We start from the raw sequence: 121896 nt of genomic DNA on the forward strand, positions 1-121896 counted from the left end.
ACCTCACGGAACTCATCAACCTTTGGAGGCTTTAAACATTTTTGTGATGAAGATTTTGACTTCCCCTGTCCTGAGCCATTTAAGAAACAACCTGTTCAAGATCCTTCTATTGAGACCAACCTACAAGTTTCCCTTGAAGAACTTGACACTGGATGCACAAAACAACTTAAGCTTACCAGACAAGCCTTATCTCCCAGTGGACAGGCTTCTCCTGAAGAAAAAATTCTGACAATTGAAGTCAAACCTGGCTGGAAGGCAGGAACAAAAGTAACCTTTGAACAACATGGAGATCAGAAACCAGGAGTAATTCCAGCAGACATTATTTTTGTTATAGGGGACAAGCCCCACCAATACTTTAAAAGAGATGCTGAAAACAACCTCCTCTATACAGCAAAAGTGGATCTGCGCGATGCTCTTTGTGGATGTGTACTTCAGATTCCAACTATTAAGGGAAGATTCTTAGCAGTGCAGCTAAATGAGGTTATACAACCAGGAACACAGAAAAGAATTCCAAATGAAGGTCTCCCTCTGCCGAAATTTCCAGGAAAAAGGGGGGATATGATAGTGACATTTGACGTAGAGATCCCTACAAATTTGACAATGGAACAGAGACAGCATATTGCTGGCTGTTTTTAGAGCATTTTGTGAGCATAGAGTTTATCACAATAGTGAAGAAGACTGCCAATAATAGAAAGATTATTTCCAGTTGGTAGTATGATGAATGTATTTTTTGTATAGGTTGTTTAAATCATATATTTTTCAAATGATATTTTTCCTGCTTAATTGATACACAAATTATGGCACAACTCTGTTCATAACTGATCTCCATGTGACTTTACTTATTTTGGTGTTGAAATATTATTACAGTTGTTCTCTTTCAGTGTATATCCATTTTCCCCTTGTAAACTTACAACTGTAGCTTTTTCTTAAGCAAAAATCTCTCTCAATTTTTTTTAAATTCATACCTATCTTTAAAGCTATTTTTTTTCATGAGTTGGTAGCAAGAAGAGAGAACACCATGGAAGTTTTTAGCAAATGAGTGAACATTATAAATTATAACAGTTATTATTATTGTTGTTTAGACAAAAAAATGTCTTTGTTTGTCAAAATGCAGCTTCATATAATGTGTGTGAGGTTTTATGAGAAGTTGACAAGGCAAGTTTAGCTGGCTGCACTTTGAGTTATTGCGTAACAAAGCGTTGGCTTAAACTGTATAGAGTTAATATATGCGTAATATTTATCTTATGGACTTATGATTGTAGAAAACTCAAATATTTAGGGGAGAGGATGTATTGTTGTATAAATATGTTATTCTTTTTGGTTCATGGATTACTGGATGTCAAAATTAGCTTAGGTATTATTTGACATAAAGTGTTTAAATTGGCAATTTTAAAATTGGTATCACAGTCACTACTGCCATAGTAAATACTTGGTAATTTCAGCAAGCAAAATATTTGTTGATAAATCAACAAGTCTAATATTTTATGGTTGGTAGATTTTCATGACAATGTCGCAATATATTGTAAAATAAGATTGTTTTGTAGGTTTCTCTGAAGTTTTTTTATTAGATTGAGTGTGATTGTGTTGTTGTCATCAGTGGCTTTTTGTTATTGGGCTCAGCCAGGTGCTTTCTTTGGCAAATTTATGTTTTTAACTCAGTTTAAAGGTATAATTAAAAAATGTCAGAATGCATTCATAATTGCATTTACATTAATAAATTATACTTGATTTGTTTTGCAAACTGGTGGTAAATTTTTTTTAAAATAGAGGGGGTCAACTATCTATAAACCCTCTACTCCCTGAAATGATCAATTAATCAATCCCCTTGCATTTTTTGATAGACAATTAAGAGATTGAGCCAAACAGAATTAAGAAAATTCATAATAATCATTGGGAATTTAAGATAAAGCAATAAGTTTTTGGAAACATTTTGAAACAATGACCAAATTTTCCTCACAAAGAAAAGTAAGCTTTCAGATTATTTGTCCTAATTCCCAATTACCTAGGGTTATCCTGATCCAAAATAATGACCAAAAGGCATATTAGCAATCCCCATTCCTGAATGGGATGTAGTCCATCAGCTGTTACCCTTGCAAATATTTTTAGGTTTCATTTACCATTTCAAGTAGCATTTAAGAGTTGTCTTATTTTAAAATACAAGGCAAAGATCTTGAGTAGTGATTAATTCAGATATAGTTAAAATAGTCAGGTTTGCAACCCACCAACCTATTCTATGACAAACTCTTCAAATAAATATCTTCCCACAATTAATGTCAGACTTTTTTGGTTCTATCTTGTTGCAAAACAAGGCACCAATGATCTTTTCCCTCAATCACAATGGTCATGTGAATGAGAAAACTTGTCTCTTTTGCTGTGCCTAAAGCCTCTATTTCCCTATGCCATATTTGCTTCAAGACAAGTTTGAAAACAAAAGATTACAAAATTGTCAACTATTCACCCTGTCAAACACTGTAGCTCTTTCTGGACAGTGTGAATCTTTGTCATCCAGCAAAGTCGTACCATTCCAACTTTACTCATCATGAAGGGAAATCCTCTGGATTTATTGTCTATTACAGTCCATACAGTTGTTTAAATCATAACTAATAAAGCATTAAGCTAATCAAGGAAATGGAAGGAAATATAATTTCACATAAATTCCTTTGATGCTTTTAGACATTTTTGACTAATATTTATTCCAAATAAGTAAACCAAATGAAAGAATTCAAAATGGCAATTCTCAGAGAACCAGTATGTCCTGTGAACCTTGATCCAGGAAAACAAACACTTTATATTTGAATTAATATCTTTTATCATTTTCTAGAAGTTGAGAGAGTTTCACTAGATTGGATAATAGTCATGTAGATTACATAAAACTTTCAGTCATCTTTACAAATATCATATCCTATTTTGGGAAATGCCTAATATTTTCACCCACTTTTTTAGATCAGCACTCACTGGGCACAATCCAAGTGAGTATTGCGTGGGAGTACAAAGCTCAGATTATGTAATCCACCATTTTCTTACGCCTCACATGACGACAATACATCTTTTTAAGAGGGTTAGTCATTAGGGGCAATATAGCCAGCCTCGTGTATTGCCAGAGGGTCACTATCATACATAAACTGATCTCAATGGAAATTATCAGGTTAAATGTGGAGAAAAACATCTACATTTTCTTTTACAATTGGGCATAAATGTGGATATTTTGGGGTCATGTTGAAATGTAATGTAAAAAAAGATTGAATAACAAGACCAGTAGGATTGTATGATGGGGGTCAATACCACATAGGAACGAATCTTGAAGGAAGGCACTGAGTTGAAGAGAAAACATTTAAATGTTCTATTACAGTTAATGTGATAAGCTGAATTATACATGCATTTTAATGGATTCTTTACTCATAAACTATTGGAGGACAAACAGAAAAAAACATTACCACTAACGTCATTTTGCCTCTTTGTCATAGAAAGGAATTAGCTTTTATGTTGCTGCAGGTCTGTCCTGAAATAGATCATCGAAGATGTCAGAATTTGGTGAGAGCGTCAGAGACACACTTGGCTGCACCTCACGTGCCTTTTTTTGTTCTCACTACATTTTGACATCATCTGTGATCCATTACCAAACAGATGCACAACAACACAGAATTTCTCTTTTAAATAGCATATAATGTTAATAGTGTGATGTTAAGATTAATATAAATAAATAAGAAATAAACAACAAGATCAGCACTACATCACATGACCAGGTTTATTAAAAAAATCCTTAGAGCTTTGACACACTAGGACAGAGAAACTTTAAAATATATGAAATAGTTGAACAAAAAGAGAGAAATTGGATCTGTTTAACTTTTTATTCTGGAAATCTTTTTCAATATCTAGAATATATTTTTTTCCAATATCAACATGGAGAGTTGAAAGGTCCAAAACACAACCATATCCACTATAATTTCTATTAAAAGTTAGATCTAAAATAATATTCTTATCATATCTTTATATACGTAGCCTTGTAAATTTGAATCAAGAGTTACAAAATGAGAAAAAAGGGGTTATTACCACAGAAATATTCTCTTTCAGAGATATGCAATAAATCCACTATTATATATCAAATCATTGAACAAACAATAAGTATTTACAGCATCACACGGTTTCGATGTTTTTTTGTTTTTACATCATCTAGGTAGTGTATTCAATAAAACGTCTCTCTGAACTGAGGATAGCTGATCGGGAAATTGAATGTTATATTTGACGATCAAGTCACCTCTCTTTGAGGGATTTTTAGGCAGAGGAAGACCTTCGCCCTGAATTCGTTGTGAAGAATCAGGATTTACGATGCCACTTAACCTCATTTTTATCTTTCGGCCATCAATTGTAGGAACTTCGGCTAGTCCTCCGGTCAGGGCATCTCTAAGAGAGATGTCTGCGGCGTAGATTATGTTATTGTTGCTGTCCCTCGTAAACTTAGCATGCGGTTTGTCTTTGACTGTGAAAACCACATCAGCAGGGACGATACCAGGTTTACGATCACCCTCTTTAGGAAAAGTGATTTTTGTTCCAGCCTTCCACCCGGGCTTGACATTCACCGTCAATATTTTCTCTTCCGTGCTGAAAAAACCACGATCGTCCAGAACCTTCCTTGACACTTTCATCTTTTTCGTGCAGCCATTCACAAGTTCCTCCAGACTCACCAATAGATCTTTCTCGATCGTGGGATCTTGAATCTTTTGTTTCTTTGTTTGAGGCGCAATACAATCGGCGTCGAACGTGAAATTTCCCATATTATTAAATGTCGTGCCTGGCTTTCTACTCCTGCTATCATTAAAGAAGCTGAATCCCCCTAAACCGCCAATAAGGTCCGCGAATTCGTCGTCATTCTCAAACGCTCGAGCAAAAGTTTCGCGTGCATTTCCATTCGTGAAGACGAATGTTCTTGCGAAACCTGGTCCGCCTTGAAAACGCATGTTACTGTCGGTTCCACCGTTAGGAACACCATGAAGTCCTTCTTCTCCGTATTTGTCGAAGGTTTCTCTTTTTCCTTTGTCACTGAGGACATCGTATGCTTCGGAAATTTCTTTGAATTTGTCCTCGGCTCCTGGGCTCTTGTTCTTGTCCGGGTGCCATTTTAGAGCAAGTTTTCGGTAGGCCTTCTTGATCTCATCGTCCGTAGCTATTTCTGAGACGCCTAGGATCTTGTAGTAGTCTTTTCCCATTATTTCAACAAGGACTCGGTCCTTTCAACTCAAACACTTTACTGATTTGAGTCACCTACGTCAACGTGGTGCTCTTTATACTATGTGGCAAATTCACCTCGAATGTTCTGGAATAGTCTTCATAGAATTCCTGATAGGGGAGGGGTAGGTGTACATAGACACTTGACAAGTTTTTCACCTTCTCGTCCTTTTATCGCATACACACAAACTGTGAACTCTACTAGCTCTTCCTTCATCCTTATTTAGGGTAAAGAGGAGGAAAACGTTGCAGTTTAAAATAAAAAAGTTTACTCATGACTCATCAAAAAAAACAACTCTACCCTACCCTGGAGACGAATTTAAAAATCTCCCAGGGTTTTCCCGTAGGTTCTACTCGTTATTGGAGAATGACTCGAATATGATTAAAAATAGGTAGTTACAAATCGTTCCAGTACGCTCTATCATTCTCTAGAAATATATAAAACTCTCTATAAAAGCAGGACTTCTTTTGCTTGGCCATTCAGAGATTTGAGAGCAGAAGAAGAATCAACGTTTGCAATAAGTTTACTATATTGACGATGTACGGTGACATAATTTACGGAGATCCATGGACAACTGGCTATCCACCTCGACGTGGTCATAACGAAGGAAACCTCTTCATGAGCTCGGGGGATTTTCACGGAGAAAGACCGTTTCCCTTTTGGGAAAACCCAGCAGTTTACTTTCCACCTGCCAACCCCCAAAAAGTTTCCACAAGGAAGATAACGAGACGGGCTCCAAAGGATAAACAAACGTTGGATGATACGAGAGTCCCATTGCAGCACAATGCAAGGGAAAACCCCTTTTCGAGGCACGAGGGTACGAAACCGAAAGGGGACACAATGCAAACGAGTTCATCACGGCCAAAGAAAACCCAAGATGAATGGAATATACCTATTGAGTATCAACCCCAGGAAGAAACTGTGACGACCAACGACTCTAGCGAGGAGGCTTGGAGGGAAGATCATTGTGATGCCACAAATGCACTGATTACAGATAATGAAGAACAAACCGCGGGCGAGACTGCAAAGACCTCAGGCGAACACAGGTGTATTCCAGTGACCACAGAGGACGAAAGTGCAAAGGAAAGTCGACCGGTAGTGAATAATCAAGATGACTCACCACCCGAAATACAAACTGCAAACGAACAGAAACTTGCGGCAATCAAGAATGAATTGGTGCGAGCCACAGAACTGATTTCCAGGGTGGTGGCCTTTAAAGGAACAAGGAAAGACAAAGAATTCCTTTATTTAGAAGAATATCTAACTCGTTGCTTACTTGGTCTAGACTTAATCGAAACAGACGGACAAGAGAATGTAAAATGCGCTCGAAGGGCAGCCGTGAAATATATTTATTCGATTCTCAATGATCTAGAAGATAGAGTCAGTGAAAGCTAGGGGTACTTGATAGACATGATCAGTATGATTATGTTGCTTTCTAAAATGCAAACTCGATCCAAACTCGAGGTGCTTCAATTTGGAACACTGCTTCTGTTCAGTGGTATATTATTTTGTGTCAATAGTAATAAAGAAGATCAATGTTGACAATCAGATCTTAGTCTAATTTTAGTAAGAATTGTAATGCAACCTCTGTCAAAACTCAAACAAAGAACGTGAACAAATTTAGGGGGTTTTTTATTTTTATTTTTTTATTTTGCATGGAGTCATTCCTGGATTTAACTGTAAATAAAATTTTAATGCAAGTGTGTTATGTTAATGTTTTTCATGAACCTAGTTAAAAAAAAACTCAACCCCAGAAGCAATTGTTTGTGTTTAGAAAGGAGGGTATCTTTCGCGTAAAAAATTGTTTCTTGCAAAGGCTGCGGTCAACCTTTAGAATTTCAGGAATAAAATGTCTTACTCTTGAATCAAATTGAGTTGAATAAAACTACTGACGCCTCACAAAGCGAAAATTCTTTTCACCTGTTAAATATCTGCAACCACAAAGCCTCCAGTCGAGAACGGAATATTCAAATCACGCAACACGAAATATTCAGATCACTGTTTATTACGTCACGCGTCCGTAATTTTGTCGGTGTGTCACAAACGGAACACAGCTGTTGCATCAACGAATCGCCATTCACGCTGAAAGGAAATTATTTAAAAACTTCTCCAAGCGCTGATGTTCAATTTCTCGGTAAAGGAAAGAGTATTAAATTTTGATAAGATTTAAATCTATCATGACAGGTTCGACAACTGGTACGGAATTGGAACCAGCTTTGCCTGTCACATGCTGAAAAATGAGTTAAATTGTCTATTCTAGGAATCGTTGAATTCAAATACTCTTATTTTTAGGAAAAGCTCATTATTTTATCAAAAGAATAGGATTAGTAGATAAGTTTCACCTTACTCTGAGATCACGTACGTGTAAGTCCCTCTCCCCTCCCCTCTCATGCATGAGCATACAAAGTCAGGAAGTTGAAACTTGAAATGAGTCGATGCACTTAAGTAATGCTAGAAAATATCGAATATAAAGGTGTTTAACAGATTTCTTCGGAAAGTGACTTTCCACCACAGCTGAATAGAAATATTCTGACTTTGCTTTTCATTCGGTTAAAGTTATATGCAATAGTCTTAGAAATAGGTTCTCGATTATAGTGGGCGATTGAGATGGTTTTAAGGCATGTAAAGAAACAAAAATTAACTTCCTTAAGCTATGAAATGTTCAAAATCGAAAAAGTAATTCAAAGCTGTTATGATGATTCAAATATATAGGGATCCTCCAAGCGTCACTGGCAGTTCTAATCAATGAACTGCTTTTGACCTTTTATTGTTGTCCTAAGTAGTTCAACCATATAAGGTTGGGTTTTTAAAGGAAATTTCTTTAAACAGGAAACTCTAACGCAACGACTTCCTGCCCCCAAGTCGACGATGACATGGCAACCTCAGCTGTTTGACCTAATAAACTTTTCTAGATTTACTTCAAGATAATTTTGAACATCCGTATTTTCAGTTATGTTCTTTTTTTCGTTAACCCTTGTACCTCTTTTGTTATGATCGTAAAAACCAAAATTTATCGTTTTCTATACCACAGGAACTCGTATGCGACTCTTATCAGTCGCTCTTCTGTTCAAGTTCCTCCTTCAGAATCTTCAAATCTCGTTTACATACACTGCTAGGACTCTAATTCGCAAAAACAAAAATATCTTTTATAAAGTCAACTCTGGCATTGGACTTTCTTTGCGAGCAATGAGTTCGTTACATTAAAACAAGCCATTCGTAAATGGCACGATTTTTTTTTTTTAATATGTATGTACAAAACTATAACACTGAAGCCGATTGCACCCTAATACACAGCCAGCTGGTTTCAAACATGATTTACAAATAATTACTTTTTCTGCAACATGTTTCGTTTTAAGCTGATTTTTTGAATTTCATTTCATACAAAGTAGATATTTCTCCGTGATTTTACATCTCACGTAAAAGTGCACTTGAGATGATTATTAATGCAAATGTACATTTACAGAAGTCCTGCTTCCGCGCAGGGCTCGTTTTCGATATAAATCCATTGTTATCACTGTGGAGAATTTTACCATCAGCGAAGCTGTTCAATTTCTGCCAAAAAATACATAGCAGTAATGTGTCTTCGATTATCCTGGTTATTTATTATTCTCCTGCTCTCTTCTTTCCTCTGCGGTAAGCCTTCCCACAAAGGAAGGCATGTCCGCAATGAGGAAGTCCTAAGCTACAGATTGTTGACAGAATGCAGTAGTTTAATATTAATGAAAAATATTTCTCACACGTATCAGCGCAAAATCAGCTCCCATAGAAGAAATCCGTTGTGTCAGGGGTATCTCGAGTGAGAACACCTCTGCGATGAAGCTCCCTTTTTCGCCTGGAGTTTTGCTGCTGCATTCCAGAGTCTACAATAGGATAAACAACTTGCAGATGCGGCGCGGGTACGGGTAACGCAACTCGAGCTTGATCGCTTAAATTTCCAGGAAAGTTCGGCAATGTTGATTGTGAATAAGAAGGTAGATTAAGCATTGTCGTTTCGCCTCTTTCCTGCATCATTGCCACTTCTTTGTCCCTTTTCTCTCGTTCAAACGCGTTCTTGTACATGTCTACCTCTCGGGTGAGTGTCGATATTAGGTCTTGACAGTCCGTGATTTGTTCTGAAAGCTCGGAGACTTTACTCTGTGCCTCTTCTTTGTCACTTCTCTCTTTCTGAAAGTCATTTTCGTATATACTTAGCTGCTCTACGTAGAGCTCCAGCTCAGAACATGAATTGTCCTTTCCTAGTGCTTCTGCTAATCTCAAGATTTCTGACTCCAACACTGTTTTGTGATCCTCCAATGACATAATTTGCGCGCGTGATTCGCGCAAACTATTCTCAAGAGCTTCGATTTTCGATGCGAGATCTTCCGCTTCGCCTCGATCGCTTACGCTAACGAGGGAATTAGTATTAGAGCAAGCGGTAGAATCACTCCCTGCTGTCTCCCTTTCTCTGAGTCTCTTTCTCAAATCATAACATTCTTCCTTCAACTTCCTTGACAACTTACGTTCGTTCTCCAAATCCTCGTTCAATCGTCGTTTGTCTCTGAGAAGAGAGAGAACGTACGCGTTTGTTCTCTCTAATTCACGTTCGACTCTCGTTTCTTTCGCATCCGTATTATCATCCATCGATGTTTCGGATTTAAGAAATTTTATTCTTACGATCTGTACATGTCTAACCGCTCGTTCTCTTACCTGACTGTATCGCGTAATGAAGACTATATACCACCGTGTGCGGAAGTTATAACGTTGGTAACGTCACGTGACGTAGACTTCTCAGAAGCCCATAGTTCGAGGTGATTTCACCGACGTGAATACATATATTCTATTCCCACATCTATTGGTCTTTGCTCTAAGTCAAGCTAAAATATATATTTTTCGCTTCGAGTTGTGTCGAAAAGCAGCTGTAAGTTACGGAAATTGCATTGACATCATTAGTGATTGTTTTTCTCGAACATCCACTGCAAAAGTACGGGAAGAGAGTCGTAAGAATCAGACTTCCTGTTGAACGATATCACAATTTTGCGTTTTGTTTACATTCTAAACAGCAATATGGTAAAACATCACCACAGAAACACACTTGGTCGGAAGATATGTGTAAAACGTGATTCAGTGGTGTTTTTACAACCGACAAAATAATTTATTTTTTGGATCTCTTCGAATTCGTTTTGAATTCTGTCAGGACACGCACCTAGTGCAGATTTAATTAATCTTCCATTTTGAGCATCTTTGAATGAAAAATACGATAATAACCTATTTAAGAGAAAGAAACTGTAAGATTTTTAAGTCACTGGTCAAAAAGCGACACCCCGATTCAGCTGCTGAATTTCTAAAAATAAAAAGCTATTTCTTCGGGATTTTCCTTTGTCGGTGTAAGTCCCTTCTATATTAATAAACAAAGAAAATCAAGAAAAATGAAATAAAGAAAACAGTTTTTAACATCATTTTCGCTCGGTCATACTTTATCCTTTCGATTTTAAAACCTTAATTTATACATTAGCATCGGAGCGGAATGAGGAACATGCATTTGAGGAACATTTGAAGATGTGAAACCCCGTTCGATCAAACGGGAAATGAATACAGAGTGGGCAATTAGATCATCGATTGAAGTAGTTTTAATTTTACTTTCAGCGACTAACATCCACCTTTTAGCCACATTGAAGCCAAAAGAAACTTATATACGTGAATAACGTTAAAAAAGTAAGATAATCTGTAGTTTCAATCCCCGAAGCCTAACAAAGAATCTTCAAATTACAGGTTTTTCTTAGTATGCAAATATTGGAAACGTCCTAGCGTGACGTCTCTAGGATGTTGGTGTTCGTTACATGTAAACAACTCAGATGTCACGTTCTAGGAGCTTTTTTTTTCTGTCAGGCCGGATTTCCCCATGCTTCGAAAAACTACCTTTTCAGTAAAGGTTTTCCTTTACCGAATTACACCCACTGACAAAATTTTTAAACTGCTTTATTTGAAATTTACAGATTTTAACATAAATGGATGTCGTTACAAGATGCCACCGAGATGGCCATGTTGAGCATCTTGGTTTGGTTTTGTTCTTTTGTTCCTTCTTAAAACATCCCTTTCTCGTTGTTTACAAAATTCAAACTTTACCTTCAATTACTATGAAAAAATTTCAGTTTCAGCGTATTTGGAAGCATATTCTAATTTAGACCCATTCATAGTTCGACAGGAACATCTAAAGTTATGTAAGAAGTTGTTATTACAATTTTAATCAGAAATAATTTGTCTCCCTAGCTGACAACCTGTATTCCATGCCACAATTAAAGGGATATAAAAAGAAAATAATACCATTATCGGTGGTAGGGCAGAATGTAAAGGTTGAATCCCCAATTACACAAACTTGTTAACAATACCACGCGCACAACTGAGTGGGAACTATTTTTGGCCTATAGATAAAAAGGACTTCAGAATCTTCCTGTTAACAAAAATCAACTTTTTTCCTATTTCTTTATAAACTAGTGGGCAAGATGCTCTTTTTGAGAACAATTTTTCTAAAATTAAGCAAGAGCACAGAGACTATTCTTTCTCTCACTTCTGTGCTGGCCAATTTCTACGTAAATGGAGAACTACTGTTAACTTGTGACCGTCACAAACTTGCAGACCAAGTGGGACAAGACGTAAGACATGTGAGAAAGATTTTAAAGATTAAGCAGGCAGTCGTGTCTCCTGACGCTGTCAAATTTACGGTCACAATTTGTATAAGTTCATGTTTCTCACTGCTTCAGTATAAACGTGCATCCTAATGCTGTGATTAACCTTGTCGATAATTATGGGAAACTGAAGCCGATCAAAATCCTTTAAACACGAAGAAAGCACGCCAAAAACCCTCGTACTGTGACGCAGCCTGGGCCACGAATTTAGTATTTCCTTTACAGCTCTAAGAGACTAGTTCATATTTTTCGCCTGAGGTAGTGAGATTGGGAGGATTTTGGCGGGGATCACATGGTTTTTTTAAATGGAAACAGTGGGAAATCATTTATCTCTAGCAAGAGGACTATAGGATATGGAAAACCAATAAATGAGGGGGGGGGGGAGGGGGGAAAGGACCAGAAAAAGGATACAGAGGCTTAGGGCGGGAGTTTGGTAAATTTTATTATGACATTATCAAAATCTTTCGATTCCCCCCCACCCCCTTGGCAGTGAAAAAAATGACCTGTTCCTAGGCCCGAATAACTATTTCTATAGGAGCCCCTAATCACATTGTAACACCTGTTTGTGTCTCATTGTGTCTCTGTCTGTGTCTGTCAATGTGTTCACAGAAGTCTTATGACCTTGGTTTTTTGTATTCTTGCTGAAATTGCTAATGAACTTGAACACACCTGCAATAAACAATCTGTCAAAATGTAAACCGGATTTCCCATTAAAAAAATATTTCATTATCGCCAAGGTCAGTGAATCGAACAGGGTCATTGTACATGGCAGATTTACTTTTTATTTTGTGTGGGCGTAGTACAGATCACTGGCCAAAAATAGTAAGCTGAGAAGAAACATAAAGGTTATTAATATCTGGCTTTTTTGACACCCTTCAACAACGCTTTATCTTTAGAACAGCTCCACAAATTTTTCCTCTCTCCGTCGTAAGTCGCATGTTATCTGTTATATCGATACATACAGGATGCAATTATGTACGTGAGAAGTTATCGTCACAGATGTGAACATAAACTGTCTGACTGGCCTTTAAAACGTCACAAGATGAGCCTGCCTCGTTATTTCCATTAGTTCTTCATGCTCCTTATTGTTTTATCATCGCCTGTATTGTGTTTTTCTGTTTTTCTGTTATTACCGAGCTAATACTTTGTAGTCTCCACTAACCTGAAGGGAATTTTGACTCAAAATATCTAGTTGTAGATAACCATTAAATAAACAGACACGGTAGCTTTATTTTCTTTCCATATAAAAGAAAATTATTTTTTTCCTATCTCTCATCACTTATCCAATTCCAAGTTCCGATTCACATAAGATCAGTATATTTTACGGACGTTGTGCAATGACGTTTACGAAGAACGTGCACCTTGTTACTCTTCACAGAAACGTGACTTGTTGCACAGACCTCTCTTTTGCGAAAGGAAGAAGAATCTTACAATTTTAGGATTATGCACCACTTTATCACTCAGAATTTCCTACTGAAAATTACCGGTTTTTTATTCAGTCAACGATTTCTTAGCTGAACTCTATTACGCAAACCAATCTGTGTGCAAAATATTCCTTGATGGACACGCTTGCCCACACAAATCGACAGGAACTAAGAGGAAATATGAATTAATTTGATTGATTTGTCACCCCAAGCACACACCGGCTATAAAAAACGTGCTATATTGTAAGCAAACATTTCAAAAGTGTTTACTTAAAAGCTTACTGCAAAAAAACGGGTGAAATTTGTAAAAGTTTCCTTGTACTCTGAAAAATGCTTTCCTTGCTTTTTCATTTACATTTCCCGCAGGTAAATTCAGCACGTGTCTCGTCATGCCATTTTAGCCTAGGTTTTTTCCTGCGAGAAAAATCTTCTTCCTGTTCATAATCATGAATTTGTTTCTTTAAGTCTTCTTGTCACATAAACAGGAAGCTTGAGATAGTGGAATTTAGCCTTTGACCACTAGAAGTCTTAGAGATCACAAACCACCGTGACTAGAAGATAAATTTATCTACTTTCAATGATAGTTCTGTCACTATCTATTACGTGACAGAGTAAATGGTGTAGGCAATCAGACTGCAATATTCGTTAAAGAACGCAATTAAATTTTATACCAAATCGGGTAAAAGCGAGAGTGCCTGCCTCTCATGGCTGTGGCCGTGGTTGGATTCTTGTACACATGAGCACGAGCTGCCAAATTTCGAGAGGAAGAATCGTAGTGCTTCAGTGCGCAATGTGACATCAACGGAACAGCTATTAAAATTCGAAAAACATCCCGCCAATTTTATACATTTCACAAGAAGTCCTGGAGGTTGCGGTACGCAGACCAAATGAATTAAGGATAACGTTTCAACCAGCCTACACTAACTTTAAATTTATTGTACGAATATTTGTTAAAATGAAAAGAGATATTTTCTGACACTTAATACAAGCTTTTTTGACTGATTATTAATAGCTCTGACTTCCGCTTAATCAATTCTGTCAAGGAATGACATATTGTGAAATCCCTTTATCACTGCGGTTTAGTTACGACTCAAGGGTTTAAGTGTCGCAGGAAGAAACGGATTTGAAGCATTTTTTTTTTTTAATTATTCCAAAAAAATAATGCCTGCACTAAAATTGTTTTACGGTCTCCTATCTAAACAAACTGTTTCCTTTTAAGCTAAGCGCTAAAGGCACCATCCAGATCCTGTTTGTAATATTTGTCACGACCACATAAATATTGATCCTGCTTCAATCTTCAATTTGTCACACGTCAAGATACGCGTTATATAACTGAAGAACAATATTATTAATTGACGCTTTTGAATACACGAACAAAACGATTTCAGTTGTCTAAACAACCCCATTTCATCTTGGACCTGAACCCGTCCCTCTTGGAAATACCGTTGTGAGTTGCCTTCAACTATGACGATCTCTGCAGACTACATGTATCTCTCCCAAACTGTTTTTCGTTTCCGTTGAGAGATCACAGAAGTCTCATCTTTGACCTCGCTTCAGCAAATTCAACAAGGCCTTCTAACCACAAAGCGCATTCCAGAACGGTAGCCTGTCAGCAGCACTTGATTTCAACTTCCTGTATAAAGACCTCTCCGTTGAGCAAGATCGAAGAGATTATGCCTCTGATGAAAGTGGAAGTGTTCCAGAGCGTTTTGACGCCGTCCAAGACATAAGCAAATTTTGGCCTTATAGTTCTCAAGAAAAAGTTTCTTAGAAAAATGAACATAAAGTCTTCTCCCTCTGTGATTAACCAAAGGATCTCAAGCAAGGCTCGACTTTCGCTTCAGCAAAGTCAACACGGCCCTCTCACCGCAAAACGCATTCCTGAACGGTCGCCTGTCAGAAACACTTGATAATATGCACCTCTCCACTCCGGAAAGACGAAGTGTACAAGAGGATTTCGATGCCTTCGAAGGCATAGGCAGACGCTCTCTCAGGGTGGTATGGGGGGGGGGGGGTTAAGTGTGTTTTAAATACACGAGTTTTCGCAATAAAAGTACAAACAGTTTTAAGAGCCTCTAAAATTTCCAACTTCCTTACATAGAATTCTAGGCTTCGCCGTATACAAAGATGCACAATCATTTCCTGTATTAAGATTACAATTGAACAGTGTTGAATTGTGTCTTTTCACCTTGTGGCTTTTTGTCGTTTAAGCGAAACAGGAAACCAACATATCGATGATACAAAATACAAAAGGGATGTCAGTTATGACGGAAGTCAACACCAGATAATATCGGAGTAAACGCGGTTTTCGCTGTGACATCAAGAACCCTCAATCCCTTACATAACCACACTCGAACAGAAAGCATGCCACGTCCTTGTTACAGAAGCAAAATAGTTTATCAGTCAGGTATTTCAAGATATCGGAAAAGAAAAGTAATTTATCAACCTCCATCACTTTTATCAAATAGATAAATAAATAACGTGCTATATATCACACGATTTGCTAAACAATCGAAGTCTTAAATAAATTTCTTCGGTTCGATAATTCTTAAAAAAATTCAAAATTCGAATAACAATTGTTCCCATTTTCCATTTTATTGCCCAATATCCTTCTTTCACTATCCACAGACATTCCTTTGGCGATCTGCTAAACCGGCTTAACTTTCACTTTACCCGAACGTCTCTGTGAAGCAAGTGACAGCGCTTTACTTTCGAAAGGTGATTTATACTTCCCATACGCACACAGTCCTAAGCATTTGGGGTTCGTGAGGCCTTCATCAGCAGAAGAGACAACGATCGTGATAGTTTCTTAACCTAAATTTTGATATCTATTTATTTACGATAATTTTGGACATTTTATTAGCCCACTTAAAAGTTATATGCTTCACACAAGCTGCGTTTCAGTCCTCATTAACACAGGTGACGTGACAGTTATCACATTAATATGTAACTAAAAACATTTCGTATAAAGAGTGAATAAATATGACAATAACAGTAGATTATGTCGATTCAACTGTTACTCCATATTCAACAAGGGGTTGAAGATTCTACATAAATACATTGAAAAAGTTCTACGGCTGTGTGACTCGTCGTGAGGAGAAGCACGAAACTGATGCTGTTAAAATATACTTCAGTCTGTTGAATCTCAGAGTTAGAACCTATTTGTTACTCTATATTATCGTAAATATTTTTATATTCTGATTTGAAAACTACGTTAAAGATTACCCACCTTTCTCCCAACAGGATCAAGTTGAGGGAGGGGTGGGTTGGAGAGAAATGGAGGTAGGTTGGGGGAGGGAAGGGGGCGTGGCTGTGATGGGCTTGAAAGGGAAATTAATATCATGTAACGTAACGTTATCAAATTCATCACTCTCACTGATTTTTTCCTCTAATCAAAGACGGAGGTTATGTAAGATTTTATAAATAAACATTATAATTTTCTACTCTAGCGTAATTAGAAGTAACAAAAACTGTTCTAGAAATGAGAAACAAACAAACAAACAAACAAAAACAAAACAATACAGAACGGAAAAAAAACGTGTTAAATGGAAATGAGCACATCTGGTATCTAATTTAAGGAACTGTTTAAAGATCTGATCCAGAGGGGAAAACCCCAGTTATTTCTGGATAGTAACTTTCTTTTTCTAAAATTAGCACTTTCTGAATAAAAAACTTCTGAGAAGAGCGTTGTTTTTACGTCCACTTTGCAAGAAGGGAAGTGTAATGCTCTAAGTTTCTTCTTCGCTGCTGCTGAAGGTAGCTTTTTCCCGCTGAGAGCTGAAAAGAAAAAAACATGACTCTTTTGAATAGAAACTAAACATTTTGAGTAAATGATGCATCATATTAAACAACATTCGCGTCAGATTTAAATCTGGCGAAAGCCATATTTGAACGATACAACATAAGCTGCTGAAGGAGAGCTAGGGCCGAGTCAGAGCAAAGTTTCCCATCGAAACCAAAGGCAGGACAACAACACCCTTCCACTTCATACAGAAATCACCTAATAGGTTAATAAGTGAAAAATTTAAAGACATATTTCAAACTGCTAAAAACCTTCAATACACCCTCCAAACACTTACATCTGTGTACATTTGGTGAGTTAAAAAAAATAGCAAATTAGCGAATACATGTTCTTATCCTGCCGCCTCTAAGAGTTATAGAAAACGTTATCGGGTGATGATTTTTCGCTTAACTTTTTTTACCAAAAGGAAAACCGTAATAAATTTATGTCCAGTCTAGTGCTCATTCTAACCCGTTACCCCTAATTACTTTCGATACTCAATGAGAAATTGCTCAACTGCCGGCATTACTGACGTTCGCGCGCACAACTTATGGTATAACCCCCCACCCACCCCCACCCCTTCCACTGAGCTGAGAGAATCTCTTCTTTAATTTAAAGAAACAGCGGCGTGGAAGGAGAGGGGGGTATTGCTCCTCACATACATGGTTAGACGAGAATAAGTTTCATGAGAAAAAGGATAATGATAGCTCATGACGAAATTCAACTCCTTACTTGTATATCAAGGCGTCCTCATCTTCAGACTCGTTCAACATCGAAAATGTGGACTGATCACGGAAATAGGACTCTACAACAACCAATAAGAACAAAGGTAAATATCACAATGAGCCCATGAGACCTCAAAACAAAAGCACAGAAGCGAGGTAGAACGAGAGCGACCAAGTCGTGATTGGTTTAACTTTTGCATCTGATTGGTTGATAGAATGGCGCGAATTTTTTTTAGACCAAACATGGTTTGAACGACATTTTGAGTTTATTTTCGGTCCATAGAAAAATACATTTCAAAAAAAGAACACCGTAAAATTAACCAGCAAAAACGAAGAATATGAAATGGAAATGTCTCTATATTAAAGGGGTTAACACGGTGTAATGGCATTTCACGTTAATTTTCGTTCGCCGACACAACCAAACGAGAACGAGGAAATTACATCACGACACGGGAGTAAAGGACAGGGAGGATCTTGACATTCTTGTGATGGGGGGATGTTCGAACTCTGATTAAGAAACATCCCCAAATCATCAAAAATTAGCCGGTTGGGTCGCAATATACAATTCTGCCGTTGCAAGGTCTGCAGGTCTAAAGGGGAAAGAGGTTCTGCAACTCTCCAAATGTGAAGAGAAAGGAGAAAACTAAACAATAACCAGCCAGACAAATTTGATAAGGACACACGTTGTCTTACCATAAAGAGCATTCTTGGATGGTGAATACACGAATGCCATGGTGTACAAGTAGAAGTTGAGCAATCCAAAAAACGTCAGGAATTCAGCAGGTATTCAGTGTTAAAGAATACACTTTGAATCCTTACAAAGCAACAAATTTGACAGACATGTCTAACAAAGGTGGCGAAAAAATTACTGGGAAACTGTGGTTTGGGCAAGTTTTGATCTCAGCTACTGTATTCAAAGTCATTTGATTACCAATACGCATTGACCCATAACAGCGGTTTTAAACCATTCTCACCGCCTATATGCCCGACAACTACCTGATTTGCTACAGAAAAATAATCTACTGATCAATCCTTGGACTGAAAGGGTTAAAGCTAACTCTTGATAAAAATTTGTTAAGCAGAAAAAGAAATCATTTTTGTTATTAGTGATTGCTTGTTAGAACAAAAGGATATAATTATCATAGTGTGTTTCCAGTTCTGCAACAAAGTTGTCCTGCAACACTCCAGTCCCAAACCGAAGGCCGGTGATTACCAGACTGAAATACAATTGAAGAGTTAATTAAAAAAAAAACAAAAAAACCAGGTGATGAGGTACACATAAATGATAAGGCATATGGCTGTGGAGCTATCAATCAATGCCAAACCCTGAAGGGTTGAAATTGTGAACAGAAAGTTGCCATAAAAATTATTTGATGAAAACTGTATTTCTTCAAATAAGCACTCATGCCCAAATAAGTGCCCCACTACTCCTTAAAATTTCTTCAATAGTAGGGATACAAGGAAAACCTGTTTCTATTGCCATTTCATTTACAATTTTTTGAACTTAAACAGCAAGGGAATCAATACAGGAGAAGAATAAGCACCCCCTCAATTAAGTGTCACCTTCCCTCCTTGTATCTGAAATTTTGAAAAAGCGCATAAGTGCTTATTGGAGGAAATAAGTTAATGATAATCCCACCAACTCATAAACTGTTCAAAGACATCAAATTGCACCTTATTTCATTGGTTTTAGGTCTTTGAAAAGTTTACTGGTCCCTATATACATGTATTGCAAACAGCACCCAGAATCAATTGATTACCATTACATGTAAAGTATGGTTAGTCACTGTTAAACTTATAACAAAGATTATACTGCATACCTTATTGTCAAGACAATCAGCATAAGACCTGTGAGGAACTTAAGGCGAACATCTGTGAACGCAAAGTGGGAGAACTTTGACAGATAAGTTAATTTAGGCTAATTGCTTGTAAGTTGACAGGTGGAGGGCTGACTTTTACTGCCACATACAGCTGTACTGATATCCAACTCTAGTTGAATGTTTTTTTGATAAATGACTGCCATATTGAAAAAACAAATCTTGATCAGCATTTGGAGTTAAGAATTACCTTTGATTATAACAACATTACTTTCAATTCCAATTACCTCAACAAGGGAAAAAAACAAGAATTAAAAAAATCAGGCAAATAAAAATTGCCATTTTTCATCTTAGACACTGCATGACTTAACTCACATTTGACAGCATGTGTTGTAAAACCGTTAAGATTCTGAAAAGGAAATTCAATAGATGACTACTTCTCTTTTTCGTCTCACATCAATATTCAACTTACCAAAGTAAGGCATGGCTCTGAGCTCACTGTATGCCCTGAATAACAGGTAGATCAAATACACCAGGTAAATGGCACCAATAGTGAAGAACATCACCTTCAGACCCTGTGAAAAATGGTCACAACATTCAGAGATGAGCATGCATCTAAATAATCATTACAAACCACAGATGCAAGACAAGAAATCTGTGAACAGAGTCTTTAATTTCACTATGGATATACCCAGAATTTTTTTGAGGGAATTTATTCTTGCAGATTGAGGAAATTCCGCAAAATCCACCAAAATTAAAACCAGCAAAATTTCCATCTTCTCCCAATAACATCCACACATTATCCAGCCAACATGCAATGAGAATACTCAAACTTATTGAGTAGAAGTTAGTAGTCTTGATCTAATACCACATTCTTGTTTTTGTGACTAAAAGGAAATGTGCAGTAGCCAGAGGGGAGAACTAACAATCAGATCTTGGGAGTTAAAGGGTTAACATAGATAGCTAATGACAAATTTTCACTTATCATGACAAAACTCCTGTATTATATTTTCAACATCCTGTGCTTTCTTACCATAAAATGGCCAATATCTATCTTGTATTGGTACGTGGGATCTTGTAACTCATTATACCTGTCAAGAAAGAAGTATCTTTCATCAGATCACCTTAATATTTCCACCCTCCTCCTCCTTAGAGAGATCAACCATGACTGTAGTTCAAACTGATCATGGAAATAAATGAATGCAGTACCCTTTGTTGCACTGTGTACTTTACACTTTTTTCAAAGGCTTAAGCAGCATATAAGATTATTCAGGTGCAGCATTATTACAACCTCATTTGCCAATAAGATACTCTTTCAGATGGTTGCTAACATAATTACTGAACAACCAAATCAACAAAGCTTCAAGAAGAAAATGGAATGTTTTTTTTCATTAAGAAACCAAAGATTTGTGCAGAATAAAGCTTTAAATGGCTTTTAGTCCAACATCAACTTCCCCCCATTTTTCAGAAAGGAAAAAAACACTTGAAAGAACTTTTTGGTTATCTATCACAAGTCAGTGTAAGCTTCTTCCTATGTACCCTTCAAATGAAAACTTACTGTTGCCAAGATGACAGGGTGAATGATGCAATCCATAGAAGGCCAACTATGAGAACTTTTGGGAGATAGAAACTTAATTTTCTTTCACTCTGTTTTAAGTAAAAAAAAAAAAAAGATTTCAATGAGTTGTTTCACGTAATTCACTACCTTAAGAGTACTACTCAACCACAAATGCAACTACCCCAATTCCATGACTAGACTGGATGTTGCTCTTCATTAAGAGAGCAAGAAATTTTTCATACACACCAACCAATTGGGAAAAGCCTCAAACATGCTGTCTTTTCAATCCATTCAAGTCCAGAAAGGCAAATAATGTCTTAAAAAACTGGGTCTTAACAATGTACTGAAATCAGCTGTCTATTACATCTAACACTCAGGCATTCTTTTTGAGAGAAAGGGAACCATGAAAGAGGAGGACTTTTCTCAAAAAGGAATATCTGATTATAACTCATTGAAAGTAACACCACTGCTACATCTGATCTTTCAGAACTCATTTCAAAATTTTCTGCAAAAGAAAAATCACCTCTTCCATACTGAGAATAAGAAGAAAATTTTAAAAACCTGTCTGATGCCATGGAAGGCACAAAGCCAGAAGAGCAACAGGCCACAGAGAAATGATGCCTGGAACACTGAATCAAACATTCCAGGAACCCAACTGTTCACCAGGAAGTTGAGAGGAAATAATGGGTCTATTGAAAAAAAACCATAATGAAAACAATAAGACTAGTATAATTTAAGAGCTGAAAAGAGTTTTCAGTGGATTGTCTAAGTAGTTGCATCACTCCTTCTTTAAGGTTAGGAATAGTGTATAAGGCGGTGAACATAACTCCTCCTGTTTACAACAAAACAAAATGAGTGCCTGCGGTTGGTTTGGAAACATTTCTGACAGAAACTGAAATGTTAAAAAGGGAAAAGAGAAATAAATGTTTGCTGTAAAACTTAAATAAAGCACTACCAGTCTCTTACTTTGCACTCAAATTTCATTTCCATAGATCACCTTAATTTATTCCTAACAGCTCCTCAAAAGTTGTGCAACCTCTTTGCAGAACTCTGTTATCAGCCAAAATATAGATCATCCCCATGGAGGAAAAGTTTTCTGCACCAGCTGAGCTGAGATGAAACACTCCCTCAGAATTTTCAACCCAAAATCTATCAATTCTCCTTACTGTCTGTCATACATTTCTCATGTGTTTGTATCTTAAAATAAGTAGTTGTTGAATTAATCAGCAGCTCAAGTTGATATTTTACTTTCTCTTTGTGATCTTTTTATTTGACAGAGTCTTGATGCTTTCTAGCACAATTACTTATTGATCACTCCTGCCAGTGAAAAGGTTGAAGGAAATCACTTACCATTGTACAACAGCAGCAGTGGAAGAAGAAGTGACATCCATCTGAACAAAGAGAAATTTATTAGATTTAGAGACACTTAATTGTATGTAAGACTGTCACAGATTTTTTTGCACAAACAATATTTTTTTTCAAGTATGATTCTAGACCCGATTATCAGCAAAAAAGCTTTCAAAAAAAGTTTACAATAGTCTCATTATCAACTCAACAACATGTGGATATCTATTCATCCTAAAGCTACATTTGTATGCTCCAACAGATGACAAAGACAGTTCAAGCATGGAGAAACGCATGCTTGAAACTTGTTGCCTAAAGATGAACATCAGGAGTTGCAGCCAATAGGAAACATTTCCACCATATTCAAAACTACACAGGTGCTCTTTAAACAGTGTTTTTATAAATAATTGTAGGAAACAAAAGCTTGTAAGTTACCAATAAACTGAAATAAACTTGGCTTATTGATTCTTTCCCTTGATATTACATGCAATTCTTCATTTACATGTGACTAGCAGCAAAAAAATTCCATTCATGAATTTAAAAAAATTGTCTCAAGTTTGACTAACAATGCAATTGATATGATGCATAAATAATTATATCAAAGTTAAAAGCCAGAATTACTGCATTGAGAGACTATGCAAGTTCCTTACTTCTGTTCTATAGACCACTCTCGTAATGGAAATCTTCTCAATGAGTGAGCAAACATACACTGAAACCAAAAAAATCACAATTCGATGATCTTCCAGAGACCTGAGGGCTACATTAGTCATTTCCTTAAATATAATTCTCTGTGGTGAATTATGGATATTTATAAAGGACTGAAATTTTAGTTTGATAATCCTAACTTTCAGTTGTTTAGCTGGATCCCTTAGCAGCAAACATAGAAACCATGCAAAGTTGCCACACTCCCAAAATAAAGCTCTTAAGCAAAGATTGTGGCTCCACCCTGTTGTGATGTTGGGGTTTGATCCTAGCTAAAACCTTAAAACTTTTTCAAACTTTTTTTCCTGCTCTGTTTTTAATTACAGTTCATCTTTTAGGAACAGTTCTCTATTTGAAAACAAGTTAACATCACTTTCAACCAGTTACTTACTGTAACCATGAATGTAAGGACAAGGAATACAAATCTGAACCAGATTTCAACTTGACTGAAATCAGCACTGTAATGTTTCAACTGCAATCAAAGTGAACAGTTAGTCATTAGTTTGTTGCACCTCTGAAAACATTTTACAGGTGAAGAATTGATGAAGCTATGCATTCATTTGTAAATATCTCAATTTACAATCTGCATCAACCCTTTCCATTTCTAATGATCCTCATTCCATTTTTGTTCATAATTTCCATTTTGATGTTTTTCTATCGAACCAAACTAAAATTCTGTGGCTTCTTTCAAATTAAAGATAATTTTACATGCTAGCTTATTGAACCCCAATGTAAGATGTAATTCCATTTTTGTTCATAATTTCCATTTTGATGTTTTTCTATTAAACCAAACTAAAATTCTGTGGCTTCTTTCAAATTGAACCCCAATGTAAGATGTAAATGTATCATTTATTCACAGCTATTTAACTCCAAATTATGAAAAAACTACTTGAATATAAAACTATTGTGTCACATGTTTGAGAAAATAGTGGTGAATCAAATAATTTTTCTGCCAATGCAAATTACATGTCTAATATGAGCTTCAAATTACATTATTTCCTCTTCCCTTTAACACATTCACATTGATATCTTATAAAAAACACTGATGAACAACTCACAATTTCATATCTCAAGTACAAAGGCTTACCACAAAATCAATGTCTCTAATATCTATTCCTTTAGGAAATTGGAGGCCATGAAAGTTGACAGTTGCCACATATGATGGATAATCAAGATATCCAAGATGTAAAATAACCAAAGGATTGCATTCCTGGAACCAAAAAGATAACCAGACAATAACTTAAAACATGTAAACCTGGAATTTACTTGTATTTCACCCGAGGACAGTTTGCTATTTAGTACCTATCAAATACTTCTTAATATAAATTTTTTCTACAATGGACTTCAGAGGATGAAAATTTTGGATATTGGAATTTTTAGTGTGTGTGTATGTGTGCTATGCAAGAGCAACTTTCCCATTTGACATTATAGTAATTTTTGTTGAGAACTAATTCTTGTAACTTTCTATTCAAACACTTTTTTCGTCAACTAAGGTGGCCAAATCACACAATAATACATTGTAGTACTTATATTTAGAAATCAGTTATGCTTGGTTGACTGTTTTGTTTCAATAATGTTGCAAAATTGACCAAAAATAGTTAATTTAACTACCATTAATTGCAGATGTAGCTTATAGTTGCTGATGACTGGAATAAAAAATAGTATAGGTAGTAGAAGGTAAACAAAACTTAACAATTGTCAAAACCTCTTTGACTCAATCTTGATGTAATTGCTTTATTGAGACTCAGCACTGCATATTATTTGTGTGTGATCAAAAGAAATTTGTGTAATATCCTGTTCTTTATTTAAAATTTCAGGGGGAAAACCCCATCTTCAAATGTATTGACTGTAGTGTAGGGCCATAGACTACGAAGATCAACTTGATAATAATAACAACAAGAAAATAAGCAAAGAACCTCAAACCTTTTGACATTGCAACTGGCGAGTCCTGTTGAAAGGAGTTTCAGCTATTAAATGATAACTACTGTCCTTGGCTCTTCCATAAATCTTAACACTCAGGTGAAAACTGTCTGAGAATGATGCCCCTACAAAAAAATGACAAAAACATGCATGAAATACATGTATTAGTAAAAAAAAGGCAATTTCTAGGATCCCCCAATGCTCTTTTGTAAGATGAGAATAAGAGCAGCTCTTAATCTTTTAATGTGAAAATCATTTTTTAGTCTCACATGTATCGCACTCAGAAAATAGATTTCACTCAGCAATACCCAAAAAGCAATATTCAGCTTTAATACAGTTTGTTTAGTAAACTGATAAGCTAGATTTTCTTACAACTTCCACAATAATCACGGTTGTCAACTGAAGCTAGTAGGCAGTATACAGGAAGTACAGTGCTTAAACTATTAGTGGTGTAGACAGCTCAGGTAACTTAAGAGACAGGAAATAAGTACAGGTGTACTTTTGAACTGATTTTTAAATCAATGTATATTAAAATGTGCTCTAGCAGAATACTGCCAGGGTATATTTAGCATAAATCTCAGAATGTTTCAAAATCTCAGAATGTTTAAAATTTAACTTTTTTTGCATGTTGCTTTGCAACATGTCATGCTTCCTATACAAGCAAAATTCAATTCAGCCACATGCTCAGCTAACATCATACACCTATCACATTTTATAATGACACACCTGATAATGCTTTTATACTCAATTTAAAAACAATATTACAGTATACCTGCTTTTGTTCCATTCAGTTTGATCTGGCAAAGTAACCAAAGTTGTTGATTGAAAGTTGATAGGATACCTGTGTCTATCTGAAACGGCCCAGTCTGTAGATGAAAGAAGAACTAAAAACTTTTAACTTACACTTTAACAACAGCAGGGAAGCAAACCCCATGTTTTGATTTTGCAGTAATTAAATTTGTTAACCATCTTTAATGTCAAGGAAAAATTTGCATAGTGGATGAGTAGTTGTACATTGATCTCTTTAAATACTTAAATTTAAAACATGTTATTTTGAAAACAACTTGCTGATTGCTTGTATGTTTCCTTGCCCCTTCAAGTGCTTCACAACTTGCAAATATCTGCATTATTATATGCTAAACCATCAATTAAGGTGTACTCATTACATATGAACTGCATGTAAATCTACTCACCGACAACTTTCCGCTTGGTATGTGAAGGTTTGATGCACTTTGGGTATGTTCAACAATAATGCGAGGTCCTGTAAAAAGAAGCAAATGAAAACAGTTGACTTAAGTAAGAAATAAAACAGTTTCAACCTTACACTCTTACATCAATAATAACACTAAAATACTTCTAGAAATATCTTAAACATGATTGATTCAATCACAGAGTTGCATTAATCAATGAATTAACTACCCTGAAGTCAATAAAACAAAAGAACAGCACCCTTAGAAATGTATAGAGAATATTAAAGAGAATATGTATGCTGATGTTCAAGAGGAGCAAGTTAAGATACCTGGAATCATGAGTCAAGACAGGTTGTGTTAATCAGTGGAGAGTAACACATTGAGTTGACAAAACAGCAACAAACCGACTAAAGCCAGTCAAAGTCTGCAAAACTCATACCTTGCTCAGTAAGCCATAAAAATTTAACAATAAACTTTTACTTTGATTTATATGCTCTAATATATCATATAATTTGAGTTGAGTACAGAATAAAACACTATTCAAATATTTGTGTCACTGTGTTTCAAAAGACACAGATCTATACTGATTCTGCCTAGTTTTACAATCACAGTTGAGTCACAAGTATTTCTTTACACCCCATATAAATGAATTCACCAAACAATTAGAATATCTGCTTATTTCATGCAGTGTGACTTGCAACAAAAATTATGCTTGAAATATTGAAGATGTCATAAGGCTATATGGATATTAAAGCAGTGTTTTCAAATTTTCAAATTGTTTTCAAGACAACTATTTTTAAAAGCTTGGTGCCTCTAAATTCAGTTTGTCATGTATATCAAATTTTTATGTCATCAACCTTCAAGGTAACTGCTGTGACTTTCTAATTATTTCAAATCAATACAGTTGGTTTAAATCAGCTGAGATAATATGGTTTTTAAAGAGAAAGCGTACATGAATATGTTACACCCACTATCAATGGAAACAGAATTCTTCTGATATCAAATTTCAATTTGGTTAACTTCCTTAACGAACAATTTAAGAGAAGCATGATGCTGAAATATAATCAAGGTTAGTTATACTAATGTTGTAACCAATCAATTGTGAATAAATATTGCAAAACGTAGAACCACATACATTGATCAGAGCTAAGCTTATGCAAATTCTCTATTCTTAGAGGATTAATTTTAGTGCTGAATTTTCAAGTACTTTTATTAACTGAGCAGTATTCATTCGTTTTGGGATCAGAAGCGAAAGACGCTCTTTGCCCAAAATGTTAACAAATTGATTGTTCATATTTGTAAGCGTCCCTGAACACCGAGGCAACCGATAACTCGCGAGAAAACACGTCTGAACTTAAAATTTGTCATTAAGGAAAGTCAGGACTTTGATCATTGACCTGTAATTATTTATTTTCACTGCCAGAGGATTTTACTGGTTCAATTCTGAAAAAGACCATTCTTATAAGATTGGAGATAACTCCAGCCATTTTAATGTGTCGTTTTAAGACATATTCAGTAAAAATACAGATTATAAGTACAATGGGAATTTTATAGGCTGTCTAGCCGCTATAACCAAATCGTTGAGCCATTGCCTGACTAGATTACTGCGGCTGCAAAATTTGCCGCTTTTTCCAACGCTCGAATACCCCCCATATACATGAAGAGGCCTTTTTCTCTGCTTTGTACATTAAATTAGCTTCACTAATGGCGACACACCTGCAATTCCAATGATAACTGTGAGGAAAAAAGCCACGAAAAACGAGACGAAGACCAAAACAAACTGCCGCTTAGTAAGAGTGTAGAGCCGCATTTGGACTGTTCTGTGGAGGAAGAAAAACAACACTTCAGTCAGTAACAGCTGTGAAATTAAAAGAACGACAAAAAAAGCATCTATCTTACGAGTCCATTTCCTTGGTAGCCATATTTGAATTTCAGACACAATTTACTCCGCAAACACAACCATATTAACATCGGACGCCAAAGGAACAACTCATTTCGCTTTGTTCAACAAAGTTGAAAGGAACTGGGAACAAGGAAAATTTGCATACTTTCCTCAACACCTCTTCAGACGGAAATATCTCAACATTTTTTTGGATTGCATGTCTGCGAATCAATATTCATCAAATGGATATAGCCTGAACAGTTCTAAGCCAAACTAATGACCTAATGCAAGAAAGTCCTCTTCAAATAAAGAAAAAGATTCTGCTACCTTTCGTCAAGGAAATAAGTTTTAACGATTTTAACAAAATTGACAGGAAGTTAAGCTTCCTGAAATGTTATATTTAAGAGTTATGACCTAAACTTAAATGCGATGAGCTCCTTAAGTTTTCACTCCTGGTCCTTCGCCGTGCGTGCAAACATGAAATTGACAATACAGTATCAGTTGAGACTATCCACGAGATTATGAACTGTTCAAAAAATCTAGGACTAACTCAAGAGAGGTTATTAAAATGTAGATTTCAACCACTTCTATACTTCCACTAGTACGTGATCAAAACTAAGAAAGAACCACAAATTACTTAATCCGACTGGGAATATTTTGTAAGAAGAGATCTCTGTAACTTTCACAGTTTTGCCTTACAACCCTTTCAGCATTTGGTTTAACCTTTACACCAGGCTGTGGCCCTTGCATCAGTTTTTATGTTCTCCATACTGTTCTAGAGACATTTCCTCTAGTATCGTCAAGGATAATTTTTTCAAAAAAATTAAGAGCGTCTTAAGTGATTGGTTATTTCCCGTATTCTCCGAACCTTCATTTTTGATTCAATGGTGATAATGTATAGAGAAATTCATAGTGGGTTCTTGCCACTCCTTGGAATGAAAAGTTAAAGGAGTGAATCGATCAGTCCCGGCTTCTATTAAAAGAGGTGAGTAGAGAATTGACCCTCCGAAGATATTTTATGATAGTTCTTTGCTGAGAACTTGCCTACAAGAATTGTCGAGTTTCCACTACAGTCTACTGATACCTATATATACCTGGGTGAGTATACGGGACCACCGTGAAAGTTGAGTCTGTCTTGTCACGACAATACAACACCCAGCAAGGGCGCAGATCGTTGTCCAATCCTTTTCAATTAAAATCTTTTCTTTTAAAGGGTGAAAAAAAATTTATTAAGAATTGCAAAACGTGATTCTAACATCACTGATAGACTCCCTTAAATGCTTTATTTCCAACAATTTATCAGCCGCCGGTGATCGATCAGGTTAGTCACTTTTTTTTATTGACGATATGGATGGGAATAACGAAAAACGAAAAAGACAGAACAAATTAATTGGACAAGATGACTGAAGTTTGTGTTCCCGAAGACATCTTATCTCAGCCCAGACTTTCCGGTATAGAGTTCAGAGTGCATGCCACAACGAACATAACTGATCGGGTAGAGAGGGAAGATGAAGATGACCCCCTCGTTACTGATTCGAGTGGGTCCTCAAGGTCAGTGTTAAATCGTTATTCTTATGAGTTTCAGGATAATATTTTACACAACAAGTACATAATTGTTCTTTATCGGCAATCTCTGTTTCAATCTTTTATTTCTACAACAATGCCCGGGCGAAAACTATCCTTTGAGTCACCTCATGAACTAAAGAGTTCAGAGCCTTCGTGGTGGTGGACTGTTTGTTTCCTTCAACTTCTCTTTGATTTCCAGGCAACGGATCTGCGCCAGCCTTTCTATCTCAGGCTTGAAACTAAAGATCAGGGGGAGTCTGCTGTAATGGTGTGGAAGCAACTAATCGTGGGCATTGGTCGTCTGATGGAGAGATTTAAATATGGCTCAAATTTATGAGTACGAGGATGGCTTAAAGCTGATTTTTTCTGGATTTTTCCCAGGAAACTCTTAATTTATCAAGGTGGGTGTAAACGAATTTCATCAAGTTTAACCAGTTTGATATTTTTTGGGCCTTATTTGAGTCGGACACATATAGATACACCGTCACTTAAAAAGCAGTGGGGAGAAAGGAAGGGTTTACTTTAGGGATTTATCGCCCCTATCGGGTGAATGACTGCAAGATTACTCCATCACAGACTACAGTTATCCTACGGTAAACAGATTAAGCTGAGCGTTCTCATACGCAAATAAACCCGATGTAAAGGTTGGATGATGGTCTTCTGTTTCTGAGCGAAGTTTTTTGCCCGTCCATTATTCATTTGTGAATTTCTGTTTTGTTACTGATATTGAAAAATTCGAAACCTTTCAGATTCATCTTTTCATCGGACTAAATAATGTTCCGATACTGGAAAGAGTTCTTGCTTTAGCTCTGTTGAAGATGTCTCGATAAAAGGCCCGCACTCTGATGTAAACATAAATATAGTAATGGCAAAGTGAGGTCAAGGACAACATCTCAGAAACTGAGACGGGCTAATAGCACATGCACTATTCATTGAGCCAGGGCAGCGAAACACTTAAGAAGCCGAATACCCCATGTGCTTTTGATGTTTTTAGTTTGAGCTCGTTTCCTGACAAACAAAATTGACCAGATATTGGAAAAATCTCTTTTAAGAGATTAAAATCTCCTAATGACTCGTTGAATAATGCTTATCCAATTCTTATTAGAGGCTTTTGAAAGATCATGGTGACAGAGATTTAATTGAACTTGTATACAATAAATAAATGTATTGTCAGAGTAACACACGCGATGGCATAATTTTCATGGTCTGTTGGTTACAGCCAACAATAATTCTCCTCCCTAAAGCTCTGTTGGACGTATGAAATTTGAAAATATCAGAACGTTCCAGAATACATGTTCAGTCTTGTTCCAAGTTAGACTCAATGTTCAGACGGAACATCGTAAATCCCAAGGAGAAACTGCTGGAGGCAATTGATTGATTGACAGCGGAAGGAGGCTTACTAAAATTCGGCCGATAATTCGTTTTTCAAGTTGATTAAACTAATTTTAATTTGCTTTTTCCTTCTGCTCAATCGGAGAGCCGGTCGAAGATGGTAAATAGAGGTCAACATTCGTGATAAATTCATATCAGCACGAGCAATGAACAGGTATTTCCCTGACACAACTGACCTCTCGCGGGGAAGTGAAATTTGCACCAATCAAACGTCGATATTATGGCGTCCTGTGTATGCACATAAATATTGCATGTGGTTTGTTTCTCGTTAATATTTAAGATTTCCTTTATATTTAAACAAGGAGAATCTTTTGTAATCGATAATTTCGAAGGCAGTCATATCGAGAAGAGAACAGGAAATGGTCAGAACTTGTGCTTATAAATGTCAATAGCGTCGGCGAGAACATCTGGCGCACAGCGCTGTTTATCGACATTGAAAGTTTAATCTGACTTTGCACCGCCTCCAGTTTGTGCACATTGGTGTGTGTTTTCGATTGGACCTTTTATTTTTAACCAAGTTTACAAAAATACATCGGCAGATCCACCTTGAGGAAAATGAAATCGAAATGGTTGGTTGTCAAGGGTTTTAGTGACAGTTGCTAAGCTCGTGCCAATGACGTACTAATCTTCTCGAAGAAATTGTATATAGCAAAAAACACAATCGATTCAGTCGAAAACAATCGATTAATGATCGTTTTACCACATCCACGTTTTAAGATCGAATGTGGAATACAATTAAGCCTCTAAAATGGAAATGGCTGATAAGATATAAGGAAGGAAATCTAACAGTCATTGTATTGATTCTGTCAATAATCCGTTACTATGGAAATTGTTACATTTGGTAAGACGCATGCGCCGTAGTCGTGCAATGATTGGCGGTTTTTAATCACGTGCCGTAATTCACGTTGTTATTCCACCTGGCCCTTTGTCATTCCTCTCAGCCAGATTATCACGCTGAATTTTCACCCAATTTCCACAATTTATTTCCAAACTTAGAAGTTGAACTAGGCTCGTCCAAAAGTGGCCAGATAGGTCAAGTAGCTCCCAGAATTTGATAATGTCGGGTTCATATCCACCTCCAATTCTTCCTAAGCCTCCAGTCGGCCTTCCTTTCATAGCACCTAAACCAAATATGCCAGGTCAGGGTGTGAATGCAAGTCAGTCAGGCTCTAACAGTCTCGAAGAAAAACGGCAGAATGGAGGTAGTCCGAGCCAAAGAACCGATGCTGAAATGTTCGATTTAGAAAGTGAAATTGCCAGAAGGACAAGTCAGCGAAAGCGGCCTAAAGTATGTTCACAGTTTGTCTTCATTATCTAAATTTGTCATTCATGATATATTATGCAACATTCTTCAATTTATTGTCAACAATACGGTTTTGTGTTTCAGCTTTAGCCTTTTCTTACGGTTACAGATGGAGTCTTTCCAAGGAACGAAAGACACATTTGGAGTCTTAAGAATCGAATATCTCCGGTATAATCTACCGTGACCTCCGATCCGGGGACACTAAATTTATGCAATACTAAACGAACTGTCATTGAAGCAATGAAAGCTGACTGGTTCGTGGTTCAGAGTCACATGGGCTTTGTTTCAGAGAATATATTTGATAGTTCCTCGTAAGTGTTAGCTTCCATTTCCTGAATTCTGAAAAGGGGAAAAAGTTGGAGAAACTGTTGAATTCCTTCGCTCCGGCTCGGATGAGAGTAAATGAGAGATTTTCGACAAGATTTTGAAACCAGAAATGGGAAGCCCTACGTCACATTGTCAACAATGAAACTTTGTAATCACTAACACGCAACGGGTTGGAGTCGTTTGAAGATTTCCTCGGCAAATGTACAATTCCTTCGTTATGTTCAGCCAGTGTTCAAGCTTTCGTCTCGTTAAGTTGATTAAAGGGCTATCGCTGCTTTTTTTTCCCGGAACATCGAATAAATCACTCATTTTTTTTTCGGCTTTGCGCGTTTGGATTGTTTACATATTTTATAGTGGAGTGGTCACTCGGGAGCCTTTGTCCGCGGGAAGATTGGGGAATGACTGATGATTTTTCGCTTGTTCCTAGCCACGACCCAAACATCGTTTTTGCTTGGAAATTCCTGTCAAAATTTCAGATAAATCGTGTGCCTTTTATTACGCGAAACTGATAGGGATTCGAACCATTTCTGTCCGAAATCGCCGCGCGTAATTTGTCGTTTTCTGACAATGGAGGTAAGAGAATTGTCCAATGTTACACAACAGAACTCCTTCCGTACGCTCTCTGAACTCGATTTAAAGAAGATTCATGGTTTTATGTCTAAAATTGACTGTATTCCCCGATTGTGGTTAATTTTTTTTTGGGGGGGGGGGTGAAATAAGAAAGATAAAAATGATCGAGAGAACGGAAACACTTTGTGTTCTTCTTCAGACAGCGAAGCAATCGGTGAATGTATTTATGAGCTAACACGCGTTCTCCATGTGTTCAGCTGTTAATTTTGATGAATTTTCGCGCTGATTATTTCTGTCTAGCGCTTAAATTTAAGCATTATTTTTCATACTGGCATGTAGTCAACACAGTCGTATTGAAAAGATACTCTACTGAGGAGAGGAGAGTAACCATAAAGTGTAAAGAAAAATTTGCTAGATACAAAATATATTTTCCTGATCATTTATTCAGCGCCTGGTAGCTTTTTCCATGCCTTTGTTTTGCAAACCATCTTGCATTTATGAAACAGCTACACAAAATTTGAACGTAAATATCACATCCCTAAAGGCTTCCTTTTCTAAGATTTTTTGCTGCATAAATTTAGTTAAATTTATGTGCCAGTTTCCTTGTCTAAATTAAAAATAATTGTTTTATTTACATCACCTGAGAGTTGAAATATTGCAGTTGATGATGGGAATTGTGAATTTTTTTTTTTGTATGCATTTAAGCCATCAGTGAGGCCAGGCAAGATGCCTTATTACGTAATTTTGTGTTCTATTGCCTGAGTGGACACTCTTGACTGTGATGCCAAGAAATCCTTTTGTCCTTGCTGGCTAAAGCCAAGGGGTTTAATGAACTCTGTTTGACACCAATCATGCTTGCTTCAACTTTACTCGAATTATACCAAACCTGGGGACCCACCACTTTTTTAGATCCAGTTCTACTTCTATGGTTGCTCTACATATTTGTGTTTGTGTTTATTGGAGTTTGTCCCTTTTTTGTTTGAATCATTCAGTGATAAAGAATTAAATGTTATAGATTTTAGATCAAGTAATTTTATTGAGCATTGATAGTGATTATTGTGATCACAGTTCTCAGTAGTTAGAAAGCAACCTCTTGTTTCATAATGCTACTTAGCTCCAGTGTGAAGGTCATGTCTGCTTTGAAGGTGACTTAAAACAATTAATGGTAATTGAACTGAGTGGAGTGCAGTTTGGTGGGACAAGTATGATTTCAGACCAAAATGGCTTTTGATTCAGTTTAATTACCACTTTATTACATCCATTTTGAAATCTTAAAATTCAGTACAATTATTTTATTGATCTAGTAATGAGCCTACAAAAGGTTTCAGTCATTCTCCTACAAACTGATTTGTTACTTTAAACAAGCCTTGAATTCTGATTGATTGTTGCATTTTAGTCATTAAAAAGCTTTCTCTTTGGTTAGGAAAAATATGCGGTTTAATGCAAAAAAAATAAAATGATGATATTAAATCAAACTTTTGAGAGCCAATCAGATTATAAGGATCACCGGTGATTTCAAAATGGAATCTTTCTGAATTTCTATCCATTTATTGAGTCAGTGCTGCATTGACATTGACATTGACTTTTTTTTACTTAAGTTGGCATGTCTCATGAAAATTTGTTTATGTTTTGAGTTTGTATGAATTGTATACCTTTTCCATGTGAGAGAAGATCTCAAAGTCTTTTTGGTTTTTGGGTTGCCAAGTTGATATCAAATGTTTGAACTATGTAAGAAATAAAGTCCTTCTTTTGTGCTACTGTTGTTGGTGATTGTGTTAGAAAAATATTGATTTAATTGAGCAATGGATTTTGTTTACTTCAGGTGGAATACACAGAAGTAGATGTAAAATTAGCTAACTTGACGGACGAGGAAATGTCGGATGATGAAATCATCAGAACCACCACAAGGGCATCACCAGTCCCTCCAGCTATGGAGGCTGAAGAACCACGTGAAGTAGAAGAGGAGGATGATGAAGAAGATGTTCCTGAAGGCTAGTTCTCTTTGTTTTATAGCAGCTAGAGCTACTGTATTAGTCGTCCAAACTTAAGAAATAGTCAAGTCAATATCATTATTTTCAAGTATACTGTGCTAGGTTTATGCTTAAATCTTGTTGGAGTTCAATGAAGGAGAAGTAAAGCTCAAATTGTGTGATTTATGCTGCAGTTAACAAGCATGTTGATGCAGTTTTAGAGAGATCATTCCATTCATCACATGTCTGAGTCATGTTTTATGGCCATGTTGAATTTGACATGATCCACATGCATCATGGAGCTAGTTAACATGATAAATTGTGCACTCAGTGTTTTGTTAAGGGAGTTGAAACATTATAGTGCAATCCTCAGTATTTCTCTATTTTTGCTTGTGCCTCATATCTGTCTTGTTTTCTTATATTCCTCGAAACTGTTCATTCAAATGCTTGAAAGATTCATAGTATTCCATGACATTTTTCCTTGCAGGAACCCTCAGCCACTAACCATATGTTTGTAATTTTGTGGCTTTGTCAAATCCACTTTCTGGCTTTTGTCATTAGTTGTTATTATTCAAAGCCCTTTCAACTGAAGAGCTCCCATTGAGGCAACATAGTGGCACAACTAACATCAATTAAGAATTGCTTTTAACTGAAATTCATTTTAAATTTCAGCATAATTGTTATAGTTTCAAGTGAATTCAGGTCAAAATAATTTTAAGACATTTGAAGTTTTAATTCCTTTGGTCTCAGGAAGATAATTGAAATTCCTAAATGTAGATAAAACAAATGGACATTCCCTGTATGGAATTATTTTAACTGGGAGTCCCTTTCAACTAACAACATTTACACCTACAGGACTTGAGGGTGCAGCTTTCCAAAGTAGATTGCCTTTTGATAAGATGACATCACAAGAGGCATCGTGTTTCCCAGATGTCTCTCAGGGCCCTCCCCCTGTCCAGAAACAGTTTTTATACATCAGGAATAGAATGGTATGCGAAATCAATTAAATTTTTATCCTATTTTAATTGATGGATTTTACTTCTTTTGAAAATTATTGTAATTTATCCATGGATTTTGTGGTTCAAAATTGTCTTGATGAGATTTTGCAGATCAGTTTGATTTTGATTTGTCTTTGTCTGGTGTTGATTAATTATCATGATAAAAAAGTTAGGAAGTGAAAAATAAACTGGTGCAAAACATGTTAATCAAGGAAAATTTTAAAATATGACACCTATAGATATTACCCCTCAGTCACTATCAGACATAGTGCATAGTAATTCTTCTGCTTAAAGTTTGATGAAGTTGTTGTTGTTTTTTTTTTACCAATGTAAGCTACAACTATGGGTTGAAAATCCACGACAACAGATGACATTGGAGCATGCAATGTCACAAATGGACCCTCAAAATAGTAAGTTCTTCCCCTTGTACATTCTCTTAATGTCTTTTTTTTTACATTTTTATGATAGCTTTTCAATCTGTCTGAAAGTTTAAAGCAAATAAGAAATTATAGTAAATGGCCAAGTTGTCAAAGGTGGCATGTTGCTTTTTCAGATTACACACAAGATCACAAACTATTCAGTTAAAATATCTTTGTGGCATTCCACAAAGATCACACAAACCTGAAAGCAACTCCTGAATTTGGAATCATTGTGCAGATTTAAACCTGTTACTGGTAACTCAGAGATAGCTTGTGTACATATTTCCTCAATGACATTTCACAAGGTTTACAATTTTTCATTGCTACTTGTGTAAAATGAAATGCACGTAGAACCTAAATAGGTTTATGTCTGGCTATGAAAATTGATAATTTTTGTTTGCTTTCCCTGTAGGTGATCCCAAACTTGCAGCAAGAGTACATGCCTTCCTTTCACGATATGGCTTGATAAACTTTGGAATATACAAGGTTCTTAAGATGCCAGCTGCATGTAAGTAGAACTTATAATAAAGGGTAAAATGTCAGTATATATTGATCCTACATGTATATGCTACACAGTGTGTGTAATCCTTGAATGACATGTGAGGTTAGTGATCTTGATTAAGCATTCATCTTGAACTTCTTCATTATCCATAATCAAAGTTGTTGTATTTGAGAAATATGTAGACCATACCATTTATGTGACACACAAATAATTTTTTATAGACCAGATCAGAAGAACAATACTTTCTGCACAGACATGTTTCTGTGGAGATTTCATTGTGCTTTGCATCTATAAGCTAAGAACTTTAATACAAAATAACCATGAATAGACACTTTCTAACAAGCTGGGTGCAGTCAGGTATATCCAAACAGTTGGGAGTCAATCTTTTTTTTATATATATAAAAGTGTGGACCATGATAAATTCAGGGTGCTAGCTATAACCTTATGTCCAAGATCTGTGATTTTACCTGTGTTACATCAACATTAAAAAAATTCCTTGAAGAACCCTGAAAAACTAATAATTTTATCCAGGGTTTGGGTTTGAATCAGAAGCCAGTCATAGTGGTGTGGTTTTCAGGAATTATACTCTTCTTTATGGGAGGAAAAATTTGGCTGTTACTTTTAATTTTTATACCTATCGTATTTGAATACTTCTGACATGAGTTGAATATAGTTTATAAGTGTTAAGTGAATGTATGGTTCCCTTTTTAGTAAAAAAGTCACCCAAAGTGATAGTTGTTGGTTCAGGAATCTCTGGTCTTGCAGCTGCACGGCAGTTACAGTCTTTTGGAATTGATGTCACTATTGTGGAAGCGAGGGTAAGGTAGCATTACTCTCAAACACTCAGTTGGTTGAAATTTAAAATATCTCAAGAATTATTTTAATGGGTAATTTGTTGATAGTTGAATATTTGTTGTGGTATTATCAATAATTATTACTTAAAATCTGGTATTGCTTGCCAGGAACGTGTGGGAGGAAGGGTAGCAACATTCCGTAAAGGACAGTACATTGCAGATCTTGGAGCCATGGTACTCACTGGGTTAGGTTGGTATTATTTACTTGTTAGCGTTAAAATGTTTTAATTTGTCTTCATAAAATCTACACTTACATGCAACATCTTGTATCTGTGACCTGAGACCAGAAACTACATGGCTATCTTAGCACAAAGTTTATTGTTCACAGTCATTGAGGTTTTGTACTTATTGTCTGGGAGGAAGGGCCAGACAGAAAAATACTATTGGCTCAAGGTCAAGAAAAACTGACCAAGTTCAGCAAGCCAGACACGTCCTGTCCAGCTTGACCTCACTCATTCAATAAACATTTTATCATAATTGTGACTGTTGCTCTTTCTTCCTTTCTCCTTTAAGCTTATGGCTTGCAGGGCTTTAGGTTTTGAATGACCCTGCTGGTCATTAAAGGAAAAAATATATTTATTTAAAAATTAACGAATATTCCTCTTGGCTAGCCAATCAGAAGAAAGGATTTACTTTATTTGGCTTGCCTGTTGATAAGGGTATGTCAAAAATGATAACTAACAAAGGAAAACTTGCTGAGGGAGTCATTCTTTTATTGCAGGGGGAAATCCTTTGACAGTTCTGGCAAATCAAATCAATATGGATCTTCATAAGATTAGACAAAAGTGTCCATTGTATGAAACTCATGGAAAGTCGGTATGAACTGTGTCTTGTTTTGAAACTTATGAAATTAATGACTTTTCAGCACAAGCTAGTATTTCACTGGTGGTCAAAAATGATGCTGTTGTCATCAAAGGTTAGCATCTTTAGTGTCAAATGTATTTAGGATTTTCATAACCAAAAATCAATTTCTGAGAATTGGACCTTGATCATTTACCACCTGTGTTCAATAAAAGAGCCAATTTAAAATACCTTTTTCGATGTGTTGGATGGTTAGCAATCATTTTAGGCTGAAAAAAGAGTTTGGAAGAATTAAAGTTTGAATGTAATTTGTCATCAACAATAGTTTTCCTCAGCCTGAAAACTGGTTTGACATTTTGGTTAAGAGGAATTGCTGATTGTAAATAATGTACAAAATTCACTTCCCTTTACAAAGTTTACTTCTTGCCTTCCAAAAAGATGAGGTTTTATTGTCTTGCTATTATGAAATATTGACTCCAGTAATTACTGTTTATTAGGGTGATGAACTTTTACCTAGCAGTTTATTTCAAACTTAAATTTTTCCCTAAATATTTAAATTATAACAATTTATTATTATAACTATTATAGTTTGGTGTGGTTAGGTTTGGAAAGTTTAAACTTAAAACTTCTTAACTTGCTGTTTGAGTAACCTGACGTGTATGCACCTGTAAAGCTTTGTACAGTTTGTTCAGTTCAAGGTTATGGTTTTTCAGACATGTTTTCTTCTTCTTCATTGTCCACTAAAAGTAATTGGGAAAAAGAGTAGACTGAATCAGTCTACATTGTAACACTGATGTTTTAAATGAACTGAAAAGCTGGTTTTTATTCTAAATTACCCTATTTGAATTTTACACCCTGACTTTTTTGCTTATTTTTTATTTGAGAAAAGTCAAAATCACCTGTTTAAGCAGACACAAAATTGTGTTAATCAAAACATTAGAAAGTTGCTAACAGTTCTGGCAAGTGCCAATGGTACATGTACAATGGATTATAAGTTACATGTATGAATTTATTGTAATCAGCAATATAATGATGTTATAGAATGTCTGGTCACTAAAAATAGGGTAAAAATTAAAAAAAAAAGGTAAAATAAATTTAACATAACAGTCAAGAAATGTTAAATTAAACTAAACCTGGAATGACAACATACACCTTGTTTTAAATGAACCAAAGTTAACATTTGATTTTTTCCTGAAGGGCCCACTTGAAAAGAAGGCCAACAGCCGGCTTGCTGCTGTGAGGGTAGGCTTTCCTCTTTTTCACCAGAATGAAGTCAATATGCCATTCATTGTACGTGTACCTTCATGCACTTGTCAATTGCGTTCATTCTTACCCAGTCACCAACACCCATTGCTAAACATTTTTTTTTTAAATGCGCTCAGCTTCTTTTGTTTTTCCTGCTCTCTTCTCTCAGCATATAAACCATAAAACCACTCTTAATAAATGTAAATTAGCAACTCTCAAAACTCTTTCCTCTTTTTGCAAATAACCCTTCTTGGTAAAGGTGAGCTTAAAAAAGCATAGCTTATAAATTGCTGGCAATAGAAATACATCCATTCAGTGAATTCCATTCTTAAGCATTTGTGTGTATCATTTTCATGTGTAAATACAAGTTTTGTCATTAATTTATACAATCATATGTTTTCTTGTGTCACATGATTTAGAGTAACTTTCAACTAAGTGTTGAAAGGAATTTGGGATTGCTCTGGTTTGGCTTTACTTTGTTCTGTTATTGGTACAGAAAACACACCTCCTTCTCAAGCAATCAGATGCGAAACAAGAAGCAATTGTGACTTTATCACTAGTGTTTTCCCCCATTAATCGCATTTTTCTGCAGGTACCTAAAGAGAAAGATGAGATGGTGGAAAGGGAGTTCAACAGGTTGCTGGAAGCCACCTCATATTTGTCACATCAAATTGACTTTAACTACATGAACAGCAAACCTGTGTCTTTGGGCCATGCCCTGGAACTTGTGATCAAGTTAGTTACCAATGAATTTATATGGTTATAAACTGACTAGTCCAGTTTATAGCTAATTCTTTGTTATCTTGGCTGATTTTGGTGTTATGCATTGATTGGCACGGCTAAAATTAGTTAAAATAATTATATCTTTCATGTAGTATGATTGATTCATTTTGTTTACAGCAAGTAACCCTACCATTTGTACCATTTTAAGAGAATTCCTCCAAATAAGAGCAAACCTGTTTATTCATCTAAATTTGGTCTATTGAGTTCAAATGTATGTACTGATTTGATTTCAGGATGCAAGAGAGGCATGTTAAGGAGCAGCAGATCGAACATGCAAAAAAGATTCTTAATATTCAAGAGCAACTGAAGGCTAACTTAGCCCAGGTAAATTAGTTTTACTTGGGGATCACCATGTTACATACTCTGGGTTTTCTGTGGTTGAGTCTTTCTGTATTTAGTGTACCTCTCTGACCTCTGATTGATGAAGTATTGTTTTGCTTTTTATTATCAGATGGTGCAGATTAAGGAGAAAGTCAAGCAAACTCATAAGGAATACCAAGAGGCCCTCAAGGTCAAAGAACCAAGGTATAGCACAATGTCAAAATTTTTCATTCTTGTACTGCCAAAAGTGTCAAACAGGTAACTTGCTCTCTGAATGGTAATTGCACTTTATCCAGCAGACAGGTCATAAGAAGAGATAAATAAATTACCATTTGGAGGCTTAATCATACACTGAACTTTTTTAATTGCTCTATATAGAAATTTATAGTAATGAGGAGGGAGAATTGCAATTCACATCCTAGTGATTAAGGTTAATTTTGAATTCCATAACAAACAATTTCCAACAACAATTGCTCTTTAAAGCTCTGGCATGGCACAGCTCTTGCCCCATAAAAGATAGAAACACATTTTCTGATCACAAGAATGTTAGTGTGTGAGCTACATTCAGTTGCATACTCATCTTAATTTCCAGTATTTTTGTAAGTGCAATTTATAAATGCATTTGATTTTAGCAAGGATCTTTTTGTTTTCTTTGTTTGTGTTTTGCTTTTTCTGAATATTCTTCAAGTGTCAAGGTTATAATTCTGATTATTGAATTTCTTAACAGGGATGTCACATCAGAGTTTTTGGTGAAAAGCAAGCTAAGAGACCTGAATGCCCTTTGCAGGGTAAGTACATTATGGTGGGTTTGAAGGATAAAAAGTTCCATGGCTGTTTTTGTAAAGATAAAAAAAACACTCATGATTTTATTTTTTTGATAAATCCAATTAAAGGAATATGATGAAATGGCAGAGGAGCAGCTTCGTATTGAGGAGAGACTTGAAGAACTTGAAGATAACCCACCGAGGTAAATTATTTAAATTTAGAAAACAACTTTGTTCAAATGAGTTTGGGTTAAATCTGGTGTAAAGGCTTACATGAATACACAAGTGGTATTCTTGTTTTGCAATTTCCTTGTAATCAATTGGAATTTGCAATGAAATAGTTTAGCATGCAAGTTTGATTTAGCTCCCCCAGTGTGTCATTTAGAAGTGTTAAATCTGTTTTGATGGTCATTTCACAGTGATGTTTACTTATCATCAAGAGACCGACAGATCCTAGACTGGCATTTTGCTAATCTAGAGTTTGCAAATGCCACGCCCTTGACATCACTGTCACTTAAACACTGGGACCAAGATGATGATTTTGAGTTCAGTGGCAGTCACATGACTGTTCGTAATGGTTACTCTTGTCTTCCTGCTGCTTTGGCTGAAGGACTTGATATCAGACTCAACACTGCAGTGAGACATGTGCGCTATAACAGAACTGGTATGTGCCATTGCTTGCTCAGTGGATAACTTAATGGATGATATACATGTATATAGATTTTAGTTTCAATAACACTTCCAAAAAAGCTCATAGGCCCATTGTGTTTAAGAAACTTACTTGAAAATCCAAAACAAAAATTTGGTTTGAAAAACTCAAAAGTTAGGTGAGTAGTGTTGCTTTGTGTTAATGTCTTTGTGGGTAGTATGCCATCCAAGATAAGAAACCTTACACCATCATTGATTAATTTTAAATCCCTGTTTCCTGTTGCTTTTAGTGTTTCCTATATGCTGTTGATCTCTCTATTTCTTTTTTCCTGTGTCCCTTTCCATTTCCTTTTTTCTTTATTATTTCTTTTTTATGTAGTCTTTCCTGTTGACATCTCTATTTCCTGTTTCTTGTTTTGGTTTCCATTGTTTCATTCCTGTTCCTGTTTCTAGTCCATGTAGCATCGTACTCCTTGATTCAATTCCTTTTCCAGTTCCTGTCTATTTTCTCTCTTCATTTCCTGTTTCCTGTTCTAGCTCCCACAACTCAAAGACACTGAAAAGGTCTGTAACTAGCATAGCATTATGCCAGTGTGGTAGTAACATGTCTGTTGGTTATTTTCCAATCCATATACCACCTATTTCTGTCAACTGTGTTTTAGGTGTAGAAATTGTCACCCAGAGCACAAGCAAGTCATCAATCACTACAACACAGACATTTAAGGGAGATGCTGTGTTGATAACACTTCCACTTGGAGTACTCAAAAGCCATCCATCAGGTGTGCAGTTTCACCCTCCCCTCCCAGAGTGGAAGACTGCTGCTATACACAGAATGGGCTTTGGAAATTTAAACAAGGTGGGAAAAAAACTTAATATCATACAATATATAATATCAATATATAATATATAATATCAATGTTTGAATTTATATTAGTAAAATTATATTTGAGATGCTTATCTTGGTTTCACACAAATTCTAACTTACTTTGGATTTCCTCCACTGTTACTTGGAGGAAAAACTATTACAAGTTTCAAGATATTTTCACACCTACCATATAGCCAACTTTTGAAAAAACTTTTAGATCCATAATTTCCTCTTGTATAGCTTTTTATTTGTATATTGCTTTGACCAATGGTTGTTGATGTATTTTATGAGTTTGGGACATAGGAGATATGTGACCCTTAAATCCTTCAATTTGTAGGTCAGATACTTTACCATGTTAGAAGGAGAGAACTTATTAGTGAGCTTCATGTCTCCCATTTATGCAGTTCATATTGAACTCTTCATAAGAATTTAATTCAACAGCTGTGTTTTATTTGTATAAGGTGGTTCTTTGCTTTGATCGAGTGTTCTGGGATCCAAACACCAACCTGTTTGGTCACGTTGGAAGTACAACAGCAAACCGTGGTGAGCTTTTCCTGTTTTGGAATCTGTACAAGTCACCAGTGCTTATTGCTCTAGTGGCTGGTGAAGCTGCCAATAAGCTGGAAAATGTGTCTGATGAAATTATTGTGGGAAGTGCTATTGCGGTCTTAAAAGGAATATTTGGGAGCAGTGCTGTTCCTCAGGTTTGTTACTTACTTTTTCCCATTAAACTCCCCTGCTCTGAGATAAATTTCAAATACAAAGGCTGGTGAAAATTAACCTTCTCACAGCTGAGATCTGGAATGTTATTCCTCCCAACAGCAGACCATACATTTCTTTATTGGCTTCTCCTGAGAATTTAGCACTATGTTCTGCCAACAATTCTTACTTGATGATGTGTTCTATGTTTGCCACCTGTCTACATGGGTTAACCAACTGAAGCTTCACTTTCAGCCTTGGCAAAATCCATATATTTTAAAAGCCAGCTTTTGTTTGTTTTTGTTTACAATATTTAGTTATGGGACTATGCTCATCATACAGACATCCATTTTCATTTAAAAAACACTTAAGCCTGAACTTTTCATTGTTATTGTGTGAAACCAGGTTTTGAGTTTGCCAAATGGCAGCAAAATAGAATGTTAGAAAGCAAAGAATCTTGTTAGCTGGGTCCCCACATTTAGAAATTATAGGTAAACTTGAAAGTTTCTGCCAGCTAGTCTTACTTAAGGCCTCAAACTTATTTGAGAGGAAAGAAATGCACTTGTTGAAGTTCCATTGATGAGGACCTGCTCACAGGCTAATTTTATGTGTTAAGGACAATGTCAACTAGAAAGCAAAGCAGCTGAGTCCCCACCACTGCCTATGGCACTTCATGATTGAATCTTTTTCTTTCAGCCTAAAGAGACAGTTGTAACAAGGTGGAAGTCAGATGAGTGGTCACGAGGCTCTTACTCCTTTGTTGCTGCTGGTTCTTCAGGAAATGACTATGATCTCATGGCTTCTCCAGTGGCACCTCCACCAGTATCAGGGATGCCTCCAGGTAATCCTGCCCCACCCAATCCTCCCAGAGTGTTCTTTGCAGGGGAGCATACAATAAGGAATTATCCTGCCACAGTACATGGAGCTCTTTTGAGTGGCTTGAGAGAGGCTGGCAGAATTGCAGACCAGTTTTTGGGACTCCCTTATGAAGTAAACAGAATTGGGCAGCCACCCATGACCCAGGCCTAAAGTCCTCTAACAAGTTAATTTGTCCAGGAAAGATGATGTGGTGCTCAAGTTCAAGTTCCAGCTTTTATAATGTGAATATTATCGTCAAAATGGATGAACTTTGTTACCTTTGTTATGGTTTTAAGGTCAGTATGCTGTCACAGCATGTCTTATGTGCCATCACAGACTTGATGTACATAGAGTTTTTGTTGTAGAGGACATTGTCAAAAATTAATTATATTGTAACAAGTGGTAGGTCTTGAAGAAGTTTGATGTTTTTATCAGGAAAATTTAACTTGGAGCTAAGTCACAATCCTCTCATTTACATACACCTCCTAACAGTTCTCTTCAAGCATCTTATCATCAATTTACACCATGAAGGAAACTTTTAAGGCATAACTTTCAAAAAACCCTACTATGCTAGATGGTTAAATGTTCATGTTCTGTAAAATCAGTCTCATCAATGAAAACAGTTTTTTTGGAGGTGTGACAGAAAAAGTGGTTGGTAGTACTCTCCTACTTTATCAACATCTTTTTTGTTTGTTTGTTTTTAATGTAAACAAAAACTTCCTTAATTTAAACTTTCTGATAGTTAGTCATTAATAATATTGAACGTTGTTAGATGCTTAAGAAAACATGTACAAAACATTCTCTTTCCTTTTCATGTTATATCATCCATGGAAAATGTATATTAATATTTATTACAAATAAAAAATATTAAAATTAATAGAATGGTGGCCTTCTCTCTAGAATTTAATCTATGACTGCAGCTGACTTATATATCAGTTGCAGCACATTACACTTGGGTTACCCCTGAGAGTGGAAAGGTCAAAACTCCATCCTGTCATAAAGAACTGTTGATCAACTAGTGAAGGCTGATTCCATACAAAAGGGTAGGGTTCCCTCTTCTCACATGTAAAATACAGATTCTGGTGTCATGGTGTAGAGATGGATAGCCAGGAATCCTAGCTGGGAACATATCTTAGAGTCCTGGTCACAAGGACAAGGGAAAATTTGCAGATTTGTGGACAAAACCGTTATCATGGTGGCTCTTTTATATCAAAAAGAGGTTACTTTTTATCAGTGAAATGAAGCTCGTGCCATGCCTGGAATGGTTTCTTTTTCAGGTAACCTCATTTCAAATTTGTAATTCAGCATCTCCATCCCTTTCTCATAAGAGCCTTACTGCAGAATGGGTCATGGGTGATTGAAGGTCCTTTCATATGGTCATACTCCAAGATAATAATTATTACAAAATGATTTCAATTGTGCATGTTTTATTTTCCTAATAAGTTAAGAAAATATACACTCAGTACTCATTTCTGATACAAGTGGAAAAAGATAAAACATTTTGTCGTGTATACCCATAGAGCTAACACTCAATTATATTAATTTTTACTTAAATTTTGGATTCCCTACCATAAGGACTCTGCCTGACTTGCTTTACATTAACTCTTGTAGGTTAACAACAAAACATAATTTACTATCAATCCACAGTTCCAACCAAACATATTGGTATCTATTTACAAACTGCACACCAATACCAACAGCCTGCTTCTGTTTTTTGTTTTTTTGGTCTGTGTCAACAACATCATCTATGAATTTATGACGAGGGCAAAAATCATTCATTCTGATAGCTGAAAAATTAATTTTAACATAATCATTTTCACCCAATTAGCACGCTAATTACTTGGTCTTCAAATTTTCACCGGCCAATTTTCCACACTCTCACTAAGCAAAGTGATAAAGCAAAGTGTATGCAAGACATAGAAATTTGGAAGCAATGATCATAATATAAAGTACAGTCTCTGAAAAATCAGAACAACTTGATGATGATCACCCTAGTCCTTACTGCCTCACCACAAGGTGACAATATAAAACTAAGGGGTGACTAAAATAATTACCCACCACTGCTATTCTAGTGATCCAAACATTAACAACATTTATCATGAACGAACAAGTCATCTACCCAGTCACAGTGAAATTTGACACAAATAAATTCAAACTTGAAAAGTTTTTTGTCACACTTAGAAACTTAATTTAACACTCTTTTTCCCTTTTTGTCATTCTTCCCAACTGGAAAAAAACATTGAATGAAATAGTTAAGAACACTCCTAATTCTTATTAAAAGAACAAGGGGAAACAGTTCCCATGAAAGAGTACTTTCATGTCAATCAACCACTTGTGGTGAAATTGGAAAAATAAATAAATAATCACTTATAAATAAGTTTTCTTGTCTCACTCAGGTAAAGCATTCTTTAATAAATCAATGTTTGATGTAGAAAGTTGTGTTGGAAACACAACTTCAAATTCCACCATCATGTCAGCTCGCTGATTCAGCCTCTTGGGTAGTGGCAAACCTTCACCTTTAATTCGGCGTTTTGCCCCGGGTTTAATGATATTGTTTAATGGAATATTGACAGTCCGTCCATCCAGTGTTGGAACTGGTACCATTGAAGCTGTTGTATGACCAGTTAAGGCATCTCTGAGAGATAAGGGAGCAGTGTACAAAATGTTATTATCTTGATCTCGTTTGAAATTAACATGGGGCTTGTCCTTGATTGTGAAAACGATGTCAGCAGGAACAGTGTGTGGTTTTTGGTCCCCTTCTTCTGGGAAAGTAATTTTTGTTCCTTCCTTCCAACCCTTTTTCACTTCAATGGTGAGAATCTTTTCTTCAGGGTGAGTTGTCACTCGGTCTTGATTCAAAACTTTTTTAATGATCTTCAGTTTTTTGGTAGTTCCTGTTAACAACTCCTCTAGAGTCACCATGAGGTATTTCTCTATGGGAGGATCTTGAGCCTTTTTGCGAGCAAAGGAATGCATATCTTCAAAGGATGATGATCTCTGACGACTGAAGCCAGGGTAACTCTGATGACGAAAGCTGGAATGGAAACCTCCCATATCTGAAAAGTCACCTCCTCCAAATGCCCCACCTTGCATGCCAAAACCTTGATCGAACATTCCTAGTAGAGAGTGCACCATTAGTTATATATCCATAAACAAAACACAAAAGACTTAAAAACATTATGTTGATCAGTTTCTACAACAAATAATCTGTACATCCGTGACTGGGAAAGAAATTTCAAATTAGAACTGGATGGCTAGCAAGGTGCTTGCAATCAAGGTGGAACAAAAGTCTCTGTTTGAAGGCTTCCAATTTAAAGGAAAAGTATGCTCCAAAATTTACATTTCATTGCAGCAATTTAGAAGTATAGGTGAATTTATTAGTAGATGGCACACTGAGTGCATTTTGAGAATCTGAAGAGAAAATTAACTTAACATAAAATTGTCCTATATATGCTTTACTTCAACTACAGATGATGCTATTTAGAAAATTGTGTGGCAAATCAGCTGCTCTCTTTTAAAATGGCTGTGTCCAAAGTCAAATTAGAGCACATATGGAAACAATTTTACATTTCGTTACGAATTTCTTTCACTTGACAAAGATCATAATCATATGGTTTCTGGAGCATACTTCCCCATCAAAGGACCACCTGGAAAGACCTGCACACCACTTCAGTCTAACTTTAAAACATGCCACAAAACTAACACTCAGAATGCCAGAACACAAAAATTAGCAATTTGCACAACTCAATAATTATCCCTTACTCTTTTTCAGAAAATGCAAAATAGAGCAAATGAAAAAATGGTTCATTCAATCCCTATAAATTATGCTATATGTTTTTTTTAAAGTTAGAAATAGGAATAAAAAGCTTCTAGAAAAATCATACAGACACAAGGAACAAATAGCTTAAATTCTGTATTGAATGGACCTAAATTAGTGTGAATAATTTATAACAATCACTGTTGTAAAGTAGACTTTCCAGAAAATTCCTATGCATTGCTAGAAAGAGGTGTTCTCATTTTTTGCACCACAGTGAAAATTTTCTGACAATGGCAGCTAGGACCAGGAAAATTGTGTTCTCCAGAAACTGAACTTAATTGAGCACATCAGTCGGTTTTGTGCACAAGTTTCTTAAACTTAAGTGCAAAAAATATCCAAACTGACCCTGTTAATACCATGCTAAAGAAATAAGAATGTTGATGAGTTAATTCTTCCTTAGTTCTTGAGCCATAGCAAGAAAAATATGGCCTATTTTTTTTTTTTATGAGATAAACCCAGACAACAATGTTTGAATGTTTGCTTTCATTAAGTTTGCAAACAAAACAGAATGTTCTAGTTTTTTCACTGATTTTTTCTATTTTGCAACTCTATACCACAAAGGGAGATTTTTTTAAAAGGAAAAAAAAACTTTCCAGAATAGAATGATGAATATTTCCTGACTTAAAATGTTCTAGTTTCTTCCAGCTGATGTCAAATTTAGACCAAAAAGCAACATTTCTTCCAAGAAAAATACATTTCAATAGCTTTTCAGCTAGGGATAATGTTTAAACTGACTTCTCTGAATACTTCCCTAAATCAACAATTAAAATAAAAACTCTAGAAAGTTCCCTTAATTTTCCATGCGATTGCCCCCTTAGATGACAGTAGCAGTTTATCTCAGTCTGTTTAACAACAATGGGCTATTTCTAATGGTATTATTTTCCTTCCCCAGCCACAAGTCCATAAATTTAATTGGCACCAAAGAACAAATTTATTAACAACTACGGCTAATTTCTATAGTTCAACGACCATGAAAGGGGAAGGCATACCGAAATCATCTTAGAAAACACTTCATCATTTGGAAGATTGACGTTACATCTTAGCAAAAATAGAGCATAAAATAGAGAAACAATTTTGAAGAAAGTTATACAAAAAAAATTGAGTTGTGTTAATGAACGTCTTTGTGTAAAATAGCATACAACTCTAAATATAACAGGTGCAGCGAGGTCCAATAAAACCGAAGGCGACCATGCATAGTATTGCATCGAACAAAACTTTTCAGTTATATTGAATTAGCATGTAAAATTTTCAAAGCGATATTCAACTTGAGATATTATCTCGACATTTCAATGCATGTAGACCTACCTCTAAAGGGATCGTCTCGTCCAAAGACTCTTGAAAACGTGGACATCGGGTCTCCATGGAAAGTAAAAGCTGTAAATCCAGGCGGCATTTGAAAATTAAACTCTGTCGTACTCGCTTGAGGTTTGCCAGTTCCTTTCAAGCCTTCTTCACCGTACTTATCAAATATCTCCCTTTTTTGAGGGTCGCTAAGAACTTCATACGCTTCTGCTATTTCTTTGAACTGGTCTTCTGCCCCAGTGCTTTTGTTTTTGTCTGGATGATACTTCAAAGCCATCTTTCGGTAAGCTTTCCTAATCTCGTCTTCGCTTGCGTTGCGCGGAATATCCAAGATCTTGTAATAATCTTTCCCCATTGTTTTGTGGACGTCTGCGGAACTACTCACTTCTAGTTGTTTTCGACCCGGTTACATAAGTTTTTATTGCACAGATGGGTCCAGACCTTTATCCAGGGTAAATAATAATAAAATCGTGACGTTGACGATGAAAATTAACGGCAAAGATGTTAACGTCGTGCCGTGCTAGAAAGTTCCGACAACCTCCATTATGACCGCGCGAAAAGACTGGAGTCCAGTGCGGTTCATCACGGTTTTAGCAGTAACCTTCGTCACGTTCTCCAATAGACATTTCCTTGAGCTCTCATCTTCCGCATTTTCCTGACATTTCGAAACGTTGAATTGATATGGAAATGTAATTTTCAGTCAGGAAACGTGGGATTTGTTACAATTGAACAATATTTTGCCCCACCTTTTCTGAACAGATACGCAAGAAGAGACCGGGGGCGGGGAGGGGGAGTGGTGGTAACGCGAAGAGCCGGCAGGGCGGCATTTATGCGTAATACATACCGACCTATTGGAGAGGGCGCTATCGATGAAAGGAAGTAGATTGAATAATAAAGAGAGACACCACATTTCAAAACAAACTAAAGATACAAAAGAAATGAGCTACAATACGAAGTTGAAAGAGCAGAAACCGGAATTTTAGGAGTAATATTCGTTCAATAATCGGGTGATATTCGTGGCTCTTAACTCCGCGTGAATTGCAAAGAGAGGAAGAAAGAATCAGGTTTCAGTCAGGTATTCGCGAAAAGTTCAGACTTCACGCCACGAAACAGGAAATCCGCCTATCAGATGACCAGGTTTTCACCAGCAGGTCTGGGGAGTTGTAGAAAAAAAGTTAGGAATATCGGAGGGCAAACGTAACATCATCAAGTTTTCTTTTGACAATATCAAACCTTAGTCTTGCTTTGTTGACAATGTCGAAAGCAGTCTCTGTCAACCCACACGACGTTTAAAATCGCAGTTATTGCCACAAATATTTTGACAATGTTGAGCGATCGAACGTTCTAGAAAGATCCATTTGTATCGATGTTCTAGATTCTGTCGAGCACGGAAATTCTAAGCTGAGAAAACCGGTACCTAAATTAGAGTATTAAGAATCATAAAGCAGTTTTATTTGATGCAGATACTTTTTCATACTTGCAAAATTTTTACTGGTAAAAACGAGAACGATGTTCGCGCGTGCACCCAGCGTGAACTTGAGTATGCGTGACCAAGTTCAAGTAGTAAATCAACATGATCAATACCGCGAGCATTTGTTTTCCATTCTTTAAATCCCTCATCTTCTGGGACTCATCTCTAATCCTTATGTCTTTTCAATCGCTACAACGTCTTGTTAGATGACTAAGTTACTCGTGTCGAGACTTAACTATGAGCAGAGAGATCCCGGTAACAGTTCACCCCGAGTTCAAGCAGGGAAAACCCCGCATTTTCTCTCGATCCTCGAGTTTGCCCAGTAGACCGAAACTGAAATTGGTCGTGGAAACTGTTTCAAACCCGTGCGAGGCTTCTAAAGAAAGATCTTCAAAGACAGCACACGAAAACACACAAAACACCGATGATTCGTCGAAACAAAGGAAAAATGGAAACATAAAAAATCAGCAATACAAATTGTGGAAATATAGTTTGCCTGAACATTTTCAGCGAGTTCAAAAATCGAGTGAAGATGAGCCTTGTGAACAACAAAATCACACCGAACGAAAAGAACAAAGAAGACATTTTTTCAGAGAAAATCCATTTGTTGGAGATTTGCAGAAGGTGTTTGAAGATCATTACTTGTCCGGATCAAGTCTTCCTGTAAGACTGGGAAGAAGAAATACGTATAGTGCCAGAAGTTTACGAGAAACTTCGCCCTCCGCGCCAGAGATTAGTAGAATATCTCTACCCAAGACGTCTTTCAGTATTCCCATTCAGGTTGAAGTCGATGAGAAAGTAAAAGGTGGGGGTGAAAACGGAGAGGAGATTCTAAAAGAAAATAAAGTGATCGAGGCAGATGGCAAAATAGAAGATGCCTGCGGCTCAGAAAGCGTTCAAGATGAAGAAAAAACTACCAAGGAAGCTGAGGTCGATATGAAGAAGGATAATTACACTGTACTCGACATTGACAACGCTTGCGCCGTTAGTTTTGACAAAAAGGACTACTTCGATATGGCTACGAGCCAAGAAGCTTTGGGAAAATCTTATTTCAACGGCGGTGGAGATGTTAGGGAGGAAATCACCAAGACCAATACTGAACAATTTAAGGAATACATTAAAGAATACACAGACAAAGGCGATGAGTCTCAAAGTGAAGACTCATTACCACTGGAATTTTCAGTTGAAAATGAAAGCAAAAATAAACTTTTAATAATTCAAAGTATTCTCAAGAAAGCAGAAAAGCTTGAAAAGGAAGTACTTGCTTTTGATGAAAGTAGCAAGAGTAAGGCGTACCTAGCTATTGAAGAAAAACTTACGCGTCTTTTGATCGAATTGGATGGCATTGAAGCAAATCGAGACGAAAACATCCGCTTGACAAGAAAAAGGGCTGTGCAACAGTTGCAGAGAGCACTAACACAACTGGAAGAAAACATTTCGTGCAGAGGCGTTCAAAACAACGAAGACAAAGATTGGTCTCTAGGCATGAACAGATGCGAAAGTATCTAGATTTAATTTCAGCTCCCCTGGCTATTTCCGTCTATAAACAGCCTTTCATGAAAAAATTGTGTATTCTACTGAAAACATAGTAGACATATATTGGACAAGCATTTACCTATTACATATCTCGAAAACAATTAATTTAGACTCTGTACTATGATTGCTTAGAAAATAATTTTAAAATTTTCCCGAACGCTTTTGTTCCAGAAATGTCTATCCAAATCTTTTGAAATATTTTGAAAACTTCCTAGCAACACCTGACAAAAAAAAAACGATGTTTGTGACAACTACCGACAAAAATTACAAAAGACTCCATGTGGTCTCTTAATTTTTTTTTTTTTAACATTCTTAGCTACTTGCCCAGAAGGTTCAAAAGTCTTAGACAAAATAGATCCGTTTTGCATGTTTTTCATCTTTTTTCTGTCAGGAGGAGGAAGGATGTTTATTGTTCGATATTTTGTGATGGACGTCTAATTAAACTCGCTGTCTCCTTTTCAATTAGGGGTATATGCCATAATTTATAATACTACGTATACTAGTTCACTTCTAAGGAATCTGTGGTTACGAAAAACTAATTTGTCAGAACACAGTTACGAAAAATATCCTGCAAAGCTATTTAAAATTTAATGTCATATGTATTACAGCACGCAATAGTGACGTCGTGGAAAATTCTTCACTACTAGAACGCGCCTGAGAGGCCTAAACGAGTTGTTTCTAGAGTGGTTTTTTTTTCCTCGTCTGCTGACAACAATAAACTGATTTCTAAAAAAACATTTATATTTAACCACAACAATTTAAAATAACCCAAGTATTCCTTCATCTATTTCATCAAAGAATTGTTTTACGTGTTTTAAAGGAGAAATGAGATGTTTTCTGATGTGTTGAATGTTGAGTGATAACATAGTTTACAATTAAACACCAAAATAGCTAATCAAGTCATAAGTAAAAACTTCTCGATATTTCAACAATCAACTCGACATTGGTTCAAAGAAAGTCATTAAAATTACCTATCCGAAATTTTTCATCATCCGTGACAACACGCAAAGCCTACTAATAAATGTAGGATTGCATAACATTTCAGTAGCAGACAATCGTTGTTTGAGTTTTTCGTTTAAAATATCTCCTATACAGAGTGTTATACATGGTATAAATGCAGTATTAGTCCTCGCCAGCGGGGAGAGCATCTTCTAACTTCTTTATAAACTTGAGTCTAATTTCTGTTGTCTCGTCGCCTCTTAACGAATCATGAACAAACCAAACATCAACTTCCATTTGTACCTGAGAGGGAAATAATGCAAAAAAAAGATTATTTGTTTCCACCATGTCAGCAGTTTTTGAAGAACGAGGAGATACAGACTAGGCTTTACAGCAATTTATGAGATAACTCAATAATTTTTGGGTTTCTAGGAAATTTGACAGACCTCATTACTGAGCTGTAATATTAGTTACTACATGCCTAAAATGTCAATTATTGATATGTTCTAATAATTTTATCAGGTCTTGTTAAAGCAAAACAAGGATCTTCACAAGTAAGCTACAATTTAAGCAACTGCAGAAAAGATGCTTGACAAAATTCAGGCTTTGATAGGATTCAGACCCATGCCTACCAGATACTAGTTGGGTGCTATTTGCAAATGATATAATATGACTGTAAGTGCAATTTGGGGTTAATAGGCTCCAGTAAAATTTTCAAAGACAACAAAATTGCACAAGCCCTTTAATCACACCAAATGGCAAGAGAAATCATGCTAGTACTTGTTAATGATGCACATGAAAAAATTTCACAGAAAGTCGAGACAGACAAAATTTTGAGAGCATGCACCAGTGTTACAACTTTGCACTCGTGTTGCAACTTTGCATATGTGTTACACGAAAATGCACTTGTTTTCAGCCAATCAGAACCACCTAATTTTTCCATGTGCATTATTCACCCTTTACCTCACAGAAGTGATTAGCATGTAACTTCTCCATACAATATCCATTAATTTAATTTGAGAAGTGTTCACTAAGTGGAAGGAAAGTTTCAAACCCGCAGTAAAAGTCGTCCTGTTCGAAAGGACATATCAACACGCCTTGGACTCTTACCATTTCAAGGGCTCCCCTCAGGACACCACACAGTATGTTGGAGAAAAGAAGTCCTTCATGTCCTTCTGGCAACTCAGCAAACTCTGCCATGGGATTGTTGTCTAGTATTAAGGAAAATTCATCTGATGCTGCACTCCAATTTGTTACCACTGGTGAAATACCCAAGAACATTTTAAATCCCAACTGTTAAGAAAAAGGAAAAAAAAAGCAAAGAAAAACATCAATTTCAGAAATTAAGCATATATTTTTTAAAATAAATTTACAAGAGACTGTAAGAAAATTTAAAGAGGTACTGTCAGTTATATATTTTTTCTCTGCTTTTCAGCAGAAGTGGGGAAGAGGAATATTGAAAATTTAAATTTGTTGCTAAATAGGGAGTTAAAAAATACTAAGTCAACATGGTGTGGTCACTGATTTTGTTCATTATTATAGCACACTTACATACTTCCGAGCCTTCAGGCTTGGGACTCTATAATTCACTTCCACCTCAGACAACTCTCTCTGGTTTTCGTATTTTGTGAGTCCTGACTCACCAAAAACATTTTAAGCTACACTTAGTGTCCCTCAGGTGAAATAAGACCTGACAATTAGAAATGTTGCCAGAAATCATTCTATCACTTTCATGTGGTCTGCACTCTTAGGTAGAGAAGTTCATGAAACTTTTTTCAAGGAATTTTAACTAACCTTGGCAATAACATCAGCAGTTTCTCGAAAGTCATGACACCTTCCAACATTGGATCTTGCCAAGAAGTCCTCTACTAATCGCACACCAATATTATAACCCCTATAAAGAAAATAATCACCTTATTCGCACTTCCTTCTTTGGGAAAATATGGAATTTAAGAAAACCATGATGGCAATGGCAACTGGAAGTTCACTAAAGGAAAGGTTTAATAAGCAGAACAATGGCTGTACAGGTGCATTATAAATCTTTGCAAATTTCTTTGCAAAATCAATGTGAAATGACCAAACTTTGCATTGTCTAAAGAATGTGAACAAAGATGGCAAATTTTTTAAATTTCTAATTCAACACTATGTTCCATTTTCAGTTTTGAGATAGTTTTGACATTAGGAAACAAACTGAATGACTTAAGAGTATCGCAAGATTCCTAGGTAAAATGTAAGTTTGATATTTGACCAACTTTGTCCTTGGTCTCACTTTCATCCTTTTATTAACCTAATACAGAGTAATTTCTTTGATTGATACATGCCTCTGCATTACAAACTAAAGTATTTCATCTATTTAAGGTGTCTATTTCCTATAAGTGCATTTCCAAAGTAATAAGGGAAAAATAAAGTTTGATAAGTCCAGTAAGGAGGTTGAAATCCTCCTATTTTAACTTCACTCGTTAATTTGCTGTGGTCTCTTTAAATTTCTTAAGTAAATTGAGTGTTGCTCATTTTATGCAGCATGTGGTCCTTATGCTTAATGCTCTAGGACCTGTTTCTCAAAACTGCAGGGAACATTAAAGGCCTGATGTAATATTTCTACATCTAATTTGACCAAATTACAATGTAAGTCTTTGCTCAAACACCAGTCCATCTTGTTTCTCATTCTGTTATCTTCATTGTTTGAATTTTACATTTGCCAAAATCCTGATCTCAAATGAAAGACAGCCAACAACATCTGCTTCTCAGGCCTATTAAATTAGTAAGTCTTACACCAAACAGGCCCCTGGAGCCCAGAATGAAAGCTACAGGCCTAAGGTGTGACATGCTTTAATGTGTTACATTCTTGGACAAGGGGAACTGGTCAAGTCGCCTGAAAGTCATCTTGCCCAAAGTCATGTTGCCCAAAACCTGAGTCATGTTGCCCGAAAAAAAAAAGTCAAGTCACCCAAAGAAACAAATGCTAAAAAGATCAGAATTTCAGACTGTATATAGGCAATAAAGCGCTCTTTGTTTCCGACAACACCATGAAGATTCTTAAAGTGTTGTTCATTCCTAACAACAAAGGGAAACGTTGAAATAGGAAATAAAGTTGAGAAATTTTTATCATAATAAAAGCGCTCTTTGTTTCTGAAAACAAAATGAAGATTCTAAAAGTGTTTTTTGTTCCTAACAACAAAGGGAAACATTGTTTGTTTCTAACAACAAAATGAAGTGTTGTTCGTTTGGTATGTAATCATTTCTTACTCACAGTCATTTCATAAGCTTGAGAAACTTTATCTTGGTTTCTAACAACACCATGAAGACTTTGCCTACACAGAAATTGATTGTATGGTCAGACTTGAAATATGTTTGAGTAACGACTCTAAAAGCATTGTTTGTTTCTAACAAGAAAGGGAAGCTACCCAAACCACACTAGAACGTCAGGGCAGCTAACATGGTGCACCAGCGTCTCAGACCGAAGGATTGCAAAGACCTCGATTTTTACCATATGATCGATTTCTGTGTAGTCAAAGTCTTCGTGGCTTTGTTAGAAACCAAGGAAAAGTTTCTCAAGCTTATGAAAGGTCTGTGAGTAAGAAACAAGTATATACTAAACAAACAATGCTCCATTTTGTTCTTAGAAACAAACAATGTTTTTTTAGAGTCATTACTCCAACAGATTTCAATTCTGACCATACAATCGATTTCTGTGTAGTCAAAGTCTTCATGGTATTGTTAGAAACCAAGATAAAGTTTCTCAATGTCTCATTTTGTTGTTGGAAACAAACAACGTTTCCCTTTGTTGTTAGAAACAATCAACAGGGGGGACTATCACTTTAGTGATAAAAAATTCTCATTTTTATTGCCTATTTATAAAGTCTGAAATTCTGATATTTTCAATATTTGTTTCTTCGGGCAACTTGACTTTTTTTTTTTGGGCAACATCACTTGAATTTCAGGCAACATGACTCAGGTTTCAGGTGACATGACTACAGGCAAGATAACTCTCTGGCAACTTGACTGTAAACCTGGGCAAGACATGTTACCTCTTTCCACCCATAAGTACAAAATGACAGTACCCAGTAAACTATAATGAGAACTGATCAATTGCTAGGTAAGGGTGGGTAGTGACATACATTGAACCTATATACCACCCACAGGAAGTAACAATACTCCTTGACACTTTGAGAGAAAAAAAGGAGATAATGAAAGGAGATAATTTCTGGAAGTGTGGATTTTAACGAGCTAATGAGCTAAATGCAGTGAAGCTGTTAACTACCTCATCCTTCTAAATCCCTTGCAACTTGCACTTTCCCAGGGTAGTCTGTCACCATTGTAATGAATGATTTACACAGTAATAACTTAACCCTTTCACTCCCAAGATTTTGTTGTTAATTCTCCCCTCTAGCATCTACACATTTCCATTTTACATGTAGATTAGTAATGAGAAGTTATTATACAATCAAGACAACAATTCAATCTGATGAGTTGGAGTATTCTCATTACCTGTTTGCTGGATAGTGTATGGATATTGTAGGGAGAAGTCTTATGTAAATCACTTCGAAAAGTTCAGGGGTTAACAACGGAAGGCTTCTTTCCCATGCTTACATTACATCTCTGTAGAAGTTTCTTTGAATAACTACTCACATTTTGTCAAGCTGCTTGTTCACTTCTTCATCACTCTCATAGTCTTTAACCAGCTGTGCTACAAGTGCTCCGTGCGTCAGGACAAACAGCTCTGCACTCTAGATAAGAGTGAAAATCAAATTGCCTTCGTTAATAATCCTGGCTCTTCATGACACTGGTTTTGAAGTCTTCAAACGAACCAAACAACTCACCACTTTTCTATTGTCGGCACGAACAGTCGATTGACGAGACATTATGATAAATTCAAATTTTCAAAACGGAGAAAATTTGAAAATCAAGTTAAAACAACGAAGGTTACCCACTGCCAGAGTAAAACATGGCTGCTTTCACTACAAAGCCTTGGCAGCCGCGCCTTTTAAAATTAGCTTGGTAACCACTTGCTATCATGGCGGTGAGTAGGAAGCTTTGTGTGTGCTCGTTCTCTTAGATTGTTAGATTGATAGATCGTTTTACAATTTTGACATATTTGATTTCGTTTTCTATCGGTAGTCGCTACCAACTGTCACGACTGCTTCGTCCTCTCCAAAGACTGGACAGCAGAAAAGTATCGTCGAGGTGTTGCAAGATATTCAAAAGAGAATCCAGGTTTGCATTCAAGCTTAGTTATCATTAATTGAAGGGGCAATTATTGGGCAGTATATTTTAACGAAAGTGGGCTATGTTTAGCTAAGGAAATAGGAATTTAGTTTCCAGCCTAACTAGACAAGGAAGAACTCAGTAAATATCAGTGTCGGGTTATCTGAGGGGTTCCGTACAATTTTCGTCGGCATGAACAGATACATGTAAATATTCGGGATACTATATTTTCGAAATCACTTCAGAACAATGAAGATATTGTTGATTAGGGAGATGAAGTTGTTGAACTTGTTAGTTTTGATAAGAAGGGAGTTAATCATATTACATGAAATTGCAGTTATACAAACCAAAACTAGGGTTTTACTTGACGTTCGAAATCAAGATTGCCGTTAATTTTGCAAGATATCAAAATCAGTGTAAAGTTTATATGGAAATGTGACCCTTTGACAGTGAGCAGCACACAATCTCTCCTTACAATATCACCCCTGAATCACACAATAAGGTCACAAGAATGAAGGAACTGATCACCAACTAAACAAGCTCTTGATTGTTAAACAAATTCTCCTTGTCAGCACAAAAGAAATGTTGGAAGAACAGTAAAGAGAATATGTATACCGATGTTAGGATGTGACAGATTGATAGTTTACAAATCATTGTTCATGTCTGATGTTACATGTGATCATTTGTTGCATGTGTGGCACTAGAAATATCAAGTTTTAGACTAAGATTGAAGAATTTTTCAGACAGATGCTCTACCATTGAAAAGCTTCAGAGGACTTATTGATGAACTTGGCTTGAAACTAAGCTTAGCTCATTATATTGCTTGCTTGTCAAATATGTTGTAAATATCAGCATATACCTCAAGGGTGTATTGCTTTCTCCTCAGGGATATGGCCCAGGTCCGTACACTCCAGAGCAAGCAAAGGAAGTTGAACGGCTTAAGGTTCTTTTTCGTAGACTGAAGGCAGAAAATGAAAAGGTAAGAAAACATTTTCAAGGACTGGCATTTCTGTAGTTATTTGATTTGTGACTATCAACATTTTCCCCTTCCAGGTGCTAGTTGAATATTTTGAGTTTGAACTGTAGTTGGTCCCTTGTTGTACTTGCCTTTGGTCTAATTAGCCATTGTGATTGCTTTGATTGGCTTTAGATTTGTAGAACTGAATAAAAATCGCCTTTTAAAAGGTTGTTTACACAGCAGAAAAAATTGCATATGGACACATTTAGAAATGACCACAGATCCAAAGTTTTGCTAACTGTGCATACTGAATTATTTAGGATGGGTGTGGAGCCATGTTTTTACCAAGGTTTTTGGACCATAGGCATAGACATCTTTGGCCCAAAAACTTGAAAAGAACTTGGATCCAAACCACTTTGTTTTATCTAACCTTGATCAGATGTGCCCAAACATTTTCCAACAGCATTTACTTGTTGATTTTTTAGCAAAATTCCTTACATGTCAGTTTCAAATCCCAAGAATCATCTCCTTACAAAGAGAACTATACCCCGTAAGAACCTCAATCATGAATGAAAAAATTGTCCTCTGAAAAGGAGTAAATATCTGAAGGGTGCATAGTATGTATTATGTATGCAAACTGCACCCAACCTGGTGATCAAGATACAATGTCTGAGTGGTGAGTGAGATTCTTCCTTGGGATCAGAAAAAAGAACTGCAAACAAAAACATATCAAATTTGATATTTTTTCTAAACCAATTGTTTTCAAAAGGCAATCCAGGAAGGCAAGATAGCTGTGATGAGAACAACAACTGTCATGACACCTGTCACTCAGGTCTTGGTACCTACTCATGTGGCAGCACCCAACACCATGCAGATGACAAAGATTGCTCCTGCAACCACAGCATTACCAAACCAACAGACTACTGTCCTTCCTGCAACCACTGTCACTGGTGGGATCCCTGTTGGTCAGGCCTCACTGGCCGCAAAGACTATTCTCCCTCAGACGACTACTTTGCAACCAATTCAGCCTCAAAATGTGGTCATTAATCCAGCATCCATTCAACAGCTTCAGAGAACTGCAGATGGAAGTAAGGAAGGTTTATTCACATTTGGTGCTACCATATTCATTTTATTTGAAAATTGTGGGACCAAGTAGTTTATTAGGGGCTCATGATCAAAAAGTCAGCATTAGAAACTCAAGTTGTGCATATTCAAACTCAGAAAATGGTGAGGTTACCGGTATTTCCAATTTCTTTTATTGTGGGCCAGATTTTCTCCTTCACTCAGTTCATGTAAAGAATTTTGTTTTCTGTTCATAATTTCAGTATTCTCAGATACAATAACATTTGACTACTTAAGCATTGGCTGAAATTTTGCTGGTTCTGTTGCTCAGTTCTTCATTTCTGTAATGGAATATGGCTTGTGTTGAAAAAAAGAATGAGCTTCTTAGCAATTTTCTTTTAAAACTTGTTGAAAACAGTGTACTTTAATTTCTGCCTCATTTTGCATTTTAACTGCAGAAAAATAAGATACAAACCATTAAGTAAAAAAAAAAGTGGGATAATATTCTAAACTAAGATAAAACATTTTCAAATATAAACATCATATAAAATTTTTTATTGACAATAATTTCTATGATAAATTGAATTACAGTTCAACGTACAGTGAAGTCACCTCAACCTACCACTCTTCAAGTCACACAGACTCTAGCACCTGGACAGCAGATAGCAGTCAGAACTGTCGCCCCAGCACAACCAGGACAAGGCATTAAACCCACAGTTACTCTCACAAACAGACCCATGCAAGGTTTGTGGCTAAGTTGCTATATAATGCATGTTCTTGTTGGCTGAAACAGCATGCTATATCAGAGTACAGATTCACAGAGTCAGATTTGTACAATGGCTGACAAATTCCCAGACTTCTCTCTCTGTTTTTTTTTTTTTATTTTCTTTTTTTTTTTTACCTAAACATCTTGTATGAGGTGGAAAATAAATGCGAAAACAAACCCTAAACTTCAACTGATACAGAATAACCTGTAGGTAACAGCAGAAATCACATGGAGATAGAAAGTGAAATTTTAGAGCAACTTAGTTTAGATGAAAATATGCAACAGGTTAGCATGCTGGTATGTATTTATACTTTTGGGCAGAAAGAGACAATGTGAAAATAGTGTCTCATGGCAGCCTACACATATAAACAATGTTAAGTGTGCCATTGTTCAGGTTCATACCCCTTCAATTAAGACAGAATCAGAAATATGGATGTTGGATTAGACCTCCAGATGTTCTTGTCAGGGAGTATTTTGCACATCAAGCCTAAACTGTGGCTTTAAAGAGGAAGGCATTCAGGATAACAGAGCAACCTGTTATGAAGATCTTTTATCATGTCTTCAAAACTGACCCCTCTATATTGTTTTGTAATTTCCCCTCAGTGGCTTCAGGTGTGGCACAGACTGTAACTCTACAGAGGCATTTAGCACCTAACAAGTCCCCTGTTCACATGCCAATCACACTTGCTCCATCGGGGACAGTATCTGCAGCTGTACCATCAGGGGGACATGTTACCAACATCGCACCAGCACCAATATCAGCTGCTGTGTCTAAAGGAATTTCAACACAAGCTGCTGGTAAGAAGCTGTATTTATAAGCATTATTCCAAGGATCTCTCTTCTTTTCATTCCTTTCTCACTGTGTTTGGTGGAAAGGAGGGGAGGGGGGGAGGGGGGGGGAAGAGAGGCCCTTGGAACAAGGTTGCTTAAAACTTATAATGAAGATCAAGTGAAAATGAAGGTGGCAGAAAGAGGCCTGTGTTAGAGGCCTTCGAATTTGTAATGTCATCTCAAACGAGTTATTTAAAAGTAGTTTTGGACATTTATTTGGAAATTGCTATGTTTTCCCAGTTTGTATCCTGATGAACTTAAGCTGCTTTGATTTTTTTATTAAAATAAGCAGTGAAAGAACAATTGGACCTTGTTTTCTGTGCAAGATGATAACAAGAGTGTTTGACAATTTTGTAGCTCTCAGTTGGTACATGCGCTATGATTGGTCAATTTAGCGGGCCGTATTTTACTGTACTGCCCATTAGATTCAAAAGTTTGTTTTGGTTGACGAAGAGATATCCACGTGCATTTACTTTGATCTCTGATTGGTTCCTAGAGATTTTAACCTTCGTTCTGATTGACTGGGTGAATGGTTTGCTTTTAATTTTTACAACTATCAATTGAAATGCTATCTTTCGCTCGGTTTTTTTCCTTAGTTCTAATTTGTTTCACGTTATCTTTATCACTATTCATTTCTAGGAACAGCCCTGAGGGGGGACAGTAGTAGCCCGGCACCGAACCAAGTTCTGACCAAACGACGACTGCAAGACTTGCTTCACGAGATTGACCCTCGAGAACAGATGGACGATGATGTTGAGGATGTGAGTTTCTTCCCCCCCCCCTCCCCCCCGTCCCTTTTTCTTTATTATAAGGTTGCAAGCAAGTGTGGTGTCTTAGATACTTTCAAAAACTACTTACAGTGTTGGTGAGTAATGTTGCCAAACAAAGCTCCAAGGGGCAGCTCTGTACAAGCTAAGAATAGACAAGCAGCATGTTGTTTCTGATTGTTCATCGTACGTCCGATTCATCGACATAGCCTGGGGTTATGATGAGTGCAAATTGGCAAAATTCTTGTTTTCAGCCTTCTTGGCCAGACAAGCTTGATCAACTAAGGATTTTATCCTGGCCCAAAAGGTTACTACAAAGAATTTTGCTTTGTTACAAAATAAATTCAGGAGATTTGTCCTATTTGGCTGACGGTTGCAGCGTTTAGTGACTCCATTCCTGTCAAACTTTTGGCGAACTTTTAACCCTAAGATAAAACCAACTTCTCAGTACTAAAACTGTGAGAAGTAAGGGGAATGATTTATTAGATATTGAGAGTGAAGTGGTTAAGCTACTGTGAGGAACTTCTTCTAAAAATTTAAAGACTGGTTTGTTTTCCGTGTTACAGCTGTTACTGCAGATTGCAGATGACTTTATTGAAAGTGTTGTAACGGCTTCCTGTCAGATCGCTAAGCATCGAAAATCAAACACATTAGAAGTACGAGATGTTCAGCTGCACCTAGGTTTGTATTTCACAGAGTTCAATCACGATTAGACTATTCTCATCAACATATTTCTTAACAGTGCATGTGTAGGTATTAGGAGACATGCTAGTGTAATGGTTACTAAGCCGGACTCCCGATCAAGAGGTCTGGGGTCGACCCCCCATAGGGGTCCTTGAGTTGTGCTCTTGGGCAAGAGATTTAACTCTCGCATTGCTTCTTCTGCCTTCCCCCCCCCTCCCCCTCCCCCCCACGAATATAAATTGCTGCCTGCAAACTGTAAAGGAAACAAGGAAACATGACAAAATGCTTAGGAAGAGGGGGGTGGGGGTGGTTATCGCTTGAATGAAGTAACATCCCGTCCAGGGGAAGTAGCAGTATTGTTAAGTCGTCATTTCATGTGACAGAAACAGGTAAAAGCTCCTGGAGCAATGGCGGGAGACGTGGTTGCTAAATGGTTGACGAGTTGAACGCCAGATCAAAAGTTAGATGTACTAGGGTTAGTGAATTGTGTTCTAAGGCAAGGCATTTTATTCTCGCACTGCCAAAGCTCTCTAACCAGTTGGATGCGTTAGACCGAGATAATCACTGCATCTTTTTAGGCCAAAATAATTAAACACTTGTCTTGCACTGAGTATCTCAACTAGTATGTATCGTCTGTTATCTTATTATTTTTGTTTTGGTTGTTCTGTGTACATTTTATAGAAAGGTGTTGGAACATGTGGATCCCAGGATTTGGTAGCGATGAACTTCGACCGTTTAAGAAACAGGCCACTACAGAAGCTCACAAACAGGTCAGTGCAAAAAAGTTGTTTCAAATTCTCGCCGTTCTTGTCATAATAGGGTTAATTCACAATTATAAGAAAATTTTTGCAACCAATCTATTGGCTGTAACTTACATGGACGAAAAATATCGAAATAAAGGCTCAACTTTAAAACTGTTTGGTGCAATTCAGAACAATTTATTTAAGTTGTGGAAGATTGAAAAAAGAAAAGATTAAAACGGATTTTGGTCATTTGAAGTACCAAGGTAGCCAGACTTGGTTAGAGTTTATCTCAATTTGAATAGAGCTGTCGTTTATACTGTCTGAAACATATATCTTTGGTGTTCGATTGCCGCGGCTTTTCAAATAAATATCAGTCACCAATCTGTCAAACTGAAATTCGTGAAGGGTAATTGGAACGGAATTTTATAACTAATTGAGAGGAAAATTTAGTTTGTCACCGGAAATAATGTTCCAACCCAATAACGCCGTCACTGTTTTATTGCCAGGGTCATCTTATTCTCTAGTAGAGAGGAGGATTAAATGGTTTAAAGGACAGGCGTCTCTTACTTAAATGATTCATTGTTGACTTTCTTATCCCCGTCACTCTCTCTCCGTTTTACGATCTGACTTGGACTGGGATGCTCTTTCGTGTGGCGAAGTTCCTTATCACAGGGCTACTTTCGTTGAAAAGTATCATTGATTGGTTTGTTTTTACGTTGTTTCTGAGATATTTTCCGCCACTTTTTGTATCTTGCAGAGGTTGGCCTTGATACGAAAATCGATGAAGAAGTAATACAGACGCTATGTTATCTTGTACGTAAATTGTTATTTATGATGATGCACGATATAAGAGGTGCTGGTTTTATTGTTTAAGGGAGAGCTCACAGTTTAAAAAGTATGGCGTTTGTTGATAGGTTGATGGCTCTCGTTGATTTCTTCCTCCTGTTACTGTAGTGATGTTAAGTTAACTTTGATTAAGAAATTTTCCTACCCTGACATCAAGAGAATTCGGCATAAATATTTCAAGCCATTTAACTTGAAATTATTTGCAATTTCAAACAAGTGCGCAAGAGCATGGGAATTAAAGGTAATTATATCAAAAGCAGTGGTTAAAACCTTTCAAGCTCCCAGGGTCTAATTGTTAATTCTCCCTTACCTTATACACATTTCTCTTTAAATAAGTTATGAGAATTTGCTGCTAGATCAAGATAACAACTTCCATCCGATAAGTTTGAGTATTCTCGTTACCTGTTTGCAGGATAATGTATAAATGTTATAGAAGTTACATTTTAATCACTTCTTGGGGTTAAAGAGTTGAACTCCAGAAGAACGGCCAGTTCGAAATACAGGAGAGAAAAATCCATGAGCTTTCAGAAATCCTTTTTTATTTCTTATGCTTCGCATGAGGAAAAGCCCTCAAAAGACCCAAGGGGGATGTCGCGAACAATTAGTTGAGTACGAAGAAAATTGGCTTTGCACGAGCGGGTTACATATTGTGGTACATTGTGCGTCTGTTATCTGCAAGAACACAACGTAATTCACGAAATTTTCTCAGCCCGATGGGAAATTTCCATATCTCTTTTTATAGCTAAATGATCTAGTTTTTTCACTCGTTTAAATTCTGGTACCAAGAAAGAAATTACATAACTTTACTGATAGAAAATAATTAATAGATTATAGCGCAATTTTCATTCACGTGTTTCTTGGTGTTATTTCATCTTAGTGTTTGAAGTTTCACATGCAGACGAATCTCCAAGGATCAAACCATCTAGCTAGGGCGTGGCTGGGTGCTTGCAAGAACCCTCCCCCCCCCCTTCCCCAGGTTGGTTAAGGGGGTATAACCTTATAACGAACCAATGGCCTCCTCAAAGAGTGTTAAGAGTAGCAATGAGACGATGACGTTTAACCCGCGACCAGGCCCTCATCACGAGCGCTGTGAGACGCGGGTTTCTCGTTTCTTTTCCCCCCTCTCTCTCCAAAGTTTTGAGACGAGTCGGGGAAGGCTTTGCATCGGGTACCAATGTTCTACACTAAACAGACTAAAAAGAGTAGTATTGATATAAACTGAAGATGTTCATCAAAGCCAAAGTATTGGTTTCCAGTCGTTTCGTACTCACGGTTGTTTCGTGCTCAGTCGGTTCGTAACCAGACCACCGGTCGATCGTATCCAGAACAAGTCGGTTCGTACCCGAAGCGCCGGTTGATTCGTACCCGAACTGCTGGTCAATTCGCACCCATGCCAATAGACAATCATTCGGAGTACCTCTAGCGAGCGCGTGAACAGATGTCGATTGTTGCTTACGACTAGTTAACAGAGTCATGTGAGTAACGTACCAGAAAAATTCTGTTTTGTATCCCGGCTTGTGATCCTCTTGACAAACACCAAATTATTGCCTAGTGCAAAGTAAATGTGGTATTCATGATATAACAGTCCATTGTTTATACTTGAGGCGTTCTTAACAATAATAGCTATCCTTATATATATTCCTTATATATTTAAACACGTGACACCTAGGAGTACCGAAGTTCTCGTTTAAACGTGTACGTGTATTAGAGATCCACCCAACCCAACCCAGGGGAGGACATCCATCACACAGTAATCTCGTGCGTGGGAAATTTAACGTCTCCTACCCCAAACCCTGCAGGAGACGGGACCTCCGGCTTCACGTCTTATCCGAGAAGACGAAGCAAGGTGAGTGAAGCGACTTGCTTAAGGCCACAACGTAGTGCCCCATCCAGGACTTGAACCCGGGCCGTCCAACCCAGAGTCCAGCGCTCTGACCACTGGGCCACTCACGCCTCACAAATCAGCTAGTGATAGTGTGACATTTTTCTCCCTTTGTAGTAGATTAGTTTATCCTCGTTTATTCGTTCATTCTATTCTTACTTTAAACATACTTAACGTGGAAAACGTACTTTATTAGTATGGGTACGAAACGACTGATTGGGTACGAATTGACCTAGTTGGGTACGAAACGACCGTGGGTACGAAACAACTGGTAACCAGTTTTCATATGATTGGAATACTACAAAACTGGCCATTTAAACCCTCTTTAGTTGTTGGAGGCTCAAGTCTTTCTTTGGGGTAAAGGACTATTCAAATTTCCAAAATCTGCTTGGCGAGGTGGCCTTATCTTTTGTAATTGTTCACTTCCCCACATAAATTGAATCAGTACCCTGAAGCAAAAACGTGAATTCAAATCTGACGCCGTTTCAAATCAATTTCACTACCTGAGCAAATGCGCACCTCCAAGAATGATCCACATCTGCTAAAGAAGGCTGTTACGATAAAAGATGGTTCACCTCTGAGAATTCAAAATGGGCTTAACCTGTCTTCCATGGTAAACCGTGGGGAGTTAATTTGAAAAGAATTAGTTGAGAAGAATCGTTATCTCGCACAAAAAGACAGGAACACGAGTTTTGAAGGCAAAGGCATTAGGATGTGATGGTCCATCAGACTGCTCCCTTACGAATAAACCGTTGGGCTGAAGGACAGTTTAGAGGGGTGAGGGTGTATAGGGGTGAGCTTAGTAATTAGCAAAACATGCTATTTTATTATTTTATGATGTCACGATTAAGTCATCGTCCACCATTTTTTCACAGCCGACTAGACCCATATTTCAAGTTTATAGAATATTAACCGTGTACTCTTTAATGAAATGATGAATGTTTATTATAACATATAATAAGATAATTTTTTTCTTAAAAGTTTCTCTCTTCGGTTAAAACTACAACCGGTTTATAGGCAAAATCTCATAATACTGTTACAACATCAACAATTAGACATTGCTCGTGTGGTGAAAGTTGCTTAGAGTGTTCCTGAGCGACATTGGGACTTGAAACACAGTGTGACAAGAGCAGAATACAACCAGCTAACACGTGGAACGCTCCTGCTACATAGAATGTGAGGGAGTATGATCCGGAGAAGTCGGCAAGAAAACCTAAAAAAAATTTAAAAGGGATTGATTAAAGAAACTGCCTCGCAGAATGGTTTTCCACAGTCACCAGCTTTGGCAATAATTTATTTACTTACCATAGGAGAGGATAAATTATCCTCTCTTTCTTGCCATTGGCAAATCATGATGTTTTTCTCAACCTCTTCCAATAATTTTTAATGAATAGATCTTCTGTTAATAAGAAAAGACTCGTGTAGGCACTGCTTTCATTGATGCTCGTTTTCCAAGAAGCTTAACCTTAGCAAATAGTATGAAAGGTAACGTAAAAGAAATCAAGGGCCAGCGTTTGCACTCACCTCCGAAAGGGGGGCCCACTGCTAAAGCGAACGCAATACAGAAATGGAAAAATCCAAATCCTTGAGAGCGTTGTTTTGGGGAAAGTGCTGCCAAAGCCAAGATGTTCATTGAAGTGACTATAGCCCCGTCGGCAACAGCGTAAGCGACAAAACAGATCAATAGTTCGGTGTACGACTGCGTTAAGGTGGTTAGGATTGTAGTTGCTCCGGCAACGAAAACTGCCACTTGCATAATTAGCCTTGGATACAGTTTGTTCCTGTCGCACACGGAACCCGTCAATGCCCTCAAAATAACTGTCACTATTCCGTTCCAAAAATACATCATAGATGCGCGGTTTGCGTCAATTCCACGTTCTTGACAGTACTCTGCCTGTAGGAGAACAAGTGTAACCTGAGCTTGAGCTCAATTGTTAGGTAATGCTTTACTAGCACAATGGTTTATGCGATGAGGTAATGAAGACTAAATATCTATTATATCTTTTCCAACATGATCAAGGGAGCACTGTCAGGCTTTAACGCGTTCGACTCCCATTGAGAGCACTCGGAGTCCTAAACAAAGGCTTTTTTCTCCGAGTATGCCTTAATTTTTCATTAACTGAAAAAAAACATCTTCTTTCACCTAAATAAACAGGCTTGAAATTTACCATCTTCATTTACATCATCATCGTTCACCGGGGCGTGTAAGTGATCCACTTCAAGTTTCACATCAACTTACCATGTGAACCAAAGGAACTGTGATTCCGCAAAAACACGTGATACTTCCAATTAGATGGATAACAAACTGCTTATTTCTCAGATATGAAAAATCTAACGTAGGGCACAACTTGTTCGGCTGCTTGTCTTGATCAGTGCTGTCCTTATCGTTGTCCCCAATCTTCGAGTCGAATGAACAAGACAATATGCAAGTCACGAACAACATCCCTGCCATGGCAACAAATGTGATTCTCCATGAGCTCACTGTCAACAAGGCCTGAATGATGGGGCTCATTACAATTAATCCCCCTCCACACCCCATAAGAACGAGCCCTGTTGCTAACGAGCGCCTTTTGATGAAGTACTTGGGCATTATAGTTAGCACAACAAAGAAGATACAGCAATTTCCAAAGCCAAACGCAACGCCAAACGTGAAGTACATCAGAGTTAGATTTGGAGCTTGCGAAGTAGCAAGGAGGGCCATGGTAGAGATAATACCCCCTGCAATACCAACTGTACGGTGGTTGAATCGATCACAAAGAAGTCCTACAACTGGTCCGAATAGACTGCTGCATGCATACGCCAGAGAACCAACCCAAGCTGGAAGAACAGATAAGAAAAAAAAACAACAAACAGAAAACAACGGTCTCGCAGAGCGCAAGCACTAACTCCTGACAGAAACCCATGATAAGTTTTATGTCAAACTTTACCCATGAAGTCTTTGTATTACAAGAACTTGAATACATTGTGAAATACTAACGGAGATGTCTATGTTTATTTAACAGAAAAGGCGTTGGGTACATCTGACAATAAGTCTCGTCTTTATACAGCAATGAAACCTCTATAAATCGGACGTCTCGCGGGACCATCCCGAGGGTCCGCTTAATAGAGATTCGTAAAAATTGCGCAATGTTTGTTAACGATTCACATTCAACGGTTACTCTGTACTGTGATAAAGTTCCATGTTGTTAACGAAGCTATCCAGAGTTCAAGTTCATTACCTTTCATTACCAACTTTATTTGTTGGTAATACGCAAAACAGCAATGGTACATGGACTGATTACTTTTAATTGACTATTTCAATGATGTATCCCATACACTACACACTCAATTCAGACCGGTTCCCCACTACTAGAGGATTTTAACACTAGAAATTAACCAAATACATGTTATTTTAGTGCCCGCGTCCTCTTAGTAGAGGTGTCCGCTGAATTAGGGTTCGTTACGAAGGAAAATATGAGACGTCAATTTCGGGACCCGGCTTAGTGTCCGCTTAGTAGAGGTTTCACTGTAGGTGTTAAAGAAAGTATGGTAATCTAGCGGCACGATTTACGTAGCTCAGCAACAAAAAGGGAAATTAACACCGATGTCTTACCTGTCTTGGCTTTTCCTTCTTTGAATTCGTGCAGTAGCACTGGGAATAGAAGACCGTATGAATACGAACAGCCGATGGCGATCAAAATGCATAGAAACCCACAGAAACATACAAAATAAGCATACGGGCTGTCAGGCTGTTTACATTCCCCCAAATATCGCGAAATCCGCTTGAAATCATTGCATCCTCTTCTCTGTTCTTTGATGACCTCCTTTGTCAGCAGAAAACTATCACCCTCTGGTCCCTCCATAAACGCTTGGCTGCTCTAAATTGGATAGAATTTCTGTTTTTTATAGAAACTTCACAAAGCAGAGTACATCTTAAAGAAGTTACGCCTCGTTGAGTCTGCATAATAACTCACAAGAACCAGACGAGGTTATGCATGCAAATTAAGTCGAACTGAAAAACAAAATATTATTACTTAGTGTAAACATTTTCTTGGACTTTTGCCCGACAATAAAAGCACGAGATTAAGTGGATACCTAAATAGGACTAAATATTTTAAAATAGTCATCTTGGCTTAGAAAATGGTAACGGCAACGGTTTATGTCGTGAAAACAAAATGCAAATAATTTAATTTTCCTTTGGTTTGATGAGGTGATAACGAATGAGGTGATCACGTACAGTCGTTTAAGTGAAACGAACGAACGAAACCTGTTCACCGGGTATTTTTTCAATACCAGTACAGTGCAATATTAAATATCGCATTATTGATTTGTCGCAGCGAAGTACAGTAGAACTCCGCTAACTCGAACAAGATCCGTTTTTCCCCGAACTCCTTGTTAACTCGAACTGATTTTACTTTACCCTTGGCCCAAATTAACCCTAAATACCTCGCGTTTGATGACCTTCATAGGTGTCTGATTGTCACGTCCCAACCTTAAATCGAGATTGAGTCGAACGTGATAACATTTATGAAAATATATATTTAACAAACCGTATAAACTACGAAAACCTTTAAAAAACAAAACAAAACCGAAAAAAATCTAAATTAACGAAAATGATTGTTGATTGTGCAAGAATGGTAAAACATTATTCCTTTTTGTAATATTTACAGAACTGGCCCATATAGCAACAGGTAGATAGCTGGTGTCAAACCACAATATCCAATTGAGTTCTTCGCATCAGAATTTTGTTTTTCGAATGTGGGAGGGGGGGGGGGGCAGGCAGGTCAGGGAGTGAGAAGTTCTCCCCTTCACGTTCCTTCTCCTCTCCTTTTGCATACTTTTAATTCCCGTCTTCCGCCCTTTATTAAATAATTTTTTTTTTCTGTACAGACAATTTTTTTTATACAGACTGAAGTTAGATTCACAAGCTGTGCGACAAGATCACTTCTTTTTATTAAGAGCGGTATTCCAATAGTCATACTCAGTACTGTAACAATAAAAATTGAATAACTCTTCTAGTTAACGATGCATGCACCGACGATATCGGAAACCAAGGTATTGTTTAAGAAAACAATAATTCTTTACTCTTAGTAGTCTTACACTGAGGTACGGAGTTTCACTCGACTTTTTCAATGAGAGACTGAATATGCTTTATGATTCACTTAAAAATATATACCAAGGTTTGTAAGAATTTAAATTCAAAGAAGAAATTTTCCCCAAAAAAACTTCAAAAGTCAAAGGTCCTAAAATTTTGAATTTTTGTCAACCTAATTAAATTTTGAATTTTTGTCAACCTAATTAAACATAACTGCAGATATGAAGAACACGAATATATCAACGACTTTGAACGTACATTCAACCCTAAAACCGTTTTATATAAGCACCATTTGCGGCCGAATTACACACAAAACACAAAGACGTCAAGCCCTTAGAGCAGGAGAGCCTTTCATTTCACATTTGCAGCTCTAGTTCCCACAAAAAATCTATAATTCACGCAGCGATGCAGAAAAAATGGCGATAGTGAATGCTGATAGCTTAATGACATTAAAATAAGCTACGGGCAATTTTAATTCATCGGAAAATTAGTAGAGGAAATATTTTGCGGCCAGGGTTTATTCATTCCAATCATGTTTTTTGCAATGCAACCTTGATTTCGCTGACAGGAGATCGTCGCTTCGCCAATCAATGAGACAGATAAAATTCTCTTGTAGCTCTTTCTCGGCCCTGGCAACTCATGGTGAAAAATGCAAGCAAGCGGCGAAGAGTGTTATTGTCACGTTCGATTGAGACCAATTTGGTAAAACGTTTTACATCTGCTTAATCTGCTCGTTTGTTAGGGGTATCTAAGGTCTAAGTTTTTGAGGTTTGAGTATTCGTGATACTCGATGAAAGGCCTGTTCCAATGACCAATTAAACATATACTTGTTTACTTCAACGCATGGAAAGGACCAACCAACTAACGATTAACCATTACATTTTTAACAACAGTTCGCATAAAGCTAGCTTTTGACTGAGGATGAGCTAAAACTTGAAAATCGTATCAGCTGTGTATTTTCCTGATGGGAACATTCGAGGCGATTCAACAAACCTTTATCTTCGTGACCTTCAAGGGGCTTTCCACTGACAAAGGAGTTGAAGTCGGAGTCGCGTAAGCGATTTTCACTCGGTGACAGCACCTATGAAGATCGGGGTCACTCTCGAAGGACTCGGAATCGAAATAATCAGACTCTTTCTGTTTTCTTCACATTCGGCTCGTAATTCCAACGCTCACAATCCATAGCGTGATCCATTCTTCAAAAACATTATCGGTGTGTTTTTCGAATCGAATGTCAAAGTCACGTTCTCCAGGACAACGTCTGCATTGTGTAAACGTGGGCCAGGGGTCAAGTTGCAGGGACATCTTGCAGCGACATCTTGCAGCAACAAAAACTTATGTAGTACACATTGAGGCGACATAAGTTTCATGGCATCCTTGCAACTTTTTGCCATTTTTTTTAGTGATCCTTGGACAGAGATAGAATAACTTCATGGATCCGGTTCGTCTTGAATCGTACGTGGTGAGAAAAGAAAGGAGACTTAAACATTTTCATTAACTTTGCGATACGTTCAAATTAGGTCCGTCGAGCCTCATCAAAAGAATTATAGGCGAAATGAAGAAAGGTGCTTTTAGTTATGATAATAGGACTGAGTGGAGTCCAATTCGGTCTGTAATCATACGAGTGATAACAAGATCGGACGACCGTACACTGCGGGAGTTCGATTTGTCTATCACGAAGACACGACTCGAAGTTTTATTACCAATTAATCATAAAAATTACAATTTCCGAGAAAAGAGTAGCCAAGTTATGAAAGAAAGGGAACCAAGGCTGTGATTGGTTGCTATAAACTACAACTTTGAAAGTGATTGGCTTATGGAACTGTCCGATAACAAGCTGTCTGATGACAAACTATCCGATAACAACTTGGCAAGTGAATTAGTGTAAAATAAGAGTTTTTAAAACCAATCACAATCGAGGAAATTGCAATTTTTATGATAAATTGGGTTATATGACTGCCATAGCCGCAATGAAGCAATGTCTGGGTTTATTGACGAAGACAACTAGTTCTACAGATATTTCTTGAATAAACTGATAACAGAATGGCAATTTTTGCGGTTCATCCTGGCGAAAAGGCGGCAGACTGTTTTAAGCCAACTTCATTCAAAAATTCGATTCATTGTTGTGTTTTTAAGGTAAACTTTGCGTTTTCCTCGAATTAGCCCGTGAAGCAGTAGGTAGATACCTAATGCCAAACCAAAAAACTTTACTGAGGCTCGTTACGCATCATATTCTCTTTGGTTTCGTCGAGGGAACTGTCTGTAAGAATCTCACTATTCCTACAATCTTCCGGCCAACCTTCAACCCTCTCCTTCCGCTTTTCAGTTAAGAAAAACTACTGATAAACGATGAATGCATTTTACTATTTTTCCCTGCTTCCTACCCTTCGAAAGTTCCCGCCTCCCACCCCAATACCAGCTACACGAAATGTTTCATCTCAGTGAGAATCATTTTTCCGAGGAAATTTAGACCTGGGAAAATTACCGACAGAGAAGCCAAAACAGGTCTTATAAGGGCCTAGTAAAGTAGTATTGTAATTTTTTAATAGTCGGCAGAAAGATAAATTAGGTTCGGGTATTCAAAGTATCGTTGGCGCTTCAAACAAAAGCAACGAAGTGTAATCGGTAAAAAGTATGAAGGACGACCAACTTAACACCCAAAAACACTATATCTTTTAATTAGATTCCTAAAACTTTTAAAACCATGCTTAGTGATTTATCAAAGAGTCTAAGTTTCCTTACTAAGCCAAGACTACTTTCTGACTGTTTCTTTCCTCTCACAGTCCTCTGAGCGCGAGGGGAAAACGAATACACAAATTCTGATATGGACTAGAGAAGGCTGGGTTTGAAATTGAGAAGTAAAATATCAAAACACTTTTGCATATAAGTAAGTAAAACAAGTTCATCCTTAGACGAATGTCATTCTTTTGATAGCGAATAGATTTTTGTCCTTCGCACTACAATCTGTGTTGTCTGAAAATAACCGTTCTTGCCACAGTGAGATAAGAAGAGAATCCCAACTGCAAAAATTTGAAGCGATCCTGCTGTGTAAAAGGCAGGGATGTACGATCCACGCAAATCAGCGATGAATCCTATAACAAAGAAAAAAAGAAGAAATATAAAAAAAAGATTCATCGCAGGTACTTTCTCGGTGTCGTGCAATTTTTAGGAGGTCTTCATTTGATCTTCCTGTTCTATTTACAATAATCACGATTTTTAGGCTCGAAAAGTAAAAGTTACTTCTTCACTTGTTTTGAATAGTCATGAATCAGCGTAACACACTGTTTTATCTGCACCTCACTTTTAACTTTGCGCAAGATTCAAGGACAAATATACGACCATATTAGGAGTATATTTTTTGACCCAGATCGAGGCTATTGTTTCTAGAGCCCTTCAAATATTTCAAAGAATTGAGCGGGAAAAAAAGTCTTCGCAAGCAGCTTGCCGCGAAAACGTCACCGGCCGAAGTTTTAGCGCACGGTGGTATGACTTCATAATTATAAAGCACATCTCCTCTTCTGTAGTAACAGCCAAACACACTCCCATCTCGAGATGAGTCTTTGGCTGAAGTATATTTGGTTCCGTGACGCGTTTAGGCCAAAAGCGCTGAAGCAGCAATGCATGAAGTATCAATATCATTGATATTTCCTAAAAAACATTACATTTCAGACTGAAATACAACTTACCTCCCAAAGGGGGACCGGCCACCAGTGTAACTGCCACACATAAATGAAAAAAACCAATTCCCTGAGACTTCTGTTTCGTGGATAATGTGGACAAAACTAGAATATTCATCGATGAAGCAATAGCACCGTCCATCATCCCATATACAACAAAACATGCTAGAAGCGGATAAAATGTGGACGATAATGTCATTAAGATCACCAAAGTCCCGGAGACAAGAACTGTAAACCTCATGATCCAGATCGGAACATTCCTCCCAAATTCACACAGGCGACCAGTGATGGCTCTAAAGATGGTCGATGCTAGTCCGTTAAAGAAAAACATTTGCGCCACTTTATTTCGATCAATTCCGTGCTCTTGGCAGTAACGACCCTGTGGCATGTAACAGGCAAAGAAAGACTTAAAAATTTTCGACGGAACGGAAGTTGTAATGATAAAAGATATTAATAGATACTGAGTGACATATCATATGGAGAGAGGGAATGAAAGAGGGAGGAATAACAAAAAAAAAACATGATGTATTTTGTAAAAAGGATCGCGAAAATGCCCTGTAGACCTTCCTTGCAGAAAAGCGGACCCATAGTACGCATGTAGATATAATTTTTATACTTTGCTTCAAACCAGAAAAATCTCCTGACTGGTCAAAGAAGAAAAAATACAATGGAAAAGTAACATGTCACACACACTCTTCGTTACAGCCTGACCATTTTTCTTATTAGCATGGCAGAAATGTTTATTCGTGGCTGTCACTTCTCGAGTGATATACATGGCTGTGGGGATTGGTAAGGCCTGATTGATGTGGCCAGGCCGCGCTGAAGTTGTTTATGTATCATTGGCTGTTTGTTTGTCCTTAAGAGGAAAACATCGTTTAGTGCTTATATTTAGGCGACTGTGATTCACAACTTACCAAATGAACTATTGGAATGGCAATACCAAGGAATACGGTGCTACTTGCCACTAAGTACACCAGGTACTCCTTATTTCTCAAATATGAAACATTTAAACATGAACTTCTCTGCAACTCTCGCTCGCTATTTCTCTGAGTCTCTTCGGGTTCACTTCTGGTGGCGACGTTTGGGTCAAAAGAACACGACAAAATGCAAGTCAAAAACACGATTGCTGCCATGAACATGAAGGTCATTCTCCATGAAGTGTTATTCAAGAGGGCCTGAATGACAGGGCTCATAATAAGCAATCCTCCACCGGGTCCAGTCACAGCAAGTCCCGTTACAAACGAGCGCCTCTTTATAAAGTACCTTTGTAAGATGATCAAAACAACAAAGAACACACACGATGATCCAAACCCATAAAGGATCCCGTAGGAAAAGTACATTAAAGTCAGGTTTGGTGCTCGCGACGTCACTACGAGCGCAACGGTGGAGATGACGCCGCCAAAAAACGCAATTACACGAGGGTTGAACCGATCACAGAGAAGCCCCACTAAAGGGCCGAAGATGCCTGTGGATCCGTAGGCCAGAGAACCTACCCAGGCTAAGTACGATAGCGACGAATAAAAAGAAAATTAAATTAATGCTTAGAGCATGATTTGAAAATGATAAAAAAAAAAACAACACTTGGTAAACATCGGCATGCGACAAAAGTGCTCGCGGGTAACATTCAGACATGAACTCTTAACACCCTAATATCAGAATACATATTCTCTATACATTGGTGCTGACAAGAATATCTTTTATAAAGAATCAAGAGTTCCTTTAGTTGTGTTGCGAATGCCAAAACACCAGGCTGTCCTTCGCTAACTTCACGGTTTTATTATTTTTTTCTTATTCACTGGTTTTTGATCACGTACCGATTTTCTTTTCATCACTGACGTGCGACACACCCTAAATCCCAGACAACGACGATATATGGGCTGATTAATTGAGATCACATAACGCTAATCACTTATCTAAATGTCACACAATACAGCTGAAATATCTCGACAGTTGGTGATCATTTCCTTTATTCTTCTGACCTTAATGTGTGATTCAGGGGTGATATTCTGAAGAGAAATTAGAGGCTAGTCACTACTATTAGGGGTCAAAGGATCAAGGGACAAAAATATTACTAGTTAATAACTCTAAGAGCACGCCCTTCTAGAGCCCACAGAAAGGTTCCATCTTTGATGTGTTTTCCAAATTACCTGTTTTAGCTTTTCCCTCTTTAAACTCTTCCAAAAGTAATGGAAAAAGAAGACCAAATGAGTAGGAACAGCCAAACATAATCAAATTGCAGAGAACGCCACAGAAGCACACCAGGTAGGCGTATAAACTGTCAGGTTGCTGTATCTTTTTGGGTCGTGATAGCGCTCGGCATTCTGGAACAGCTGGCACGTGAAGTCCTGAATCTTTTGCGCTTGTAAGTGATGAAGAGCCGTTTTCTTGGTTAAAATTCGTTTCTGCAAGGTACATAAGAAATGCCATAAAATTTTTACGAAATTTACATAATTTATAAGCTCACCCAGTTTGATGCTGACAAGGCCTTTGAAGGCCCTTGAATATTACTAAGAAATGGTCGCATCCTTCGGAAATCGAGGTACTTTTAAAATTACAAACTTGAGAGTCATGTGGTACCTGTAACTGTTGCCTAAATGAAAGGTTTGGAATTCAAGCTTTCGCCATTCAAAAGAATCATCAGGGATGAGGAAAACTATTCCGCGTAGAGCGGCCAAAATACAGTTAACTTCAGTTGTCATAAACTTCGAAACTTGTATTGATTTGTCAATTGATTCGTTTAATTAATTCGTCCTGCTATAACAAAATTGATCTCGTATCGTAAAACCTACCAACACAACCTAGTCTTCGCTTCGAAAAAAGGACTGATCAAAGTCTAATGTACATGCGATTATTGTCGTTAAATTTCACGTGTCCATCAATCAACAAATTACTGTGCAAACAAAACAAGTATCTGGTTTCAAAAGGTAACGAAATTGTTCTCGCGTGACAGCGTCTTATCGCCTTTATCGTCTACTGACCTTGTTCTAGGCCCACTCGAAAGTTCGTGTTTTGGCTTACGCAGTCAAAGACTGATTCGGTTGATCGAAAGCATTACGTGCGTTGTTTTTCATTTTAGAGATTCTTGCAAAAGTGAGGTTGGGTTTCTGTTTTGATAACAAATGTTAAATCTTCGAAGGTCAGTTTGCCAGCATACCTACCAATATCGACACGTACTTGAAAGTTTACTTAGTGTTCAGTGGTCAGAGTAGAAGAGTGTGAATCAAAGAGAGATTGATAAGAGGTAGAGTCAAACGACCAGCATTACCTAGATCGAAGTGAACCGAGAAAATTAAAGAATATTAAAGAAGATCCTTTCGTAAAAGCGTGTTTTGGTCTGCAGCTGGTTTCCCCGTCATTGCGACCCAACAATAGTACGTGCAATCACAATAGCAAAGTAACACGATTACGCCAATTATGAGAGACTCCTGGGGAACTGTTTCCGATATTCTGATATTTGAAAATGAACACTTGTTACCCTAGTTGAGCTAATGGATTGATTTAAGCGAAAATCGCCGGGTGTCGTGTAATATTCAAATTCTTTCTGGTTGAGTTGAGTCGTTGTTGCGTAACAAGGTAGTTGTACAACCCGAGTGACAAGGAGCTATGGTGCGGGCATTTACTTAAAAAAAAAACAAACAAAAAAAAACATCGAGTGCCCGTTAAGTTCCATGACAGCGGCTACGCAAGAAGAAGCGATCAAATTTCACCCCTCTAAACACCGAGCAATTCGCGAAGGTATCACTTTATTTACACAAATCGTAACTCCGAAGAAATTAAACAAAATTTGTTAGGTTCTGTGAGCTTACGTTTACTCCACGTATTCAACCCATTTCGTCTTCCTATAATCTGCCTCTTTGATCGCATATACATCTTAAACATGATTTTATTCCATCATATTTTATTGCCATACGCAGGGGGGTTGTGTAAACTGATTTATATATACTATTCACAATATTATTTTATTTACCTTTGATTTCAATCATTGTTGATCGAAGCTCTATCTTCACAGCGTCCAACTGTTAGAATTCGTGTGGAATACACATCTCCTTAGGCTCTATCAGTGACAATCACGACGAAAAAAGGCCGTTACACCAACTTGTAATCTCTATTCATTCGATGTGTTTGCTACAGGCTTGGGTCATGTTCATGGCCGAACACGCTAATCTTGTTTGTGGCAGCGGCATACTTGACCTTTACGGGTTCTAGGCCACCCTGTCACTTACGCCCGTCAGTATACTTTTTGTTTATTGTATCAGTGTGCTTCGGTGAAGAGGGGAAACTGATCTAGAACACTAATCAAGTCCCTCAGACAAGAGAGAAAACGAAAGCTGGGCCAAGTTTGTTGTCAAGGTACTAATTTTTTATTACATCCACTTTACTAAGTTTGATAGAGATCGATACGAAATGAAACTGCCTTGAACCAGCAGCGTGGCATGCTACAAAAGCTTATTATATCAGTTTTACCATTAGGTCCTACTCAAAAGGTACTCATTTTCCTCGTTAACCTGAATAACACACGTCTTTCATTTTTTCATGGCGTTTTATCAGTCAAACGGAGGTAATTATAAGAAGGAGACGATCATGAGGGGTGACACACGCGCGAAGGATGTGACACGCGCGGGGGTGGAGGCTGTGTCTTCTTTATCTGCTAATCCTCCACTTTGTAACCCACCTTCCTCGTAATGGACCCACGCGACTAGTCTTTGCCGCTTATGGTATGTAAATTTAGTAATGGACATTCCACTGTGGCGGTTCTTGTCCACTGTTTTCAAGTCAAGTTGGAATTTGGAAAAATGGTTTTTGTAAAGGGAAGAGAACCGGAGGACCTGGAGAAAAACCCTCAGAGCAAGGACGAGAACCAACAACAAACTAAACTCACATGTGACGACAGGTTCGGGAATCGAACCCGGACCATAAGGGTGGGAGGTGAGCACTCTCATTTTGCGCCATCCGTGCTCCCTTTTTGCCAACGGCTTTCTTATTGATACTGTCGTTGGACTTCAACATAAAATTTTGTTTTAATTAGTTGTGATTAAATATCATAGAAACAAGCATTTCCTCTCCTTTTAAAACAAGAATGGTGGACAGGAGTTACCGCCTACTTATTTTACCCCCATCCCCCTAAAAATGATTTATTTTTGCATGTCGCCATGACTTCCGTTGTTCGTTTGCAACATTTTTAACTTAAGGGAGAAATAAGCAAGAAGATTGAGGTGAAGATTTCAATCCTTTCAGAACGGTCTCTCACCTAAATCTGTCTTGATATAACTTTGGTCGTCAGGTAAGCGAAGACGAAAAAAAAAACCAAAAAATTCCTTAAAGAGCTATGTGCATGGCACCCAATTTTTTCATTTTCTCTCGATGATACATCTTATATTTTTTGCTTGCACAACCTGTTCAAAGCTGAGAAAGAGAAATTGTTTGAACCCCAAATTAATCCCTGATAAATCAAATCACATCCTCGGCACACAAAGGATCTTTATTTCGTTTACTACAGCATTATCACAACTATTAGAACCAAACGAGTCAGTTCAAACGAAAAAGTCCAATAACTAGATCAATCAAGTGAGATCTAAAAAGAGTAACAATTAATCTACCTAAAATTTCATTCTGAACTTTTGAAGGCCTTTCGTTTCCTACTGGGAATAGAATGTAAATAAGTACCCGTGTCGTTCATTCTTAGCAGAAGTTTCCTCGATCTAGTACTCCTCCTCCTACTCTGGTGCCGGCAAACACAACCTGCAATTATATTAAGAGCCATTGAAGCAAAAGAGTTGCGAATAGGGTAACTTTAAAATGACCGAACTTCAACGTAAGATCGAAGTATTCACAACAACCAACAGAAAATAGAGAGAACAGCCGATTAGAGCAAAACAAAATGCCACACGGAACCATGGATACGGGCGAACACAAGTGTCCGAGTCGTAATTGTTTTGGGTTTCTATGTGATTGGTTGTGAAGTTGACGCAAGTTTTCGAGACCAAAGCACAAGCCATGTAATCCCCAACAACCTCCCTAACTCACTTGAATATTCATGTTAATGTTACATTTTTTCAGCTATTAATCAATGCGGACAGGAGCCCATCACCCGGAGCCTCCATACACACTCTATCGTTGAGTCAACCTTTGCTCGTACCTTTTTATTTTTAGAACAGTCAAGTTTCGATTCCGCGCGAAATTGGGCTGTTTTCGCCTGCGTCCCCACTTTAAACAAAAAAATATGGAGGCGAAAGCAAAAGGAAGCCGATTCCCTTTTCGAGTAAATCCATTTTGCTATATTCTTGGAAGGTTTTGAAGGTCTTGAAGGGTGATGGGCTCCTGATGCGGATAATTTTGCTGCGAGTCATTAATTGATAAGCTATTTCAACATTCCCATAGAATCCTTTGCGCCCCTTTAGAGGAGACTCCTTGCAGTTTTGTATCAGTACATTAACTACCAGACAGGATGGCTACATCTTGCTCTCCTTCTTTCGGGAGCCCACGAAGGAAGGAAGCAGGTGAGTGATTTTACGTGTTGGAAAAATAGAGACTGCTCAGTTGAAACAGGGCGCTCTCCATACCGATTGTCCTGGCAGTATGCAAAATGTTCATTACATATGGACCACTAAAGCACATTTGGGTCCAGCACATGGCCCATTTTTTCAAAAGCTTTTTCGTTGCCCTTGGTAGAAAACTAAATAAGAATTGCCGGGCTAGAGTACGAATCTAAAAGGGAAGCATGGAGCACTTTTTCTACTTTTCTACAATAAAGTTAAGGTTACTCAGGCAAACCCCGAAAACCCCAAACTAATTACTGTTGCTCTTAGCGATTTAGTTTTCTAAATAGTACTAGTGTAGGCTTTCTGCTCTTTTCTTGTAAGCATGCTTGAATGTACAAATTCATTTCCACTTCTCTATGATAAAATTTAATAATCAATCAGGTCAGATCTTAAAAGAGTTATAGTGAATTTAATGAATACTTAATTCGAAACTTTTTATAGCCTTTCGCTTCCTAGTGAGAAATGTCAAGCGCGATAAAGAGCGTTTCTCTGATTAGCTGCATTTTCTTTACTTTTCTCCTAACCGCGGAATAATTCCTACTTTAAAGAACTCACTTATGCCCTCCATCAGTCAATGCGTGAGCTATTCCTTGGCCCAATGAATACATGGCAGAACCAATCATTCTCTGATTCGGTTCCTGCCTTGAATAGAATCTAAAGCTCATTCCTCTTCCCGATGCTTCAGCTCTGAGAGGTGGTGGGTACTCTGAGTCATAGCAACTGCAAGTATATTTAGAACCAGTTAAGGAAAAGAGGGGTGAGGGGGGTAACTTTACAATGATCGATCTTCAACTGAGCGTCCTATAATAAAGATCGAAATGTTTAATAACAGCTCCCATCAAAAACTGATTAGAGCAAAACATGGAGCCATGCGAAATGAACGGGATTGTGAATACCACTAAAGCACATGGCCAATTTCTTCAATAACTTTTGCGTAGCCTGGGTGGCAGAAAACTGATTCAGAGCTGCCGGGCTAGGGTACGAATCCGCAAGGAAAGTTCGGTGCATTTTTTCTCCATTTCGCGACAAAGGTTAAGATCTTGCTATATTTGTTATCAAGTCTCCGTAAATATTCTCATTTGATACCTACTGGATAATCTCGTACTGACCAGTTGCAATAAAGTTAAGCAAGCAAACCCGGCAAAAATCTCGAACTAATTGTCGTTATCGCGATTTAGTTTTCTCGCGAATGGTCGCCTTTTTCCTATAATATTCCATAAATAGTTTCGGTGTTCATAGTTTGTTGAGTTTCGGCCACATACCTTTGGCAATAAGAACCTTGGCTGGCTATGTCATTACATTGGCAACACCTCCCGGTTTTGTCGCTGTAGCATCTAAACAATAAATAAATATTGACAATGTGAATTTGTTGTCCAAGGGAAGTTGGAAAAAGTATTCACAAGATGGGCCTCGTCTCATGTACAGACCATTTTACCCAACACAATATTAATCTCGTTCCCATGGTCCTGCGAGGGAAGAAGATACATCACAGCGAAAGAAGATTTACTTACGGGTTTTTGTGACAACCGCCAAACCTTTCCTCGCCATCACGTATTGGCTCCTTGCAGTGTTTACACACCGGAAATTGCCGTTCGTAACACCTGGAATAAAGAATATATACGAAGGTGATTCAAAATTTAATAACCATGAGGAAGAGGTGGTTGTCAACTGAACACGGCATTGGTTGACTGGGTGACGAAGATACGTATGTCAACGATTTTTCACGTATATTCTCTTGGTATTTTTGTCTCCTTCGCAGCCGTTCCTTGGGATGCCATGCTACGCTCCCCCAAATGAATTGGGGTTGGTGTCCGGGTAAGAGATACGTAATAACCCACAGAATTGCTGCAAGGAAGACTCTCAGTCATTTTCATCTGGAAATCTAGAATCGCCTGAGATATTTTCGAACAGGAAAACTGATATTTTGCAGAGATTAACGAAATCCTCTCTCTTTGACTTCCTAAATTAGATGATATGCTACGCTTGCTATGTAAGACTCGTGTGGAATTTCTGGGAATTGACAACTATTGTTGACGTTAAGTAATTTAACTTTTGTTGGGGTTAAAAAAATTTTAATTTAGATTTCCAAGTATTTGTAAACAGTATTTGTAATTAGTAAAAGGATTGCTTAAGGCAGTTCGCATGTCAATTCAAATTCTATTTCCAGCTTATGTCTTCCTGTTTTCAACTATTGAAAGCCATGTGAGTGTCTCAATACGAATTTTCAAGCCTTTAGTTATTTTGTGGTCTCGATGCTTAAAATCCTCCACTTCGAACACGAAAAAAATTGGCTTACTCGTAATGCTTCTAGTAAAAGTATTTGTATTTGATTTTAGAAATAGAATCTGTCATTAACTTTGCCTTCCACCACTTCAACGCTTTCGATTAAGGCCTACCAGCAAGTAACAGCCTCTGTCGTAGTGATCTTTCTAGAAATGGCGGAGACCTATCCATGCGAAACGAACTAACAAAAAACCGAATTTTCTCGGCGCAAACTTAAAATACAAGAAACATTCTTAGCAGCCTCTTGTGCACAACTTTCGTTGTAAGTTTAGAAAAACCAAAACCAAATTTTGCCTAGCAAAGAAGAAATGAAACGAACAAACTTGTTTCAACCGCAACTCAAATTGGCCTAGCGGCTCTCAAAACGAAACTAATTTAAAAATGGATTTCCGGGAAAGAAAGGTACGATAATATTGATCCACATACAACTGAAATACAAAGTCAAGTCTTTGAAAGTATTCTTGATTCAGTTCTACTGTTTCTGATCATGTAATGGCCCTCATAGAGAAATAATTCACAAGAAAATCCACCTCCTGAGAGTTGATTTCGAATCCCATAGTCGTCAGGGGATAAATATTGATCATGAAGCTAAAGAGGAAGAGAAGGTTGTTTAGGTTTCTTGGATCGTTCGCAAAACAAGATGAATTGCCATTTAAATTCTTCTCTGATAGTGAACGCTATCGATGTAACGAAGTTATTCAATTCTAGTAAATTTTCCTTGAAATGCCGCTTGAACAAGGATGAAAGCAAGATGCACAAACCTTTCGCAGTAGTTTCCTTCGGTTATCTTGTCTCCACACGTACTACAGTAGTTTCCCATGATCTTAAAAGTCCAGTTTAACTAAAGCGCTGTAACTCTCGAATCGTCTCAAATCGAGCTGAAATAAAACTTTCAGACGACGCCAAAACCTCCCAACATTAGGAAATGAGTATGAGGCAGGACGGCAGAACGGACCTTCTTGAAGGAATTATGCTTATAGTTCATTGGTCAGGATTTGACATTTCGGTAGCACTCGGGAGGGAATGCAATTTTTCACGTGTTTGAATTGTATTCCACCAATCAAATTCCATTTTGCCAAATTAGACTTTGCTCCATCACGTGTCATTTCCTTGTAAACAACCTGCATTTCATCACGTGTTCTAACTGCATTGTCCAACCTACCCACTGAAAAAATTCACATGGAACTAAATGCTACTGATAGTAATTTTGACCTTTTTACAGTTCCCGGCGCCATATTGGATTAGTAACCGCGCATACACGATAAGGAGGCTGGGGTTGACCCGGCGGTTCTTTCATACAGCTGATCTGCTGACATTTCACGATCTAATGCACTTTTCAATGTGATTTCTCCCTTCAAAATAGCTCTTTAACTCAACAATATGAAAATTTCGTCATTAGATGACATCCAGAAACTCGAAGCAAAAGATCTCAGGGAGATTCTTAAATCTAATTTAAAATCGACGGGCTGAATTAGAGCCGACTTGGTGTTGAAAGTTTATGCTTTGCTGATGCGAGACGTCCTTCCATCGAGTAGTGGAGAAAACCGAGAACTTCTTACAGATGTCCAGGACCTAGAACGAAAGCAGAGCGACTTCAGATACGAAGTAACTATGGTAAGGATTTCAGCCCTTGGATGGGCGAGTAATCTCCGTAATTTACCTAAGATGAATTTCAGTCAGCTTTACGATTACCCCGTTGTTTCACGAGAATATCGCCACATCGTGTTGAGAGGAACGCATTACAGGAAGTACCACAGAAGCTGTTCAGGATGACTTAGAAAGCGAGGCAACGGCTGCAGCCCTCTAGGTAGAGGAGATTTGTTATTGCTGCTATTGTTGATGTGGTACTTGTTGTTGTACCATATTCTTCAGTTAAAGTTGTTCCCATTTCGTTCACCAAGATGTCTTTTAGTTTGCCATTTGTTCATTTTATCTTATGGGAAACTATACAATAGAGCCTGTAGAACTACTTGATTATAACCCTTGTTTCTATCAACCCATGAGGAAAACTGTAACTAACAGATGTCACAATATTTTCATACCCATCTGGCCCAGGACAACCTATGCTCGTGATACATTGAAAACCATTTCAGTTTGCGACTCATGGTAATTTATTAGGTGGCAAGACGCCATTGAAAGAATCAGACCAAAATATTAGACAATTTAAAAACTCATAGAAGTGACTGATTCACGTAACTTCTCCAAACACTATCCAGCAAACAGATACTGTTAATACTGAAACTTATCAAGCAGAAGTTATCTTGATCTTACATCAAATTCTCATAACTCATTTACAAGTAAATGTGTTGCAACTAGAAGGGAGAATTGACAATCAGATCTTGGGTATTTAAGGGTTAAAGGAAGAGAACAGAAATGCTTCCTCTCAGCTACTGATCTCAACAATGCTAGTCCTTTACACACATTTAAGTTTCTGTCCGTGATAAACATTCAGTGAATTGATATTCCCATTCTTAGCACTCAGAGGCCTTCTGACACAAAGGTTTGCTATACTAGTTCTGATTGCATTGTGTTAACCAATGTTATGATATAATTTTGAGATGTAAAGAAGATACTTAAAAGATTGAGAAATATATCCAAATCAAGATATTTATTTTATCCTGTTATTGTTACCATAAGATTTGTTTGAAAGAGAATCTTTCAGACCATTGAAATGTATAAGAAAATTATTTTTTGCAATTTTAGTTGGTGAAACTCACTTCTTCTTTTTTTCAATTTAAAGCATCAAATTGATTGATACATAAAGCACACAAAATATTTTTTGAGAGTTCCATGTGGCATCCATAGTGGATTACTCTGCTATCATAAAAATAAAAAATAACAACTAATGAAAACTGCTTTTGTCACAATTGCTACCAAATTTGAGTCAGTTTTCTGGGTCTGCCATAATAAGTGAAAACTCTGAAGATACAGTGTCTTGGTTATTTTATTAATAGCAATTACTTTGCAAGAGTTACTCTGCTAAGAGTGTTTTAGGAAAGCCATGTAGTAACAGGTGAGCAGCACTGAACTTCTTGACTTGCTGCCAGAATAAAAAAAACTCCACTGAACTTAAAACAATTCAGATACCTACTAGAAAATTTGTACTAATTTTGCAACAAAAGTTACCCTCATCCATAATTCACAAAGAATAAGATAAGTATAGAATGATAAATACTTTGCAAAAATACATGCCTCCGTGCATAAACTTGAAGAAGTGAAAGCTCGTTGGCAAACCATTGGGGCCATAAAATGTATTTGAACAACCAAAAGTGGCACACTGCTTTCCTTTCTTTTTGGGAGAAAAATTAGCTTTATCGAGATTTCGGCTAGGACCATCCATTTTCCCTAAAAATCGAACAATTTTACTGACCACGTACGAATTTCACCAAAAGCTCTCACAGATTTCACGCGGGTCAACCCCAGCCTTGTTCTCACGTGTGCGCGGTTGCATTTCCAATATGGCGCTGGGAACTGTAAAATTCAAGGGTCAAGCAGGACTTTGAAAATTTTTTACTTTGCTAGTATTATTATTATAATTGTTTTATTATCTTCTCCTTTTTTAAGTTCAAGAAGTAAACCTAAACGAAGCGTGTATCCGTTAGTTTTTCTTAAATTTTTATTAGACATTTTAATGTATTTTTCGATTTTTTTAAGGATTTTATAATTTTTGTAAATATTTTTAGAGATCATTGTGAATAAAGGATTATCATTTTTACTAAATACAGGAATGGCTCCGACCTGTGATTGGATGATAAAAATAGTAAAAGTTAATAAGTTATGGCTTGCTTGCTCGTGAGTATTGTTTACCGCGTGTCTCGAAGCGGAACAATGAACTATCAATGCTAGTGAAAACACCGATGTATCAAACAAGAAATGGTTACTTACGTAGCGAAGGGAAGGCAGCCTTTCTTGTTCAGCGAGGTCGTTCAGCGATATTCCGGTGATGAAAAAGTTATCTGCTGACTAAAATCATTTAGTCAGTTCAGGCGGACGATCAGAGACTGGAGCCATTCCTGTATTTCACCGCTGACAGGAATATCTCCGACTCAAACGTTTATTAATTTTTTTTTCAATAATTTTTATATTATTTTTAAACAATTTTTAAAAAAAATTTAAAAAATTTAAAACTAAACTAAAGAGCAGCGCTGTGCGAACAGTAGTTGTAAAACTTCTTTATTCTCTGACGCGTTTCGTCTAACTGTCGTAAACTTCTTCAGGGAGTTTTACAAGTCAACACCAAACGCTTATATTTATAAGCCATTGTTAGCGGCCATTGCGTGGGCCAATGACCATAAGGGCTTGGCTGGACCTACGAGCAGGAATAGGCAAAGCTGTGAAAAATTTGAAAATTTTTTCTGAAAATTTTTTAGGCGAGGTGAGAAATATTTTTGGGAGCCACGGTTTTAGCTAAAAATTTTCAAATTTGAAAAATTGAAGCGGTTTTTTACAGACGATGCCTGGAAAGTAGTTGGCAAATTAAGTTAGGATGGCTCGTGTACTTTACAGAAAATGTGGTGTTAAGGATATCGAACAAAAGAGCAGCCTTTTTTTTTGATTAGATCAATTGTCAATTACTTTAATTTGTGTGCCTAGTTACGATCGTAGTTACAATGTTTATCTTTTTCCCTATTGGTTTGTAATCGGATATTTTAGCGTCACCACGCGCATATAAAAGCTAAATTAGCGTCCCTATAAGCCAGAGTTTCGCAAGATTTCGCCTTGAACAGCAATAACTTCGTCTTTCGTTCCAAACCTTTGGCACAAGCGGGACCGATATGTAAGTGATTTTGTTAGTTTTATTTCAATATGTTTAAGTTTAGTTTTTCACCTTGGGCGATAGCGCACATATGTACTGTGTTGTACAACAGTACAACAAATTATCTTGAAATCAAAGGAGTATTTTGAAATAACTAGACGCTCACAAAGTAACGCCCACATTTTAGTCTTTGGGCTGTTAATCAGCCGCAAATGGTCATTGTGTAGCCGATCTTTGAATCTCGAGTAGTTTTAATTTAGCCTTTTATGATTTGTTTATGTTAATTCACGTTGATTGTTGTTATTTTAATCGCGTTATCGACATAAGCACGTAAAGCGTTTCTTTCATGCCTTTCGCACCAATTCAATTAGATTCATGCTTTCGTTATAATATTATTGCAATTTCAGTTTACGATCGTGATCGTGACCGTGATCTAAATAAACACCGTTGATAGTCATCTTGGTTTTCGTGGTTTCATTACGACCGGTAAAATAGTTCCCACATCAGCGACACTTAGAAAACACGCATAGCGACACCCCTCGAAGTTTCCTCTTTCGTCGCAAGCGTCACAGTAAAATAAACTTGTGAAGCCGGAAGCCTCCTTTGCTGCACATCTGTTTTACACTTACGATCAGCCAAGCTAGCGCCGCAGATTTCGTTCGTAAGGACTTCTACGTTGACGACGGTTTGAAGTCCGTTCCCTTGGTAGACGACGCAGTGAAGCTGATCGTAAGTGTAAAACAGATGTGCAGCAAAGGAGGCTTCCGGCTTCACAAGTTTGTGTTCAGAGCAAGACAGAGCAGATGGTGTGAAAGAGTTAGACTTAGACCTTGATTCACTTCCCTTAGAGCGCGCAATCGGCGTCCATTGGTATGTTGAGTCTGACTGCTTCCAGTTCGTTATCGTACTACAAGATAAGCCATGTACTAGACGGGGTATACTCTCCACTGTGAGCTCGATTTTCGATCCCCTCGGATTCGTTGCTCCGCTCTTGTTGGATGGAAAGTCAATTCTTCAAGATTTGTGTCGCCATGAAGTAGGCTGGGATGATCCGATACCAGAAGACATCAAAGTTAAGTGGGAAAAGTGGAGATCAGATTTGTTAGAAGTTCAACGCATTTCAATTCCCAGATATAAGCCCGATGACTTTGGTCGTGTTGTGAACGCACAACTTCATCACTTCTCGGACGCGAGCGTCAAAGGTTATGGTCAGTGTAGTTACCTGCGCCTTGTAGACGAAAACCAGAGAGTTCATTGCTCCTTTGTTATGGGAAAGTCCAGAGTGGCACCGTTGAAGCCTGTAACTATACCACGCCTGGAACTTACCGCCGCCGTGTGCTCAGTGAGAATCAGACAGCGGTTGCGACTTGAGCTAGAGTACACCATTGATAAAGAATACTTCTGGACAGACAGTAGAGTGGTACTTGGATATATAGCCAACGAGAGTAGGCGTTTTCACGTGTTCGTCGCTAACAGAGTTCAAGAAATTCAAGAAAACACTTCAATTGATCAGTGGAAGTACGTCGAATCAAAACAAAACCCAGCAGATGAAGCGTCTCGAGGCCTGAAGACACAAGAGCTGTTACATTCCCGCTGGATTACTGGGCCAGCGTTTCTTTGGGAGAACGAAAACAAGTGGCTACCCAAAGAAGACCACAAACTCCCAGAAAACGACCCAGAAGTTAAGAAGTCTGTCGCCATGGCAACCACGACAATAGTGCAAGCACATTCAGAAAGTTGAGCCTTGCTGAAAGAATAGAATATTTCTCTGACTGGTATCGAGCCAAGCGAGCAGTTGCCCTATGTCAACGCTACGTCAGAGTTCTGAGAGATCGAGCGCTCAAGAAGAAGTGCATCCATGAAGAAGTGCAAGTGCTGAACGTCAGTGATTTGAAGAACGCCGAGAGTGCAATTATTTGTGATGCACAGATTAAAGCCTTTAAAGAGGTAATAGAAGTTTTACAGAAGATGAAGCAGGAAAACACCGACCCTGACAGTAGAGTTTTCGCCCGACAGAGAAAGACCAACATGAAAACAAGCAGCTCACTCTACAAGCTCGACCCGTTCTTGGATGGAAACGGAATTTTGCGAGTCGGTGGACGTCTCAGACGTGCAAGCTTGACAGAAGACGTGAAGTTTCCCATCATCCTGCCTCGAAACAGCCACGTCACCAAGCTGATTGTCAAGCATTTTCATGAACGTACACAACATCAAGGCAAAGGAATGACCTTAAATGAAGTACGATCAAATGGCTTCTGGGTGGTCAGCGGTTCATCGGTAGTCGCCAACATGATTTCATCCTGCGTCAAGTGCCAGAAACTGCGCGGAGCAGTGCAAGAACAAAGGATGTCAGATTTACCCGAAGATCGCGTCGAGTCCACTCCACCCTTCACATACTGCGCTGTTGATTATTTTGGGCCCTTTGTCATCAAAGAGAGAAGGAAGGAACTAAAACGTTATGGCGTGCTCTTCACCTGCATGGCTTCAAGAGCAATACGCATCGAGATTGCCAACTCCCTCGAGACTGAGTCATTTATAAATGCCCTGAGAAGATTCGTAAGTCGTCGAGGACCTATCCGCCAGTTAAGGAGCGATCAGGGGACGAACTTCGTTGGAACTCGCACAGAACTCACCCAAGCATTAGCTGAGATGAACCAAAATAAAATCAAGAAAAAGCTGCTCGAAGAACAGTGTGACTGGTTCACCTTCAAAATGAACGTCCCAGCGGCGAGCCACATGGGAGGCGTTTGGGAGCGACAAATCAGAACAGTTCGTAACGTCCTCGCATCACTATTACAAGACAATGGACAACAGCTAGACGACGAGTCTCTTAGAACCTTGATGTGCGAAGCAGAAGCTATTGTCAACAGCCGCCCCTTGACAGTGACCCAGCTTACTGATCCAGATTCAGCCAGTCCACTCACTCCCAACCACCTCTTGACAATGAAGTCAAAGGTCGTTCTTGCTCCACCAGGTGCCTTCCAGCCAGCCGACATGTATTGTAGAAAGCGTTGGAGGCGAGTCCAGCATTTGGCGAATGAGTTCTGGACTCGATGGAGAAAAGAATTCCTCCTCAGTTTACAGCAGCGCCAAAAGTGGTCACGCCCTCGGAGAAACTTGATTGTTGGTGATGTAGTCATAGTGAAAGATGAAAGTCTTCCTCGGAGTGCCTGGCAGCTAGCAAGAGTATCAGTGGTCTACCCTAGTTCCGATGGCCAAGTACGCAAGGTTCAAGTAGCTCTTGCGGATAGCTGCTTGGACAGCAAAGGCAAGAGGATCAGAACTGTGCGGTACCTGGAGAGACCAGTACAGAAGTTGGTATTGCTGTTGCCAGCGTCAAAGAAAGATTGAGATCCGGGGTAATTCCCAGCCGAGGAACCTTCTAAGAAATGAACTGATCCATGAAAAAGGAACTTATAGAACAGTAATTGATTAATTAATAGAATGATAAATAGATTAACTAAGAAATTGACAGATGTATTGATTAGTGAAATATGAATATTTCAGGGGAGCCATGTTAAGGATATCGAACAAAAGAACAGCCGTTTTTTTTATTAGATCAATTGTCAATTACTTTAATTTGTGTGCCTAGTTACGATCGTAGTTACAATGTTTATCTTTTTCCCTATTGGTTTGTAATCGGATATTTTAGCGTCACCACGCGCATATAAAAGCTAAATTAGCGTCCCTATAAGCCAGAGTTTCGCAAGATTTCGCCTTGAACAGCAATAACTTCGTCTTTTGTTCCAAACCTTTGGCACAAGCGGGACCGATATGTAAGTGATTTTGTTAGTTTTATTTCAATATGTTTAAGTTTAGTTTTTCACCTTGGGCGATAGCGCACATATGTACTGTGTTGTACAACAGTACAACTAATTATCTTGAAATCAAAGGAGTATTTTGAAATACGACTCTTTGACACGGAAATGCTTTTTCCTCGTGGAGTAGATTATCATTCCGGCCTGCATTCTTTCCATTCCACACAGCCACAGAAAAAGTCCGCTTTGTGTCTATTGACTGGTTACCTGCTTGTATTGCGGAAAGAAAATCCTACCAGTGACACAGTTCGAGGTAAAGTAAAGGAAATTTTTCGGTAATAGTAGATAGTATGGGCGTACTTGGCGAGAGAGGTACGGGCTGAAGGAAGAGAAACCCACCGCTCCTCACTTCGAAGCATGGAAACTAGTTAGCGGCGCCAATGATATTTTTTATTACCTCAGTGGGGAAAGATCTAAAGAACTTTACAAAACAAACTATCAAGTTACAAAAAGTAATAAAGTAAAATAACAAACTCGTAGTCAAGACAGACTTGACTTGGCTTTTTCTACCCAGGGTACCAGCAGACGTTTTGGCTCACGTCTAGAAAAAGAAGTAAGAATGATCATTAGAAATATTTCAAGCTTCTTTGGCACGAACGCCATCATGCTGGTATTCATACAGCATGCAGTTGTACGAGTGGTGCCACTTACGCAATAATGAATCACGTTTTGCGCCAATTACATTTCCATTGCTGAGATTATAAATGGAGAAAAACATTACCATGGGCCATTACGTAATCAATGAAGCGTGAGCCAAAACGTCTTTTACTACTGAGGTAGTAAAAAATATAATCGGCATGCTCTTGCATTTCATTTCGTGAGATGTTTGACAATACATAGGACCAGGGAGAGTAAGATTTCAGGGGGGGTGGAGGTTTCATTCGATTCTCGTATTTCATGTATGTGACGTGTTGTCGTTTCGCCCTATTTAAGACATTTATGCCTTGTTTTAGATGGTTTTAGATAGTTTGCGAGTGGCTGTAGATGTTTTTGAGGTGGTTGTAGATGGTTGTAGGTGGTTGTAGGTGGTTGTAGGTGGTTTTAGGTCGTTCCATGTTTTAGCACTTACCCAGGAGAACAACAAATTGGTTGGGTTACTTAAAAGGACTTTTGCAATTTTGGATGCTGTTGGAAAGGCATGCGACTTGCCAAACTTTCATGCCGAGATTGACAGTGCAAGTGCCAAAAATATGGGAGATAAGTTTACCAAGATAACAATTTTTATAATTTGGGGAGCTTTGTGAAATAATTAATAAATGTAAATAATCATGTTATTTTTAATTAATTGTGTGGAAAATTTATGGATAGTTTCATGAAAATCGTGTCTCTTTTCTTAAATTGAAAATTTATGTCACTGTGTATATTTACGATAGGTTTGCTTGATGTTGGGCATATAACCCATGATGTTTTCTTGGCTATTTATTTGCTAGCTTTGACTGTTAATTTTACAATAATTGTTGTAGTAATTCTGTCTGAACATTTTTAGCTAAATTGGTTTCCTGGCTATTTATTCACTAGCTTTGACTGTATAATTTAACAATAACTGTTGTGGTAATTCTGTCTAAGCATTTTTAGATAAATTGATTTGAAATCTGGATATTTTAGACTATGGTGACTTATGAACATACCAAAGTAACTGAAATAACTGTTGTGTTTATTGCAAGGGATTCTATAGACATTTTTAAAGTTTATGGGGAGACTGTTGCTAACTTTGGTTTTATCGCTTCAGTCAAATAAAATTGCTTTAAGTTGCCTTAAGTTGCTTTAAATTGCCCAAAGTTGCCTAAATTTACAGCAACTTAAGGTTCCAGAGTTTGCCTTATATTTTTTGTTTGCACGACCCATTCAAAGTTGTGAAAGAGAAACTGTTTGAACTCTAAATTAATCCCTGATAAATCGGTAACTTATCAAATGAAGTCCTCAGCACACAAATGATCTTTATTTCTTTCACTATCGCATTATTACAACTATTAGAACCAAACGAGTCAGTTCAAACAAAAAAGCCCAATAACTAAATCAATCAAGTCAGATATAACAAGAGTTACAGAGAATCTATCGTAAATTTTATTTTGAACTTTTGAAGGCCTTTTTTTCCTACTGAGAATAGAATGCAAATAAGTACCAGTGTCATGCATTTTTTAGCAGAAGTTTCCTGGATCTAGTCCTCCTCTGATGATGATGACCGCAAAACCAACCTGCAATTATATTAAGAGCCATTGAAGCAAAAGAGGTGCAAATAGGATAACTTTAAAATGACTGAACTTTAACTTAAGTTTGAAATATTCACAACAGCCAACAGAAAACAATAGAACTTTATTTTTTTTCTTGTATCAGCTGATTAGAGCAAAACAAAATTCCACATGAAACCATGGAAAATGGGGGACTGTGAACACAAGTGTCCGAGTTGCAATTGTTTTGGATTTCTATGTGATTGGTTGTGAGGTTGGCACAAGTTTTCGTTTTCAAACTAATTACCGTTACTCTCGGCAATTTAGTTTCTAAATAGTTCTAGAGTAGGTTTTTTGCTCTTTTCTTGTTAGCATGCTTTAATGTAAAAATTTTCACAAATGATTTCCATTTCCCAATGATAAAATATTCTAGATCAAAATTGTTAGAGAACCAAACAAGTCAGTTCAAACGAAAAAGTCCATTAACTTGGTCAATCAAGTCAAATCTTAAAAGAGTTATTGCATTCAATGAATATTTTATTGGAAACTTTTTTGTGGCCTTTTAGCTTTCTAGTGAGAAAATGTCAAGCTAGATAAAGAGTGTTTCTCTGATTAGCTGCAAGTTCCTTACTTTTCTGCCTAGCCATTAGAATAATTCCTACTTTAAAGAACTCACATATGCTCATGAGGTTCGTTGAATTGCAGCCTTCCATTAGTCAATCCTAACATTTTCTCATTTGGTTCCTTATTTGAATAAACTTTAATGCTCGTATCTCCCCTCTTCACCTTGAGTCTCAGAGGTGGTGGGTACTTTGAGTCATAGCAGCTGCAAGTGTATTCAGAACCATTAAAGAAAAAGAGGGTGAGTAGGGTAACTTTACAATGATCGATCTTCAACTGAGCGTCATAAAAGATCGAAATTACGCTATAGTAGTCGAGCATTAATATTTAACGATACTGAGTTATGGTGTCAGTCATTAATTGATGGGCTATTTTAAAAATTTCACAAGAAGCATTTGTACCCCTTAGAGGAAACTCCTTGCAGTTTTGTATCAGTACAGTAATTACCCAAAAGGATGATTGATATTTGCTTTTCGTCTTTCGGGATCCCACGTATAGGAAGGAAAAGGTGAACATTTTTAAGATTTGGAGAAATAGAGACTGCTCAGAGTCAGAATGAAAACATTTGAAACAGTGTCTCTCCATATCGCTTATCCTGGCAGTATGCAAGACGTTCGTTACATGTGGACCACTAAAGCACTCAACAAGTTTTGCGTAGCCTGGGTGGTAGAAAACTGAATCAGAACTGCCGGGCTAGGGTACGAATCCGAGAGGAAAGTTCGGTGCATTTTTTCCATTTCGCGACAAAGGTTAAGATCTTGCCATATTTGTTATCAAGTCTCCGTAAACGTTCTCATGTGATATTGACTGGATAATCTTGTACTGACTTATGGCAATAAAATTATGCAAGCAAACCCAGCAAAAATCTCGAACTAATTACCGATACCCTTCGCGATTTAATTTTCTCGCGAATGGTCGCCTTTTTCCTATAACATTCCACAAATAGTTTCGGTGTTCATGGTTTGATGAGTTTCGGCTACATACCTTTGGCAATATGAACCATTTTTAGCTACGCCATTACACTCGCAACACCTCCTGGTCCTGTTGTTGTAGCATCTAAACATTAAATAAATATCCAAAAATTGACTTTGTTGCCCAAGAGAAATTGGGTAAAGTATTCACAAGGTGGGCCTCTTATCTCATGTACAGACTATTTTACCCAACGAAATATCAATCTCGTTCCCACGGTCCTGCAAGGGAAGAGGATACACACCACGGCGAAGGAAGATTTACTTACGGATTCTTGTGACAATCGCCGAACATTTCCTCGCCAGGAGATATTGGCTTCTTGCAGTGTTCACACACCGGAAACTGCCGTTCGTAACACCTGAAGTAAAGAATTTGTACGAAGGTGATTTTAAACCTAATAACCATTGGAAAGAGGTGATTTTCAACTGAACTTGGCATTGGTTGACTGAGTGACGAAGATCTGCATGTCGACAATGTTTAGGACTAGAATCTGTTATTGACGTTGCCTTCCACCACTTCAACGCTTTCGATCAATGCTTGTATACAAATAACAGCTTCTATTGTAGTGATCTTCCTAGAAACGGAGACCGTCAATACGAATTTTCAAGCCTTTACTTATTTTGTGGTCTAGTAATGCTTCTAGCGAAAGTGTTTTCGGTTTTGGAGCAAGAATCTGTCATTAACGTTGCCTTCCACCACTTCAACGCTTTCGATTAATGCTTACATACAAATAACAGCTTTTATCGTTGTGATCTTCCTAGAAATGGAGACCTATCCTTACATAACGTACTAACAAAACACCGAATTTTCTCGGCGCAAACTTAAAATACTGGAAACAGCTTTAGCTGCCTTTTGTGCGCAAAATTTCGATGTAAGTTAAGAAAAACCAAAACCAAATTATTCCCGGCAGAGAAGTAATGAAACAAAACAAACGTGTTCCAACCGCACCTCAAATTGGCCTAGCGGCTTTCAAAACGAAACTGATTTAAAAATAGCTTTCCGGGAAAGAAAGGTACGAAAACATCAATATTGATCCACATACAACTGAAATACAAAGCCAAGTCTTTGAAAGTATACTTAATAGAAAAGGTAGAAAAGGTTGCTTAGGTTTCTTAGGTCGTTCGCAAAGCAAGACTAATTGCCGTTTAAGTACCTCGCTGATAGTGAGTGAACACTACCGATGTAACAAAGTTATTATCTTATAAATTTCCCTTAAAATACCGCTTGAACGAGGATAAAAGCAAAATGCACAAACCCTTTGCAGTAGTTTCCTTCGGTTGCCGTTTTTCCACACTTACAATAGTAGTTTCCCATGATCTTAAAAGTCCAGTTTAACCAAAGCAGTGGAACTCGCAAATCGTCCCAGTTCGAGTTGAAATAAAACTTTAAGACGACGCCGCCTGCCAATATTAGGAAATGACTACGAGGCAGATTCGTTCCCAGTCCTACGATTGAAAGGACGAAGAACGGAACTTCTTGAGTTAAGAAATTATGCTTATAGTTCCTTGGCAGGCGGTGTGCGCACTCTGATTGCGTTGCATCATGGTCGTAAAATGAAACGCGAGTCATTGGCATCCTGTAGCGGTCGAGTGAACATCTCTGGCAGCAAGATAGCGTGAATAAACGTGGAATGTAATGGGGATTCACTGTCTGTTGCCGTTCCTTTCGAAAGTGTTTGCGGTCCCACGAGACTCCTGTTATTCGTCCGTGACAAATTTATTGTTAGGAGGCAACTGAAGAGATTCAGAAAGAATCGAAACTGCAGCCTTACCCAGGAATCTATTCATTTAGCAGCAGTTACACTTACAGCCGATGGCCGTGTGGATAATATCAAATTCGCGAGTTATTTAACGGGGAATCGACCCTTGACATGCAAACGCATTACAATGACAGCGACCCTCTAATACACGAACTATTTTTCATGTTATACACTTAAAGGCGTAAATACGGGATTCGCGAAAGAAGAAGCCCTACGCCTCCCAAGACCAATTCGTCACGTTCAACGTTTGATGAAAACGTACAGAGTTTCAAATATGCTGAGAGAATAGAGAATACCTAGAATGAAGCTTTGAGAAACGTATTTCTGGAGTTATTTTCTGCGGGAGAGACAGTGTACTTGAAAATAATGAAAACAGCGCGTGCACATGAAAATATTACTCTTTGCAACACAATCTCACCCGGCTTTGCCAAACCTCAAGAATATACAGATGGGGAAATGACATCTTAAAACTAACCCTTTATTATGACATCGTAAACGAAAGTCATTAAAAGATATCCTACTAACAGCTGAGTTTTCAAGTCAAGCGAATGGCAGGAGTCGCACAAGCCCATCAACACCTTTTAACGATCGACTGCCTTTTGCTTTCCAGCTTACCAAGTGTCTGCATTGTAGAGTTATTCGTTGGTCAAGTGATTCCTTTCATTGCCATAATTCAATTGCCCTTCATTAATTGATCAAGATAGTAGATTTACCATAAAACACTCTGATCAGTTAATTTGCCTTTACTTAAAAAAGTAGATTTACAGCGCAATCGAGTATAGAATAGTTACATTGTGTAACGCAACAATAGACCTTTTCTCACCCTTAATCGGTCTCAAACACCAGCACTTAAAATGCGAGAAACACATGTATCGTTGGAGAGCGTTTGAGAGCGTTTGGTCAGAGCTGTTGAAGAAGGATCAAAGCGGCTATCCAAATCTTTGAAAGGCTCCAAACTAAGACGTACATCAAATTTGACCTTCTCGAAAACCGGTCTCAAATTAGATACTAAAAAACAGTGCTTGCGTTTGTCATTGTGAAACATAGAATACGCGACAAATACGTACAAAAAAATACTTTTACACATTCACAATAAATCGAAGTAAATTTACCTATGGTGAAAGGAAAAAGGAACGGCCTAGCTTTTACGGAATGTTCAGTCAAAGTTTGCCGATTTCTGTTGTTTTCACCGCCGTATTGAAATGAAGCTACCACAATGCAATGCAATCGGAGTGCGCACACCGCCTGGTTCATTGGCTAGGACCCCAAAAATGACCTTTCGGTACCACTCCGGGGGAGTAATGCTACCATGCATTTTTAAAAACTGCAATTCCACTAGTTTAATAAATCCCAATGCCCCAATCAAATTGCCGCATTAAGGTATATACCTTGCACCAATCATATCACAGCATTTGGATATCGTGCACCAATCACGGCGTTTAGGGTAAGTATCTCGCACCAATCATGTCACAGCTTTCTTGCAAATGTTGTCATGGTATCAGGGGGCCCTGCACAAAGAATGACATAAACCATAGACTTTGGGCTAATTTTGACGAGTGTAATGGTTTGTGGCCATCGTGAGAGCCTCGTCGATTAAGGTCGAGATTTATCGGGATATCAAAGGTTCTCATTCCACCTTTTTGCATCATTTTTAAGTTAGAACGTGTTTTTTCCGCTCTTCTACTCACAACTCACCCGCCAAACAACTTACATTCCATCACGTACCATGAAAACAGCGTCCAAAGTCCAATCAAAACATGCCCAATCATTGCTCTTCATGAACATTAGTCAATTTTTTCACCTGCTTGAATTGTATTTCAACAATCAAATTCCATTTTTCCAAATTAGACTTCGCTCCATCACATGTCATTTCTTTGTAAACAACCTGCATTTAATCACGTATTCTAACCGCATTTTCCAACCCACTGAAAAAAAATTCACATGCTGCAGATAGTAATTTTTCCACGCAATTCTCCCCAGTTTTGACTTTTTCTGCGAATAAAATTGGCTTTTAGCTTCCTTGAACTAAATCCAGTTGCGTGTTAATTCCTTGTAAACAACCTACATTTTATCGCGTATTTGACGCACAGAGGGCAGAGTCCAGATAAGCAACAACTAATCAAGGAGCCCTCTTCGAAATATTATCCTTCTCTATTGTTCAATGCATCTTCATTTAATTGAGATCGCAATATATCTTTGGTTAGGGTTTTTTGGAGATATAACAGAGTTTCAGCTTGCTTTTCGCGGTGAAATTACGAGGAATTATATTTTTGAGGAAACTAACTGTAGACGAATAATTTTGATTCCTCTTTGTTAGAGGAACGGCAGTAAGCGTAGTCTCTTTCGGAACCGTTATTTGGTCTCATCAATCAACGCGCTCTCTCTCCAACGGGGAATATATGGCATTGCGTGACGAGACCAAATAAAGGCTGTAAGGGGGGAAACGATGCATTTTATTTTTTCTTAGAAGTATTTAGACAATGGACTACAAAATATCTGCGTGAGTTCAGATAAATCAGTTTTTTTTCTTTCTCTTAAGGTGAAGTAATGCGATATTTTCGTCCGTTCGAAAGTTATGCTCTTTTTCCGTTACAAAAACATTTGGTAAACGAAGTGTCCCGTCTCAACCCGCCCAGCCGAAAAAATAACTCTTGCATGCTACGCATGCCTATGTTTTCCCTTTGTTGTGTATTGTCTGATCTCGCAAAGATTTCACCACATGGAAATAGAAAATAATGACAGATTCACAGCCAATAGTTAGGTTAGATGCCATCGCTACATAGACAATATATCTTCATTAATATCCGTACGCCATCTTGAATCCGCCATGTACTGTTGCATCCGCCATCTTGGATATTAAGAAACGATTATTCTAAGACATGATGAAGCGAAATTTTTTTAAAATGTAAAGCATTGTACGTTTTAATTAAAATAATTATTATTCAATCTTCACACACCCCTCAAGTTTAAGGAGACTGGGACTGGCATGGCGGCTGAGTGAACGCTTAAAGTCGAGCTTCTTCTCTTTGGTCGCTTTTAAACCCCTAATTGAAGAATTTTCATGCCTCTAAAGCGAGGGATAGACCATCATTTTCATCGTCATCATCCACAGAGAGAAAAGATTCTCCGGACGAAAAAATGATCGAGAGCCGAATGTTACGAAGTATTCGAAGCTCTCAACATGGCGGAAAACTAAGAGAGCTTAATATTATCGAGTCTCAACTCAATGAGATGCATACAAAAATAGCTAACATTGAAAAGACAGTAAGTAGATAGGACAGAGAGGTCAAAAGCTTAGAGAACAGGACGAAGAAACCGGAAAAGAACGTTTAGCAAGTAGAGGAAGCCATACAATACAAAGGAGATGACAACAGTGAAATAGAATGCCAGTGAGCACCCGCGTCGTTTATTCCTAGTAGAAGTTTCCTGGATCTTGCCCTTTTCCGAGGGCAAAATCAACCTGCAATTATATTAAGAGCCATTGAAGCAAAAGAGGTGCAAATAGGATAACTTTATAATGACCGAACTTCAACTTAAGATCGAAATATTTTCACAACAGCCGAGAGAAAATAATAGTACATTGTTTTCTCTTGCAACAGCTAAATTAGAGGAAAACAAAATTTCACACGGAACCATGGAAAACGGGGGACTGTGAACACAAGTGTTCGAGTCGCAATTGTTTTGGGTTTCCATGTGATTGGTTGTGAGGTTGGTGCAAGTTTTCGTGACCAAAGCACAAGCCATGTAATCCCCAATAACCTCCCTGACTCACTTGACTGATTCAATCATTTTCTGATTCACTTCCGTCCTTGAACGAAGTTTCAAGTTCACTCCTCCCACCAATACTTCAGCTCTGAGAGCTGGTGGGTACTTTAGGTCATAGCAACTGCAAGTATATTTAGAACCAGGTAAGAAAAAGGGGGGTGAGTGGGGTAACTTTATAATGATCGATCTTTAACCAAGCGTCGTAAAATAAAGATAAAAATGTTCAATAGCAGCTCCAATCAACAACTGATTACAGCAAAGTATGGAGCCACGGAAAATGGGCGGGGTTGTGAATACAAGTGTCCAAGTCGCAATTGTGTTAGGTTTCCATGCGATTGGTTGAGGAGGAGGCGAAAGTTTTAAGTGACCAAGGTATAAGCCATGTAATCCACAATAACCTCTGTAACTCACCTGGACATTTATAGAACGCACTAGTGGTCAAGTATTAATTGTCGACGATACTGAATTATGATGTCAGTCAATAATTGATGAGCTATTCCAACATTCCACCAGAAGCATTTGTACCCCTTAGAGGAGACTCCTTTCAGTTTTGTATCAGTACAGTAAGTACCCAATAGGATGGCTCATGTTTGCTTTTCGTCTTTCGGGATCTCACGTGTAGGAAGGAAGTGGCGGAGCATTTTTGAGATTTGGAGAAATAGAGACTGCTCACAGTCTAAAAGAAGACAATTGAAAAAGTGTGCCGGCATGGCTCTTCATATCGCCTATTCTGGCAGTATGCAAGACGATCGTTACATATGGACCACTAAAGCACATGGCTAATTTCTTCAACAAGTTTTGCGTAGCCTGGGTGGTAGAAAACTAAACCAGAACTGCCGGGCTAGGGTACGAATCCACAAGGAAAGTTTGGTGCATTTTTTTCCATTTCGCGACAAAGGTTAAGATCTCGATGTATTTGTCATTAAGTCTCCGTAAACACTCTAATTTGTTACTAACTGGATAATCTTGTACTGACTTATTGCAATAAAGTTATGGAAGAAAACCTGGCAAAAAAAATCGAACAAATAACGATACCCTTCGCGATTTACTTTTCTCGCAAATGGTCGCCTTTTTCCTATAACATTCCACAAATAGTTTCGGTGTTCATAGTTTGTTTCGGCTACATACCTTTTGCAATAAGAACCTCGGTTAGTTATGGCACCACATTCGCAACACCTCCCGGTCTTGTTGCTGTAGCATCTAAACATGAAACGAATATTAAAAAAGTGACTTTGTTGCTCAAGGGAATTCGGGAAAAGTACAAAAGTATCCACAAGATGGGCCTCTTGTCTCTCGAACAGACTATTTCACCTAACACAATATCAATCTCGTTCCCATGGTCCTGCGAGGGAAGAAGATACATCATAGCGAAGGAGGATTTACTTACGGCTTCTTGTGACAGTTGTCGACCTCTTCCTCGCCATCACGTATTGGTTTCTTGCAGTATTCACACACCGGAAATTGCCGCCCGTAACACCTTGAATAGAGAATTTTTATTCAAAATATCATCGATATGATATGCTACGCTCGCTATGTAAGACTCAACTAGAATTTCTGATAATTGACAACTTTTGTTGATGTTAAGAAATTTTAGCTTGGTGTTTCCAAGAGTAATCAACTTTTGTTGAGGTTGAAAAATTTTAGCGTGGATTTCCAAGAATTATCAATTTGTAATGGAGTTAACAAATTTTAGTTTGGATTTCCAAGAGTTATCAATTTTTGTTGACGTTGAGAAATTTTGGTTCAGCATTTCCAAGAATTGTCAACTTTTGTTTGCTTTGAGAATTTTCGGTCTGGCAATACTTACAATACATTCAGTTCTCAAAATAAGTTACATCTACAAAGCAAATGCAAGGATTTTTGAAATAAAACTGATCACCACATTGCAGAATTATCCAGCTACACGCGGACATACGCTCATTCGTGTCATATTTGTATTGCGCAAGATTTCCAAGAATCACACAATAATTTCCGTATTTGTAAACAATAAAAGGATTGCCTAAGCCTTTTATCTTTCTGATCTGAACTACTTGGAGAGTCAATACGAATTTTCAAGCCTTTACTTATTTTGTGGTCTCGTAATTCTTCTAGTGAAAGTGTTTTCGGTTTTGGAACAAGAATCTGTCATTAACATTGCCTTCCACCACTTCAACACTTTCGATTAATGCTTGCATACAAATAACAACTTCTATCGTCGCAGTGATCTTCCTAGAAATGGAGATCTATCCATGCATAACGTACTAACAAAACACCGAATTTTCTCGGCGCAAACTTAAAATACAGGAAACAGAGTTTTAGCCGCTGTTTGTACACAAAATTTCGTTGTAAGTTTAGAAAAACCAAAACCAATTTATTCTTGGCAAAGAAGAACCGAACGAACAAACTTGTTCCAACCGCACCTCAAATTGGCCTAGTGGCTTTCAAAACGAAACTGATTTAAAAATAGATTTCTGGGAAAGAAAAGTACGAAAACATCAGCAATATTGATCCACATACAACTGAAATACAAAATAAAGTCTTTGAAAGTATTCTTGATTCAGTTTTATTGTTTCTAATCATGAAATGGTTCTAATAGAGTAATAATTCACAAGAAAATCCACCTCCTGAGAGCTGATTTCGAATCCCATAGTCGCCAGCGGATAAATATTGATCATGAAGCTAATAAGGTAGAAGAAAAGGTAAGGTAGTAGAAAAGGTTGCTTAGGTTTCTTGGATCGTTCGCAAAACAAGATGAATTGCGGTTTAAATACCTCGCTGATAGTGAACGTTATGAATATAACGAAGTTATTCAATTCTAGTAAATATCTTTTAAAATACCGCTCGAAGAAGGATAAAAGCAAAATGCACAAACCGTTCGCAGTAGTCTCCTTCGTTTGCCGTGTTTCCACACACCTTACAGGATTTTCCCCAAATTAAGGTCATACCGGATGATCTTAGAAGCCTAGGTTAACCAAAGCGCTTTAACTCTCGTATCAAACCAGTTCGAGCCGAAGTAAAACTTTCAGACGACGCCAACACCAGCCAACATTAGAAAATGAGTATGAGGTAGATTCGTACCCAGTCCTACGATTGAAAGGACGGACCTTCTTGAATTAAGGAATTATGCTTAAAGCCTTCGTAACCCCTGGGAAGATATGCAGGATACAAGTCTTTGAACGTCTAGAAGTATTCAAAATAAATGCTTTGACTTCTTTCTCCCTTTGACTGTTTGTTTTACCAACAGAGCTCCTTCAATAGTATGGGAGAAAGAGGACATTTCTTTTTTGCTCTCGCTTGGCCCACTTATCCTCTTATCGTTCACACACAAAGTTGTCTCCAATTAACCAGAACAACAATTTTTCCCTCACTATGACAATGTTGCCTTCACTAATAGCAGATTGAGGGGTCAAGTCTCTGCTGACGAAAATTGGAGCGACATTAACCTATGCTTTAGTTGTCACGTGATATTTGACCGTTAGTAATGCTGATTATTGATATATAGGCACTTTTAATGGAAGTTGCAGTAGGGGTTAGAGACTTTTGCATTTGTTTAAACTGGAAAGTTACTGCTACGCCCTGGCTGTGGAATGAACAACAAATACAGAGTACACGTAAAGTGTGGCCAGGCGAAGTATGAAGAATTCCGAATACCTATAATACCCAACAAGCTCATGTATTTGCTGGTTGATCATCAACCAGAAGTATCTAATTGGCTATTGACTTTAATTTCCAGATTTTCGTTCAATGCACTTTATTTGAATATTTGAATGAACACTGATCGTCTAATTAGTTCTTTCCGTAACTGTTCGCAATTTTGCACTTATCTGGTTGTTCCTTTGAATTATCATCCGCCGCATGTCTGAGGAAAACTTTCAATTTGTATAGATAATCACATGATTTCGAGTGCAATTGGGATAAATCAGCAATCAGCGCGAGTAAAAACCGGACCGGACAATTTGTAGTATTTGAAAGATTTACGAAAAGAATTATGTGATTATTTGTTAATAATAAACAAGGAAAAATCGGGCTCTTTTTCCTCTTCGGTTGTTTTTTTTTCGTCTCATGGCTCACTGGTTAGGCGGCTTGCCTTTGCCTTGTTGCTTGAGTAATCGGGCTTTTCCCTTTAGAACTTGCTTCAAGCTTTTAAACTCTCGCTCACGAGCGACCGAGCTTTGGTACTCTTTCTCTAATAGGTATCAGTCGACAGCAGTAACCATTACACGCAATTGCCAAGCTCGTAATCTTTCCCGTCTTTCTTACGAACTCTCGCCTAAAATCCCTCGAGAATTTGTTCAGGGCCTCCGTTTATACTTTTATAGTCGATTTTGAGAGCCTCAGACTTCCAGAGTCTTAGCTAGCTGTTTTTGCCGTGTTGGGCGTTTTTGTTCTTTTCATTCTCCCTAAAACTCTTAATTAAAACGTTGTTACTTTCTTCGAACCTATCTGCCATTTAATTTTGTTGTACTTTCGCCACTTACCTGTCAATCAATTTCATTTCAACTTTCTGCACCGTTAGGGAACAATTGGCTTGTTCTCGGTCAATAAGCATGCTGAAATTTTTGCATGTATATCATTAGAACGAAAACAAAGCAATTTAAACTTCGCCGTGGCAGCTTACCCTTTTCATGAATTTTATCATGTTACCCTGTTGTATGGACTGGGCTGTATGGCATTTTTTTTTCATGCATGCATTGCTAAGAAACTCTGGAAGCCATGAGGTCTCGCCTACCAATCCAACGCATTATCAACCTTACACCTCCCTAAAGCGTGGGAGATCCTCTAAGCCATGGGAGATCTTCCAAGCTGGGTTGTCGTCACCTTTGGTTTAATTTTATAATTTTTTAATTAAATTTGAAACTTTGAATCGACAAAATCCATCTGCACTGGACCGATCACAGGTTTTGTAAAAATTTTCTTTCATTTTAATTTTTTGCAAGCAGTAATGTGGGGGATTCTTACTGGTGGTCGAGCATACCAAGAAATATTGGGCTTGCTTCAGATTTGATTCGTGTAAAACATGATGTCAAACTGCTGCCCAGATTTGACTTATCTTTGATGCGCACTGATCAAAATGATACCAAACTTGTGAAACTTGTTCTGACTAAAGGTAATGTCATATATGCCCATATTTTTCACACTCCATATGATACGGATTAGCATTTCATTCCAGTTGTCTAAGTAGATTCGTCGCCTGATAAAGTTTGATTTCTGAAATAACGAAAGTAATAGTAAAAAAACGGAATTTAGTTACACAAAAGGTAAATATGTTTTCATAATTGTTTGAGTTAAATTAAAAACTAAAGATTGAAATCGGAATCGTTCAAAATGACCTGGGACGAATATTCCTTATACGGAATCAAGCTCCTAAAAGAGCGGGAAAATTTTGCCGCGAGGTTCCATCTCGAGGTGCTATGAGCGACTCGACATCCAAGGATTTTGCCATATAAGAAGGCAATAAATGTAGTTTACAAATTTAAATAGTTGAGAAACATTCGAACTTAGTCTAGTTCATCTGCAAAACAAGAAGCTAGGTCAATGTGTAATATACAGTCTGAACACAAGACGAACCCGCGAACAGGCCCTAGAAGGCGCAACACAACTGTGCGGAAGTTTTCGAAAACTTGTCGCCAAAGCAAGACATGACAAGATAAACAAGGCTATAAACCAAAAGAAAAAGAAAAAGAGAGGGTTCCGAGGTAAGTAAATGTCCTAAAACTATATTCATTCTTTGGCAAATACTTATTTTTCTCAGGAAAAGATCAAAATAATTCAATGTGAAACACATATACTTACTTGGCAATTAGAATGAAGGCTTTCTAGCGTTTGAAATAATAGCCTGTCTTCAATGAGAAATAATTCTGCTTAATTATTGTATTCAGTCCTTATGATGCCTTTTTAATTGCCTAAATGTCAGAAAATACGCAGGCAAGTCAGAGAAAACAATGTTTCTGACGTTATTCGCAGTCTTATACCTGGTAAATTATTTGTTTCTCAACTGGAGAGCCCGCGGTTATACTTTACATTAGAATCTAAGCTAAAGCAGTTTGAAATATCTACCTCTATGTTCTACTTTTGACTCCCAACTTTCTTCCTCATGACAAACTAGATAAATGTAACACTGTTGATATCCTAAATCCTAATAATGTCCATAAACGCTATTTGTGGAGAGCTTTCAATATATAGGAAAGAAGTGACATCATAATCAGCTTTCAGCTTTGCCTTTCATGTTTCGAAACACAAAACGTACAAACCGATAATTTATGCTTCTTTTGCTTCGCAGCTTTAGCATTTACAAACTATGCTATTTTCATAAACTTATCTAAAGGGAAAAGCACTTTCATCGCAGCACTGTGATGAATAATGTATACTCTTGTCGCTAGTTAGGTTTGAAATAAAATTTTGTCAGTGACGCAAAAGGAAATACAACAGAAATTCATATTTTCAGGTAAACTTCCTTTTTTTCCAGGGCAGAGTGTTTTTTTTCTGTTAAATCGAGCTAAACGTTCTTTTCCTTTCAAGAAGGAAACCTCTCGAGTTTTTGTGATTCATTCATTTCCTATTTTCTCAGCCCAGGTTTTTTCTTCTGTCTGATTGGTTTTAATTTTTCAGTTTGCTCTGCTTCATTTCTTATTTTTCCACGTGTCAATTAAGTTTTCTCTATCAAGGTAATTTACTTCCCTGTTTTTGCTTTTATAATCCATTAATCGTGTGTTATCACTGTAGTCCGCCCTACTTTTTCCTGGACACTGCCCTTCCCCTTTTTTTTTGTGCAGGTTCTCTTAAAACTTTTGATTGTTTTCCACCCCATGTAGTTTTTTAGATTAATTTCCCCATATTTTTTGTTATTGCTCTTATGAAACAACAGCAATTTTAAGTTTGATCTGCGCACTTTTCTTTTCAACTTTTACAAGTTTCCTCCGCCAATGTTTTACAGTTTTTTTTCCATTTCCTCGTTTTTGTTTTTGGTTTGATTCACCTTCACTATTTCCTACCCACTGATCTTTCCTTTATGTTTTCGCTTTTTTGTCTAATTCTGCTGGTTCACTTTTCTTTGCCAAGATTTTTTTTTCCTTTCATGTCATTATTTCCTGTTATTTGTTTTATTAGTCCGCCCACAGTTTTATTTGAAAAATAGTCTGCTTACAGTTTCATTTGTTTCCTCAAAAAATCAACAGAAGCGGAAATTTTCAAGCAAACTATCTCAAAAAAAAAAATCAAGCAAAACCTAACATTACTACATTTCTTATAAAGTATATGGAAATTTACACATATTTTCCAACGTTTCTGTTACCGTAAAATGAAATCAGTGAGAATACACAGATATCCCTATGTTATTTTACTGCTTTGTCGTTTTCCTTTGTCATTTAGGAAAGGTATTAGTTGAAAATTTCGATAAAAAGCCTACATGAAGATTGCAACCAAGCTGCCGTTACTGGGTCTAAAATCTTCCTTATAGATATCCAACAAAAGTCCGTTCTCTAGGCAAGAGTTGGAATCAGTTTTGTTAGGTCCGTGAAGATATTTGTCTGTGCCATTTCAAAATCACTTACATCCATCGAAATTAAATAATGTTTAGAGAAACATGTAACTCATGTATTTTCCACAGAAATTTTCCTTCGGCGACGATTTCTTGGCTGGAATCCGAGACTCTGCTGTAATGGTTGCTCGAAACCGCATGTGTATCTGCTCAAGTTTGCAAACTAGAAAATTATTTTTGCTTGAAATTTTTTTGTGCTGCTCTTAGGTTACCATTTAGAAAATACTGCTCTCTATCTTTTGTGAACCGCTGCCATTATTACAAAGGTGGAAGGTGATCGTTGACGACCTTGTCGGCCGAGTACTGCATGTATCGACAAATGGAGCCGAACTGGATCATAAGTGCATTGATCCCTTGAACGATCAAAGAGCGTACTTCAACACCACAGCCATATTTGAGAAGGATATTGTTCTTCTCAAAGATATCTCCCATTTTAAGTTGTACTCCGTTTCAATTGCGAGCGATTTGGCAGCAGTTAGACAATTCCATTGACACATGCAGATCTTCAGACGTTGACCTTAAAATTTGTTTGAGCGAATCTTCTTTCAATTGTTATTTAGAATCCGAGTGCTTTTCATCATTGGACCTTCTCCAACCTTGTTCCGCGGGACGACCTGAGAGTGGATTCAAAATCCATAGCCGTTTAAGGAAAGGATGCTCTTCTTCCCAGAGGGGTAAATTTTTCTATTATTCTGTAATCCGTTTTAGGAGTAGAAAAGTCTTGTGTGTCTCGGCGGCCGCTGGCTAATTCAGATGATACACTAATATTTCGCTGAGACTTTGATCTTGGAATTTTTCTCCACCAGAAATCGTTTAGCGTTGATTTAGGATCACTGTGCTTTGCATTTCCAGGTTGATCGTTGACTGTTATTGTTGTTGTCACGGGGGCTGGGCAAGGTAGTTTTTCACTTTGTGGATCACTTTCCCAACGCCGTGCACCTCTTACATCAAGGGATGGAGCTGACATATGTCTTGACAATCTCGATCCACTAAACGAAACGAGATCGAAATCGACTAAAACCACAGCTACATCAGGAAAGGATGCCGTTTTTCTTAAAGGATTAGGATCTTTTTCTTTCATTTTGTACTTAAATTCATATTCTTGCGAACGAAACCGTTTCTTTCGTCTAACAAATCTCAAGACACCAGTGGCTTGATTGGCTTCTGGTTTCTCAAATCGTAGCAGCTCTAGAATGGTTTTTCGAAAGCTGCGGTCCCTGTAGCAGTATATTAATGGATTTGCTAGAGAGTTTAATTGCATGACTGTCTCAATCAGTCGAAAGACCGAGCCTTTCCGAATGGCCTCGAAATAGGGTCCCAAAATCATACCCGCTACTGGTAGCAGAAACGTAAAAATTATTGTCCCAGTTATAATACCAGTTGTCTTGGCAACTTTTGAGTTCAGCTTCGCTCTAACAAGAATGCTCACTTGACAATTTTGGCTCATTTCTACTTTTCGTTTTCGTAATATTAAGTAAGCCCTAGTGTAAAAACACACGATAAGAATTACGGCAGCTCCCCAGAAAATACCTGGAATTATAGCTAATTTTTCAAATCCCTCGACATCCACACCAGCAGCTGTTACGATGCAGCGTGTGGCTACGATTACAGCAGGCAGCCAAGCGAGTATCGTAAGTTTCTTCACGCGTTGTCGCGTCACCATTACTTTGTATTCCCTCCATTTTACGATTGCCACGTACCTTTCCCAAGCGATGACTGTCAGGTGAGACAAAGTGGTCCAAGATGCACAATACATCACCGTTAGACCCACGAAGTCTAATACGCAGACATTGTCAAGGAAGGTCTGATGAGCAATTAACAAATCAACAGCCGCAGCAAGTGGCATGGCTACAGCACCGACTAGTACGTCTACAACAGCCATACTGCACAGCAGAAGGGTCGACGCTCTTTGTAATTGTTTCCTCGTTAATACGGCTGCAATCTCTAGCACGTTCAGAAGGACGATAACGGGAGAGAAAAAAACTGTGATACCAAACACTACCCAAGGAAATGTGGTTTCGCCGAATTCCCAGGAAAAGCTTGGATAGTACCAACAAGAAAACACCGAGCTCTTGCTGGCGTTGTTGACAATTTCTGAATCATTTAGATTCATGATGCAAGAAAGAACGTTTTGCAGATCTCTTTTGTGAGTTTCGAGCGAAGAAATTGAGAACGAGGCCTTTCCGATCGTTTCTTTACCGTTAGTTAAGGCAGTTCTAAAGAAATTGCGCTATTCGGCTACCTCGCGGTTTGACTGTGTAGCAAGTTTCTTCCCCTACTTAGATGTCAGGTAGAAGAAACAAAAGAGCTCGATGCCATCAAGAATGTTTTCCGAACGAGTGTGAAAAGAAGAATAATCTAGCAAAGGAAGTACATTTTTATTCCTCTTAATGATTTCAAGGGTTTTCAAATAGATGTAAATGATTGGCTGATATGGAAATGTGTTTTCCTCAACCATTCACTCAAGTCCTGATCTAATTCAAATCCTCCTCGACCAAACAAGAAACTGACCCAATCATTTTAAAAGTGTTACTCTTTATTTTCTTTTATAACGACATACAGAGGCTCTTCATTCGGCAATGAAAATCTGTTTTTTCAAAAGCACCAGTGGGTTTAAAGGGAACACGTCTAAGTACTCCAAAATTACATACGAAAAGAATTACTCGTGTCAGGCAGCCGATTTGCAGATTTTGAAGACCACCTGCCAGCCTGCTCTTCCCTGTTGTTGTTTTTCTTTTGTTTTTCTTTTTTGTGCAGCTTCTCCTGCCAACTTTTGATTGTTTCCACTCCATGTTGTTTTTTTTTTCATTCATCTTATTTTTCCAAATGTTTTTAGGATTACTTTCCCAAAACTTTATATTTTTGCTCTTATAAAACAAAAAAAAGTTAAATTTTGATCTGCGCACTTTTTTCAATTTCGATCCAATCGTCTGTTAAGTTTCCTTCGCCAATGTTTTACAGCTTTTTCCCGCTTCTCCGTTTTTGTTTTGATCCACCCTCACTACATCCTGCTCACGGATATTTCCTTTTTATGTCTTTGTTTTTGTTAATTGTCTCTAATTCTGCTGCTTCACTTTTCTTCGTCAAGTTTTTTTTTCTTCCATATCATTATCTCATATTATTTATTTGATTAGTCCGCCCACAGTTTTATTTGTCCCCTCAGAAAAGAAAAGCACTAATTTTAAAGCAAACCATCTCGAGGGAAATCAGGTAAAACTTGAACATAACTGCATTTTATGTATATGGAAAGTGACAGATTTTTCGACGTTTTCGTTGACGTAAGAAGAGAACAGTAAGAGCACACAAATATTCCCCTGTTGTCTTATTACTGTGCCGTTTTCCTTTATTCCTTAAGTTATGTAAAACTTTCGATAAAACGTGACTCTAAATGAAGATTACCGCTAAACTGTCACTAATATAAACTGGGTCTAAAATCGTTTTTGGATAGATATCCAACAAAAGTCCATTCTCTAAGTAAACGACTTGGAATCAGTATCGTTAAGTCCATGAAGAAAATTAATCTGTACTATTTCAAAGGCAGCTTGTATCAATAGAAATTAAGCAATGTCCAGAGGAACATGTACCTCATGTCTTCCCACGCAGAAATTTTTCTTAATGTCCCTTCGGCGACGATTTATTGACTGGAACCCGCGACTCTGCTGTATTAGTTACTCGAAACCACGTATCACGATCTGCAGAAGTTGGTAAATTAGTAAAATTTTTGAGACTTTGGGTTTGAAATATTTTGGAGCTAAAATTTTTTTTTGGTCTTTATCTTTCGTTAACCGCAGCCATAATTACAGAAGTCGGTGGTTATCGTTGTCGACCTTGTCGGCCAAGTATTGCTAGTATCGACCAATGGAGCCAAATGTGCCTTGCTCCCTTTAACTATTAAAGAGCGTACTTCAACACCGCAGCCATATCGGGAAAGGATGTTGTTCTTCTCAGATAAATATCTCCATCTTTTATTTTGTACTTTGTTTTGAGTATTGAAAGGCCAGGTGTGTCTTAGCAGCAGTCGGTCAATCGCATTAACCTATACAGGTTAAACTTGAAATTTGCTTGAGCGGGCTATCTTTACTCTTTAATTTAGATGATCGTTGCCTTTCAGTCATCTTTGGGACTTGGCTAAAGAAGTCGTCACGCGCAAGAGTCTGCTTTAGAGTGTTGAAAGAGTAGAGTCATTCCTTCTTTAAAACGTTCTTACATATTTAAACTTAATGAGCGTAGGATTTCTGAGATATGATGTGAGCAACATGCCGTTCAATTAAGCAGTTTTTTTCATGCGTCGGCGTGCGTGTCAATTAAACACTCTCAAATTAACCACTGCTACTTGAGTCCAACCCAGAAAACCAAATTGTGTCTGTTCACTTTTTTTTTGCATTTTGCTCTTATTATCTAAAGGTGTCTGTCATGTTGCTCTCCAAATGCTGTGTGATTATTGGATGAGGCTGATCATGATACCATGAATTATCAAACTGAGGTCTAAGGTATCTGTAGAACCCGAAGGTGAGGCAAATGACACAGATACAAGGTTAGATAATTCGTGATATCATACGAAAACCGAACTCAATAATTGTTCCATTACATTTTAAAACAATCTGCAAAAAAAGACACTTCTCTCTGGTCTTTTAAAAGTTTGAGAACACCATACGGACAAGGGGCTTGGAAACTAGGCAGACTTTGAACTCGACGTGATAAATGCAATATCTGCTGGAGATGTTGCACCCTTAACCTAAAGAAATCTTCCATGGAGCAACTAAGACCATAACATTTCCTAAAGCGGCTGTAAAGGCTATTAGAATGTTTATAGATTTCAACAAAAACAAGAATTGATTTCCCAGTGAGGAAGCAACACAAGTCACGGATTGCACTCTCTTACAGGTCTCTTACCCAGTAATGGTTAAATTCCTTGTCTCACTTCAGCTAGTGTTTCAACAAACGTAGCAACGGCAACCTCACTCGTGACTCAATACAATAATCGTTAACTATCGTTCTGAGGGATGTCTGTGGCATACCACGGTAAAAATCCGGCCGGGTTTCTTTTTCATTGCGTGAGCAATAACTTGCAAAGCTAGCCAATAGGAATACGTACAATCTTAATCGATTTTTACCTAAGGTAAACAATGGCGGCTGGATCGATATGAAGCGGACGAAAATAATCCTGTGCTTTTCTATCAAAAGAAAACCCGTAGAATTAATTTCTGCATGTCTTTAATTTCTCTCAGTCGCAAAAACTAGCCGTCACATGAAGTGTATTCTGGGGTATTTTCGTTCCGAGGCAGAAAACTTATCAGATAAAAGCTGGAGAAAACCGTGTAAATAAGGATCATTGCGTTATAATGCAAATATATATTGAGCTACTGCGAGGCGAAACGTGACATGCATACATAGAATTGGGAAAGAGTGGAATTTGGCTTGTGCAGGCTTAGAAAGATTTGGATTTCAACGGCTAAATTTGAAGAATTTTGCAAACGGAAATTCGATAAACGCAGAACACTATTTTTTTGCTGTTTTCACAGGTTATATATACGTTAATTATTCTGCGGAGTTGGATGTTTACCATAATTGTAGATCTCTCCTTTTTTTTTCGGAAATCTATGCCTCTGAAATAAGAGCAACCTTGTATTGCTGCAAGACCAATAATGACAAGTTGCCAACCATGTTTAATCTCTAGATCAAGTACTTTATGCACAAGTTGGCCATAGGTATTCTTTGATTAGGTAGAGGATATAGTTGAACTTATATGACATGTTGGGGTGTTTTAATTGATTTCTTTTTTCTTCTTTTATCGGAACTAGGCTAATGACTCTAGGGTCTTTGAATTTCTTTCACTACCTGTCCAACTCGTTGTATTTTTCAGCGATAAAGGATGAGTTGCAAACCAAAAAAAAAACATCTTCTTATAGCACCCATTTACACAGCTGTCGCAACGAATAAAATATTATTTAACTGAAAAGATGGGCTGTCTCTTTAACTCATAGTTGCAAACTGATTAAATTTCCGCTATACCACCAAGTTTTTCTCCAAATTTCTTACAGAGTATAGCTAAGACTGATTATAGACTGATAACTAGAATTGACATTCTTTTTCGAGCTAGATTATACAGCTTTTTGTCAGAAAAAAAAGCAAATATGATATTCGTAAATTTTTTCCTTATTGGGTGACTATCGATGTTAACAACTCAGTGGATTTGCATAGCTAGAAGAAAGACAAGAGACGAGAGAACAAATAACTCCCATCATCGATGAATGCCAAAATTTTCCTGGTTTGAAAACATAATATCTTCATCGCGCGCATTACTATTTTCCGTCTCTGACATGTGAAGCCGGATAACAGTGTCGTCAGGGTGACTGGATTTATTAACGAGGCAGTTTTTCTTTTCAAGAGTGTTTTTCATTAATGAACATTATTTTGGTTAGGCTCCACTATTCATGCTATTTTTTGATAGGGAAACATTTTCCGAGATGAGAACTTCTTTCACTCTCATTTAGGAGTTGAGATAGATGGATCTGAACTTATGAATCTATCCCGAGACAGAAAATTAAACGTACGTTTTCTTTATGTTAGTTTATTTTACCTTTAATTTACATCATAAGTAGTGGCTTTTGTATCCGGAACTCGAGGCAAGTTATTCTGTAAACGATGTCATAAGTCGATTTTCACAAAGTGCGCAAGTAATCGAAACTGAAAGAATTCAAACTAGTCAAGTTTGAAAATTTCTTTCACTGCCTTTCCAACTCTTCATATTTTCTAGCAATAAAGGATGGGTTTAAAAAAAAAGTCTTCTTTCAACTCAGATTTACCCAGCTGTCGCAATGAATAACACATTGTACAAATCAGAAGCTGAGCTGTCACTTGAACTCATGGTTGCAAATTGAATAAATTTTCCGCTAAACAGCGAAATTTTGATCCAACTGATTACAGACATTTTTTAACTGATATTGAAACTTTTCTGCGAAATAGATTACTCGGCGTTGTCAGGAAAAAATGCAACTTTTAGGAATCAAGTTTTCTTTTATGTAAATATGTAATATTGAAGGGGTGAAAAATATAACATGAACTCATTATGGATTTTCCATTTCCTTTATTTATGTCTGTTTACCTCTTCCTTACGTTGATCAACTTAAACTTCCTTTTTTTTGGATGATTAAAGTTTTTAAAAAATCGACGGGTTTGCCTGATGTGAAGAAAGACATGAGATGAGTGAACTGATAACAATTCCACCTAATTGTTGAGGAAATATCAGAATTTTCCCGTTTCGAAAACATGGCATCCTCACCACGCGAATTTCTAATTTCACACGTGAGGCCGGATTACAGTGTCATCAGGGTGACCGGTTTATGAACAGTGCGCTTTTACTTTTCAAGAGGATTTTTCATTTTCGAGCATTACTGAGGTTGAGCTCAACTACTTTTTGACAGGAAATATTTTCCGTAATAAGAACTTGTTTCATTTTCATATATTTAGGAGATAAAGAAGCTTTTTATGTGAACAAGTGGTCTCCGCATTTAGTTCTTAAATTGTCTTCGATTTAAATAGGTGACGAATATGTGTATAGGTATTGTATGTGTGCTCGTGGATACGAGTTTGTTTCTTTCATCAACATTCGAGATAAAATCCCTGGGTGTTAGAGAGGGCTTTTGGCTTGGAATCTGGAAGATGCAGAATTGAAGTTTTCTACACGAATTCGGAAACTATATTATCCACAAAAAGGTGTAAATGTCCTCTTGTCATTTAAAGGTTGTCCTCAAGACGTACGTATACGCACACGCGACATTGCTGATGATGGCCGACGGCATTTTCCTTGCGTTTTAGGCACGCAGGTGCTTTAATGGAATATTTGTTTTAGAGAAAATTTCCATCGGCAGAATTATGATAACAACTTTCCAGGAGAAAACTTGCATCTGACATAGAAGTGCCAAAACTAGGAAGTGAATACTGGACTTCAAGAGGCTCAAACGATAAAAGGAAACTTATATTTCTCAAAGCACCAATCTAAACATATGATTACAAGTGTAGCTTTATACAGCGCTAAACTCGTTAGGTGTCATAATGATTAACGCAGTGCTTAAATTAAGAGACTAGTAGTTAGTTTATGTCAGGTTTTACACCACTGCAAAGAAACCAAGGGCCGGTTATTTAAACATACTCTAACCGCTATTAACAAAACCGCTTCCTAAACAATCGTCGATTTAGCTGAATCTTTAATCTAAACTTTTATATTAGTGAACAGTGTCAAAAAGGCCAAAAGCTGACAATGGTAAGACATTTATTTTTATTAGATCAACCCTCTTTTAATGAAAGCCTGAGGCCCACTGATTGCGTAAAACCGTGGTTTGGGTAAAATTTCGTGTAAATAACCGGCCCAAAATATTGATTGTATTGTGATTTATTTTTGCCCAGTCAGTTTTATGTTACAAGCGTGATGTATATCCACCATAGAATACAGCGAACTCCTTTTCCAACTTTCCCTTTAAATGCGGGAGTTTTTTAATGGAGGACGCATCGCTCAAATTAAGTTGAAAAGGTGTAGTCAAAAGACTTTTGTCATAATCTCATGTTTCTCTCTGGAGAATGCAGTTCGAAGGTGAAAGTTTGTGGAAATCGACTAATGCAAAACATATTTCACACTTTCACCTACTGCAGCTGGAAGCAAGGTTTTGAAAGGATAAGATACTCATACATCATAACGATTGCAAAAGCCCAGTGCGCGTTCTAGTTGAATAAAAGTCCTAGGCTTCTAATCATGGCTTTCACTACTTGTTTTACTCCATGTATTCTCCAGCAATACAGAATGGGATTCAATGATGAATTAAGCAACACAAGAGAAATTGTTAGACGAACAGTAAAATTATACGATGAGTTGTAACCTCGCGTGTGTGCCAAAGCGACAACTATTCCATAAGGAAAGTAACACACCACTAGGGCAAGTTGTACGCACAGCGCTGTGTATACAGTTTTTCTGTATTTGGAAATGTTGAAAGCTCTTCCTTGTTCGTTCGGTTGGCGTTGATGCACACTCCGTTGCACCTGCTCACGATGTTTGCGTAGTTTTAAGTAAATGGTTAAGTAAGTTAAAGCAGAGATGAATAAGGTGCAGTATATTAAAGAAGACATCACATTGGAAATTAAAACGTACCTCCAAAACCGTCTCAGATTGGAGAACAAAATGTTGAAAAACCAAAGGATTATGATCATTCTGCGTGTTCGCCTCAATGTTATGACATGCTTGTAACTTAATCCCATACAAAGAGCAAGAAGCCTGTCCAAACTTATAGCAGTTAAAGTACACAACGACACTCCGCTAAGAGTTGTCCCAACGATTTCATTAATACTTACAAGTGCGTAGCAAAGTTGCAATCGTTGCTGTGCCATCGACAACAACTGAATGGCGTACAAAGGTTGAACACAAACACCAACACAAAAATCACTAATAATCAGACTTCGTAACAGGATTCTGGATGCGGGCTGAAGAGATGAAATTCTCCTCAGAGCAAAAAAGACCAAAATATTACCCAAAGCGGCTGTAATGGCGAGTAGAATGTTTATAGCTGTCAGTACAAACAAGTATTGGTTTCCTTGTGTGGGGGCAGCACAAGTCACGGACTGCACTATCTCGTACATTCCACTGTCCTTGGTTACATTTTCCATGGTAAAGGGCGCTGTCGTTAGCCTCACTACTTCGTGAAAATGATGAAAAGTTTTACTGGTTGTTGCGATGACCTCTTCCGATAAGACTTAAAAAGAAATGAAAAAAAAATTTCAGATATGTCTTTTTACATCATCTATTTATTCAGAGATGACAATGAACGACACGGTCAACAGTTTAACTGAAAGATAAGAGTTCACTCTAAATGAATTGCATATTTAATGAAATTTTCAATAGATTGTAAAGTTTTGCTGCAAAAAGATTTTAATCGAACATATTGGAACGATAATACAATTTAGAGGAAGGCAGTTTTATTTTGTAAGTACATATGTGTTAATTGAATAATTGAAAAAATAACCAAAACAAAATGAATTTTCATTCGATATTCAAATTTTTATCTTTCCTCTATGTGTCTTTATTTGTCTTTTTCAGAAAAACGTTAGTTTCTGCATGGTTTGTTCTATTTCCATCACTAAATGATACAAATTATGAAACAAAAGTCATGACGAGTTTGCTTAAAAAATCAAATACCATTTGACAAAAAGAATAATTCGGAGTTCGAGAAAATCAGATGTTGTCCATTATTCCTTTATGAATGTTATTAAATTTCCTTAAATCTTCCCGCCGCGTTGACGTTCACAGAAGATTATTAACATAATTGCATCTTACATATAGTAAAGGATAAACAGTGAATTTCACATAATAAAATTCTGGTATTTAAGAAATAGATCACTGACCACTGAATTAAGATTTTCATTAACTAGCTGTGGTAAACAGAATATGACTTACAAGGATATTAAGATAATGTTATCAAAAATTTTCGTTTCTTTCGTTTTTTGCTTTTTTTTTTTTTATCATTAGACTACTTTAAGAACGCAACACGGACTTATGAAGAGAAATTTGCCGAGGAACATTACTCGATTTTCAGTTCCTCGTAATCAGATTGCCAATAGAAGATGATTATGTCAGATTTTGACCATTTAAAAGTTGGCTCAAATAAGGTTTACGAAGTCCCCCCGTTCACGCAAATGTAGAAGCCTTTTGCATATATATTTATTAATCAAATTTAGGACAGTGGTAACGGTGGTCATGATTCTGAGAAAAAGCGTCGGTTTCCTACGATAAACAATCAGAAAACTCTCTTTGTGAGAGTGAATGTGACGCTCTGCCGAAGGGCTAACGGTCGAAATGTCAGCTTTAGAAATTCTTTATGGCGGCCAATTTACATTATCAACTCAGTTGATAAAACCAAATTTCCCTGAAGGCGGTTTTACTTTTTTTGTGTCAATGTGTTTTTGGTCAAGTCAGGGTATCTATCTGATTACTACTTCATGTAACAAAGTGATGTTTGCATTAAATGATTCAAACACAAAGGA

At 37.5% G+C, this 121896-nt stretch overlaps 16 protein-coding genes and 1 long non-coding RNA gene across 19 annotated transcripts in view; 8 read left to right on the forward strand and 9 right to left on the reverse strand.

Annotated features, from left to right (window-relative positions):
• Window positions 1-1741, forward strand: part of LOC131789408 (dnaJ homolog subfamily B member 5) — a 4207-nt gene extending 2466 nt beyond the window's left edge. The window contains exon 2 of the mRNA XM_059106517.2: window positions 1-1741. This exon is cut by the window's left edge and continues 47 nt beyond it. Within this exon, the coding sequence (XP_058962500.1) occupies window positions 1-636 (636 nt within the window). The 3' untranslated portion in view covers window positions 637-1741.
• Window positions 1742-3834: 2093 nt separating this feature from the next.
• On the reverse strand, window positions 3835-5412 carry LOC131789407 (dnaJ protein homolog 1-like). The gene has a single exon (XM_059106516.2). It carries the CDS (start codon window positions 5202-5204, stop codon window positions 4167-4169), a length of 1038 nt encoding a protein of 345 aa, XP_058962499.1. The 5' UTR covers window positions 5205-5412; the 3' UTR covers window positions 3835-4166.
• A 273-nt stretch (window positions 5413-5685) lies between these two features.
• LOC131789406 (BAG family molecular chaperone regulator 4) lies at window positions 5686-6932 on the forward strand. Its single transcript, XM_059106515.2, has one exon. The coding sequence runs from the start codon at window positions 5762-5764 to the stop codon at window positions 6617-6619; it is 858 nt and encodes a 285-aa protein (XP_058962498.1). The 5' UTR covers window positions 5686-5761; the 3' UTR covers window positions 6620-6932.
• Window positions 6933-8348: 1416 nt separating this feature from the next.
• LOC131789405 (chromosome partition protein Smc-like) lies at window positions 8349-9939 on the reverse strand. The gene has a single exon (XM_059106514.2). The coding sequence runs from the start codon at window positions 9842-9844 to the stop codon at window positions 8978-8980; it is 867 nt and encodes a 288-aa protein (XP_058962497.1). The 5' UTR covers window positions 9845-9939; the 3' UTR covers window positions 8349-8977.
• Window positions 9940-16115: 6176 nt separating this feature from the next.
• Window positions 16116-28406, reverse strand: LOC131789415 (transmembrane protein 181). The gene is made up of 18 exons (XM_059106522.2): window positions 28247-28406; window positions 28064-28167; window positions 26351-26418; window positions 25930-26023; window positions 25161-25282; window positions 24325-24447; window positions 23629-23709; window positions 23186-23244; window positions 22542-22582; window positions 21753-21880; window positions 21192-21280; window positions 20667-20724; window positions 20106-20208; window positions 19637-19688; window positions 18951-19033; window positions 18510-18599; window positions 17824-17896; window positions 16116-17087 (listed from the first exon to the last, which is right to left on the reverse strand). Exons 1-18 carry the CDS (start codon window positions 28267-28269, stop codon window positions 17039-17041), a joined length of 1440 nt encoding a protein of 479 aa, XP_058962505.2. The 5' UTR covers window positions 28270-28406; the 3' UTR covers window positions 16116-17038.
• A 3698-nt stretch (window positions 28407-32104) lies between these two features.
• On the forward strand, window positions 32105-45973 carry LOC131789404 (lysine-specific histone demethylase 1A-like). 3 transcript variants are annotated; one of them, XM_059106511.2, is made up of 18 exons: window positions 32105-32475; window positions 35210-35372; window positions 36207-36346; window positions 36690-36765; window positions 37187-37282; window positions 37988-38094; window positions 38239-38320; window positions 38852-38946; window positions 40129-40173; window positions 40769-40911; window positions 41193-41283; window positions 41411-41484; window positions 42008-42068; window positions 42174-42247; window positions 42464-42708; window positions 43355-43548; window positions 44019-44261; window positions 44953-45973. In XM_059106511.2, the coding sequence occupies exons 1-18, from the start codon at window positions 32245-32247 to the stop codon at window positions 45283-45285; spliced, it is 2493 nt and encodes an 830-aa protein (XP_058962494.2). In that variant the 5' UTR covers window positions 32105-32244; the 3' UTR covers window positions 45286-45973. The 3 variants fall into 3 exon arrangements, with proteins under 3 accessions (XP_058962494.2, XP_066028131.1, XP_066028132.1); XM_066172034.1 differs by having other exon boundaries at window positions 32106-32475; window positions 35210-35378; window positions 36213-36346; window positions 44953-45972; XM_066172035.1 differs by lacking the exon at window positions 32105-32475 and adding an exon at window positions 33209-33390 and having other exon boundaries at window positions 35210-35378; window positions 36213-36346; window positions 44953-45972.
• Window positions 45974-46524: 551 nt separating this feature from the next.
• LOC131789417 (dnaJ homolog subfamily B member 4) lies at window positions 46525-50920 on the reverse strand. The gene is made up of 2 exons (XM_059106526.2): window positions 50237-50920; window positions 46525-48230 (listed from the first exon to the last, which is right to left on the reverse strand). Exons 1-2 carry the CDS (start codon window positions 50586-50588, stop codon window positions 47503-47505), a joined length of 1080 nt encoding a protein of 359 aa, XP_058962509.2. The 5' UTR covers window positions 50589-50920; the 3' UTR covers window positions 46525-47502.
• Window positions 50921-51825: 905 nt separating this feature from the next.
• Window positions 51826-53730, forward strand: LOC131789393 (uncharacterized). Its single transcript, XM_059106500.2, has one exon. It carries the CDS (start codon window positions 51942-51944, stop codon window positions 53211-53213), a length of 1272 nt encoding a protein of 423 aa, XP_058962483.2. The 5' UTR covers window positions 51826-51941; the 3' UTR covers window positions 53214-53730.
• Window positions 53731-53892: 162 nt separating this feature from the next.
• On the reverse strand, window positions 53893-59141 carry LOC131789416 (trafficking protein particle complex subunit 3). Its single transcript, XM_059106525.2, has 5 exons — window positions 59000-59141; window positions 58809-58906; window positions 55974-56073; window positions 55290-55472; window positions 53893-54482 (listed from the first exon to the last, which is right to left on the reverse strand). Exons 1-5 carry the CDS (start codon window positions 59039-59041, stop codon window positions 54363-54365), a joined length of 543 nt encoding a protein of 180 aa, XP_058962508.1. The 5' UTR covers window positions 59042-59141; the 3' UTR covers window positions 53893-54362.
• Window positions 59142-59245: 104 nt separating this feature from the next.
• LOC131789410 (uncharacterized) lies at window positions 59246-66890 on the forward strand. The gene is made up of 9 exons (XM_059106519.2): window positions 59246-59393; window positions 60271-60363; window positions 61112-61430; window positions 61996-62148; window positions 62774-62968; window positions 63641-63762; window positions 64335-64449; window positions 65134-65222; window positions 65953-66890. The coding sequence occupies exons 3-9, from the start codon at window positions 61139-61141 to the stop codon at window positions 65986-65988; spliced, it is 1002 nt and encodes a 333-aa protein (XP_058962502.1). The 5' UTR covers window positions 59246-59393; window positions 60271-60363; window positions 61112-61138; the 3' UTR covers window positions 65989-66890.
• A 1939-nt stretch (window positions 66891-68829) lies between these two features.
• On the reverse strand, window positions 68830-80836 carry LOC131789392 (uncharacterized). The gene is made up of 9 exons (XM_066172475.1): window positions 80642-80836; window positions 78822-79076; window positions 77589-78172; window positions 76684-77053; window positions 75926-76089; window positions 71516-71780; window positions 70163-70740; window positions 69448-69817; window positions 68830-69136 (listed from the first exon to the last, which is right to left on the reverse strand). The coding sequence occupies exons 1-9, from the start codon at window positions 80655-80657 to the stop codon at window positions 68949-68951; spliced, it is 2790 nt and encodes a 929-aa protein (XP_066028572.1). The 5' UTR covers window positions 80658-80836; the 3' UTR covers window positions 68830-68948.
• A 1298-nt stretch (window positions 80837-82134) lies between these two features.
• LOC136283262 (uncharacterized) lies at window positions 82135-86705 on the reverse strand. The gene is made up of 5 exons (XM_066171798.1): window positions 86258-86705; window positions 84725-84814; window positions 84476-84547; window positions 83769-83933; window positions 82135-82413 (listed from the first exon to the last, which is right to left on the reverse strand). Exons 1-5 carry the CDS (start codon window positions 86314-86316, stop codon window positions 82389-82391), a joined length of 411 nt encoding a protein of 136 aa, XP_066027895.1. The 5' UTR covers window positions 86317-86705; the 3' UTR covers window positions 82135-82388.
• A 4291-nt stretch (window positions 86706-90996) lies between these two features.
• On the forward strand, window positions 90997-91993 carry LOC136283510 (uncharacterized). Its single transcript, XM_066172476.1, has 2 exons — window positions 90997-91068; window positions 91148-91993. The coding sequence occupies exons 1-2, from the start codon at window positions 90997-90999 to the stop codon at window positions 91991-91993; spliced, it is 918 nt and encodes a 305-aa protein (XP_066028573.1).
• A 227-nt stretch (window positions 91994-92220) lies between these two features.
• Window positions 92221-93603, forward strand: LOC136283511 (uncharacterized). The gene has a single exon (XM_066172477.1). It carries the CDS (start codon window positions 92221-92223, stop codon window positions 93601-93603), a length of 1383 nt encoding a protein of 460 aa, XP_066028574.1.
• A 9685-nt stretch (window positions 93604-103288) lies between these two features.
• Window positions 103289-106274, reverse strand: LOC131780060 (uncharacterized). The gene is made up of 4 exons (XM_066171799.1): window positions 106204-106274; window positions 104740-104829; window positions 104481-104552; window positions 103289-103473 (listed from the first exon to the last, which is right to left on the reverse strand). Exons 1-4 carry the CDS (start codon window positions 106272-106274, stop codon window positions 103356-103358), a joined length of 351 nt encoding a protein of 116 aa, XP_066027896.1. The 3' UTR covers window positions 103289-103355.
• A 2498-nt stretch (window positions 106275-108772) lies between these two features.
• Window positions 108773-113265, forward strand: LOC136283550 (uncharacterized). The gene is made up of 3 exons (XR_010718830.1): window positions 108773-109027; window positions 111429-111542; window positions 111721-113265. It is a non-coding gene; the product is annotated as an uncharacterized lncRNA (long non-coding RNA).
• A 5648-nt stretch (window positions 113266-118913) lies between these two features.
• On the reverse strand, window positions 118914-120582 carry LOC131780687 (melanocyte-stimulating hormone receptor-like). Its single transcript, XM_059097298.2, has one exon. It carries the CDS (start codon window positions 120520-120522, stop codon window positions 119587-119589), a length of 936 nt encoding a protein of 311 aa, XP_058953281.2. The 5' UTR covers window positions 120523-120582; the 3' UTR covers window positions 118914-119586.
• Window positions 120583-121896: the final 1314 nt, after the last annotated feature.

This window comes from Pocillopora verrucosa, chromosome 9 (assembly GCF_036669915.1).
Source record: "Pocillopora verrucosa isolate sample1 chromosome 9, ASM3666991v2, whole genome shotgun sequence".
Taxonomy (NCBI): Eukaryota; Metazoa; Cnidaria; class Anthozoa; order Scleractinia; family Pocilloporidae; genus Pocillopora; species Pocillopora verrucosa.

Bases quoted from the DNA above. Each gene is read 5' to 3' on its own strand.
- LOC131780687 (XM_059097298.2), bottom strand. From the start codon at position 120,522: ATGGAAAATGTAACCAAGGACAGTGGAATGTACGAGATAGTGCAGTCC.
- LOC131789415 (XM_059106522.2), bottom strand. From the start codon at position 28,269: ATGGCTACCAAGGAAATGGACTC. The intron at 20,209-20,666 runs GTAAGAAAGCAC...CATTTTTCACAG, and splicing joins TAGATATTGGCCATTTTATG to GGTCTGAAGGTGATGTTCTT. The intron at 18,600-18,950 runs ATATCCTTTTGT...AACACTGAATAC, and splicing joins GGAAACACACTATGATAATT to CTGCTGAATTCCTGACGTTT.
- LOC136283511 (XM_066172477.1), top strand. From the start codon at position 92,221: ATGAAGCAGGAAAACACCGACCCTGACAGTAGAGTTTTCGCCCGACAG.
- LOC131789405 (XM_059106514.2), bottom strand. From the start codon at position 9,844: ATGGATGATAATACGGATGCGAAAGAAACGAGAGTCGAACGTGAATTA.
- LOC131789406 (XM_059106515.2), top strand. From the start codon at position 5,762: ATGTACGGTGACATAATTTACGGAGATCCATGGACAACTGGCTATCCA.
- LOC131789404 (XM_059106511.2), top strand. From the start codon at position 32,245: ATGTCGGGTTCATATCCACCTCCAATTCTTCCTAAGCCTCCAGTCGGC. The intron at 36,766-37,186 runs GTAAGTTCTTCC...CTTTCCCTGTAG, and splicing joins ACAAATGGACCCTCAAAATA to GTGATCCCAAACTTGCAGCA. The intron at 43,549-44,018 runs GTGGGAAAAAAA...TATTTGTATAAG, and splicing joins GCTTTGGAAATTTAAACAAG to GTGGTTCTTTGCTTTGATCG.
- LOC131789407 (XM_059106516.2), bottom strand. From the start codon at position 5,204: ATGGGAAAAGACTACTACAAGATCCTAGGCGTCTCAGAAATAGCTACG.
- LOC131789416 (XM_059106525.2), bottom strand. From the start codon at position 59,041: ATGTCTCGTCAATCGACTGTTCGTGCCGACAATAGAAAAGTG. The intron at 58,907-58,999 runs GTGAGTTGTTTG...ACTCTTATCTAG, and splicing joins GTGCCGACAATAGAAAAGTG to AGTGCAGAGCTGTTTGTCCT. The intron at 54,483-55,289 runs GTAAGAGTCCAA...TTTCCCTCTCAG, and splicing joins TGAGGGGAGCCCTTGAAATG to GTACAAATGGAAGTTGATGT.
- LOC136283510 (XM_066172476.1), top strand. From the start codon at position 90,997: ATGTGCAGCAAAGGAGGCTTCCGGCTTCACAAGTTTGTGTTCAGAGCA. The intron at 91,069-91,147 runs GTTAGACTTAGA...GACTGCTTCCAG, and splicing joins AGAGCAGATGGTGTGAAAGA to TTCGTTATCGTACTACAAGA.
- LOC131780060 (XM_066171799.1), bottom strand. From the start codon at position 106,274: ATGACCTTAATTTGGGGAAAATCCTGTAAGGTGTGTGGAAACACGGCA. The intron at 104,553-104,739 runs GTAAGTAAATCC...TTTCATGTTTAG, and splicing joins GACAACTGTCACAAGAAGCC to ATGCTACAGCAACAAGACCG. The intron at 103,474-104,480 runs GTATGTAGCCGA...ATATACTTGCAG, and splicing joins CGAGGTTCTTATTGCAAAAG to TTGCTATGACCTAAAGTACC.
- LOC131789410 (XM_059106519.2), top strand. From the start codon at position 61,139: ATGAGAACAACAACTGTCATGACACCTGTCACTCAGGTCTTGGTACCT. The intron at 61,431-61,995 runs GTAAGGAAGGTT...ATTGAATTACAG, and splicing joins TCAGAGAACTGCAGATGGAA to TTCAACGTACAGTGAAGTCA. The intron at 65,223-65,952 runs GTCAGTGCAAAA...TGTATCTTGCAG, and splicing joins CTACAGAAGCTCACAAACAG to AGGTTGGCCTTGATACGAAA.
- LOC131789393 (XM_059106500.2), top strand. From the start codon at position 51,942: ATGAGCAGAGAGATCCCGGTAACAGTTCACCCCGAGTTCAAGCAGGGA.
- LOC131789392 (XM_066172475.1), bottom strand. The intron at 77,054-77,588 runs GTAAGTTGTGAA...TACATGCCACAG, and splicing joins CCATTCCAATAGTTCATTTG to GGTCGTTACTGCCAAGAGCA. The intron at 76,090-76,683 runs GTAAGTTGTATT...TCTTTGTTATAG, and splicing joins GGCCGGTCCCCCTTTGGGAG to GATTCATCGCTGATTTGCGT.
- LOC136283262 (XM_066171798.1), bottom strand. From the start codon at position 86,316: ATGGGAAACTACTGTAGTACGTGTGGAGACAAGATAACCGAAGGAAAC. The intron at 84,815-86,257 runs GTTTGTGCATCT...TCTTTATTCCAG, and splicing joins GAAGGAAACTACTGCGAAAG to GTGTTACGAACGGCAATTTC. The intron at 84,548-84,724 runs GTAAGTAAATCT...TTTATTGTTTAG, and splicing joins GGCGGTTGTCACAAAAACCC to ATGCTACAGCGACAAAACCG.
- LOC131789417 (XM_059106526.2), bottom strand. From the start codon at position 50,588: ATGGGGAAAGATTATTACAAGATCTTGGATATTCCGCGCAACGCAAGC. The intron at 48,231-50,236 runs GTAGGTCTACAT...ACTCTCTACTAG, and splicing joins ACGAGACGATCCCTTTAGAG to GAATGTTCGATCAAGGTTTT.